The sequence below is a fragment of the Erpetoichthys calabaricus genome, chromosome 14 (genome assembly GCF_900747795.2).
Source record: "Erpetoichthys calabaricus chromosome 14, fErpCal1.3, whole genome shotgun sequence".
NCBI classification, from domain to species: domain Eukaryota; kingdom Metazoa; phylum Chordata; class Cladistia; order Polypteriformes; family Polypteridae; genus Erpetoichthys; species Erpetoichthys calabaricus.
The window spans coordinates 93,025,899-93,132,157 of NC_041407.2; the positions used below are offsets into that span (position 1 = coordinate 93,025,899).

A 106,259-nucleotide genomic window follows, 5' to 3' on the forward strand; every position below is an offset into this window, starting at 1 on the left:
TAACAGTGGTGCTGTAATATTTGTTGAAAAGTATTCCTTTGCAGAAAAAGCAAACACTTTGAACTTGCACTAACATAGTTGTCTATAGAGTACAAGCTTTCTAGAGGGCAAACTTCTTCTAGGATTGCATCTTCTGTGCATGCATCCTGTTATTATTTACAAATGCAATGTTTTTGATAGTGCTGAGCCTTTATGAGAGCACCCAAGAAGTAAACTAAATGGGTGTTCCAATAAAACACATGTACAAAAGGTGTTAGTCTAAGGAATGACATGTATGCAAATATACCCACCTGGCACCTTTAATGAAACATGGTGAAAGGTGCTATTAAGTCTTGTCTTGAAGCCTGAAAGCACACTCTATTTGTGATCTTGCTTTGAGGAACCCTTTTAATTGCTCAGCTGTGAATCTGATCCATTTCTGTCACTTTGTTTAGTGCCTGTGCAATCTTTTCTGTGTCAAGAGTTGACAAGTTTATCATGCTGTTAGTGCAATCACACTCTGTCTATCAAGGAGTTTGGACAGACCTTCGGTGGCAGCTACCCGTATTTCATGTAAGAGAAGATGGAGTTTCTGCGTTGCACAGTTTAGCCATCTAAACTATTGAGATGTTGCTCCTAGAATGCAGAAATGTCATTGCTTCAGCGTTTATGGGGTTTGTAAAATTTGCATGGTACTAGTAAAAAATGGCTATTTCACATTGAAGTTGGGGATGGGAGTGGGGGTGGGTGTCAATCTTTTGAAACACTTGATCTGGCCATTTGTAAAAAGTGCTTTTTCTTTTGTAGGTGTTACTGACAAAGGGGTGTACATCATGTAGGTTAAACATTTCTAAATCAAAGTCAGCAAGTTTTAATTGTTTTTTACTTGTTTTTTAAATGAGTTGTTAGTGCAAATTTAAATGTGCAATAGAGAGAGAGACAGAGCCACCAGAGTGACATGTGTTAGTTCTGATAAGAGAAGTGAGTTGTGGGTAAAGCACCCAGAAGTTGACCGGGAAACAGACTAAAGAAGTCCTTCCCTGCCGTGAATGCCTCTCCTTGCATGAGACACACTGAAAACATGCATTTCTCATAGTCACAACATAGCAGCTACCAGCTTTAATACATTCACCATTTCAATAATTTTATCAGTATAATACAAACATTTAAGCACATTTTAAACATTCCCAAAGAAAACAAAAATGGCATCCCAAAAGTTTGCTTTTTCACATTAAATAAATCCTGTAAGTAATAATTTTATATACATACATATATACACACTTTGGATTTCAGTAACACACATAGGAATAGAGACAGAAAAACAGCATTTTGCAGCAATGATCAAAATGTCCAGCAGCACCAGTGAATTGTTGGCAGCAGAGTGCAACAGGGTGACATATTGTTGGTGGTAGAACAACGGTATGGGCAGTTTCAATCTTGTGCCCTGCAGTGTTCTTGGTTTTGTAGCACACATAGTACACACACAGTATTCTGTCAAGTAACCCACAGTACTAAATTGTCATTAGCATAACCTTCAAAATACTTTCAGTCTGTCTCTCTTTCTGTGTGTGTTATTTACATCTAATGGGTGTACACTGCATGTACCATATATATATATATCTATATATTTAAATTGTGTATACATATATATTCATTTATATATATATATATATATATATTTATATAGTTTTATGTGTTTGTGAGTGTGAATTTAAGGTATATTTGTATATGTGTGCGTGTGTGTATGCATGCGTAATAGTGCATGACACTTGCTACTTTTGATTAACTAATTAATTACATAGCCACTGGGCTTGTAAAACATTGATCAGAGGGTTTCTGAAGCAGCATCCAGCTCCATGCTGGGGTTCGGTACTCTTCTGAGTGTAAAGCAGAGGTGTCAAATTGCCGTCCTCAAGTGCTGTAGCAATTTCTGGTTTTCATTCCAGTTGAATCATTAAATTGATTCACCTATTTATCTATTTATTTAAAAATTATTATTTGTTTAGTTACCCTTGTGATTACAGCACAGCCTTGTAAAATGTGACCATTTATCAGACAGAGCATAACTGTACATACATACAGAAGAAGAGGAAAATGAAAAGCAAATGACACTGCAGCCCTCCAGGAAATTAGCATGACAACCCTGGGGTAAGGACTTATCAGTGGGCAATCTGACGCTGGCACTTTGTTTGGGGACAAGGCCAAAACCTCTTTAGCTTGAAACAGAAGAGAGCTTGGCATGATTTACAGAATGTCCATTCAAGTCCGTTCCTTTAGTATAAAAGATTTAAAAAAGTTAAATAAAAAAGCTATTAATAAGCTACCGTTACAGCTTCAATCAGGTGCATCAGATAAAAGACTACTAATACACATTATACAGAATTGCTGCCCTCCCTTAACAATATCATTTTGACCTTGCCCCACAAAAGCAAATATATTTTGCAACCAAATAGTTCAGAACCAACTTCAGCAAAAATAAAAGTAATGGTAATAATTGGCACCAAAGTGATGAACTTTAATAGCAAACTTTCCAGGACAGGGCAGTATAGATATGGCAGAATTGTAAGGTTTGTCCCAAGAATATCATGGATTATAATCACCTTATTGGAGGCTTACAAAATTTAGGGACATCTGTTCAGTCCTTTTTGATTAGCATGCATGCAAAAGCCAAATTAGCTTAACATTTTCAGAACAGGCTTGGGGGTATCTAAACTAATGTCAGACGGACAGCCTTAAAAATGTGATTTAGTGCAAGAACGTATTGTCTCTGTAGAGAGTGCTAACACTGAGAGCCCAAATTGTCCCTGACTAATTTACTAATGAGTTGTTTGTGCCAACAGATGAAACTAGTGTACTGTTTCATCTGAGGGCCTGCATTTTCTAAATTACAGTATGATCAAAGATCACAAAGAACCATAAGTCTGGGTTCCTAATTTTTTAATCATTTAGTATTACATGAATCCATGTCACTGACATGAACCCTGTTGTTTTTTCAAAGATCTAAGGAACCTGAGGCCAGTTTAAATAGTCAGGGGTTTTCCAGCAAGATAAAGTTTGGGCTTTGTATTGCATTGACTTAAATTGGTAATGGTGCTTTCAGAAACTCTGGGTGTTTTTCTGAGTCAGTTCAACTGCTTTAGCCAAGCTTTCCCTCAAAAGTAAAGAATTACCCTGCTCTCTGATGGAGGGCAAACATGCTAAGACTCGGAACTGCCCCAGTCCAAGACAGGGCTTTGAGTGTTTGTTTCAACCTAACATAACATAATATACCACCCTGTCAGAATGCTGCAGATGTGCATTTGTAATGTGGGTACAACAAACTCACCACGCCATGTGCACGGCTTTCCAGGGAAAGGCACCAAATTTAGAAACACTCTACTCCCCCTTCAGGTCCACATACAGATAACTATGCAAGAAGGCAGCTATAGGGTCTTGAAAGGCCGTTGGTGGTAGCAGACACTCCCAGCCTGCTGCAAGAGCCTCCCATAATCTCAAGGCTATCTTGCATGTCTGCCATTCTCTACATTCAAGGAAATTTTCCTATAGACCGTGTCCTTCTACATTTTGCTTTTGTGAGTGTCGCTGGTTACTGGGGAGGTGTGAGCTGTTTTAATATTTAAGCACATGGCCTTGGTGTTTTTCTGTACATATGCAGGACAACCTGAGTGCACTTCAGCAAGACTTCTTCATTTTCTACCATGCTTTTAAGGACCTGAGTAAAGGAACCCTGTGTTACAAGTGCACCATGCAGGCTTTCTCAAGACATGCCGTTTACAGAAAAGGTGTCCCAAGGCAGCTGGATCAGCTTTCTGGTAATAATCAATGGGTATACCCAGTAAGTGTACAGGAAAGCTTTATCCTTAAATATGGCTATGACACTAATAATTTACAGGGAGATGAAACAGGAACTGTTAGTGTTCAGGCTTGGCTCTAGCTTTTTTTTATTAATACCACCTTCTTGAGCAGAGGCCAATTTATGCCATTATTTGAATGCTTGATTTAATCGGCGCTTAATGTGGTGTTAGAGACACCCAACAATGTGTGGTTCATGAAGGTTAGCACTCCTCTAGTTGGTTGTTAGAATTTTTCTGTCCTTTTTTGCTAAAAATGTTTTAAAAGTATTTATAAAACTGACTGCTCATTTGCATGTTTCATAGTTAGCCCATTTTGTATCTGCCAATTGTAAGATAATGCTTAAAAGTGCAACTTTTAAAACAAACATTTATAAATGGGAAATGTACAGGATTTAAATCTTAAAATTGACCAAAATTACTTATAGGATGACTCTGACTAGCTTTATAGAATTTGTTAGTTTGAAGGCACAACTTTAAAACTTCTTGATGGGGTAAAATCATGTCAAGTAAAAGGAAAAACAAGGTATCAAATGAAAAAGGATTGGGATGAATTTCTGTTAAACAATGACAGCAATACTCATCTATAGCTTAATTTCCTGCAATTAGTATCCTTCACTTAACAGATTGAGAGTATTAGGACATCAGCCAATAAACACTTGTCAAGTTTCAGGCATAATTAGCCCTATTGTTATGATACAATTATTATTTTCTCAGCATTTGTTTTAACAGTCAATATTGGTTGTTTATGTGTTTATGTTACTTTGGCACTTTGCAATAATGACATCAACCATGTCTTTGTTGTTGTAGCAATTGCTAGCTGCTAGGCAAATGGTTACTCATAATGGTGTGTCATTACAGTATCTTGTCTTGTTTAAGGATCAGCTTCATGTGTGTATTTTGTTAAAAAGGGAAAGAGTTGAATTAAAAGATTTAGGATTTCAACCTATAGGAGATAACCTGGGAACAATGTGGGATTCTGAGTCTGGTTTCTCCCTTTCATTTTGAACTTTCATTCATTATTTACAGTTTAGGACCATGGCTCTTGATAGTGAGTTTTGCTAAGCATCTTTCTTTATCTCTGCCCCTTGTATTTAAATTCAATATATTAGTTCTGCTTAATTAAAGTGGCAGATGCATGAGGATACAGAAACAATAACACAAATTGGCCTGTGTTTAAGACATTGGTTAGAATGAATTAGAGCTTTTACTTGGGCATAAATCAAGACTGAAAGCCGTTGCCCTGTGACATCAGTCCCATGCCCATCAAATCAAACTTTTCTGATTTATCACCACCCACCCCTTGACAGCCGAAGTACACATCTTGTAAAATTGGGGGGTGGTGGGGTTGATATTAGAGGAGCTAGACATTAATTTACATTCCTTTCATGCAAAGAGCAGTTGTAGTATAAAACAATATTGGGTCATTTGGTGGATTACAAAGGTGACTTCTTTCAAGGTCCGGCTTAAAGAGCAGCATAAGGGTAGCCTTTTGCAAAAAGCAAAAAAAGAAAAAAAAGTCTTCCTTTACTCCTCCTCTCTCTGCTGTCGCTGGCAGTGTTTAACTCCATATTGGAATGAGGCACTGTGAGGCTGCCACAAGGGGGCTCCATAGAAAGTCACTCCATGTCATGCTGAATGCCCGCTTGCACATTGCTGTTGAAGCCACAGCGACTTTAGAATCCAGCCAGAAGTAGCTGTCAGGTTTAAAAGCAGCTGGTTGTACGCTTACATGTTAACTCAGTAAGAAAAGTTGTAAAGAATTAAAAACTTGCTACAATCAGGCACCAGAAATTTAGTTGAAAAGATACGAAGACAAGCATGATGTCACACTGGACAGCTATCACTGACCCAGGGTTGAAGTACTATTGAAAATGATGTGAGCTTGTTGCAGCATCCAGATCTATCCGGAAAGGACCAGAATGGTCTGACTGATATGTGTAGGCAGTTTCTGGGCTTTGACATCCCTGAACATTGCTCACAGGAGCAGAGGAGCCTACGAAAGGAGTGGCTAGGTAAGCTTGTACAGAGTGCAAGAAGGGAGCTTTAAGGAGCAGGTCCAGATCTCCAAACGGCAGTGAATACGAGGCTGGTGCCAGCTCATTAGAGAAGTCCTAAAGGCAATGTACTGCTATTTTGTGTTCGTGGCACAAAAGCTCCTCCGGCCTCTGGTGACAAAATGGAAGTACCGGAAACCAAAGTGTTGGCAGTTTTTTCAATGTCAGGAATTTGAGGATGCAAGAGTAAACAGCACTGTCCCTCACATGGGTGCTTTTGCTTTTGTATGTTACCAGCTGACAAGAGCAGACCCAGATTGTGAGCATGTCTTGACAAAACTGATTTTGCTTTGCAACACATTCTTTGTTTTTGTCGCAAATCAGGGAATAAGTTAATGTACATAAGTAATGCACCATGTCCACGTGCAAGAGGAACAGTTTACAAGAATTTCACCCATTTAACAAATCCAACAAACCAGGGTGCAGATTCTCATAATGATATAGCTTGGTCACGTGACCAGTTTCCATGGTTTTGTCCAGGGTTGATTCTAGATATTTAAAGGCTTATTAGATGGCAGGTGACTGTCAGTGGGTACCTGATCCCAACGAAAGTCAAGATTAGACAGACAGCTGGTCAAGAGGCATATCCTTTATAGATTTTCCTTTGTTTTTTTTTTGCTGTCTTATTCTGCTGAGTTTTGCCTTGGACATAACTAAGGATGACCTGAAGCTGCATAAAAATAACCCTATTTGCTTCAAGGCTATTTGTATCTGTGTCCAAGTGCAAGGCAGGATGAGTATTAAGGTTAAATTGGGAATTTGGAAAGCATTTCATCTCAGCAAACCATTTGTCATTAATCTCCAGCTCCTTCCCTGCATGAAAGTGCTTAACGGATGTAAACATCATGTCCCCAGTCTTCCACACTTTCATTCTTGTTGCGATTGAGCATTGGCTCCTGACTCTGGCAGTACCGATCCCGGGCTTTGGACCTGGACTGTTGTCGTTGCTGGCTCTGATGTGAGGTTCTGTTAAGATTTTCCTGCTCTGGTTCAGCTCCTTCATCCTCCCAGGATGCCTGACGCTGTTTGTGAACATGTAGTTGATGACGGTGCTGTCCACTTCGATATGGGCCGCTGCCATAGGGCTCTGGTTCCTCATACGGATCAGTTTCAATGTCCATGCAGGAATCCCCTGCCTCTGTGTAGGCTGAATCTCGGCTACCTTGAGTTTCAGAATCAAAGGTGTCTTGTCTGGAAAGACCTCTACTAGTTCCTCTGCCTGGCGCTCTCACAGAACGGAGGTAGGGCTGCTTCTCTGGGTCAGTCTGGTACTCATGTAGTCCGGTCCGGTCTGAAAGTGGGCCATCTCGCTTCTGCTCCCCGTGCACCAAATACTGGCCCTGGCAGGGTTAGTAACAGCAGCCAGAAAACAGCAAACCCAGGCAGATGTAGGTGAGTGTTCACGCCATGCAAGTGATTAACAAGGGAAATAAAAAAGAACACATAAAATGTTTAGGTTGAAGCACTCAAATGTAGGCACAATCATCAGGGAGTATCTGCTGTTTGGGTCACCTAGGAGAACCTCACAGCAGGGCCTCCAGCAGGCAGGTCATCATTCACAGTACCAAGGAAGAAACAACAGAGCTGACAAACATGCATGACTTCATGGCAAACCTACAACAACTCATTAGAATTTTTGCAAAATTACCCCCTACAAGGATCCTTTTGGGCTATGAGATTAAGATTACCAAGACAGACATGCAGGCAGGCTCATCAGACAAGTTCACTCCGAAAGACAGAACCACCCAGCCTAGACTATCCATGCAGGCTTACCAGCTGGATCCACCTAGCTTTGCCTTTTTAAGACAGGCTAGTAGGATGTACCAAACATCTTCACAAAGGTGATCTCTTGGACCACCAGGAAGAGCATCCAGGCTCATGTCTCTACAGAGTAAGCTTTCATCAAAAGTAAAGAAGTGGTGCTGTGAGTAATATCTTGACAGCAGATAGCCAATTGTTAGAGTGACAGTCCAATCCACTGCGCATCACATTAAGTGCATGGTGCAACTAAACTTTGGGTCAAGTGAAAAGATGATTAACATAAGCAGACACGTGTGAGACAATCAAGGCTCAGGTTAAAATGTGGCTGAACACAAAGTGTCTAGCAGGATACTGCATGGGGTCCTGTAACCTGAATGGAGGTAAAGCTCCATCACAGGACAGGACTACCCCATGTGGTCAGTCACAGCAAATAATAGCAAACAAGACTTATTGCGAGTGAAAAGGAAGGAAAGAACAGGACAGGCCTCAGCTGGGATTCCCTGGGGTTTAGATTAAGAAAGTGACATAACTAGACTATCAGGAAGCTTTTGTTTTTGACTAATTTTTCTTCTGCCTAATCAGCCAGAAACGGGGTGTCCACAGTTATCCAGACTTGATGTCTCTGAGAACAGGCTTGCTTGAGTGCTGTTGATGTCCACAGTATGTGGTGCCCAGCAGTGCTCGTGTCCTGTTGTTTCAGCTAACTGTGGGCATGCATTGTACCTAGAGATAAAGGGTGGCAGCACTGGGGAGCAGAGAGATGTTAAGTAAACTTGGCTGTGTCCTGCACTGTCCCTGGTGAATAGCAGCGCTGTCCCTCTGGTTGTATGGACTGTTGAGGATACAGTTATGTATCTGTCCCTGTGCCACTTTGAAGTCTTCACTTTTAAGCAAAAGTTGGGGTACACAACTGTTGCTCAGTGTATTGAGGCACCTGGCATATACTGAAAAAAATGACTTTGCCTTCTGCCAGGGCTGCATGGCAGCTTACATTAATTGCACAGCCAACCTGTATGCCCTGCAAGTTTTTTTTTTGTTTTGTTTGTTTTTTTCATTTTTTTTAAACATTAGTTGCGCAATTAAGTAGAACAAACTTTGGATCAGCCTGTGTTTGTGCAGTGCAGAAGACATGACTGCAAGATGCACTGCAGCTTCATGGGCTCTAAAGATTCTAGACTGAATGTTCCTCCTCCTCCTCCTGTGGACGGTTGCCTCTCACCATCTCCTCCTCTTGGAGCTCACTGTGAGGTCCCCACAGGCCAAGGTTTCTGCGCAATGAGGTCAGCACCTGTACCTGCAGGTTTGAGACGGGCGCTGGGCTGGAGGCTAAGGCTGCCGTGGCCATGGTGCGATTCAACAGTGGATTTGGAGGATTGCTGCTTGGGGGGTGAGTGGCCTTCCAGTATGCCTCCAGGTAGTCTGCCAGGTGTTCACAGGCATCCTCCAGCTGGTTCTCATCAAGGATAATGTCAAATAACTCCTGCAGAAAAAGGGAGGGTAAAACAGCTGACAACATGATCTGACAGATAGGAGAGGTCTGAAATGTTGGAAATTGTTTGGCACTGAGAAGCCAACAGAAAGTGCAAAGACTATGAGTAGCTGTGTTCTATGTGTGCTATGGTCACTATGAGCTAATTTCTCACACATCTCTTGAAGTGCCTAGTGAGAAACAGCAATTGACATGTGGAACAGCATTGGGCTTTTTATACATTTCTCCATGTATCTATACATATAAAAGGCAAAGCCTTCACTGACTCATCACTAATTCTCCCACTTTCCATATAAATGGGAAGCTGAAATTTCGTGTGCTCATTCCTTGCAGTGTACTTACAAAAGTTAGGTATGTTTCATGTCATATTGCAACACCCAAGGGGGGGAAATGGGTGTACCCCCTAAACTGTATATATAGATAGGGGAAACCCCGCCTCACTATTTCTGCAACTTCCAATATACATAGGAAGCCCAAACTTCACATGCTCATCTTTTACACTGTACTTACAAACATTAAGTATATTTCATTTCGCACTGTGCACCGTAACGAACTTTCCAAAATAACGTTTTCTTTTTGGCAGTTCTCACCATTATGCCGTAAGGAACTTTCAGAACTGACCTCTCCTTTTGGCGGTTTCATTCCTTTAGGGGAAACCCCCTCCTCACTATTTCTGCGACTTCCAATAACAGTAGAAAGCCCAAATTTCCCATGTTCATCCTTTACACTGTACTTACAAACATTAAGTATGTTTTATTTGTGCCATGCCCCGTAACGAACGAACGAACTTTGAAAATAACATCTTCTTTTTGGCAGTTCTCACCATTATGCCATAAGGAACTTTTGGAACTGACCTCTCCTTTTGGCGGTTTCATTCCTTATTTCCATTAACAGACAATTTATTTCACGTCAGAGACACACAAGGGCCATTCCCGATCCCCCTTCCTTTTACCACACGGCCGCTGTCTGCACACCTACCACATGGTTGGCTCCCTGCCTAAAAATGTGCATTTCTCATACACAACATTTACAATCATAAATTAAACTCTTTACAATCATCAAATTCACTCTCAATACTAAAAATAAGCCTATGACAATTACATTGACAATCATGTTACGTTATTTTTAAAATGTTTCCTTTTCTTTTTCATAACTACTTTAACACACTACTTCTCCACTGTGAAGCACGGGTATCTTGCTAGTTGGGTATGAATAGACCTTATAGCAAAGGTTCATTAATTTCTAATACGTCATTAACTCACCGGTGGGCATTGTGCCAGCTTGTCTGCTGCTACCATCTGCACATTGAGGTGTTTGGCTTGAGACTTGCCTCTGGACTTGATCAGCCTCTGCAACACCTGTGCAGGCCAAGGAGATGGCATGAGAATTAATAGAAGGTTTGATGCTCCAGATGCCAAAAGAATAAGGCTAAAGATAATACTGTAAATGTCAAACTTAAGATAAAAATATTGCAGGGTTATGACATTGGTAGCCCACTGCTATCCATGCTCAATAAACTCCACTTAAAAAAAAGTCAAGGAGCAGATCCCTAAGAAAAGGGTACAAATCAGATGACAGACTGACATTAGCCATGCTTTGTTACCTTAGGAGAGGCAATTTTTATGTAAACAATGATTGGTGCCAGGGATGTCTTATTTAGTTGAGATGGGTGGTTGATAGTGTCTGCATCCAAGGCTACAAGCTGCAGAGTCCGGGCTAGCTCAAAGATGCGCTCAATCTCGCTCTGCACCTCAGCTGTGGGAGAATAAAGAAACACAAAACTGAGACATTTGAGGCAAGAAAGATTCAAAGGGGTATCACACTTGGCTCGACACTTTTCCAGCCCAATTTCTAATAACGTCTGGAATGTGCATTGTTACACATAAAATGTCTTCCTCAGTACCAGACAATGACTTGTGTAGATACTCGCATACAGGATCATGTTAAACAGGCAGAGACTTGTGCACATCTACCATGTAGGTCTTTTGGCTGGTACTTTCTCTAAAATTAAACTGGTAGTTTTCCAGGGCTGTGGCCACACTGAAGGATGTTACTATGGTCACATGCTGGCTCAGGGTTCAGTGAACAATGACTGTGCCCAATTGATGGTGGAATGGCTATATCCAGAATAGTGAAAATGATTTGGATAAGCTCAGTGTGTCTTCTTATTCTTCTTCTTTCGGCTGCTCCCATTAGGGGTCGCCACAGTGGATCATCTTCTTCCATATCTTTCTGTCCTCTGCATCTTGTTCTGTTACACCCATCACCTGTATGTCCTCTCTCACCACATCCATAAACCTTCTCTTAGGCCTTTCTCTTTTCCTCTTACCTGGCAGCTCTATCTTTCACATCCTTCTCCCAATATACCCCTCATCTCTCCTCTGCACATATCCAAACCAGCGCAATCTCGCCTCTCTGACTTTGTCTCCCAACCGTCCAACCTGAGCTGACCCTCTAATGTCCTCATTTCTAATCCTGTCCATCCTTGTCACACCCAATGCAAATCTTAGCATCTTTAACTCTGCTACCTCCAGCTCTGTCTTCTGCTTTCTGATCAATGTCAACCTGTCCATCACCATTGCAAATAAGAAAGGGCTCAGAGCCGATCCCTGATGTAATCCCACCTCCACCTTGAATGCATCCGTGAGCTCAGTGAGTAATGGCAATAAACGAATCAAGGAGCAATGAGTGAGGAACAACAGTATCAAGGTTTAGTGGTTAATCACTATCCACTTGTTCAATAAACATGGACTAAGCAGTGACTGTATCAGGCTCTAAAAAGAAAGACAGAGTTCAGTTTTATTACGCTGTTACTGCCAATGGGCTCATTAAACAATCACTGTAACCATTTCAGAGAACAGTAACTGTGAGTTTTGGAACGTAAGGACTGTATCCAGTCTATAGCTGAATAATAGGGCCCGGGGTTAGTGAACAATCACAGCTCCCTAGGTTCGTCAATGACTGTATCCTGCTCAATAAGGAGGGGGCGCATCTAAATCATTGAACATGGGCAAAATTGATGGAGCTTTACTCAGCTTACTGAGCAGTTGGTTAAAAGTTCATCAAAGGACTGGGCCCATTTCAGCAAAAAGTAACTGCGTGCCATTTGATAAGCAATGACTGCGTCCAGCATAGTGAAAAATAGAAGTGCCCTGTATAAGTGAACTATCACTGCCCTCACAGACACATTATTGGCTGTTCCTAGGTTGGCAAGCATGGAATGCATATGTCCATCTCACCACAGAGTGGTAGTAACAGGGCCTGCCTGTGAAGTGAGGCAAAAATATAAATACGAAATTTAAGAGTTACATATACACAAGTGCCTTATTTATATAGTACCTTTAAAATTGTGAGAAACATTTTCATTTTAAAAGATTTAAATTTTGCATAATGCACGTTGCAACAAGTTGTTACACTGCTAATGTCCAAGAATCAAAATCATGAAACTGCATTTCAAAGCCACATATTGGCACATGGTATTGATTTTTACATATCAGAATAGATAACATCTACAGGACAGCAATCCTGGACCATTGCTAGAAAAAGGTTGCAATTGTAAAAATGAGTTGAAAAACCACACTGGCCTTGTTTGACTGTATATGTTCCTAGTGCCTACTCAGGCAACATTCATACTGCAGTTAAAAGTATCTCAGGTGTATTTTTTGGCTCATACGTAATTTCCTTCTTTGATTGTTTAAACTAATTTTACAAGTGATTCAAATCTGATATGGCTGTGTACCGATATCTCTCCTAAATATAATAATAATAATAATTCTTTGCATTTATATAGTGCTTTTCTCACTACTCAAAGCGCTCAGCAATTGCAGGTTAAGGGCCTTGCTCAAGGGCCCAACAGAGCAGAGTCCCTTTTGGCATTTACGAGATTCGAACCGGAAACCTTCCGATTGCCAGTGCAGATCCCTAGCCTCAGAGCCACCACTCCGCCTGTGAATATGCAAAATTAATAAAAATAAATTAATCAGACAGACACAACCTAAAAAAACAAACAGCTACATACTGACTTCATAATGATCAACACATGATAGCAAGTGCTCAAAGATGTTTTAAGTGGAATCATCACTGCAGAATCTATTTGCAAGAAAAATATGTGTTTGATGCATGACATTGCAGAAAGTACTTAATTAAGCTGTTTTTGGCAGGTTTTCTCTAAAAAGATTGAATCTATGTTACATGATTAAAAATATATGTTGAATGGCAGTATAAATGAGTACTGATAGGGTAACTCACTATTTAATCCACCAGTCCATCAGGTAGCTCACAATGGTAGTGACAGCACAATTATATGTTAATCATGCAGCCCCATAAACTATCATAATATAGATTATATTTAAACCCTTGAATTAAACTGACTATCTTAATACTGTATAATCAGAAAATTGTAGTGCAATGATTGTCTTTAAACTTTTACCTATGATTCATGTTTATTATATGCTTGCTAACGTATGCAGAGAATGCAGAATCACCATCCAATCAATGAACAGTGTCAGTTTTTCCAGTGAGAGTACTTTTCTAGCATGCCAGGAGCAACTATGAGGAATATCCTCAGTATCACAAGTCATTAATGGTGGTGAACAACAGAGGATGGTTAGGCCCATCTGAGAAATGCTTAAACTTGGAATCAAATCAGTATTTAGCAATGCAAACAAATCCTACATTTGTAGTCCTGTTGCTGTGTTTATCATTTAATTTTCCTTTGCCACTTTTGTGTCTCCTATGCTATGGCAGTTTGAGGATTATTATCATTATTAGTGCACTATTTTATATGTTGTAAGTGTTAATGAAAACACATTTTATATGTTAGTCATATTCTATATATACTGATTGTGTAATTTTGTAAAATTTTCCTAATTTCTGGAATCTATTTAAGGTGTCAGTCACAATGTTTGCTAAAAGTCTCCTAAATTCACATCACGTGTTTCTAGTGTGAAAGAGTAGGCCCCTATAACCTTGTAGAATAGTGTGAAACAGACAAGGTATTTAGAGAAGCGTGCAGGAGAAGCAATAAAGCTGACTCTCATTTTGCATTAAGTTTCAGATTATGCATTACTATTGTTTTTAATACCTATGTTGTGTTTTATTGTTTTACAGCTAATCTTTTTCATGTTTTAATTTTTCCCCCAAAACAATAGCATTTATTTATTTATTATTTTCAGATTTATGCTGTATTGCAAAGCTTGTATAGCAGTATGTATAGCATGTGAATTAAGTGCATTATCCTATGCCTGGTAAGGATATATGAGGGTGTTGGTTGGGCTTTGAAAATGTTTCTTGCCAGCTCTGGCAGATAAGCTTATGGAGCAACTTGTGCCAGGTTCATCATATGTGTGGCCTCTCCTCATTGAGTGATGACTGTGTCTCATTCAGTGACAAATGGTAATATACTGTACAATCTAGTGTCAAATGATAGCACCCAATGTTATTGTTCAGTCCCTCTTACAAGACTTATCAAATAATGAGTATGTTCAGGTTATTGTGGAGTAAGCGCATCCAACTCAAGGAGGAACAAGTATGACTATGCACATTTCAATAACTGTTAGTGGTGTTCAGTTCATTGAAATGTCTGCACTGTGTTCAATTAGCACTGATGTTTTGTAAATTACTAGGGAGTAACTGCAGTCACCACAGGAAGTAGTGGCAGCCTCCAGTTATGTAAGAAATGATGATGGTCACCTTAGTGAAGAATGGCAGCAGCCATACTGTGAGTGATGAATGCATTATGAATAACTGTATACTGGTTTACTGAGGAATGACAGCACCAGTTCTCCAGGAACAATAGCTAAACCTGAGCACAAAGTCAGAGCTCCCTTTAAGATTTTTCCCAATTGCTTTCCAAACCCCAAGTATGTTCTCTGTGTTTGTCATTGTGTCAATTGCCTAAAGCCACATTCATTTTGGCAATGAAACATTAAAAATTGTTTCTTCTACATGTTGCGTATTGGTGACACTGTTTCTAATTCTGGGGGTTAGGTGAAGTTAGCTGTATCTCAGCACAGAATAAATAGTGATTGTAGGAAAATGTAAATTTTGAAATTAAAAAAAATTGCAACATGAAGTTATAAGGCCGGGGAATCACTTCAAGAATTTATATCCATCCACCAGACCTTTACCGAGGTTTTACCAACAGCATGGGATCTGTGTAGGTATCAGTTACAGCTCACCCTTGACAACAGTTCTTAAAGAAATAACAAAACAGACATGCATTTAATTATTTTTCAATTTGGAGCAAAAATTCAGAATGAAAGAAATGTAGCAGAAGTAGGAATCATAGTAAATAGATGAGAAAAGGTCAATCATGCATCACGAAAAATAACACCTGTCACGATGAACACCATCTCAAAGCTTTGTACTTAAGCAATATGATTCATTTGCATTCATTTGCATTTTCTTCTCTGGTGGAGAGCAGGCATGTGAAGTGACTTGCTCAGTGTCATGCAGTGAGCTAGAAGTGAGATTTGAGCCTGCATCTCTGTGCTTTTCAGTCACGTTCTTCAGCCATTAGGCAACACTGCCCCAAATATGACATTGTCTTCATTCCTGCTGTTCCAGAGCAAGTATTCATTTGTGCACCTTGCCATGCTCATGCCCTTAGAAAGGCTGTTTGCCAGCTACACACAGGAATAATAAAACCATAACACTTCTAAAATGTACTAAATTTGTGCTAGTAATATACCAAGAAAAAACACCTTGACTAACTCTACTACCAAATGTTTGGGATACAGGGAATAAGAAGGTCAACCAAGCAGTTTTCTGTTGAGTTTATAAATATTTTAAATTAAATAAACCACACAGGCATTGGCACCATGCAAAGCCATCAGAGGATCTCAGATGGAGCTGCACGTTTCTTAGGGCTGTCAATATCACTCATACAGGGAGGACTACTGCCACCCTGGCCCATTGTGGAAGTTGACATGCAGCTCAAATCCATTCTTGAGGGCTTTTCTAATAATAAGCAACAGGCAACGGGGTGCAGCATCGCAGGTTGGCATACAGGGAGATTGAAAGACAGGCAGGAAGACAGACAAGCAGATAGGTAGGGTACGTTCAATGGAGAATGCAGGGTAACACGGGGCGACGCTATTCTATATTAGGGATCGATACATACCCAGAACATCTGAGTCAGAGAGGGAGGAGCAGGAAGGAGGTGAAGGGTTGGGTAAATGGGAGTAAAGGGATGAGAAAAGAGAAAAAAAAAGCCAAAAATCAGACAGTCAGTCATTCAGTGAAAATGGTAATAATGGCTGCAAGTCAGTTACAAACACAGAAAGACCATTCAGTGCCCTGAAGAAGTAACTGCTTTGAATTCTGTTGTTTGTTTTATCAGACAGTCCTGACTTAGGGGTAACTTCTCAAACTCTTCAGGAGTATTAATTTTGTCAGGTGCATTAAAATTGATGAACGCTGTCTGACTTGAAATGCATTTGTCTTGGTTAGAATTAGCTGGGTGAGTTAATCCTTAAAAAGATTATGTCCTCATTTTGGGCAAAACTGAAAGAAGGAGTGCTCAGCATATTGGATGAACTTGCTTAATAAGTTGCACTTGATGAAGGCCACCCTATTATCATGATGAACGTGCTTGACACATTGCTCCCAATTAGATAGATAGATAGATAGATAGATAGATAGATAGATAGATAGATAGATAGATAGATAGATAGATAGATAGATAGATAGATAGATAGATAGATAGATAGATAGATAGATAGATAGATAGATACTTTATTAATCCCAATGGGAAATTCACAAATTATGACCACTATCAAATGCCAGCTTGGCTGCTGTAGTCAAAGAATACACTCATATCTAGACCCTATTTGCTTTCCGTGTGGACTATGATTATGATGATTTGATTATATACAGTAGGTTAAACCTGCCTGCTGGATTGTTGCTTTTGACTTTACCTACTAGCTTTGTTCCTTGTCATGTAAATCACATACTTTGCTAGGTTATACGTATTTGTTAACAAGACATACCCCTGTTCACACTGTTATCCTGGCTAGTCTAAAAAGTAGAGGTGTTGACGAATGACTGGCCTGTTGGGTGCTCTTCCCTGAAGGCTGAATAATTTATTGGAATGTGGCCAACATCTTTTTACTGGAAGCCACTGATTCTGTAGGACATGTACCATGCACATTGCAGCTAACATTTCCTTTATCTGGGACTGCAAGTTGACATTTTAAAATACATAGTCACATGCACCAGCTGCTAAAACCAGTAGTTTTCTCATTTTTCTGACACAATTTCAAGATCATAATTGCTAGAATGCATAGACAAATAGTATTGACAAAAAATTTAAATGAATTATCTTTTCAAGAGACACTTCAAGAAAACTATATATATTGACAGTCTACATACTAATAGCTTCCAGATTCTGTTTGTGTGAGACAAAGTTTAGCGCATTTACTGCAATATTAGCACATTTTTGGAATTGCATGTTTGTAATAAAACATCTTGAATGGAAGTAGCCTAAGGTTATAGAAGGTCAGAGACAAGCTGCAGGTCAAGATCTTCACTGATCTACACTAATATTCCAGTAAGCTAGGGTTATGGGGAGCAGCCATGCCGGTCAGCTGTTTAGAGTCACTCCATGTTAACCTAGAGGTAAGGCAATAACTTCAAATCTACCTGAAATGCCGCTACTACTCCAAGCAGCTCACCTACACAGAGTGTGTGTCCAGCTGCATTGCTGTAGCTGGCCTCAAGGTCATCACTGTGAATGACGGGCCCCACCTAATGAAATAAGAGCCACTAAAGTGTATTGAGATCTTTCCCACAAGAGGCCAGGAATAATAAACCTTCTGAAGGCAGATGGTGCTTACCTAGACTGGACCTTGTACTGGACCGCTCGATGATGGTCAGTTTGCTTGGATTGTTCAACACAGAACGTTTGGCCAGGGATATGTCAGCTGTCACTCTTGTGATTGATATTCTAAAAATGAAAAAAAAACATGATGTTGACAATTATTTCTAAGGAATTCAGGTATGTTGTGCTTAATAGCAATGGCATACTGAGCCTCACCTGCCTTCGAACCTGTGTTTTAAGAAATCAAATAAGGCTTTCTGCATCATGTCAGTCACCTAAAGAAAAGGAGAACAAATACTAAGAAGAGATTTCAACCATAACATCAGGCCTTCATCCCCACCTGTCAATCAGGCAGACAATCCATCCTCCTGCTATTAGCACAGCTATCAGTAAGGGTTGCTTTTTAACATCAAACCATTAAGCTACTCCATCACTTTAGGCCGAGCTTGCTATTTTAGGGTAACCTAGGTTTCCTCCTTCTTCCTTAAATTGCATATATCTGACAGCAAGCAGGTTAGTCTCTCCAATTTTCCATCCTCTGGTAACCAAAATTCCATCGCTACTTGTCAGGAAAGATGTTAGCCCTGTCTTCCAACTCCCTATTTTCCAGCAAAACCATCTGCCATTAAACATTAGCCAGGTTTTAACATATCTGTCAATGATATCATCATCCCCTTTATCAGCCATGGCGTTTCCCAAGTCTCCACTGTCCTGTCCACTTGCACACCAACTAGTGTTTCTATCTGTCTGTGACCAAGCACTATGTTAGTCTTCTTGCACAAAATTCCAGTAGTCTCACCTTTCTTCCCACCACTTATTATAACCAACTTGCCCAGCCAATCAATCTGCCACATTGTCCTGTAGTTTACCATCTAACCTGCCCCCTCTTACATAATAATTAATTGTTCCATTAATATTTCACCTTTCTCCTGCCAACCTGTGCACTCTCTTGTCAGGAAACCTGTAACTCTTTACAACCTCTTGATTTCTATCACAAGTTTAGTCAATGCACCTACCCACTGTTGAACAAGTATTAAATAGCCCACCCTTTAGGACAGTTTAAATAGTAACCTTGCTATCCTACCTAATAGACATTACATTTTTTAACCAACAGTTTCACCCCTTTCTCCTCCCAGATACCCATATAAAGACCAGTCATATCCCATTTCCAAACAAAGAGCCACTCTACCCTCCCACTAATAAGTTGGTCAACCCTCTTGCCTCACTACTGTCTGCAAACCTATTCATTCACTAAAAAAACATCTACTGTTTAGATGCCATTGTTCTCTTCACACCTTTTGGTATTGTTTGCTGCTTCTTGAAAACTGAAGATGTAATTGCACCTAGTTAACCAATACTCACTTAACCCTATGGCACAAAAACACAGCAATTACCTTCCTGACAACTAGGATGCAAACCAGCATATTTGTCTCTTCCCAACAAGATGGTAAAACCATGAGTCCATTTAGTGCCACCATCTGCCAGCCTTCCAGCTTCATCCTCCATTCACAATGCCAAGCAAGCAGCCAATTAATATTCCTTCCCTCAACACACCAGGTATAAAATCTACTTTCCTGCCAGCCATCACTCATAGCATTTGCCTGCTCACCAGGCAGCCACTTTGTTCCCAAGATTCCAATGAGCCAGCTAACAAATGTGGCATCTTGTAGGTCTGGAAAGCTTGCTATTTTAGGGTAACCCAGGTGCCCTCCTTCTTCCTGGCCTAGTCACAGAGACACTCCTTATGGACCTGTTACCTCATAGCCCTTTAGAGATGGCCCCACAAGGATGATGGGTCTCATTGACGGTACCCACGTCATAGGGAGGGATGTGCTCCACCTGCAAGAGGCAGAAAGGCAGGCATAAGTCTGTGAAAATAAGTTTTGCAGACTGAATTCTGCAGATGTCTTTGCAATTTCCTCACTGTTTCAGGCCTCTACTAATCTGAACCCAGACATTTTTTCAGATTCATTCACAGACAAACAATAACAAAAATAGTTGCAGCCAGAAGCACTGGTATAACCTGCATGACAGACTTGAAAGATCAACAAGTCTACGTATGCAAAATATTTCATTCATATGTTTGCTATACTCTTAACTACCCATAGAGAGGTATTCATCAGATGGCAATTGAACCTGATCACAGTGACTCTAGAAAGCTTGCATTATCAATACAATATATCACTAAAGTGTTTGTCAGTTGTATGAATAAACCAGAACATTACACGGAACTGCTGGACCAACACCTATTGGTTATACACAGGTGAAAGTGGCACAGTGTTGATGGTTGCAGTAAGTTTTTCACACGCGTCAGAAACAAACTGAAAGGAGCAACTCCACTGGAGGAAGAGCAGGCCATTTGACAAGTTAGAACATCAGCAATGCTTTGGCTTTCCACTATCTTTAGGGAAGTAGCACACCTCTGTAGATTGCTGAATAATACTTTGGCTGATGGGCAGACTTGTAGAAGTGGAACTCCATTCATTGAGTTAATAACATCTGCCATTAACCAGTCATTAGCACTGAGCGGTCTGAACAGGTGTCCAGTGGCCTAGACTACAACAGCCTGGCATTGGCTCATCATCAGCAATGAGTCATTCTTTCCCATTGAGGCTGATAAGCAATTCAAACAAAGGGCAATCTTGACAACAACTTCAAATGGCGCACTGCCAGAACAGTGGGCATAATAGTACATCATGCTATTTCTCATGATCCCTGGCTTCCTATGCTGAGTAGTTTGACTTGGGGACAATTTTATTGAACCAGTGTATGATCTTTCATGACCAGCCAGCTTGTTGTTATTTTCAGGAAAATGTTTGACCATACACAGCTACAGTTTCCTCAGAATATCTACATGACATCTGTGCTCTTCCTTGTTGCAGAGAGAGCATCTTTTAAACATTCTTCATACCCCTAAAAAGCAATTGGATTGGATGTAACGTAACACATGATTCTGCACTGAGGGTGTATACCCCAATGCTGACAACCACCTCACATAGGCCTCTTTTAGCTTCAGTAAATAGCATAACATTTTCAAAGATGCTTAAACTAATTCAAGGTCACACAGAGAGGCCAGAGCCTATCCTGGAAGCACTGTGTGCAAGTCAGAAACCAGACTTTCAGGTGGCACCAATCCATCACAGGGTTGTTTCATGTTCACACACAGTTACACTTACAAAGGATAAATTAAACTAACAACAAATCTTTGGAGTTGTGTGATGATAAACCACACAAGACACAGGGAGATACCACATAGACAAGGACTCTACACAGGATTCAAAATCAGGTTGTTGCATCCATGAGCAATCAATGCTAACCACTGCACCGCCATGCCATTCCTGACTCAATATTACTGAAATACTTTCTTATTTATATGTCTGTTCTTAACTTTACATGAAATGACAGAACTACTTCTGGGTGTAACTATTTGTATTTCACAGAATGCATATACTGCAACAAGGCAGTCAGAAATATAATGGAAAAAGGTAAAAACATCAAGCAGCATGTTTGTGTGGCACTAGTGCACCTGTCTTCTGCTTTCTCTTCATTGCATTGTGCAAGGACAGGATTTTTTTTTGGAGGGAATTAAATGCATTGTAATACATCAAAATGAAATCAAAAACTCTTTTGTGACTGGAAAAGTTAGGCAGAGTGCAGGACAGTCATCAGCTGCCAGTCAAAATGAGCTAGTCAGCCATCATGCCTTTTAGAGTGCTGAGGATGAGAAGGGGCACAGCAGAGAGTTCACATTTCTCAAACCTCACTCTAACCCTGAACTCTTAAATGCATCTCTTCCACACACTGAGAGTTTTTCATTTTTGTCAGAGGTTACTGATATAAGCAATCACAGTAATTCTGCAAGTGCCTCTTTGCCAGTACAACAAAACAAGCAATAAAAAAAACTAAGACTCACCGACTTCTGCTTCTGTTTAGCTGGACCGCCTTTTCATTCCGCAAAATAAAATAAAGAAAAAAAAACAAAGAACACAGAGCAGGAGGGTTATTAGCAGGTCAAGACGAAATCATTGACAGGGGTGAGGTGGCCTCATGAGGCATGGCACACAAATGAAGCATCCTTCAGCATTGGCCAGTTGACTTCCTGAAGCTGCTTCCCATTCTATCTTTAATCAAATCATCACTTGGATTCATGTACCATGGCCACAATCAGCTCACTCCCGCCAAGGCATACAAACCAGCAAAAGCAGTGCTTAGAGACAAGGGAGGGGGGCAATGTTAGTGCCAGAGACACACAGCAGAAGAGGCACGCAGCAGCACCAGCTCTTACTGGACCACACGGCTTTACCTTCTTAAAGAAGGGCACGCGCTTGGCGTTCGCCTGGGGGGTTGTGACACTGCTAACACTGGTTTTGGGGGAGCGGTGATCACCTTGGGGCTCTGCTGCCTCCTCAGCATCTAAATCAAGAGCGTCTATGTCAAAGGTGACATTAGATAGCTCTGCATTACCTGAGGAAAAGGGAGAGAGGGTAGGGTGGTGAGGAGGAGAGAAAAGAAACGTGGGAAAGAGAAAGTGAGCAGGAAAGAAGGCAGTGTGGAAGCATGACGTGAAATGAGGAGTGAAAGACAGCAGGAAGTCATGTGAAACATCAGACTGGCCCTTACTGACCAGTTGCAGTTGTTGTCTCTTGAATTGAAGCACCATAAAAAGGTGACGCTTACCTGAGGCAGGCGGAGTGGGTCTGCGTGCACCCATGGCCACATCACCCAGACTGGAGCTGGAGTTTCCACCGGATTTGCTGTTAAGACAGAAACAATCAGTAAAGCCTCTACTCCTAGTACTTTTTCATCAGTACTGGAGAGCTTGAAACGTGCTGCCAGTAAAGGTGCTATTCTAATCAATATTTTTTCACCAGTAAAGTGACTACCTACTAGTTAAAGATGTGCTTTTCCTTGTGTTTACCTACTAGTAAATGAGACACTAACCCCATGAGCTTTCTACTCAAAAATAAGCTTTCCTCCTGATAACTTACCAGTAAAGTAGTCATTCATCCCAATTTCCTTACTAGTAATGGATCACCAGTGTTTCTCTACAAAAGAGAATCCATTTCTCACTAGACCTTCCTAATAGTTAAGGAGTAACTTATTCCTAGTGACTCCTGCCTGTTATTACCAACCCCCGTTAATGGAACACCAGTGAATGTCTACCAGTAAAAGTTCTCCTTTTCCCCTGGGCCTTTCTTACTAGAAAAGGAGGCACTCATCCAAATTGATTTCTGCCTGTAAACGGATCCCTCATCTCATTTTCTTCTTAAGAGCATTGGGGTACAAGTGATTCACTACCAACAAAGAATCCACTTCTCTTTATATTTCCATACTTGTTAAAAAATCGCTTACTTCAACAATTTGTACCCTGTAAATAAGCCATCCTCCTACATACATCCTAACAGTTAAGGAGACACTTATCCTTTCAGTTTTCCACATGTAAATTAGCCTTCCTCGTGGTACTTTTCTGCCAGCAATGGAACAACAGTAACTTGCTAACAGTGAAAGATCTTTGTGGGCCTTACTACAAGTTTAGTAGACACTTTCTACCTGCAAATGACTCTTCCCTCCCAGTTACTCTTATCAGTAAAGAAATGTCAATGACAACCTGCCAGCAAAGAATATTCTGTACTTCTTGCTAACCTTATCTAACAGCTAGGGAACTTCCTACCTGTAAATGAGCATTCTTTTCAGTACATTTTAACAGTAATAGAGCATCAATTACTTTGTTCCTGTAAAAAATTTACTTCTCCCCATGCAAGCCCATGTGTAAAGGAGGCACTCATCCAAAACATGTTTCAGCTTGTAAATGAGTCCTCATCTCAGCTTCATCCTATACGTTTAGAAACAACCCATGCCAGCTACCTCCTTCTAGTGAAGGGGGTACTCCTCCCAGTACCTTCTTCCTAGTAATAGGTTCACAGAAGTCTTTAGCCATCTTTTGTTACCAGGGAACCAAAAGGTCTGGAGCCACCAACCAGAATCCTTAAATCTGCACATGTTGTCACCTCATTAAAGAAACACACTCAGAGGACTAGTTGCTCCTCAGTGTATTGATTAAAAAATCCCCCTAGAATTTTTACTATTATCAGAAAACACTGAGGAGTTTGCCAGGAGATCTGATCCAGCAGAGCAAGAGAAGATAAAGAAGAGGGCTACAAGAACACACTCAATTCACTGGAGCTGTTGTATATCAAGAAGATGGTGAGGCCAGGGTACTCTTCCTTCATCATATTTCAAAATAAATGGGAAGACTGTTTTTTGCTTGTATTTTGAATGATCCCTGAGTGTTTTCTAGTGTTTACTAGTATAGGAGATGTTCATCTCATTATTACATGATCAAGACTTCTCGGCTGCTCTCTTTTATTAAACAAAGCCACTCTTTTGAGTGCTGCTCACAAAGAAATGCAGCTGCTTTTCCCTGTTCACAAACAATTTTAGTCTGTACAGATGCCATAAGGCTCCCTCTCTGTGTTTCCTCGTCTGTCTCCAACACTGCTTTTCTGCTGTTTGTTACCTTGAGCTGAGCCGACCCTGCCTCATCCTCTGCTCTTGCTGGAGTCGTGTGTTTTCCAGCTTGACCGGGCTGGGAATGAAGCCCACTTCACAGCCTTCTTTAACCAGCCGACCAATCCACCACTCATTATTGTACTTCTGTGTAGGTAAAACAAAGGCACAACTCACACAATCATCTATAAAACTAAAACCAGACAGAGGATAATTTTATTTTAGATGGCTGAACCAAGAAGGGCTAACCTCTTTAATGTGAAGGAAGTCTTTAGCCTCAAAGGAAATTGCCATTCCCTGGACAGGAACGTCATCGTTTGGGCCTGAGTTGTAGCCAACATTTGTCCGCACAGCAAATGCAACTGGCTTTGTCTGGAAAATAAAGTTGACATTTACCAAAGAGTAGGTCAAGTAAGAACATCAGAACACACCAAGTGAGTTGTTTAACATTTATGAAACACAACAGGTGTATGTTAGTTTGATTTCAGGCTGAAATATCACTCACTGACACATGTTTCCTCCATGTTAGTTTTTCTCAGTGTCAGTGAGTGTGGGTGTGTGCCTAAGTTTGTTGTGTGATGAACTTGTATCCCATGTGAAACTAGTCCCTACCTTTGTATCTGTTATTGCTGAGACAGTGTGTGGTCCAGTAAAACAAAGATAGCCACAGTATTATAAATTAGGTGGTGATGCTTATATTATCCACCCATCCATTTTCAATTCCTGCTTTGTCTATTTCACAGCCACACAGCCCAGAGTGTATTTCAGCAGTAGTGGGCAAGCTAAGTACCAGATCATGGCAAGGCATCATCATGCAGGCAGCTGCACACACCCAAACTGGGCCAGTTTACTAAGATATACAAAAAATGTAAAAGATAAAATACAGAGAAAATGTGTAAAATCCATATTTACAGTGGCTAGACTGGGATGTGAACTGAGCTTCCTAGTAGTGTGAGGCAGAGCTGCTAACAGCTATGCCACTGTTCACAGCCCCATCCCCATATATGCATTTTAACTAAAAAGAAATCTCTTCTAGCACGACATAATTCTGTTACTCACCTTGGCCTTTTCAAGTGTTGCAAGGGCTTGCCTTTCTGCTTCTTTCCTTAAAGCCTCACGGTCCTCTTCCAGAGACACATCCGAATCAGAAGGTCGACTCGTATACGAGTCTGCTGAGCCCTGTGGAAGACAAAACAGGTAAGTGTAGGACTTCATACTGTAACTCTACCATCGCTTAGCCCTTATCCAGGTTCTTTTCTACACACTCACACTTTTAATTATAAATATATGTGTGTGTGTGTGTATGTGTGTGTGTAGCAGTGAGACATGCAAACCCACGGTCCTAAAATAAAATTCAAACAAAAACCAAGTTAAAGATAAGGAGCTGTTGATACTTATGTTTTCTAAATAGTTACTTCTTTCTGGTACTCTAGAAGTCATAATGTACTTTATCACTTCTGGTGGCTCATCTAGAGCAAGCGAAACATTTCAATTTTGACAACACATTCTTCTATTTAACACATTCTTCTGTTTTCAACATGAAAAAGTACAGCTTGACATGGATCACATTGCTGATGTAACTTTCCTAAGTAGTGAACTTTAAAGAAATATCAATGTCAGGGTGTAAAAGCAATGCTATTTCATTATCTTCTTGGTTGTTATTGCATTTCTGTCTCTGTGGCGTTCTTGCATCCTGTATTCTGCACTGTCTTGCATGCCTATGAACTATAATCTTTGTCTGTTGCTTAGTTGCTCTATATTCAGGATTACCCATTGCTTGTCACTGAAGTTTAACATCTTGTCTTCATAATCTTTCTCATTCGTCATCGCTTAATTGCCGTATGCAATTTGCTTGCTGCTCAGCAGATGTCACTGCTCTTTTTCTTTTTGCCATTATGGTGTTTGTCATTTGGTTGTGCGATCACTATCATAAACATATGCCACAACTCACTTTGTTGTCCTTTATTTACATTTAATAGAGGTTATTGTTCAATCATCAATAAACACAATGTTTACACATGAATATGAATTGTAAACATGTATGCACTATGTCTTGGGGGATTATCAATAGATGGGCTTACAAGGACTGTGCTTTTATTACAATAAACTTTTCTGGCTACCAAGAAAGCGGCCACTAGCTTGCCATGAACAATTATATATATTCAATATCTCTTCTTGCTTGTGTATAGACTTAAGCATCTTGTCTTTTTCTTCTTATTGTGGTGTTTTTCATCATGTTCTGGGGCGGAGTGATAGCTGTAAAGTTAGGGACCTACTCCAGCAATTGGAATGTTGCCATTTTGAATCCCATAGACACCAGAAGTGACTCTACTCCATTGGATCCTTGCGCAAGGCCCTTAACCTGCATTTGCTTCATGCTGGGTATGATGTTAATTTGCATCCAGCCCTGCAAGCATGGAAAATTTGGGGTAGGTGAAAAGGATTGGCACTCTAGCCAGAATAAAAAACCTCACACTTTTCCAGTGTGGTGTGAAGGTGTAATTTGTGTAACAATACGATATATCAGCACATGCTACCAGCCTTCATTACGTAGGCAAACACTGCAATTTGCTTGACACTCAGCAGATGTTGCTACCCTTCTTTTTTTTCCATTTTGTCATGCTTACTTTGCCGTAATAAAGACATGACCACTGGATACTTTGCCAAGGTTGCTGCTACCTTAAATATTTTGAATTTCCAAAACCTATCAGATCATAAACTTTAGATTAAGTCAGTGGTTCTCAAACTGTGGGGCGGGCCCCCCTAGGGGGGCACAAAGTAACAAAAAGGGGGGCACGAAGATGTGAAAAAAAGAAAACAAGAATCGAAAATATGAAAAATACATCTATTGAAACCAAAACAAATTAATGTAAACTACATTCTAATACTAGAAAAATAAATATAGAGTTAGATAAATGTCGATAAAAATTAAGTGGGTATAATAAAATATGCATCTATGATATATCATTAATTAAAAATGAACAAATTGGTATTAGTGGGCTCCTTTCAAAAAAATGTTAGGGAGGTGCGATTAAAACTGTTATGAAAACTCAGGTCGCAAATACTTAAAGGTTGAGAAAGGCTGGATTAAGTCAAAGATCAAGATTTTACCTCCAGTAGTTCATGGGTATTTGAATGACAGATGGACAGATTTTAACATTTTCAATATATATTATATATTTTTTATAAATATTTTATATTATATATATATATATATATATATATATATATATATATATATATATATATATATATATATATATATAAATAAATATATGCAGAGCATTTTGCAGGGTGACTTCAGAACATTTATTTAATATTATTTTATTATACATTTATTTAACATTTTATAATGCTGCTACCTGCAGCTCTAGTTAGTTTTTCTTCAAGTTTTTGTCAGTCTACATTGAGTTCTAATGGTATTTTCCTTATTCAGGATATACTACAACTGTTTTCTAATAGGTTCCCGTGAGTGTTTTATAAGATGAGTTATGCAGTTTCTAATTCTTCTTTAATCTCCAATCAGTGACCTCCAGGTTCTAACATTCCAAAACCTATTGTTTGGGCCTTTCGCAGATTCTGTGATTTCAAACAACATTTTCCGTATCAAATATTCTTCTCAAGGTTATAAGATGAAAAGGCAGTTCAGTTCCCTTTCATACTGTGCTCTTTACCGGGTACAGGCTCAAAACACTAAGTAGTTTATAGCTGTAATGCAGACTACCTTATTTACATTCATAAAAATACAAATTACATTAAACGCACAATAAACCAATCCAATTTGGGAAGTACTGGTCACTTTTCATTAGTGCTAATTAGCATCCCATTGGAGCCAACCTATAGTAACCCAACTCTCATCTTCTTTACAATCTAATTTGTCCTAGGATTCAAAAAATGTCCCACAAAGGTCTTCTGTTTCGCCCAACTGTTCACAACTTCTTATATAATACGCTACCATGGTTGTCTGTTTGTCTGTCCAGGATTTTAAATCACCTGTAGCTCACAAACCATTTAAACTATTGACCTGAAATTTGGTACACATATACTACGCGACATCTACTATCCACTTTCAGGGTGATGATTGACCTCCAAGGTTATTCCTCTTTTTATTTTTATTTTATTTGACCATTTTGTCCCCTGTCCTGAATTGACCTTTCAGCAACACCCAAATATCCTGTATTTAGTTCATTTTCAAATTTCTTAATAAAAATATATTTTTACTACCTTCTTATGGTACTTAGTTGTAACTTTATAAGTAATTATACTTTCTTTTCTCTAATTGTCTTGATGAAAACTTTTTTCTTACTGCCTGTATTAAATAATAATAATATTTCTGTGTTGTCTGTATTAAATAAATATTTTCAAATTATTTCACTTTTACAGAATTTTTTTTAGCTTGTATTAAATAGTTTTCAAATGATTTTAATTTTGTTTTTCTCATAACCCATTAAAATCCTTGCTTTATGTTTTTAACTTGTGCTTTTATATAATACTGTATATTGGTCTTTGTTGTGTAGGGGACATGTATAAATTTATATATATATAGTAATATAGAGAGAGATTTTAAGAGTGTCCTGTATTTCTAATTTTCTAATCTGGCAACCCTATATTTGGTCCAAATGTCAAGTTCTGTACAGAGCCCACTTTTACTTCCAGATCAATCCGAATTCTTTGAGGTATGAATTTAACAAGATGCTACAAACATTCTTTAGAGATTTTAGTCTGTGATGACTTGATAGCATCATGCAGTTCCTGTGAACTGTTTCCCCACTCCAGTGTTTCTCCACTAAATTAAGATCTGCGTAACTATGTAGGCCATTAGGTTAAAATGACACCACTATCATGTTTGTAGAACCAGCTTGGAATGATGCCGTGCATTATCAAACTGAAAGCATCCATTTGTGGCTATAAAAGGAATGTACATGGTCAGCAATAATGCTTATGTCCACTTTAACATTCAAGCGATGCTCAGTTAGACTAAAAAAAGCCTAATGTGTCTCAAGAAAACATTCTCCACATAATTACTCTATAATCACCAGCTTGTACCATTAACACAATGCATGATGGATTCATGCCATTTACTCCAAATATTTATCCTAACATTTGCATGTTGCAATAAAAATTTGATTCTTCAGACAAGGGGCATTTCTCCAGTCTTGAGTCATGGTGATCACAGGCTCATTGTACTCTTACTGATAGGAGTGGTAGCCCAGCATAATGTTTTGCTGTTGTTTCCAGTTTCAGGGTCCAACATTTCAGAGATGTCCTTCTGTACATCATTGTTCTTATTTGAGAATTTGTGACTCTTTCTTTGGCTTGAGTGAGTCTGGTCATTGTAGTCTGACCACTCTCATTAATAAAATGTTTTCACCCAAAGAACTGCCATTCACTAATGTTATTTGTTGATTGTAACATTTTTAGTAAACACTAGAGACTGTAGTTTATGAAAATCCCTGGAGGGTGGCTGTTTATATGATGCTGCAACCACCACACCTGGCATCAACAATCACAGCACCAAGTCACTTAAATTATGCCTTTGCCCACTGTGATATAGTTGTTCAAATAACAACTAAATCTCCTAGCCGGGTCTGCATGTAATCTCATATACTGAATTGCAGACACATGATTGGGTTGTTTTGGAGGAGCTGGTTCTTTCTGTCAACGTTTAGGCATACTTAATAATGTGGCAACTGAGTGTGTGTTCTTTACTATTTAGTAATTTATCCATCCATTTCTGAACTTGCTTAGTTCGACTAGGTGTCACAAAGGGTCAAAGTCTATCCTAGCAGCACTGGCAGCAAGGCAGAAACCAATCTTGGGCAAATCAAAATGTAATAATCAAATGCATTATAATCTAAGTTCACTATCCATGAGTGACTTTCATCTCTCTACCAGCGGTGCAAGAACTGAGCTATAGCAGGCTTTGACCTCACACCACATAGGTTCTTCAAACACAATAAAGCATGTGCCTGTCAAAGTAAAAGAGTGCCCATTTAACACAGGAGTCAAATGATGACATTATTTATTCAGCAGACCACTTAACCACTGCCACAATGACATCCGAAATGCTGTTATCATGCAATTTGTGACAGCAGTATTTTACTGTGGTTTTTCAAAAACATTATGATTGTTGTTTTTTCATTTCAGTCCATGCATTAATTGGTGTTTAATCGATGTCCTTCTTTAATTCACCAATACCAGGAGCAAATTAGTTTCCTAAGAATTTCTAATTAGACAAAAAATTGCTCAGTAGCATATTTAATGTTTCTGCTTCCTTTTAATTTAGTTGTGTTTTTATGTTTTGCCACTTAATTGATTAAAATACCAAAGAATGAACAATATAGACACTGTAGTGGGCCTATTGATGCACCCTGTTCACCACTGTTCCCATGCTTATCCTGGTAGCACTGGGGCTACAGGGGAAACCAGAAGTGGAAGGGATGTCACTCCATCATCAGGACACACAAATGCCCATGCCTACACTCATTCTCAAATTGCGCATCTTTAGGTTGGGGAAGAGAAACAGAAACCCCTGGAGTAAAATCCAAGCAGAAACAAAGAGAATGTGTAAACTCCATACAAACAGTTGTCAGACCTGGTATTCAAACCCAGAACTCTGTAGTTGTGAGGTAGCAGCTCAGACTGCTGCGTCACCAGGGCACTCCACTATTTAGACTTTTAACTTTTATTTATATAGCACATTTCTATAGTTAATGCAACCTCTTGGCACTTTACATATAACATAAATAAAAGTTTCTGCTCTGGTCCCTTGTATCCCTGAGCTGGATAAGCAGTGTAAGAAAATGAATTAATGGACTTTCTACAATTATAACAAAGACAAATAAAGAAGCTTCTTCAGGGTCTCACTGCGAGTCAAAACAAATGACTGATGCCTTAGCCACAACACCATTAAGCCTACAGAGCAGGAGTCACCAGTTCTCTGTCTTCAGCACCTGTGAGTGTGCGTTATCAGTTTTAAAATTATAAACAACTACTGATAGGAGTGATAGTGCTCACATCTTTAAATTTAGTCATGCATCTGGCATCCATTGATCCATTCCTTGAAGCCACATAAACCTATTTCAGTTTTGCAGGTAGCTGAAGCCTATCTCAGACATGGACACAATCCTGTTCAGGGCACCAGTCTATGGCAGTTCACATTCACACACATACTCAGTCAATTTATCTTCTTAAAGATTGTAAGAGAAGTGAAGTGCAGGGAGAAAGCCTGCACAGAGAATGTGGAAAGTCTGCATAGTCAGTGAGCAAGCTAAGTTTTAAACTCAGTCTTCAAGAGATACGAAGCAGAACTAACTTGTGCATCATATTGCCTTCCTACTTCTGGCATATTTATAAAAAAATAACTAAAGTCAAAAATTGACAAGAGAGTTCAATTTAAGGCTGGAATCAGCCTTAGTTAAGAAATTAATTAGAACAAAACCAGCAGCCACAGGAGGACTTGAGGCATGCCTAAAATGTTCAGTGGTTCCTGGACTCTTCTTGATAAAGAATAGGTTTAGAGACAACACCATCAAATTTAGACAAATTAATATTGGTAAGACCTTTCAAATTTATAGACTAAAAATGTTTCACTTCCCACAATTTAACAAATCCAGCTGCCTGTACGTTTCTCTGTAGTCTAAAGCATAACTGAAGGAGCTTGAAGTTAGCTATGAAAGTGGTGCCAGTTACAGGTCAATGAGAGTGGGTAAAGAAAATATTTTATTGAAAAACTCCATCCATTTTGTATCCCGCTTATTTAGTTCAGGTAGGGATACTGGAGTCTGTTCTAGCAGAACTGGGAGCTTGAACAGACTCTGAATTAAGTCTCGGTCCATTACTCATCCACACAGTCAGGCCAGTTTAGAATCTTCAGCTAACGTAACACAAATATTCTTTGTCTTCCACAGATTACTCTAAAGTGCAGCACCGACACACAGAAGAAACTTGCAGGTTTTCATCCTTATAACACTAAGGTCTGATCTAGGAGAAAGCATGATAGCCCATCTTGAACTTTGCTGGACCATCTGGAAACCCTGTTTACGTGACCAAGTTAATATAAACAGGGACTTGATTAGATGTTTCCCGAGCTTCACAGGCAATTGTTATTGTTTCTATAGGATCCCGGCTCTGACTTGAATTGTTTGGATCCAGGCATTCAGTGTATTTCTGTTTTCACTCAATAGTCTGATTGTCACATTTCGTCTGTTCCCAAGAGCCTGAGAACAAAAGAAATTCAAAGACACATGTATTGCTGAGCTCTCACTAAATGATATCACAAATGGTGCATGGCATTGATGGGGTTAATGGTGCAAGTGTGTGTTCTGTGCAGCTGTCTACACTCTCAAGAGTATAAGACAGAAATAAACAGAAGCATGACATTTTGTAACATTCTCTTCATACCCCTTCAGACCAGTAAAGGTGTTAGAGTAGTATTATACCCTCTTGGGACTTTTGACCATTCTCGGACATACCTAAAGCACAACTGTCTAAGGATGCAGAAATGACAAATGTGTTGTGACGGTGCTCGCCATGAAAGGTGCTGTATAACAGGTAGTGCTCTACTCGAACAGCAAAGTGCATCTGTAAGGCTGCACTGATTTCTGAAGAGTAATGTCGTTTACTTTGTTTGTGGTGTGCTTTAGCTTTGTGCTCCCCTTCAGAGTTTAACTGCCTTTGAAATGGAAATGTGACTTAGAATCTACACAAATTATGCCAGTTCCACATTCTGCCCATATCTGACTTCAATTGCAGTTACCTATTTTCAGTTTTACTCCACATCATCAATCCATAAAAACAAACTGTGCTCAAGGTTCACCTCTGCATTGTGTTCCTTACTACTTTTGATGGTCTCATGAATTCTTGTGAATTTCCCCTTGGGATTAATAAAGTATCTATCTATCTATCTATCTATCTATCTATCTATCTATCTATCTATCTATCTATCTATCTATCTATCTATCTATCTATCTATCTATCTATCTATCTATCTATCTATCTATCTATCATCGCTGCAATGTGCATCTACTTTAGCGCACACTGAAAGCTGAATGGAAGAAAGTATCCACCAAACACACCCCCCACACTTTACCTCCAAGAGAAAAGGCAACTCTCTACTGAGTGCAGTCTCATTATTTAAATAAGTTAGGAGAAGCCCTGAAGTGCCCCCTTCAGAACAATGGCCAAAGCCACAACTGCGGGCTTCCTACAACTGCACTTTTGAGAAAGCTGACGCTACTCATATTAGCACCATCTTAATAATACAGTGAACCTACCGGCTCAGAGTCGTCCAGGCCATACAGGTACATCTGTGCATCCACAACTGGTAAAACAGCGGAGCAGTATCGGCTCTGACAACTCCCAGGTGAGGTCAATGAGGGGCTCCTCACTGCCTCATCTACCTCCAAGCGTGGGTTTATGAAAATGTAGAGCGATTCGCAGCAGACAGACCACTCATACTTGTTATTTGGCAAGCTCGCTCCAGAGAAAGCCCCCAAGAGGGTCTCGTTTCCATGGAGATCTGCCTTTCTAAGACAATGGCAGTGGATTTCAGTGGCTGCTGTGTCCTCCCCCGCTAGGAATGGTTTTCATCTAAGAGGGAGGAGAGGCACTGGCTCTAATTTAGCTGGTTGCTTCACTTCACGGCTTGGTTCAAAATAGCTCTGCAGCAGCTGATGCAGTCTGTGTATAGCGATTGGCTGCTTGAGAGCAGGGGCCCTACGTGTATCATGGTAACGAGAACAGCTGTTTGGGGGGGGGGGCTGGGGGGGGGGGTTACTGTGTACTGCTAAAGCCAGCATATATGTGCAGCAAAGACAGAGGGGGTAAAGAGGAACCTCGTTGTCTTGACTTTTTTAAATACAGAAAGCAAAGGTCATTCACTGAGGAAGGCAGCTTTAGGCTTTTGTCCATTGGGGGAAACATGGCTCAGAATTCCTCCCATTTCAACTACTGTTCCATGCCATCAGCTCTTTCTGATCTTTCACCTCAGTACATGTCAGGTCCAGTGACAGCTGCTTGCTGAGGACGGATATCCCATCAAAAACAGAACTCTCTGCTGTCATCTGCCACCACCCCCTCCTTCACACCTGACCATGTCCTTATGTCGCACCATGATTGTCTGGCTAAGCCAAGCTAAGATACACACTCAGTGACAGGTGGAAAACATGGAGAACACAAAAGAATTTGCTTCCTTCCTTTAAGAAACTTCTTGGGATCTAGTCATTACCAATCAAATGATTGATGACAAAAACGCATGAAAGACGTCTGACAAATCTCAATTTCTGTTACAGCAGGTAAATGGTAGCATCAGAATTTAGCTTTAACAATATGAATCAATGGATTCACCCCTGCCTTGTGTCAATGTTATAGGCTGGCAGCACTACTGTAATTGAGTGGGGAATGTTTTTTTTGGTACAAAACAACAACATTTATTTCTATAACACATTTTCATACAAAACATGTAGCATGAAGTGCTTTACGAGATGTTAATTAGCCACATTAATACCAACTGTGCATCATTTGAATGTATCTAATCATTGCTGCTGAGCTTGTTACCTCTTTTTATGATCACAGTCTTATGGCCACAGGATAATGGCCTCATGTCGCAAAGCACAAATCATTTCAGGCTGATTCCAAAAACACAACAGTTTTTCATTATCTCCAATGGCCTACACAGTGGTCATATATTTATAAATAGAGCCTTTGGAGTGAGATGGAATGATTGGTTTGTAACATGAAATCTACAGAACCTAGTGAGTTAGCACCTTGTTGCATCTGTGCATTTTAAAATTCAGGTTGCTCTGGAGGCAAAAAAGGGATTATACTTACTACTAGATAGGTTTACCTAATAAAGTGCACACTTACAGTATGTAATGTAGCTGTGAGTACTGCCACCACTACCTTTCCAGCATGTATCTGAAAACTAACACAGTTATAGGCCACATCAATAAGGCCACAGGCATAGCACATTGTGTATCAGACTTCTCTGGAAAAGATGAAGCTGCATGCAAGCCAAACAGGGAGTTTTTCATGCCTCTAACAATTGCATCAAAAACCAAGCACAGAAAGGTGGAAAACAAAGAGACATAGCCATTCTCTGAAGTGGTACAGTAGCTACATGCCGCAAGATCTAATGCAATCTGACAGGACGAGACAGCAGGTCGACAAAGTCTCAGATTTGATTAAAATAGCTTTTACAAAGACATCACAGCTACTAGTCTCGTAGGACCTGATAGGACCAGTGTTGGTGGTGACATGATACCAAGTCTCTAATATGTGAGGCTCTGTAATGTCATATTTGCAGCCCCCATGGTTTAACAGGAACAAACTAAAGACATCTTAGATATAAATCTCTGTTATCTGACAGAAACTCTCATTAATAAAGATGTAATAGTTACATGTCTCTGAAGTGTGTCAACATTTGCATCTGTAAAGATGAACACCTCTGAAATCTGAAATCATAGTAGCATCATAGATCCAGGCATCGGAGGCTAGACACATGGGTCTATGAGTTGATCTGAAAAGTGTTTTAACTGTAGGTCAATTAGGAGTGACCTAATTAGACTCCAAAATAATGCTGAAAATCTCCAAAATCTGAAGGGACCAAACTTTGCAGTTGCATTAAAGATCTAAACATGACAGCGTAAACCTCTATGATGGAAAGTCTGTGGGGATTCTAAGACCTTACCTTAAAGGATTTATAAATGCAGGTGGATGAGTAAATCAGACTCCAGAATGGTACGAGTGAAAGCCTTTGAAATCCAATGAAACCACCCTTCATATAAACTTCATCTAAACCTTTGAGGCATGAACGTATATACGTTTATTATTGCAAATCCATTGGTTTGTAAGATCTGAACTCAAAGGTCATTGTGAAATGACCAGATTAAATTCCAGGATGGTAAAGCTGAAATCCTTTGATATTTGATGGAACCAGCCTTCACCACCATAATGGCAAATCTTTAGTTTTCTAACAACTGCAGGGTAATGGGAACTGATCAGAATACACTTCAAGATGCTATAGGTAACAATCCAGGAAAATCTGATGGGGCCAGTATTCACTGAAACATCACTGATCCAAGCTTCCGAGACTTGACTCCTCATACCTGTATGATGGCAAATCTGAACATTGCTAAGATTTAAACTCAAAAGTGTTGTAATAACAACGGACCAATTACAACTGACCAGATACGATTTAAAGGGTGAAAACATGTGAGATCTGATACAACCAGTGCTCTTAGTGGCATAATAGATCCAAGCCTTTGAGATGTTATTCTTTTTTCCAGGCTTGATACATGTCTCTTTATGCCTCTGTGATGGCTAATCTGCAGGCCTCTAAGGTATTTTATAGAAGATGGTATAACTTCAGGTCAAATAGAACTGATAAGATCAGACTCCAGGATGATGAAAATGAAAACCTATAAAATCTAATGGGACCAGTATTTGTAATGGTATCATAGCTCTAAGCATCTGATAGCAAAGCTGCAGCTCAATGAGAACTGACTGACTCAAACCCACAAGATAGTAAATCTAAAGCCACTGAAATGCCACTGGGAAAAACTTCAGGCTGACATAACATTAGTCACCCACGATTTCTTTGCATTAATCTTGTGAAATAGAAATATGCAGGTCTCAGATATCGTACTGAAAGTAATTCCAAATGGATACTATGTCTCTAAGGCTCTTTTATTTACTTGGCCCTCCAATTGCATCATTGAATCGCTGCATGCTTTTGAGATCTGACTGGACCAGCTAGAAAGCTTTTCGCGATCTGAGTGCACCAAGTTTCTTACTATTGACAAACTTTTTTAATCGCAGGCCTTTGAGAACTTACTAGATCAGATTCAATTGAAGCAAGACTCTGAGGTCTGAGAAACCCAGGTTCGCTGTCTTTCTGGAATTTGCCAAAATTGGACTGGACAACTACTTGATATGTCTGCAGATTTATTAGACTCAAGAACCCTAAGCTTCCAGAATAGCATTTCTACCAGCATTTGAAGCCTGAAAGAGTGAAAGGTTTTGTAATGATACGGATAATAATAATTAGACTGAATCATCCTCCACAGAAGCACTATGGCTATAAGATATAAAAAGAATCTTATTTCAAAGAGGTAAAACTCCTGGCACGTGGAAGCTGAGAGATAGACTTGACAGGGTGTAAGCTTGGCAAAAACTGCTGGCATGTGAAAGCTAAAAAAAAATCTGACTCCAAGCTGTTAGAACAATAGTATGCATCCTTGTCAGGACTCAGGTGTGCGACGCAGAACAATTTTTAATAATAACCTCTTAATTGCTCCTTGCCGGCTCCCGAAAGACACATATAATTCGCACAAATAAATGACAGCACTCTCTGTTTGGTTACATACTGCAACCCCCTGCTGAGCTTTGTAAATTGCCAACTAAAATTGCAGTGCCAGTGTTAAAAAAATATAGGTATTTTGTCAAAATAAACTTGCCTTGTTGATAACATAGCCTGGGAGTGTGCTTTGGAAATTTGAATGACTTGCCTATATAGTGGAGAAATCAGAGTTTGCCATAGCCGATTTTACTCAAACCTCTTAAACACAACTCAAATGCATGCATAACATTTCAGACTGCTTTCTTTTTATTGTGTAGTTAAAAAAAATAAAAAGTCTGTCCCACAGGACAGGAATGAACACAGGATGGGACGCCAGGTAATCAAACAGCACCTACAGGGCACCTAGACACACTATACATACAGAAGGTGCTTTGTGATGTTTAAATGGATTGTTTAGAGAGAGAAAAAGCCACCGACAGTTAGATCCAATCCATCCATCACACTTCCAACCTGCCTATCCAGTTTAGGGTCACAGAAAAACCTATCCCAGCAGCAGTGTGCGCAGGACGCAAAAAAAACCTTGGAAGGGACTATGTATACACACTGAAACAGAGCCATCTTAGCTCCTGCTTTACCTGAAATCAAGTCTTTGAGTCATTGTTCAACCAAATACCCAACCAAAAATGGGGAGAACATGCATACTCCACATAGAAGGCATGACAACCAGGAACTGAGACATTCCAAGGAATGCTTAATTGCACACCCACATACTCATTCATAACAGGACTACCAATATTTAGGATCTGAGAGGAAACAAAACAACTGGAGAAAATTCACCAAAATGCAGGGAGAAAATGCAAACTCCAATCAGATAATGAATTAAACCCAAATCCCCAGAGCTACACTAGCCACAGGTATAGTGACTAAATACATTCTGATGTATTTTCCTCCTGAGATTAGACGCAGAATTAAATATTTATCCATCACAAATCAAAAGATTTAATGGCCCTATTCCCGGAAAACCAATATACAGAAAAGGTAGACAAGAGAGTATGAAATAACCAAAAACACAGGAAAAAATAGCTTAATAGATGAGAATGAGTCTATATGTAAGAATCTTTAATATCAGACGGACATTTATGTCTGGAAGCATAAGTAGCTATATGTTATGGTGTAGAGACTTGTATTGAATGGTGTCTCAAAGCATTGCAAAACTTCCCCATTGGGACTGACTTAAGATGGCCTCCTAAAATGTGATGAATCAGAAACAAAGAAGAATGCTGGCATAATGTGGGCATTACCTGAATAAAGCAGTCATTGGCCCTGTTGGAAAAATGCCACTAGGTAGACATGTCATGGATGACAAGGTCTTGGGTCTTGCATGGTCAAATTACCTTGAATGCCTAGATTTGGACCTGGGGGATATCAAAGTTATCTGCCTCTCTTTCCTAGGCTAAGGGGTGAGAGATATGAAGGCAGTGGTGCCCTTGGGGCCCTTAAGGTTCACCCTGTAGTTCCAGATGTCTGGTCTTAGCATCTGGTGTTGAGACTTGAACAGGTTTGGTTACCAGTTGCAGGCCATTGTCACACACAGACCTGTATTTAACATCCCTATCCCTGCTTAGCCCGTCGGTGTAACTCCTAAATTGACACCCCCCCCCCCCCCCCCCCCCCCCCTCCAGAACGAGGTAAGATTCTAGACCAAATTAATATTAAAAGATTTTAGAGTACTTATTAAAGAATATGAATAAGTACACAGATAAATTATTAAATACAAACTATAAGTAATAATAAAAATTATATTTTTATACTAGTGCAGCAAAGATAACACAGACTCAGAGCTACCTTTCTATAAAACTTTTTTTAATTTTCATTTGGTTTAATGTCATTTGGTTTACATCAAATATACAAGTTGCACAGATCCTTCTTCTTCCTAACTTCTGACTTTCTCTGGACTTTTCTTACTGATGATGCATTACTTCTTTTAATATGAACAGTTTCTTATGTCTAACAATCCATAACACATTTCTTTACACGAATAACATATTTGATTATTTCTAATGTTTTATCTCTATTTTCATGCCTTATAAGCTTCACACTAATACTATCAAATCTTTTAGGCAGATCTTGACACAAAAACCACCATAGTTGAAACGTTTCACATCTTGAACAGATCTTGAAATAGAAGACTAAAAAAACATTTTTAGTTCAAACATTCAGGACTTCCAGCAGAACATGACAAGAAAAATGGTTTTAAACTGATTTTTATTCTCTTGTTCAGTATATTGCTTAATTTTCTTTTTTTTTTTTTGAAAGCTAGAAGCCACATTGTCACAAGCCAGTTTCAATATGTTTGCACCTGAGTCTCTCCAGTCCACTTTTGGCCCAATTCTGGTTTTAGGCGAAGTCTTTGCTACTGGGCCAGGGTGGTCTGTTTTCTTGACACTAATGAGCAGCAGAGGTGACAAGCAATAATACTTCATACCATGAAACCTGCTGTTCTGGCAGGTGTCCCAGTGGGAAAGGTTGATTGGACTGGGCTCATGTCCATGTGGTCTGAATCCTGTTGTAATTTTTCCCAAGTCAGTGGTTCATTGCTAAGGATGACCAGACAACAGTCCACAGCAGTTCCAGCCCCTTAACTCTAACACTACTGCAGATGCAAAAAACAACAGCACACATTCAGTGACAGACATGGTTAGTTACACTGTCTTTAGCCAATGGTCCAAAACATTATTTGCCAAACTATGGAGGATTGCTGTTGGTGAGAAGCTTTGATGGAGACCATGTGATGCCCTGTCATGCAATCCAATTATATGTCTATTGCTCACGTCTTTCCATATAGTTCCAGACAACCAGACAGCCTTGCTACAACCATTATTGCCAGTATTGTCTCTTTGTCGTGTCTGTTCAGCCATCACGTGCTTCACAAAGCCTCCCAAAGAGTAAAATTTATGCTTCTGTTAGACTCGCTCCATTGTTACGATGACTGACTAATGTGGTGTCTAATCATTCTTGGTGTGTTATAGTACCAATACAGGTGTCCAAGGTTCAGCATGCTTTTTTATAGTGTATAGATACATGGTCTTCTAGAGGTGGTTATGAACACAGCATACACACAAATCTAATCATATTCACACTTGACCTTGCTGATCTCATAATTGTTTTTTGTGTATTTAAAATATTTAAATTTTCCAATAAAGCTTGGTTTCATGATAGATTATTTGAATTGTTTTTGCTTTTTGGTGTCAGCAGAAAGTCCACCTAAATTGGATGTTGAATCTGCATTTGCAGAAGACAGAATATTGACCAGGCTGTAAAGTATAACACATGGATACAGAAGATGATGCTAATTCTGGAATATTCATCTCGACTGGATTAGGGCAACAAGTAGTTCAGTCAGTTCAGTGCAGAGAAAGAATAAATGATGGCAGACTAATAAGAATGAAGAATCAGAGGCCTAGAAAGTTTTCAAAAGTTCTTGGTGGATACTGAGGCTTTTAGTGAAGATTGGTCAGAGAAACATCACTAATCATAATGAATTGCATCTGGTGCTTTTTACAGTAAACACTATCACAAAACTGCCCATTATCAAACAGTTGAGAGTCACCCTGGTCTCCACATATCCTGGCAGCATTATGAACAAAGCAGGAAACAAACCTGGACTTGGCAGCAGTGCCTCACAAGACACCGTCACACTGAGACAATTCAAAATCTCTAATTAACCTAATGTGCACATCTTTGGGATGTGGGAGTTAAGCAAGAATACCCTTAGAAACACTCACGGGGAGAACAGTGACTGGGTCCAGGATTCAAACCCAGGACTCTGGAGCTCTGAGGCAGTGCTAACCACAGCTCCACTGAATGGGATGAGTATCAGTGCCAATGCTAGCTGAGCATGAGGAGTACAGTAAGTACTGAACACTGATGTATTAACCTGTGTGTGCAGCAAATGTTAAAAATATATGTGAACAATTTTAAAGTGTCATTAGATGGATTACCTTCTTGTTGATACAAACACATAAAGAAAATACAGATTTTTATATTTGCTTATACTGTATCAGTTAGAAGGTAATGATTTGGTCAGCAATTGGAAAGCTTGTTCACAGATCTTACCAGCACAGGCAGCTCCTGATACGGGTCATGACACTGTCTTGGTGGCAAATAATTCAATGAGGCAGGCAATGCAGATGTTCATAAACGCTAATTATTTCGACTACATGGGGGAAACCCACAGGAATGCTGGAATAATTTATAAAGATCACTTTGGAAGAGTCAACTGCTTGCCTCTCAAAGAGCACACGCTGAGATGCAGTTGCCTCCCATTTCCGACCTCCTAGCCTCTGCTGCCAAGCTGTGTCAGTGTCCTTTTCTACCCTACCAATGCGACGCACAACATGGGTTATGCTTTAGTTTATTTTTACAAATTGTTTCCAGAAGTGCCATTTATTTATCCAGCCATTCATTACTCCATTTGTTTAATCCATTTCATGGTTATGGAGGACACAATCTATCCCTAGAGCATGAAGTTCAAGGTGGGATACCCTGTTCATAGCAGGGCACACTCAGTTTGCATACGTATACGCACAAGTTCTCACTGGGCCAATTAATCTAACCCAAACATTTCACTACAGGTGAATTCCAATTTAATGTAACATAGCACAACATTCTTAATCCCGCTCAGTTCAGGGATGGGTGGCACGCTTGATGCCTAACATGAAAACATCAGGGCAGTGCAGGAACCAACCTTGGACACTGCATTAGAACATCAGTATACCTGTAGATTAATGCAAATCAACTTAAAGTCTACCTAGCCTTTTCACTCACAAGCCTATATTTTGCACACACTTCAAACCTTGGAGAAAACCTGACACAGACAAGGGGTGAACATACAAACTCAACACTGACAAAGGCTGAATCAGAATTTCAACCCTGTACTCTGCACCAGTAAGTCAGTAGCAACAAACACTTTCCCACCATGCTGCCCCACTTTTGTTTTACTTATTTTAGCTTAATTCAAACAAATTCAGCCAGCTTGCCACTCACTTAGCTGATTTTCATCATCGTCAAACACATTATGAGAAGTATCGTAAGCATACTGCACAAGGAGTGTGTTGTGTACAATGCAAAGTTTCCAATACCAGGCTACCTGCACCACTCATACCAGCCGTGGAACCTTTGGCTCAACTATTGTATGTCAGCTTTGTTTCTGTTTTTTCTTCTCCTCTGTTTCTTTCGTATTGCCATAATCGTCCACAGGAGCACTAAAGAATACTCAAACTGAACAACTGAAGCCCAAAAATTGAAGTCAAAGTGTCATTGGGAGAGGAAAGCCTGCCTACACACATCCCTGGAAGTTAGTGCTTCTGTACTACATGCAAGACGCCAGTTTCATTGTGGACTGCTAGACAATAGCCAGAAAACTCCTTGCACACACCACAAAGCAGTCTGCCTCTGGGTGTATGACCTGCACTCCATGTCCACACTAATCAGACTGAGACCTGCTCTCTGCATACACAGCAACAAGGCCTGGACAGGTCAGGTCAATTCAAGATATCCACTGCAAACCAGAATGAGACACAGCTCCCCTCTCTCATCTGAAAGACGTTTTGATTAATTAGAAATTCTAAATTAGTCACATGTAAATATACCCTGCAATGGACTGAGTCCCCATCCTGGGTACTTGATGTTACAAGTTTGGGCTTGTTTGAGCCTTCATTTTCATTATTTTGCTTTAAAATCAGATATTTGTTTATTTTTTAAAATTAGAATATATAAAATAACACCTTATCCTGGGTCACTTACCATCTTGTAACTGTTGTTGCAGAGAATGACACTAAACACCTAAAATTCTAAGCTGGCTTAAAGGGGTTTGAAAATAGATGGATGAATTAGATTAAACTGTCAGAAACCTGCTAGAGCAATAAGAAATTGTAAGAACTTTACAGAAATTTTAATTTGATAGACATAGTGAGAGCGTGGGATCCTAGATGATCAAACTAAAGCACTTGCCTTTCTGAGTGCTGTAAACATATCGATTATGGGTGGGTTCAACAAGAGCTGAATTTGTTGTTGTTGTCTAATTGCAGAAAATCAATAAACTGAATGTAAGCTATTCCTTTAAAATTTATTTTATAGCCAATTGATTGTGGAAATTCCCATTTCGCATTTTTTGGCTTAAAGGAACGTGACCAACTTTTAAACACAGTGAATGAACACAAACTCTTATAGGCACCATTTGCAGGCAGTGTTAGATGAGAGATATCACCCTTATGATGGAAGGATGTACATAGTGGGCATCAAGCATTTTTAGTGTACCTGTTAATGTGTGCTGAAACATGACATGCAACATACAATTGATGTTTATTTACATGCATCAGCATAGGATGAATGAGTCTTGGGGGTCATTAGTTCCTTTTCCCCTTTAACATAATTATGCGACCTGTCTACCACCAGTTAGAAGACACTAATAGCCCAGCAGCAATAAGGAAGACTTGTGTTTCAAAGATATTACATTCAGGTAATTTTTCAGTGTTTTATTTAGGACTATAAGTGACACCAATTGGTTATCAGTTTATTAATAATTCAAATGCAATAATTTCTAGTAGCCACAAGTTGCTCTCCAAGAAGTGACTGTATTTGTATAATGAGAGCTGAAATCTCACAAGACAACAAAAAAACTACAAATGCGGTGATAAAAGAAATGAAAACCATGTTTACAAACTTATTGAATACTGCAGCATTAATTAAACAGACAACACACGTCATGCACAAATCTGAACAAGTAAAGCGAAACCTGTTATGTGTCTGAAGAAATTATTGTTTGTCTGGGTCAGGTAAGGCCTGCTTTCTGTAATGCACAGGTCAGGTTATGCCTTCTGTCTGTTTGAGTTGGCCAGATATGAGGACTGCAGTCTTTCTGGACATGTCAAGTGAATCCTCAAATATGTCTGGACAGTAAACCCTGTTTTCTTTCTGGATGAGTAAGTAAGCCTAATTACCTGTCTGGACAGGCCAGGTAAGACATGATGTCTGTATTTAGACAGGTTTCTTCATGATGCTTGTTAAGTCAGATACTTTTGTTTATACAGGTCAGCTCAGTGATCTGCTCTCTGTTTGAACAGGACATATGTAATGTCCACTGTCTGGACAAGCCAGTTAAGTCCTGCTGTCTTTATTTAGGCAGGTCATATGACACCTGCTGTCCATTTGGACAGATCAGATGATGTCCCTTTGTTTGTCTGGACAAGCCAGGTAAGGCTTGCTGTCTCTGTTTGCTAGGTTTTTCTGTTAGACCTGCAGTCTATCTGAGCATGACTGATATGGCCTGTTCAATGAATCAAGACAAGCAATTGTGGGACTTACTGTCCCTTGGACAGAATATAGCCAGTCTAAGTAGGCTGGATAGTGGCTGCTTAGTGTCATAATGTTATTTCATTATTGTGTGGCAGAATCTTTATAAAAGAGGTTTAGTCTATAGTGACATGAAAAGAAAGAAAGAAAGAAAGAAAGAAAGAAAGAAAGAAAGAAAGAAAGAAAGAAAGAAAGAAAGAAAGAAAGAAAGAAAGAAAGAAAGAAAGAAAGAAAGAAAGAGAAAGAAAGAGAAAAATGTTTATAATATACTGTCAGCTGAGACTTATTGTGATTTTAGCAGCGTGGGTCGCATCTTGCAGATGGCACTCAAAGTCTCATCAGAAGCTAGTGTCATAGTAATAAAGTTATTGGCATGTATGCCAATACCCACTTGTTTCCATCCAGCACCAACATTAAACTCATGCCCATATAAAATATACAGTCCTTTTAGAGTACTAAAGGTGTGTAATTGTGTGCAGATTTTCTGCCTGCTCTTCTCAGGACCCTATTGTGACAACCAACTCGTTTTAAGCAAAGCTGGTACCATTTTGTCTGGTATGAACACAATGCAACTGGAAGTACAGTGGGGGATTCCCCCTTCTGCCCACAACCTTGACAGTCAAAGACATGAACGCAAAAGCTTGTTGCCTATACCCATAACAGTAGAGGTTTCATAAAGAGAAGCCACAATTGTTGCAGGAGAGGTGCATCCCAAAATGGAGTAAGCCCTGACTTGCAATTGAGTCCATGTATCAGAGGAGGGGTTAGATAGTGAATCATTCGTCACACAGCAATAAGTTCTGCTGTGCTGCTCACTCACTTCTGTCTATCTCTCTCTCTCTCTCTCTCTTTCCCTCCTTCTCTCCATCTGTCCAAAAAAAACAGCTGACGCTAGGGGCTGCTACTAACAAACACTCCCAAAAACACATGCAGGGCCGAAGCCAAAAACGAGCGAGCGAGCAAGCCGCACAAGACTTTCCCCCGGCAGGTGCTTACCAGAAAAGGCCTGTGGATTTTCTCGACTGTCCCCATTCCTCCTTGTCCGCCTTTGCTTACAGGTGGCCAACTACGAAGCCCCTAAGTCCAATCAGGGCGTGTGCGAGCGAGTGCTGTAGAAGAGCCCCCCGCCTCAGCCAGCTAACGCCAGGCGCTGCAGGCACAGCGGCAGAGAGACTGGGGTCAGGTTGCAGGACTCTTGCTACATTTGCAAACTGCTAATTATATTTAGCCTCAGTGCTGAGAAGCAGGGGCTCCCCCCCACAGAAAGAGGCTCGGAATGCAGCCTGCGGTCATTCAATCTTCTGCTTGCGTTGCTGGGCTATGTGAGCAAAGCTGGGACCCCCCTCAGAACTGGAGGGCGGGAATGGGCCATTTAAACTCAGTGGTTGATATCTTCTTTCGTTGGTTGGTCCGAGGCAAATGGAACTCAACAACTCACTTGCACTCTTCCTCCTCCTCCTCCTCAGCCACAGCAGGGTGATCTTAAAGGCCTGCAAGACTTTGGGGGAATTATTGCTGTCACAAATTCGCTCTTCTTTATGGCTGTTTGAGTCAAATGAAATCAACCACTCTTTCCAACCATATCGTTCTGCACTTTTTCTTTGAGGTTTACTATGGATTAAATTGCTGTCACCTATATGCTCCACACTCTTTTGGGACCTTATTTAGTGAAGAGTTGGATTACTTGATCTCCATGTAACAAGGATATGAGTGTGGGACTGCTTTAAAAGTGTAAGAGTTTACTTTAACAGGAAATAAATAAATACGCTCAAAAACAGTAAGAAATATACTCATGTGGCTGATGAAATACATCCATTCGTCCAACTATTTTTCAAGCCTGCAGAGTTTTGTGAAACTGAAGCTAACCTTGGTTGGAACCAGCACTTAAGAGTCCACTTATGGACACAGTTGAAAAATTTGTGCTTAGAGGCATCCTGATTTATAATTATTGACTGGGAAATGAGAGCAGCTATTGTCGAGAATCAAAACAGTTGGTAGGGATTAGCAAAAGTTTGAATGTCAATAAATAGATTGATAAATGTACTAAGTCAATAACCAAAAATTCAAAAGTTAAAATCAGAGCTAAAAGTCCAGCCTATTAATGATCTCTGCCTATTTAAACTAACTCTTTAGTCGATCATTTTGTTTGTTGAGTCAATCCTAAAGCTTGCAAACCGCATGTAGTGTGCTGCTATTTTAAATAGTTGCTGCACCCTGACATGAGGCACCAAGCCCACTTAACCAGCAACAGGCATCATCACTAAGAACATTATGGTGGTGCCCAAGAGAAAGTGATCCAAAATGGCAGTGTCGTCAAGAAAAACAAACCATAACATGTCACGATGATGTCACAAATATAAGAAAAACAAATTAATTATAAGTAATAAATAAAAATAAAATCCATAAGAGTCCAAATGAATTATGATAGGCACATTTCTGTTCAAAATTTTCTCCTTCAGTTCTGGAATTTACTTTTTCTTTTTTGTATAAACTTTAAAAGGTAGCTTTATTAAACCAGACACTGATAGTGTGTGTTTGGAGGGATCAACTTGAAAATACCATACAGAATCAAAATTAAGGAAGACAGAACATAAGGCAAATCCTCCTGGGTTTGTCAGTGGCTAAGTGTTAGGGTGGGTTTGTTTCCCTGTTTCCCCACCTCCCAAACACTACAGTGAGTTTCCTTACCACTGCATTTGCTTTTCTGATCTCTGTCTCACTAATATATTGTCTGTGTGTCAGAGATCTGGAAGAACCAAATCTTGTAGTCTGGCTGAACCCTTCACTTTAAATTAACTGCCATACTTCCACATATTCTTCCAAATGAGCAGGTATTTGTCAGCCACACAAAAAAATTATAATTTAAAAATCGCTAAAAAGATGTTTAAACAAACAAAGGTGTTAAAGAAGAGAGGACAGCATTAAGGCAAACATTGAAACCAAGACACGATGAAATGAAACCAGCAAAAAACTGTCAAAATAAAACTAACCAGAAAAGAGCAGAAGTACCACAGCATTCAAGTGCCTTCACATGACTGTATTGTAATTGTAGTTGCTTAGTATAAATGAGGAGCCCATTTAGGAGCAGACTTATTGCTGGTTGCAGCCAAGGGCGTGTCCTAGCTGAGCATTTGACCCCTCATCTCTTCCCTCTTAATTCAATCAAACTCTTGGTGGGTGCAGCCATAAATCCTGCAGGTTGCTCTGAATTTTTTCATGGTTAAGGAGACTCTACAATATCCCAGAAATTAATTTTAAATGACACATCCTATAGGCACCATTTAGTGGAACAGAAAAGTTTAAACCATATGGGTTACCTTTTCTGACAATGGACAGAAAAGACCTGTTGTAGAATTCTTTGCCATCAGTTGGTTTGGGGAAACTGCTGACTTCTTGCCAGTCCACCTTAGCCTTTCAATCACTTTAGATCTTTTGGCCTATATATTTCCAGGGATGCTTCTGTAGGGACAGGACCTTGTGGCACTCTGTACCTATGTTGGCACATGGAATAGTTCATGAATCACCAACAAAACATTTCTGCCAGGCCTAACTGTTATCCCAAGTCCTCTTTATATACCATAAGTCCCTTCCATCTTATTTATCCAATACATTTACAGTGGATATAGAAAAGATTCACCCCTCCCTTCAAAATATTCACATTTTGTTGCTTCGCAGCCTGAAATGAAGACACCCACAAAAAATATTTTCCAGCAGTATTTACTCAATGTAATTTATAACATGCAAGTGAAAGATATAATGGCATCCAAAGCCTTAACCACTATACTACACTACCTACTGTATACTCCCTTTTACACAAGATTAAGACTTTACACAAGGTGTAGCTTTACACAGACACAGGGATTTACACAGGCATGAGGCTTTACATTATGATGTGTGTCTACCAAGGGTATGACTTTACACAAAGCTGTAGGTTTACAAAAGGACATGGCTTTACATTAAAGCATGGTTTTATGTTATTGTGTCTTCTCCTTAGGAATGTTATTTTTCTAAATGGCATTGCTGAACACTAAAGTGGGACTTTATTCTAAGGTATTTCATTATAGTAATATATGGCTTTACACTAAAATTTGGTTTTCCTGAAGAGTGAAGATTTGGATTTACTGTATTGTCATTCAAATCATAAAACAATGAGTGCACAGCTAAACAAAGTTCCATTTCTCCAGGCTCAGTGCATATTATACAACAACAGATAGGCATAATAGACAACATAAACAGACAGAATATATGTATAATCCAATAGATGACATTGGTGAATAGTTGTAAAGTGTTCAAGTAATGAAAAACATTAACATAATGCACAGACATAACAGCATTTTAGGAGATATAAAAGTTTGAATTTTTGTGTTCAAACAGGAATTTAACAGGCCCAATAGGTCAGCATGTTGTTTGTTGTTAGAGGGAGTTGAGTAGTCTGATGCCCTGTGGGAAGAAACTCCTACTGAGTCTGGTAGTCTTGCACTGCCTACTGTGGTAGCGTTTGCCAGAGGGAAAAAGTTTGAACAGTCTGACTATCTTTGTGGTTCTCCTAAGGCAATGTGACAAGTACAGATCTTGAATGGATTGAAGGGTGGTTTCCTCTGCCAAACTCACCACTCTCTGGAGGGACTTCTGATCTGAAACAGTGCAGCTGCCATACCAGACAGTGAGGCTGCTGGTCAAGATGCTCTCTATAGTGTCTGTGTTGTGAGGACAGGAAAGGGGAGGTTTACACTCCTTATCCGTCACAGAAATTGAAGGCACTGCTGTACTTTCTTGACAAGGAAGGTGGTGTTCATAGTCCATGTCAGATCATCTGTGATATGCACCCCCAGGAACTTCTTCCTGACTCCACAGCGTTGCCATGGGTCACAAGTGGAGTATGTGCCATGTGTTTACTCTTGAAGTCAACAATGATCTCCTTTGGCTTGTTAACATTCAATGACAAGTTGTTGTTGTCACACCAGGCAATGAATTGGTTCACTTACTCTCTGTAGGCCAAGTCATCATTGTTGCTGATGAGGCCCACCACCGTTTTGTCATCTGCAAATCTGATGAAATGATTCAAGTTATGTCTGGCAAAACATTTGTGAGTCATGAAAGTAAATAACAGAGGGTTGAGAACTCAGCCCTGGGGGACCCCCAGTATTTATGTTAGGGGTATGCTTTTACTATAACAGGTGTGTCTTCACACTCTGGACCATGGTACTTTTATACTTGTCTTTTTTTCCATTTCTTATAGTATAGATAAAAATGATACACTACTGTCATGTGACTTTAGGAGACGATAGGATCTTACTTTATATAAGTAACTAGATTAACACACATATGCAATATCTAGCTGTCATACTAAAAGATTACTTTGTCTCACAGGCCATTTGCCAACCACTGTTGTAAATATTTTAATACATGCATACATATATATTTTCAGGAAGAAAGACCTAGCGTCTAAGACACTTGGCTGTAAACGTTGAGACTACCGAATCAATTCCCATCCCTATATGACCCTACCCTGCACTTAACCTGCCAACATATCAATTTTAAACACATTAAAATAATTAAACAATGCACCCATGATTGATATGCCACTTTCCATAGCAGCATGACATCTGTGTCATTCAAATGGGAGCAATGTTCTCCTGATATCATGGAAGTCAACTTACCCCTTCTCTAAGACACAAAATTTGTCTTGCAGCATTCATTTGAACACCTTCTGCTCCATTTGTTGCTGAAAACCTTTGTTTTGCCTCTACCAGCACTAACAACTTTGATGAATGAAATAAACTGCTTGGATGGCTCAAGCTGTTCTTGGCTAAGGGGCATTTGAGCTCTATAAATTAGTCTGAAATTTGCATCCTCTTTCTTTATAAATTATAAGCATATTTCCTGTGCTGTCTGCTAAATCCTTGTTCCCTTGGGAGACCCTCGCTGTGTATGAACAGAGGGAAGCTAAGAAAGGAAGTCACCAAGGGAAGTGGAGGTGCAACCCTACTGCGAAAAAAGATTCTAGAGAGAGGGTAAAAGAAAACAGACCCATTAATATTTCAGAATCATTCAGCGGGGCTCTGGGATGCAAAAAAGAGTAACCTTTCAAAGCCTTGCACCCTCCTGTCAAAGGCCCGCAGGGCACACATCTGTCACACAGCCTCCTCAAAGGCAGCAAACAGTAAGGAGTAATTAAAAGATGACGAGTACAGTGGATGGGACAAAGTGGTCCCAGAAAGTGCAAAAACTGGGTACCTCTTAATTGCATCCTTTGATGCTACTTGAAACATGCCATCTAGTGTTTATGGAGTAAAGGTAGACTGGACTTGAAGGTCTCAATAAACTGTAAGTCAAGCATTTATACTTATATTTCCTTGAAACATGCTTTTAATACCCCCTCTAGGAGTCACCATCTCAGGTTCTATGACAGTCTGTGAACATTTTGTGTCTGTAAAGGTACACTTTTCTTAAATCTGCTCCTTGATCTATCTGTTCAGGTATTTCATGGTGTCAATTTTGGTTTTCTCAAAAATGTAACTGAAGATTTGAAGAGCTTGTGGGATGACAGACCAACATTTAATTTTAGTTAGACCCTCTAAACATTTTCTGCAGTGTGAAGAATTTCTGTTCAGTAGACCCTGACGAAGACTCAAACCCAAATTAAGGAATGGATAAGTGGAGACTGGTTTTAAGCAAAAAGGCTCATTAATACATGCCATATAAGCATTGCCATTGAGGCCCATCGGGGCAAGAAGGTTTACATCCTGAGCTTAGGCATTCTATTAAAAAAGTGTAAAGGTTAACTGTTCAAAATTTGATTTACTTATTTACTTATTTTACTCAGGTAAAGTAAAATACTGCACTGGTCAGTACAGACTCCTTATGAATGTGGCCACTTGGTTTGAATCCTGTACCTGGTCACCAACTGTGTGGAGTTTCCACTTCTTCCCCATGTTACTAGGGGCTTTGTGTCCAATGCTGGCAAGATGGACTCTTTCATCCTGACCTGATATTATTAAGCGGCTTTGAAAAATGTATGTTAAATGCATTGTGTACCAATTGGAAAACCAGAAGAAATGTAATCAATTGTATCATAAGTGTTGTAAGTCACCAAGGATAAAGGCATCAGCCAAATGAGTAAATGTAAATGTAAAATACATTTTAATGTGTTCAAACCCTTTCCCAATCAATTTCTGTGTGATTTCTGCATGTTCTTCCCATGTCTGCATGGACTTTTCTCCTGCATCCCACAGAAATATAGGGTACGGATGTATGATTGGGCTCTGCTATGAACTCACACCTCCTTTACTCATTTTTACAGGAATAGATTCCAGCTCACAGTCAAAAATGGATGGGTAGATGGATTAATATTTCACATAGCTTTCAAAAACATGGTTTAATGTGTTAAATGATTTTGCAAATGTATTGTTAGCCATGGGGTTCTATGCTTATATATATGTTAAAGACCCTTTAAGAGGGTGAGATTTGAACCCACTGCACCAGGGGTTACATCACAAAGATGGCCTTTGCTAGTGTTTATGAGCTCTTGTATCTTTAAATGTGTATTTTTTATAAATCAATCGATACTGCTCTTAGATAGCTACTATTTAACACAACTACAGTATGCTCCCCTGTCAGCTACAGGTTGTATTTACTTATTTTACATAGTGATCTCATATTTGCATATATAATGTGCATGCATATTAAACCTGTTGCAAGAAGCCAAAGTCTCCCTCTGCAATACTGGGTATAAAAACACTTGAAAATACTTTATAGTCTCAATTTTGATTCAGCAATTTATTTTACATTATAAACCCAGCCACAGGGGATGCACAAGTCAGTGTGTTTCTTCATGCCGGTCCCAAGCCCATATAAATGTTGATGGTTATTTCAGGAAGGGCATCCGGTGTAAAATTTTGCCAAATTAATATGCGGACAACAATACAAATTTCCATACTGGATCAGTTGAGCTCCGGGTTAACAACGACTGCCACCAGTACTGCTAGCCAACAGGGTGCTGGTGGAAATTGGACTACTGTTGGCCAAAGAAGAAGGAGAAGAAGAGGGGGGAGACGTGTCCGGAGGCAGGAGGAGAGGAGGAAAGTAAAGAGAGTGGAACTAAGAGTAGGAACTTTGAATGTTGGCAGTATGACTGGTAAGGGGAGAGAGTTAGCAGATATGATGGAGAGGAGGAAGGTTGATATATTGTGCGTGCAAGAGACTAAATGGAAGGGGAGTAAGGCCAAGTGGATCAGAGGTGGATTCAAATTATTCTATCATGGTGTGGATGGGAGGAGAAATGGGGTAGGAGTTATTCTGAAGGAACAGTATGTCAAGAGTGTTTTGGAGGTGAAAACAGTGTCAGGCAGAGTAATGATTATGAAGCTGGAAATTGGAGGTGTGATGATGAATGTTGTTAGTGCATATGCACCGCAAGTTGGGTGTGCAATGGGTGAGAAAAAAGATTTTTGGAGTGAGTTGGATGAAGTGATGAACAGTGTACCCAAGGGACAAAAAGTGGTGATTGGAGAGGATTTCAATGGGCATGTTGGTGAAGGGAACAGTGGAGACGAGGAGGTGATGGGTAGGTATGGTAACAAGGAGAGGAATGAAGAAGGTCAGATGATAGTGGATTTTGCCAAAAGGATGGACATGGCTGTGGTGAATATGTATTTTAAAGAAGAGGGAGGATCATAGGGTGACGTACAAGAGTGGAGGAAGATGCACACAGGTAGATTACATCCTATGCAGAAGAGTTGATCTGAAGGAGATTGAAGACTGCAAAGTGGTGGCAGGGGAAAGTGTAGTTAAGCAGCATAGGATGGTGGACTGTAGGATGACGTTGGAGATCAAGAAGAGGAAGAGAGTGAGGGCAGAGCCAAGGATCAAATGGTGGAAGTTGAAAAAGAAAGACTGCAAGGTTGAGTTTAGGGAGGAAGTGAGACAGGCACTGGGTGGCAGCGAAGAGTTGCCAGAGAGTTGTGAAACTACAGCAGATGTAGTAAGGGTGACAGCAAGAAGGGTGCTTGGCGTGACATCTGGAAAGAGGAAGGAGGAAAAGGAAACCTGGTGGTGGAATGAGGAAATACAGGAGAGTATACAGAGAAAGAGGATGGCAAAGAAGAAGTGGGATAGTCAGAGAGATGCAGAAAGTAGACAAGAGTACTAGGAGATAAGGCGCAAGGTGAAGAGAGAGGTGGCAAAGGCTAAAAAAAAGCGTATGATGAGTTGTATGAGAGGTTGGACACTAAGGAGGGAGAAAAAGACAGAAGGAACGAGCTGGGAAAGATGTGCAGCAGGTTAGGGTGATAAAGGATAAAGATGGAAATATACTCACAAGCGAGGAGAGTGTGTTGAGCAGATGGAAAGAGTACTTTCAGAGGCTGATAAATGAAGAGAACGAGGGAGAGAAGAGGTTGGATGATGTGGAGATAGTGAATTAGGAAGTGCAACGGATTAGCAAGGAGGAAGTAAGGACAGCTATGAAGAGGATGAAAAATGGAAAGGCCATTGGTCCAGATGACATACCTATGGAAGCATGGGGGTTTGCAGGAGAGATGGCAGTGGAGTTTTTAACCAGATTGTTTAATGGAATTTTGGAAAGTGAGTGGATGCCTGAGGAGTGGAGAAGAAGTGTACTGGTGCTGATATTTAAGAATAAGGGGGATGTGCAGGACTGTAGTAACTACATCCATCCATCCATCCATTTTCCAACCCGCTGAATCCAAACACAGGGTCACGGGGGTCTGCTGGAGCTAATCCCAGCCAACACAGGGCACGAACCAATCCCGGGCAGGGTGCCAACCCACCGCAGGACACACACAAACACACCAAGCACACACTAGGGCCAATTTAGAATCGCCAATCCACCTAACCTGCATGTCTTTGGACTGTGGGAGGAAACCGGAGCGCCCGGAGGAAACCCACGCAGACACGGGGAGAACATGCAAACTCCACGCAGGGAGAACACAGGAAGTGAACCCAGATCCACAGGTCTCTCAACTGCGAGGCAGCAACACTACCCACTGTGCCACCATGCCGCCCTGCAGTAACTACAGGGGGATAAAATTGATGAGCCACAGCATGAAGTTATGGGAAAGAGTAGTGGAAGCTAGGTTAAGAAGTGAGGTGATGATTAGTGACCAGCAGTTTCATGCCAAGAAAGAGCACCACAGATGCAATGTTTGCTCTGAGGATGTTGATGGAGAAGTTTAGAGAAGGCCAGAAGGAGTTGCATTGCATCTTTGTGGACCTGGAGAAAGCATGGCAGGGGAAAGTGTAGTTAAGCAGCATAGGATGGTGGTCTGTAGGATGACGTTGGAGATCAAGAAGAGGAAGAGAGTAGTAGGCACAGGGTGCCTCGAGAGGAGCTGTGGTATTGTAAGAGGAAGTCGGGAGTGGCAGAGAAGTACGTAAGAGTTTTACAGGATATGTACGAGGGAAGTGTGACAGTGGTGAGGTTTGTGGTAGGAGTGACGGATGCATTCAAGGTGGAGGTGGGATTACATCAGGGATCGGCTCTGAGCCCTTTCTTATTTGCAATGGTGATGGACAGGTTGACAGACGAGATTAGACAGGAGTCCCCATGGACTATGATGTTTGCTGATGACATTATGATCTGTAGCGATAGTAGGGATCAGGTTGAGGAGACCCTGGAGAGGTGGAGATATGCTCTAGAGAGGAGAGGAATGAAGGTCAGTAGGAAGAAGAAAGAATACATGTGTGTGAATGAGAGGGAGGTCAGTGGAATGGTGAGGATGCAGGGAGTAGAGTTGGCGAAGGTGGATGAGTTTAAATACTTGGGATCAACAGTACAGAGTAATGGGGATTGTGGAAGAGAGGTGAAAAAGAGAGTGCAGGCAGGGTGGAATGGGTGGAGAAGAGTGTCAGGAGTAATTTGTGACATACGGGAATCAGCAAGAGTGAAAGGGAAGGTCTACAGGACGGTAATGAGACTAGTTTTGTTATATGGGTTGGAGACGGTGGCACTGACCAGAAAGCAGGAGACAGAGCTGGAGGTAGCAGAGTTAAAGATGCTAAGATTTGCACTGGGTGTGATGAGGATGGACATGATTAGAAATGAGTACATTAGAGGGTCAGCTCAAGTTGGATGGTTGGGAGACAAAGTCAGAGAGGCGAGATTGCGTTGGTTTGGACATGTGCAGAGGAGAGATGCTGGGTATATTGGGAGAAGGATGCTAAGGATAGAGCTGCCAGGGAAGAGGAAAAGAGGAAGGCCTCAGCGAAGGTTTATGGATGTGGTGAGAGAGGACATTCAGGTGATGGGTGTAACAGAAAAAGATGTTACATGTTAGATGTTAGAAAGATATGGAGGAAGATGATCTGCTGTGGCAACCCCTAATGGGAGCAGCCAAAAAGAATTTATTTTTACAACTTAATATACAATGAGAGCTCACATCTTTATTTTTATAAACTAATATAAACAGATAATAATTAAATTTTGCAGAATGATGTAGACTTTCAGTTCAGGGTCGTGGGGGACCAAAGCTAATCCCATCATCATGTACCACTTTCTTTCAGGAAGTGCCAGTGTGCCATAGAGTACACTCACGGGCCAGTATAAAGTCACTAATTACACAGACATTTATTTGTAAATTCAAAACTCATCCAATATGAGTGTTGTGAGAAAGCCAAGTATTGATATCACCCAGGATTAGTTCCTGCCTTGGGCCAGTTGCAGCCTGGATAGGCGCTGACCCTCATACACCTTGAGCTTATATTTTTCTTTCCTTACGACCATGATATTTCCTATAAGCTCAAATTGTTAACTCTCTTGAACTAATTAATGTGCATACTTTATTTTATAAAAAGATACAGGCAACAATTTCATATTTTTTCATATTTATTTAAGTAGATGATTACATAGTGGCATATAATGTAGGTTAGTAAAGATGCCTCATATGGAGTGTAAGTGCCCAGGAGGACAGATGGGCAGCCAGGCCAGGATTGTGGAAGATTTCTTACTCATCTGAGAAGCCATAATGGAAAGATGACCAGGTTGCAGATACTACCTGGCTGAAACGTCTTATAATTCTCGTCATGGCTGGGATGCCAGAAGAAAGGATGGACTCAAAAGAGCCGGAAACCAGAAGCACTTTATCCAGTTTGTATACCAGCAGGGCTGCATGGGAATCAGAGTCTGAAAGTGCAGCGCTGTAGGGGTCCTTGGGTGACGATAGATGGTGGTGCCATGGGAGAACCTCCCTGGTTTCCATATGACCAGGAAATGCTTCCAACAAGCCATGACATGCCACTGGAAGGAGCTCGCTACCATACCTCAATGAGTCAGAGTCAGGAGGCAGCGGGCTAAACTCAACTCAAGTAGAGAAGGAGACAAGAGAAGGCATTGTTTTTTTATTGTTTTGGCACTGATCATTGTATTAATTAAGCTGTGTGGACTAAACGTCCATTTTATTGAACCCAGACTTGTATTAAGTCTTGAGTATCTGAAGTTTGAGGGCTCGGTGGCGCCCACTACTGTTCACAGGAGGAAGATGATTGCCAAAGGTCCAAAATGTTTCAATCATGCTCAAAACATAACATGCAGTTACAGAAGGCATGGTGCTCGCTCATAGATGTTTGTGAGTAATCTAACTCTATAGACTCAGAGCTCCAAATTCCTAAATTCACTCACCCAGTCACTGTCTCTGTGAAGTTTCTCCTCTTGCCTGCATGCCTTTTCCTAAAGGTACTCTGGTTTCCTCTCATATTCCAAAAGGTTAATTGGTGATTCTGAACTGGCCCTTAGTAAGTGTGCATATTTGCATGAGTCTGCTCTGCTATGGACGGAAGCCCCTCTCCAGCACTGCTTACTGTGTTGTGGTCACTGTTGTCAGAATAAGTTTTGGCCCCTCCAAACCAACTGCATACAGGATTATGGAGACTGTTAGGTGCTTATAGGATTGCACTGTTTACACGGCTGTTTCACAGTTCCAGATTCCTGAGTTCTATTCCCACGTTTGGTCCGTGTTTCTGTGGAGTTTGTACATTCATATTTATTCATTTGGCAGCATGACATACATGGTTAGTGCATTTTTTAATTTTTATGTTACAACTGACTCACGTCTTCAAGGATTGCTTTAATCCCTCTATCCACATCGTGCAGTCATTTTTCTTCACACAGCCACCTCCACTGTAAAGTCAGATTTGGATTTATCTCTTGTACACAGTCCCTTACACTGTAAGTTCATGTTTAATTAAATGATTCTGCACATACAAAGTAAGTTTATATTTTAACAAACAAAATGTATGTACTTTATGAACTAACCACAGCCACATATACCTATAACTTGATTTGCATACACCTAATGTGTTTTTTGGATATGAATGAGCCCAAAACATGATAAAAAAAAGCGACAGATCCATTTGTTCTTACCTGTCGCACAAAGCTATTAGAGGTGGTATCCGAGGAGGTGCTTCCATCAGAGCGTTTAAAGCGACTCTTCCTTTTGCCATACTTGCCCTGTAAAACAAGTGAAACATGTTAATCTATCTCCAAAGGGAAAAAGCTTTGCTCAGAAGCACTCAAAGTGTTAATAACATCCTTCCAATTAAGTTTTAATAATTCTGGGCACTTATTTGTCATTAAGAACAGTTATTGATGCTATTAGTAAAACCTGAATCTAACACGCTATACAGTCCTACCTGCTGCAACACCCAACATCTACAAAAAGACAATGAGCTGTCATGCCTTGTGAATAGTGGTAGCCCCCCACACACCTGAGCTGGACTAAGTGGTTAATGAATGAGTGGACATGGGGAAATCAAAGTTCAGACTTCTTTACAACCTGTGGCATAGTATTTCTTCAAGATCACCAATGAACGCCTGTCTTTTTGCACTAGATTTTGAAACATACAGTAGGTGGACATTAAACAAACATAGCCCTGATGTCTTCCATTCCTCCTAATTGAGACATGGATGTGATCTCAGAAGATTAAGCAGATTTTTAAAATGCATCAATACTTTACATCACTGCATTCTGAGGCTACTTTGCTTCTTTCTAGTGATGTCCCCCCATTCTATGCTTTCTTACTATCCAATGACATAATCAGCCAACTGCTCTTGGAACATGCCCTCCAGGCTATGTTACTGATGGTCTGGAGATCAGGAGTCTCAGATTCTGGAACCCAGATGGCCTGAAATATCCTGGGGTTTTTCCTCCCTCTTTGATAGCCCTGACCTCGATTTCATTCTTTTTGCTCTGATTATGACATTAGTATTAATCTTCCAAAGGGAAACATGTCCAGTAGAAGGGTCGCTCATGTTTACAAGTTCACAGTTGTAATGCTGTTTTCGAAATACACAAGATAAAAGTAAAAAAAGAATGTATATGGATAAACCAAATTTCCAGAGTTGGTTTGTGCCTTGTGAATAGTAGTAGCCCCCCGCACCCCTGAACTGGATTAAGTGGATAATGAATGAATAGACATGAGGAAATAGAAGTTCAGACTTCTTTACAACCTATGGTACTGTATTTCTTTATGATCACCTATGAAGGCCTGTCTTTTTGCACTAGCATATGAAACATGTGTGTCTGTCTGCTTAATATCCTGAGATCACAGCCATGTGAGAGCTGTGATTGTTCAATGTCCACCTATTACTATCTGCTTAATCCAAATAAAGGTCACAGTGAGCAGCATTGAGCACAACACGGGGACCAGCCACAACACCTAATCCACATTTCCATATAGTCAAATGGGGATAATTTAGAGTTGCCAGTTATCCTAATATGTTCATCTATGGGACGTGGGAGGAAAACTAGAGTTCCCAGAGAACTCACACAGACAACCTCCATACAGAATAATCACAGGCTATAATTTGAACCTAGGATCATAGAGCTATGAGACAGCAGCGCTAATGCTACCAAATGCCCAATATCAGTTTTTCTGTTTATTTGTAGAGTATATAACTAATTTCACATAGTGAAGACATATACTAATAACATATTAATACCTGCTTAATTCAAATTTGGGTTGCAGAAAACCAAAGTGTATCCTAGCAGCACAAAGGCCAAAGCCATCCCAAAGCAGGGGATCAGTCCACTCTTGTACACACTCACACTCATATTCAAACAATGCCCAGTTAGTCTAAAATATACATCATTTAGATGTGGGAGGAAATCACCCAGACTTGAGGAGAATGTGCAAACTCCACACATGCAGACAAGCCTAAAGTCACATTTGTGAGAAATGCTCAGGCTAGGGCAAAATGATTGAACCATGATTAGCACTGTTACCTCACAGTTCCTCTGCCTCAGTCCTGTGCATGTTGTACCTATATCTGCAAGAGTTCTATCCTGGATATTTTGTTTTTTATTCTATAACCCCATAGCATATATGTTAGCTCAATTGGACTGGCAACCTGTTTAAGACTTGTTCCAGAAATGTACTTTTTTAAATGCAACCAACCAACCTATCTATCTATCTATCTATCTATCTATCTATCTATCTATCTATCTATCTATCTATCTATCTATCTATCTATCTATCTATCTATCTATCTATCTATCTATCTATCTATCTATCTATCTATCTGATTTTACGGTTGAAGCTCTTCAGAATCCTACATTTGCCTACTTGAGAAATAGTTCTGAGAAGAACGAGAAACTCTAGAAATAGAAAAGCAGTCCACTTCCAGTGATTCCAGATTATTCCAGAAAGCCACGATCAATTATTAATGCTTGCCCCTCCCAGGATGTATGCCATCCAGATAAGCTCAATGAATTTTATGCATGGTTTGAGAAAACAGATGAAGCACTCAGTCCCCCAATACAGCCATCCCTCCCCCTTCTTCTAAGATGAGGTGAGAATTGTTTTTAAAAAATAAAACAAAAGCAGCAGGGCCACATCATGTGCCTCAGCAGTCTTTATCCATTGTGCAGATCACCTGGCTGCCACATTCACAGATGTCTTTAGAACTGTACCTCCTTACGTCAGAATTCTGCCCATCTGTGATTTAAAAAAATGTACTGTGATGTCTATCCATTAGTCATCCAAAATGACTAGCCTCATTAACTCTGAGGCTGTTGTTCTCACTTTTGTGATAATTAAATTGTTTGAGTAGTTGGTGCTTGCTTAGTTAAACCCATCTGTATTCCTACAGGTGAATCCATTCCAGGTTAATCATTGACATACTGGCGATTATACATTACAACATCTAAAGATTCCTTAAATGCATGCATATTCTTCATAAATTTAAGATCTGATTTCAGTCCTTTTAATGTGTGTCAGAATTACCGGAAAAACTGCTATATGATGCCTGACACTGGATTTTTTTGAAGAACAGGCTTTCAGATTGTCAAAACAAACATCCTAATAACCTGTCCTCTGACTCCTACTACTGGAGCTTGTGGGCCATGTCTGGTTAGCTGGGTCTATTTTTCATGAACCACATCCATCACATACTGGTAATGGAACATAAACAATAACATTAAGAAAAAACAAAAAGGGATTGTATTGATTGCCACTAAAATTACAATATTGGCTTTGAACTCTCATCAGTGATCTCACTTTATATTCATCTATCCAAATTCAAAATGAACTTAATCCATTTAAGGGTCATGAGGAGCTGGAGCCTATTCCAGCAGCCTATATTAAGCATATTTTCCAATTAGCTCAACCCCAAACTCCACTAAGCAGGTTAAGATGATGGATGGATGGATGGTGGATGGATTGTTTTAGACCCTACTTACCCAAATCAGTATTTTTTCTAGGCCTCTGTAAAGCGTTATAGGTCAGTGGCCTGCTTTTCAAAGAGCTTCTTTTTGATGGCAGTCAGAATATTAATCATTCCTTGACAGCTTTATTCCTTTGCTTTATGCCTACTCCTGCACTCAGCTCTTTTGGAGTGTTTGCTATTAATCATGCTGACTGTACTGGACTGGTGACCCATTGAGGACTGGTTCCTGTCTTGAGCCTAAGACTAGTGGGATCCAGTAATGGACCAAAATGTTTAAGGAATAGTGCAGATGGGTACATAGGTAGAGGAACTAATGGAATTCTGTCTTTAGAGGTGAATTATAAATGACTCACCAGCCTCAAACTGAATGAAGAGGTTAAGAAAATGGATGGATGGATGATTAATACACTGTGGTATCTTTAAGCTGTCTTTTATCATCTCCTGCATGGTATAATGAATCTTTTTTTTATCCATAGCTTATGTACAGTTCTAGCCTTCCATTTTGTATGGCTTTATTAGCATAACATAGCACTGACTGCTAACATAAAAACAAATTTAGCCAGCTTTGGATGGTAAGCAATAAAGGAGACACATTTTAATTCAAAGACATTGAATACAGTCGCTTGAGAATAAAAAGTTATGTCAATATGCAGCACAAAGGCACATGTGACAGAGGAGAGGAGAATGCCTTCATATACTGAGCACTTGCATCCATAAATCAATGATCTGATTATTCTCAGCTTGACAAGGAATTTGAGCAGTCAGAACAGATGATTTATGATACGAAGTAAAAAAGAGGGCAAAGTTCACCAGGGCAAGCTGCTGCATTTCATATAATTTTGGGCCCTATAACAAAGTGACCAAGGCCATGTAGGCATTGTCTGCGATAAGCTCAAAAGAAGCCCATGTGGGCCCTGGACTGTACCCAGAGATTACAAGGGAGAAAACAACAAAACGCCAGACGAAGCCTGATCCTCTAGACGTTAGTGACGCATGTTTAGAAGGGATATTCAGCACATGGTTGGTTTCCAGGAGAACATGTACAGCACAGAACATTTCAGGAAAATTGTACAAAAGAGCAAAAGAGCAGAAATGTAAATCTAAGCACAGAGTGTGCATCCAAACTGTGAGTCACTTTGTTTAAATGAATGTGTCTTTTTCTGCAAAACAAAATCAGGATAAAATATGCAATGGTTCTATAGTCTTAGGCATGTCTGTTTACCTTCTGTTACACAGAGAGCAAAAGGAAAATTCTGCTTTCAGGTACAGGAAACAACAGCTGATATAAGACTATTAATATGAGAAGAGTTGAGCTTGGTAAAACATGGCCAGAGAAACCATAAAGTTAAAAGATCCTGTTGGGGATTTTGAAGAGAGCTGCACTCAGTGTTTGTCTAATGTGTAGGTCAGTCCCAATAGGCCATTTCAAAGGAGACAGAAGTAACAGATGAATAAGTGTTCATGTTAATGTCCTGACAACCAACAGTCTGGACACAAATGCAGAAGAAGGTGATAAACATAGAAATGTTTTAGTGATCTGAACTGTGCTGTTCTGTTGGGAATGCTTAAGGACATCTAATCTTTTGATTATCTAAAGCAGAGTACTGAAGGATGACAATTTAAATAACATAGATAGATAGATAGATAGATAGATAGATAGATAGATAGATAGATAGATAGATAGATAGATAGATAGATAGATAGATAGATAGATAGATAGATAGATATGCCTCTTACAAGCTGATAGACTTCTAAAGTTAGGGTATAAAGTCTGTGAAAGACTAAACAGTTCTGTCTCTAATGGAAAAGTCTTCTTTTTAAATGTGAAAGAAATGTGTGAGAGAAGCTAGACACTAAAAGAACTAGAATCTGAGTTCACTGTATCTTCTACCTAGTTGCACATGCCCAGGCCTCATGTTAATTCTCTTACCTAGGGCACTACAGCTAAAATAAGTTGTCTTTGTCATTGAGATTCAAAGCTTTTGAGAGCTCATTAGTGCAATCAGATCCAAAGTGAGTGTGACCTGGTTCGTAAATTTTTCCAGATTACTCTTCTTGTTTTTGGAATTATTATTGGGCTGCCACAGGAAGGAATACTATAATCTGATTGGCAGGGACCTGGCAAATCACCATCTCTCAATCTGTGAGAGTCCTCCATTAAATTAAACTCTGCTGCGACCCTGTTGTCATGGCAATGCATTGCCTACTAATTGCATTTAGGAGTAAACGGCCCCTAATATACAACGACCTTTATTTAACAGGACAACTTGCAGCTGAAGAAAAAGAGTGGGAAGGTGCAACAGAGACTCTGCACAACAGACGATTATCTCACACTTAGTGCTCTGCCACAGTCACTATGGGTAAAATAAAATATAGATTTCATGCCGTTCTGTAGTTAAATGCAAGACACCCAGCACTCTTGCTGCTAAGATACACATGCCCTGTAGTCCCCCTAAATTTTTATTATTAAATTGCATTTGTGATCACACCACAGAGGGGCATCAGTTACCACAGTACCCTTACTATCCAACAACAGACCTATTAAAGCCCAGCATCACACTTCACATGCCCTACATTGGTGGTGGTTGAAGTGATTTCTATGTAAAGCACTGTGAGTAGGTTAAAATGTGCTATAATAATGTAATAAATCGTTATTATTATCACTATAGTCCATTATTAAGATGCAGACCCGGCTGAGACCCAGTAGTCTTACTGGGCCAACCTGTAGTGCAAACCTGGTGTCATACTACAGTCAAGCAACAATGACTCTTTTAGCCTTATTGCTTAACTACAGACCTGCTGAAGTCATGACACCTTTCTTATTTTTACTAAAATTCAGATCGCCTGCAGTACCTTTACTGTTAAACTGTCAACACTACAAATGGGCAGCAGTCACTCAATAATCTTAGTGTTAAGCTTCAGTCCAACTGAACTCCTGATGTCACACTACATACAATCTACAGTCTTTTGCTAAAATGCAGGTATGTTTCTTTTTACTCCTGGTCTCACACTACAGGTGGGCAGCAGACACTCAGTGGCCTTGGTGTTAACCTTCAGACCTTCTGAAGTCCTGTTGTCCAGCTACATACAGCCTGTGGCACCTTTACTAAGTTAAAAACTCTGCAGTTACTCAAGTGTTGTTACAATTGGGTGTCAGTCACTCAGTCACTTTACTGTTAAACAAGAGCCCTGATGAAGTCCTCATGTCATGTTACATATGGCTTTCTGTCTACAAGTATGGTACAGATAACCCATCGCTACCTAATAGACTTATTCTTAACATGATGGTACACTACACACACCCTGCAGTTAACTAGTGGCTTTATTATTAAAATACAGACTCAAATCCCATATATGCCAGAAGTGATTCCTACAATGGCTCCACCCCAGGTATGACATTAACCTGCATCCAGCCCTGCAAGCAGGTCCTCCAACTTGCAGGAAAAACTCGGAGGTTGGTGACAGTATTGGCACTCCAACCACTGTAAAAAACCTCTCCCTGTTCCATCCATTCAAACTAGTGTAGTGCTGAGGTGTCACCAGTTGCACAACTGCAGTCAGGTCCTACTTTGGGATCCTAAGGTGTTTCATCATGTGGTGGGTGCAGCAACGTGCTGTATCAGTGCATGCCCCCAGCCTCTCTCTCTCTCTCTGCTGAAGTCTAGGCACCACTCTGTTGACACCATACAGCACTGTGTTTAAATCACAAATAGGGAAAAAAGACTAACAATAGACCAAAGACATCCTACAACAATAATTTGTAGTCACAGTTGTTAAGCTATAGATACACTACAAGCCCTGTATCATAATGCTTACATCTAATTAAACTGAATTAGTTAAAAGAATACAAACACAGCAGTCATTTCAAAATGCACAGACTGCACAATTTTGCTGTTCTGTTAAATATTTGTGCTGCAATGAGGACACCATGTTAATGTACAGACACACCACTCGTTGTCCAGGGTGGCACAAAGAGTACAGTCTGCACAGACCCAGTGTCAACAATGCCATTCTGCAGCTCTGCTGTCCTACTTCTGATACACTGCAGCCATGACATAGAAGCTCCAGCCATCACTTAACATCTTTCTACCTGCCGATACATTCTAGGGTCCCCATAATGGGATCATGTCACTTTATTTTTAAAGTATCTGCTAGCTTAAGTCAAACACACACCACTGAAATAAAACCATTAATTTGCTGTAGTGACTGGCCATTAACCTTTTCTTTAAACCAGTGACCGTCTTGTTAATCCAGACTTCAATGACAGATTTTATTAAAGTGTCAAAAATGAACTTTAAAACAGCAAATGTAGGAAGACAGTATGTGATGGAAAGCAGATAGTAAGATCACATGCACTAATAAAGAAAAACATGTGGATGTAGCTTCAATCAAACTGTACAACACTGACTGCTCAAACATCCCCTGCTGGTTAAAAATGGCAATGCACTTTAGGGAGGCTGATGAGCATGCATAGTGTGGAGTGACAGGACCACAGTGTGCAGCATAGTGGGCACATGAGGTGCAGGGTGGGATGTGCATGTTTATTACACGAGGATGTCTTGAGATGTTTGATGTGTTATAAAGAAGAAGGTGTGAACATGGTAGCTTGTCACACCCACTGCCAACTACAATATACTTTCTGTGTGTGCATGTGTGTGTGTGGGGGGGGGGGGGGGGGTTCTAAATTTACCAGTAATGCTGCTTTAAAAACCTCCATTGCCATTTATAAACTTTCTGATTTATTTTGCAGATTATTTTATCCAAAGTGACTTACAGATCAAACCAGCTAATGCATTTCTACAGGGTCAGTGACAGGTTAATTGACTCACTCGAAGACACAATGAGTCAGAATGGGGTCTGAAACAGCAGACTTGTGGTTTACAGTATGTCTCTTTAATCACTCGGCAACATACTTCTGTACCCTTGTGACTATGTGTTTGAAAGGTTGACAAAACTTCAGCATATACAGTATAAAATTTCACTCCTAATGGCCACCTGGTAGCTTAACATTTTAAATTATCATGGTACAGACAAAATCTTCCTTTTATAAAATGTAAGTCATACCGAAGACATTTGCATATACAGTACACTCTAGCACAGCTTTTACATCAATCTGTCAGTTACCTGAACATTTTTATTACTGTTCAGAATCATAGGGAGCAAGAGCCTATCTTGTCAGCATTTGACACAAGGCAGGAAACCACCCTTGACAGAATGCCAGTCCATCACAGGGCACAGTCACTCACACCCACACTAAATCATGAATACATATTTTTACACAGTTGGAGCTTTAGCAGATTAGCATCCTTATTCAAAGTCACACAGTGAGTCAGTGAAGATGGTGCTGAACCTGTAACCTGTTTAGCTATGTAGTCTTGTTGGATACAGCAATCTCTACTTTTATACAGACCTTTGCATAGCAATCTCTACTTTCACAGGCACTCACCAATACTCTAACAGTTCAGGAAGGTTAGGAGAAGGGGAGTAAATGAACCTGCACATTGTACTTTAAAGTACAACTTGGTTACTGCCATTGTCGGAATTTGATTCAAAAGATTCAGTCCACAGATAAATTTAAAATAGAATAATACCATCCTTATCACATGAAGGCAGACAGGGTTGCTCTCTTGGGGTTCAGGTAAACTACAACCATCTTCATTCTCACAAGTAATTGTACGTATATGTGAAAGAAAGAAAGAAAGAAAGAAAGAAAGAAAGAAAGAAAGAAAGAAAGAAAGAAAGAAAGAAAGAAAGAAAGAAAGAATCCTCGTAGCCTATGATCCACAGCGTTGTACATGAACTGTTAGGATCGTTTTGCACACTTCCTTTCCAGGCTGTCATCAGAATGTTGCGTTTTAATTGCTGCAGCGATTACTTGCAGATATTGAGAAATATAAAAAGGGTTGTGCTGTGCTGTACATATCTGCACATTACATACCCTATTTAAATCATATCATTGCTGGGAATGTAGATTCACAACATATGGACCGATGTGCATATCTGCGTATTACTGAATGGACTGTACAGTATATGTAGACATGTATACTAATTAACGTTAAATTCTATACCGACTCATTGTATTTGCATAGGCTTTCAAGAAAATGTTCGATTTTACCCGTACTGTCTACACTCTGTAAGCGCTGCGGATGCACTAATTTGGCCGCCCTCCTGCTCTTTTCCTTCCCCTTATCTTACCTGTAGAGTGGGGTTATCAAAAATCTCCATCTGAATCTCCTGGGTGGAAGTCGATGGCGTCCTAGACATGCTGCTTTTCTGTACCATTGATTTCTTTTTCTTGTCCCTTCTTTTCTTTTAGTCAAATGTAGTCATTTTAAATGAACATGGTTTTAATCCGCTTCTCGTTTCCAGATGTTGGCTCCGCTGTTCTCCTGCCTCTTGGGCACACAATGAGCTGCAGTGAAGACCCGCCTATAAACCCCGCCTGTCGCCGCTGTAACCAATTAAACGTGAGAAGCCTGCACACAGTAAGGTTGCTATTTGATCAGAGATACGTCAGTCAAAACCCAAATGCGTATGCGAGGCGAGGCTAGGGCGGGAACTACGCTTCCAAGGCGCACCTGCCATCCTCCCTAAGGAATGATCACGTGGGAACTCTACCCGCCTGCCTAGACCGCCCGCCGAGGACAGGGGGCGCTCTCTTGAGGGAGAGAGCTGAATCATTAACTTATTCTCGTGCCGATTTTTTTTATATTTTGTCCACCAATTCACATACTAGAGGGGTCTTGCCCAAAGTTCTGAAATGGAGGAGAAAGCACAATGCTGCCAGAATTAGTTGTGGAAAAATAAGGGCACCAAAATTCTTCAGCCATCGACCACCTCTCCCCCACCCCCTCTGCTTTGCACAATGAAACGAGCATTTGACAGCAGCATTCATCAAGAATCTTTAACGAGAATTATGCAAATACATCCTACCCACGAAGCTGCCAGCGCATGGGAAGTATGATATTCATTTTTGCCGCACTGTGTAATATATCAGAGGACGAGAAATGTGTGCTAATATGGACAAACGAGACATAGAGGAGTCGTTCTACCCAGGTTGTGGAGATTAGTATCACTTCAGTTACAGTAGTGCTGAGCCTTCCGTTAATTTACTTTTTTTAATGGTCTCCTAGCAGTTACCAATCTACAGCTGACCCATGCGCATCATCTTTAACAATCCGCGCTGTTAACGGTCCAGAATTCAAGCCTCTTCCACACGGTTAGATCCAGCAAGTCAGCAACTTGGGGTTTCATCACCATGGCAACAGCAGGGTGAGCATCTACGTGGTACAGGCTGGCAAGCTACTATAATGCATCATTCCGCGTGCGTGTACAATTAGTTAAACCACGCAAGAAAAGTGTCCGACTTAAGCCCACGTGATTTGGCACCGTTACCGGGCGTTAAAGTGAAGGATTCCGTAGGCAACGGGTTGATAAGTGCTTGATCGGTGACGTGAGGAAAACACGCGAAGAAAGCGGGGGTGCGGGTTATGGAGAGGTGATGATATTTGTAGGAGTAAAACAGAACGAGCATGTGTATTCTGAACAGAAGCCGTCCTGACTGTGCCAGTTTCTCCAAAAAAACAATCACGGTACTACCAAATCTTGAACTGCAATTGCTGTAATATTAGCCTATGTCAGCTAGGCGGCGAGCATGTCTCTTTGTAGAATATCTCCCGTAAGTGTCGCCATTTCGGCTCTCTTCTTACTGTGTAGGCGAAGCTGTATCAAATCTGTGACTTACCTGTATTGAGAGGAAAGGTTTTATAGTTAAAGAACTCATTATAAAAAAACACGTTTGTAAAAAGGGTGAGAATAGAAAAAACGTCTGATAGGCGACGTGCCATATTTATCTCGGGCAGATCTATTCTAGAATTACTACAACGGATTTTGTTTTGGTCTCCTTAAAACGCTTTAAGGTTGAGAACAGAAAAAAAACATCTGATAGGAGACCTACCATATTTCTTATGTCTGGGCAGATCTAGTCTAGAATTACTACAATTGATTGTGTATTGGCCTCTTTAAAGCATCGGCTGGGTTTATGGTTCGGTGGTGGAGCATTTGACTGCAGATCAAGCGGACCTTGGTTCAAATCCCAGTGTCCCCTTGGTGACAATTTAATTTGTATCAATTATATATTAGGAATGGCTCTTTACAGAGTTTTAGAAAGTGAACCCTTCTCTTTAAATGTGCATGCAATCAGATCTTTGATGTGTAATTTCACACACCCAGGTAAGCACAGTGATTATAGTCTCAGAACAGAGGCATGAATCATATTTTCTTCTCACATGTAGTTAATGTCTAATTAATGAATTAACTTCTACGTGACACTTCCAAAATTTGTTCCTAAACCACACTGTTTTGTTGGTATTGTTTAATAGGCTTGTGTCTGTTCAGACTGGGCTCATTTGCACTCATTATAGACGGTTGAGGTTTGTTTCCCTGATGATCTTGTCCTGTAAAATGTCATCCATACAACCATTTTCAAACCCTGTACACTGTTCAAAAATACTGTTTTTTTAGTTGCACTTTAGTGGGTTGTGTGTTTCCTTATAGACTCTTTGCTGGACAAAGATCCATTTCATTCTGGGAGAGGTTCTTTGCATATAAAATTGTTTTTTAGGGCTTTAAAAAGGTTTATGATATGTGGGCAAAGCTGAAATTTTTAATATAAACGAGGCTACCAATAACAAGATACTAACAGATCAAGAAAACTTGAACTTAACCTCTCTTAGTATAAGCAGTAAGAGTCCTTTCAAAATCACAACACAAATATGTTACCATTTAATCATAATTATTTATGGAGTCTGTTACAGATCTAAATAAATAAAGTTTCTTTCTGGAATCTTCATGTGAATGGTTCTTTCAGGAACCAAAAATTGGTGTCACTCTGAAATATCACTTTGGTACCTTTATTTTTAAAAGTTTACAGAGTACCGAAGAATGGGAAAATTGTTTCAGGTAATTAACGAATGGATGGATGGATGAAAAGATTTTTTAATATACCTCTCCACTCCACGGTCCAAATAGCCAATACCTGCCATTATGGCTAATTCATTATGGTGTTTTTGGACCTGGTGGGTATATCTCAGTGGTGGTGAATTTGATTGCAGATGAAGAGGTGAGGAGGTTCAGATGTTGGTCCCCCCTACGTCATGCCTTAGTTGGCATTTGTTGTTTAGTCAGGCCCTACAGCTTTTAGCTGTTATGTTATTCTGTTTGCAGTCAGAGCTGTAATGTATAATTTCAGAAGCTTATGTAAGCTCTCTGCTTTTAGTCTGAGGCTTTGAAGTGAATAGTAGTACTGCTTACACAGTAATGTATGTAATTATTCCTTCTGTTTGCTGCTTGAAATATTAATTAATTTATTAGAATGACTGTATTTTTAATGGGCTAAAGTTCAGTTAAGGGTTGGTCCCTTCAATGAGTGCTTTACAAGCAATGTAATAGATAGATAGATAGATAGATAGATAGATAGATAGATAGATAGATAGATAGATAGATGTCAGAGAGAGGATGTGTGATTGTGTTGTTTCTCAAAGGCCCATTACTTTACAAAGAATGTTTTAATTCTGGGAAGGGTCCTTTGCATATACGAAATTGGTTCTTTGGGCTTTTTCAATGTTAGGGTTTTAAAATGAATTAATGTCTAGTAGGCTATCTAGCAGGATCCTGACAGATCAAGAAATCTGTACTTTCCCTCTCTTATTGTATGCAGCAAAAGTCTTTTTAAAATCAGGAACCCACTGGTGATTCACACATCTGTTAATCGCTTGTTTGTGGTTATTTATGGAGCCTGTTATGGATCTAAATTTGTGGAACCTTCATGTGGATGTTTGTTTTGGGAACCAAAATGCTTTCCCTATAGCATTGTTCTGAAGAACTGCTTTGGCACCTTTATTTTTAACAGTGCAGATATTCAGTAGCACAACATGTGGCCAAGTTAATTACTTTGCCTGGTGATTCAGCCCTTTTGTATCCTGTCAGCTAAGGGTGTGCCATGACGTGTGTATGATAATACACCTGTCATTCATCCTTTTGAGGACAGGGGGTATAGCTCAGTGGTAGAGCATTTGACTGCAGATCAAGAGGTCCCTGGTTCAAATCCGGGTGCCCCCTTACCCATTCTTTAACTCACGTGTGCACTTTATACATAAAGCCAATTTTAAAACCTGGCACTATCCCATAGTCAGAACCTCAATGTGTTATTTCATAGATGTATTCTTAAGCACATTCATTATTAAATTGCAGCAAATCTTTATCTTAAAGGTGCACCTTTTAAAGAAGTAAGTCAAGTCATTATTTCTTTTTTTGGCTTGTGACAATTCTCAATAGTGCATTTTAAACCTCTACTTTGTTATGGTGTTTTTCTTTATTGAATAGACCTCCCAGTACAGAGCTGGTTCCAGGCCTGCACTCATTTCTGTGGTATAAGCTTCATTTCTGACAAGTCAACACTGGTTAAAGTCCACCCATCTATCCCTCCATCATTTTCCGGGTTTGGGAATGAAAGTCTGAGAAAAGCAGGTTCAGGAAACTGACAAAAGGTCATGCTGTTTCAGAACACACAGCACTCCAAACAGAGATGTCCAAGCTAAGTACTTCATCCTGGTATTTCCTGCCTTTTCGATTTTCAAGAACTACATTAAAGTGTGGTAGTGCTGGTTCTTTAATGGCAACTGTATAGTTCTTTATTGGATTGTGTGGTTCTTCATAGAACTATTGCTTGACCAAGCAGGATGACTTCGTCGGATGGGTTCTTTGCATATGAAGTTGGTTCTTTGTGTTTTGAAAAAGTTTGTAATACATTGAAGAAAAAAAAAACAAATCTTTAATGTCTGGTAGGCTTACCTAGCAGAACACCAACAGATTAACAAAACCTGAACTTAGCTTGTGTTGTTGTGTGCAGCAAAAGTCCTTTTAAAATCAGTACCCATTGGTATTTCACAAATCTGTTTCCATATTTCCATACTTATTTACTGAATGGAGCCTGTTACAGATCTAAATAAATAGTTTTCTTTGGAACCTTCATGTGTCCTGTGGCAACCAAAAATGTTTCCCCTATGGCATCGCTCTGAACAACCACGGTGGCACCTTTATTTTTAAGTGTGTAGGAATCAACTTTGCTTGGCAGGTAGCTACTCGATCGGTGTGTGTATATCTCAGTGGTAGAACGTTCAAGAGATCTCTAGTTCAAACCTGGTGCCCCCTTCCCAATACCCTCAGTTACATACACTCCTTATTTATTTAGTCCTGTAAGACATAAGTATGTATAACTCTCCTCATTGTCAGATCTTATGTGATGTGTTATTTTATACAGATATTTTAAGCATCATTCATTATTAGATTGCAGTAATGTTCTTCTTAAATGTGTGCATTTTAAACAGGTAAGTAATATAATTATTCATTTTTTTCCCTTCTTGAGAATTTCATTAGTTAATCTTAAACGTCTGGCCTAATATCCTAATATGGTGGTTTCCTTTATTGGATATGAAGTTGCTTCCTGGCTTGCACTTGGTTTAGGCGGAATAAAACTTAATTTCCCAAGGACTCAGCACTCTGCAAAACCCAACCATCTAGTCATCCGTCCGTCCCATCCACCCGTTCCCTCAGTTTAGGATCAAAATCTAGGAGAAAAGGTTCAGGAAATTGACGGCAGTACTTGTTGTTTCCGAATACACCGGGTACATCAACTGGAGAAGGCCAAGGTAAGTACTTCATCCTGGTGATTCCTGCCTTTTTAGTTTCTTACAATGACCTTAAAATGTGGTAATACCTGGAAACCACGCCTTATATGTCATACCTTGGGGAGAAAGCTCTTGTGTCAGGGGGTATAGCTCAGTGGCAGAGCATTTGACTGCAGATCAAGAGGTCCCTGGTTCAAATCCAGGTGCCCCCTTACCCATCCTTTAAGTCACATTTGCACTTTATACATAAAGTTAGTTTTAAAACCTGGCACTATCCCATAGTCAGAACCTCAATGTGTTATTTCATACATGTATTCTTAAGCACATTCATTATTAAATTGCAACAAATCTTTATATTAAATGTGCACCTTTTAATGAAGTAAATCAAGTCATTATTTCTTTTTTTGGCTTGTGACAATTCTCAATAGTGCATTTTAAACCTCTACTTTGTTATGGTGTTTTTCTTTATTGAATGGACCTCCCAGTACAGAGCTGGTTCCAGGCCTACACTCGTTTCTGTGGTATAGGCTTCATTTCCGACAAGTCAACACTGGGTGCAGTCCACCCATCTACCCATCCATCTATCCCTCCATCATTTGCCGGGTTTGGGAATGAAAGTCTGAGAAAAGCAGGCTCAGGAAACTGACAAAAGGTCATGCTGTTTCAGAACACACAGCACTCCAAACAGAGATGTCCAAGCTAAGTACTTCATCCTGGTATTTGCTGCCTTTTCGATTTTCAAGAACTACATTAAAGAGTGGTAGTGCTGGTTCTTTAATGGCAACTGTATAGTTCTTTATTGGGTTGTGTGGTTCTTCATAGAACTATTGCTTGACCAAGCAGGATGACTTCGTCGGATGGGTTCTTTGCATATGAAGTTGGTTCTTTGTGTTTTGAAAAAGTTTGTAATACATTGAAGAAAAAAAAAACAAATCTTTAATGTCTGGTAGGCTTACCTAGCAGAACACCAACAGATTAACAAAACCTGAACTTAGCTTGTGTTGTTGTGTGCAGCAAAAGTCCTTTTAAAATCAGTACCCATTGGTATTTCACAAATCTGTTTCCATATTTCCATACTTATTTACTGAATGGAGCCTGTTACAGATCTAAATAAATAGTTTTCTTTGGAACCTTCATGTGTCCTGTGGCAACCAAAAATGTTTCCCCTATGGCATCGCTCTGAACAACCACGGTGGCACCTTTATTTTTAAGTGTGTAGGAATCAACTTTGCTTGGCAGGTAGCTACTCGATCGGTGTGTGTATATCTCAGTGGTAGAACGTTCAAGAGATCTCTAGTTCAAACCTGGTGCCCCCTTCCCAATACCCTCAGTTACATACACTCCTTATTTATTTAGTCCTGTAAGACATAAGTATGTATAACTCTCCTCATTGTCAGATCTTATGTGATGTGTTATTTTATACAGATATTTTAAGCATCATTCATTATTAGATTGCAGTAATGTTCTTCTTAAATGTGTGCATTTTAAACAGGTAAGTAATATAATTATTCATTTTTTTCCCTTCTTGAGAATTTCATTAGTTAATCTTAAACGTCTGGCCTAATATCCTAATATGGTGGTATCCTTTATTGGATATGAAGTTGCTTCCTGGCTTGCACTTGGTTTAGGCGGAATAAAACTTAATTTCCCAAGGACTCAGCACTCTGCAAAACCCAACCATCTAGTCATCCGTCCGTCCCATCCACCCGTTCCCTCAGTTTAGGATCAAAATCTAGGAGAAAAGGTTCAGGAAATTGACGGCAGTACTTGTTGTTTCCGAATACACCGGGTACATCAACTGGAGAAGGCCAAGGTAAGTACTTCATCCTGGTGATTCCTGCCTTTTTAGTTTCTTACAATGACCTTAAAATGTGGTAATACCTGGAAACCACGCCTTATATGTCATACCTTGGGGAGAAAGCTCTTGTGTCAGGGGGTATAGCTCAGTGGCAGAGCATTTGACTGCAGATCAAGAGGTCCCTGGTTCAAATCCAGGTGCCCCCTTATCCATCCTTTAAGTCACATTTGCACTTTATACATAAAGTTAGTTTTAAAACCTGGCACTATCCCATAGTCAGAACCTCAATGTGTTATTTCATACATGTATTCTTAAGCACATTCATTATTAAATTGCAACAAATCTTTATATTAAATGTGCACCTTTTAATGAAGTAAATCAAGTCATTATTTCTTTTTTTTGGCTTGTGACAATTCTCAATAGTGCATTTTTAAACCTCTACTTTGTTATGGTGTTTTTCTTTATTGAATGGACCTCCCAGTACAGAGCTGGTTCCAGGCCTACACTCGTTTCTGTGGTATAGGCTTCATTTCCGACAAGTCAACACTGGGTGCAGTCCACCCATCTACCCATCCATCTATCCCTCCATCATTTGCCGGGTTTGGGAATGAAAGTCTGAGAAAAGCAGGCTCAGGAAACTGACAAAAGGTCATGCTGTTTCAGAACACACAGCACTCCAAACAGAGATGTCCAAGCTAAGTACTTCATCCTGGTATTTCCTGCCTTTTCGATTTTCAAGAACTACATTAAAGTGTGGTAGTGCTGGTTCTTTAATGGCAACTGTATAGTTCTTTATTGGGTTGTGTGGTTCTTCATAGAACTATTGCTTGACCAAGCAGGATGACTTCGTCGGATGGGTTCTTTGCATATGAAGGTGGTTCTTTGTGTTTTGGAAAACTTTCTAATATATTAAAGAAAAAAAACAAATCTTTAATGTCTGGTAGGCTTACCTAGCAGGACGCCAACAGATTAACAAAACCTGAACTTAGCTTGTGTTGTTGTGTGCAGCAAAAGTCCTTTTAAAATCAGTACCCATTGGTATTTCACAAATCTGTTTCCATATTTCCATGCTTATTTACTGTATGGAGCCTGTTACAGATCTAAATAAATAAAGTTTTCTTTGGAACCTTCATGTGTCCTTTGGGAACCAAAAATGTTTCCCCTATGGCATCGCTCTGAACAACCACGGTGGCACCTTTATTTTCAAGTGTGTAGGAATCAACTTTGCTTGGCAGGTAGCTACTCGATCGGTGTGTTTATATCTCAGTGGTAGAACGTTCAAGAGATCTCTAGTTCAAACCTGGTGCCCCCTTCCCAATACCCTCAGTTACATACACTCCTTATTTATTTAGTCCTGTAAGACATAAGTATGTATAACTCTCCTCATTGTCAGATCTTATGTGATGTGTTATTTTATACAGATATTTTAAGCGCCATTCATTATTAGATTGCAGTAATGTTCTTCTTAAACGTGTGCATTTTAAACAGGTAAGTAATATAATTATTTATTTTTTTCCCTTCTTGAGAATTTCATTAGTTAATCTTAAACGTCTGGCCTAATATCCTAATATGGTGGTATCCTTTATTGGATATGAAGTTGCTTCCTGGCTTGCACTTGGTTTAGGCGGAATAAAACTTAATTTCCCAAGGACTCAGCACTCTGCAAAACCCAACCATCTAGTCATCCGTCTGTCCCATCCACCCGTTCCCTCAGTTTAGGATCAAAATCTAGGAGAAAAGGTTCAGGAAATTGACGGCAGAACTTGTTGTTTCCGAATACGTCAACTGGAGAAGGCCAAGCTAAGTACTTCATCCTGGTGATCCCTGCAATTTTAGTTTCTAACAACGACCTTAAACTATGGTAAGACCTGGAAACCACGCCTTATCTGTTACGCCGTGTGGCTGAAGTTCTTGTGCCAGGGGGTATAGCTCAGTGGTAGAGCATTTGACTGCAGATCAAGAGGTCCCCGGTTCAAATCCGGGTGCCCCCTCGTAACAATCTCTTTGTTTACCTCTTACTTTTCACTTACATTCAGAATATTAAAGTAGTGAAATACATAACTAGTACTTTTCCAAATGTATCGGCCTTATTGCTGCCGACCATTAAGAGTAAGTCCGAACAAACGGCCGGGTTCCTTCTCCTTCTCTGCTATCGAGTGTTTACCTGCTATTGTTATCGCTAGTCAGTAAGTTTTTAGGTATTCCCCAGTTTCAGTTTTTATTTCCTTAATAAACTTTCTGGAGATCATGCTACTGCAGGAAAATTCCCCATTAGATTCCATTACAAACGTACTCAGAAAACAAAACAGTAAAAAGTCCCCTTGATGGATCTCCCAGCCGGAACACAGCCATGTGAAACCACAGCTGCCTTACGTAACAGTAAAGCTCCGCCCCCTGGCAGCCGGTTCCAACACGCCTCCCTAACAATGCCTGAACTCGCCGGCGCTTCTGTTTCGTGGAATTCGCCCAGACGCCACGACGCCCCGCCCATTTAACCATCGAGACCCCGCCCGGATTCCCGGCTCACGGGTTTTTAAAGAGTATAAAGAGAACACACTGTTCTGATCGTGACTGTCGCCGCTAAACGCTTCGGCTGGAGTGTATTCGCCTTACTCATTCACACCGAAATGGGCCTTCTCTTCTCGAAACTTATGAGCATTTTTGGAAATCAAGGTAAGAAGCCTGTCCTTAATATACCCCGTGTTTCCGAGTGATCGATGCGTTCAGTCTTTCTGCGTCAGTTATTAAGAAATTCGATTCCTGCCATTTATACCACTACCATGAAACGATTGCAAGCTTTACAGTTGACTCTTGCCTTCCTTCGTCTAATCTGTCTTCTGTCCCCGAAATCTATGTTCCTTTTTAATTGAATTTGGGCTGTTGTGACTCCATACTATGTTTCCTATATCCTTATACTCATCATTAATCTCCCATTTAATTATACCCGTCCTTCTATATTTGTACTCTAATTGAAAGGGCTCGGTGACTTCACTTTAAATATGCTTGATTCTTTTTCTTGATAGAAAAGCTTGCCTTCTGCTAAATACATATATAGCTCAAATCTTGTCAGTGCACCGTCCAAATCTGAGATGTTTTGTCCCTTTCGTTATCGAGGAGCTCACTGTGTCCCAAATTTGGGGTTTAGTTGTTTTCTAAATCCACCCCTTTTGAGTCGTTTACTTTGAAAAGGCTCTGTAAAATCCCATGTTTACTAAATAATAATTATTTTACACTCTGAATCTAGTGGTTACTATACTTCTATTAGTGTGCTGTGAATGCACATTTGTGTCACTGTTCAGTGCACGTCCACAATGTTTCGGTGGTCTACCTTTGGGCCTCGTAGATCCTTTGGGATATTTGTTTTAAGCACCTCTGAACAATTTTGTCGACGAGCAAACCCGCACTTTGTTTTGTAGCGTGGAAGAAAACCTGAACAGATGTACACAGCCAGTTAGGGGGTAAAGGGGGGGTGGGGGGGGTCACACAGGCATTGTATACCAGACAAAAACAACACTTGCAACCCCTGCGCTGCAATACTGTATTTATTTACTGAATAGGCATAGCTCAAGTTATGGTGATGGTGAGCACATAAGGGAAGCCAGAATAGGCCCGTTGATGCTGGATATAGCGCCATTCTATCAACATTCAAGCAGGTGATACAGTTTCAGTACAAAACAATTACATTAAGTAATGGATATGTTAATTTATTAATTTCTACATGACTGTAATCTAAATAGTTTCACAGAAGAGTGATCTGATTGGTGTTCAATGCCAATTGTCTTCCTCCAGCCACAGAGGTGCGTGTTAGGCTAACTGGCGTCTCCAAATTGCCCCCTTCTGAGGGGCGTATGTGTGCGTGTGACCGTCCATGGGTAATATTGTGCCTGCGATGAGCAGCGCTGTTTCTAATTCTAATAAAGGGTGAGCCTACAAGAATTAAAAAAAAAAAAAAAAAAAAAGTTTCACCTAAGCGTACGAAACCGAAACGATTCCATTGCACTTTCCCTGAGACTGCAACGAGGAAGAATGTGCCTTGAAATGTGTTTGTGTGTCAAAAGTTTTGTGATAATGCGTGCTATGAAAGGTGCTATATGAATTAATGAATTGTTTATAATTGGTTTTCTGTGTTAGTCTGGAATTCAAAAGATTCATTGGGAGTTGGAGGTGGGGAGTAAGATGGAAATCAGGAAGAGAATCCGGTAGAACAAAAGACACAAGTGTGAGAACACGTTAGCACATCAATGAGGTGGAAGTGCTTTTGGCGGTGGGGGTAGAATGAAGTGATGATTGGTGCGAGGTGGAGTGAACACTGGAGAAAATCGAGACTTAGAACGATGGCTGGGAGGAAAGAGAAAACAACACTAATTATTCCTTAGTTGGAAGCCCTTACTCAGACATATTTATCTCAGCTTTTTCTCTTTGCTGTTTTCCTGCTTGTGTGGCAGATGTGAACTCCATCTGCCACTCTTCTATTGTGACAGTTCTTTTTGCATCCTCGCCAGTGCAGTGCTGTTGTATGAGGTCTGATGAGCTTGGGGGACTTCTGTCAAAGGTCATTCCCTCCCCTGGCCTAATCTTTATCAGTGTCCCAGCTGACACCTGCAGAGACGCAGCCAGATGGGATGCTACTTGCACCAGAATAACTGCACATACATAACTGAATGTGTAAGAATGACATTTTTTTTAATATCTCACTTGCCCTTAGAGGGACAAGTATGACAACAGCTATCCATTTCCAGAGCTACCAAGCCCTTGTTTCAATTTGTCCGCGTCTTCTTGACAAGCAGAGCTGAGGCTTAATGTCCTATCGCTAGTCCATTTAAGAATTCACTGTGACAGGTAAAAGTTACTGCATAGAAAATCTGCCCCTGTAGAATGTCAGAAACCTTTTTCAATGGTCCAGAAGTTTTAAACATGGATGGCTGGGGTGTTTATTGTGCCCAGGGCACAGATTAGTTCTGAGGATCTGATCAAAGACTTTGCAATTAGAAATAGTAAGAGAAAACTTTTCGTGTATAAATAAAATGGAAATATACAAAAATAAATGTTCCATCTTGGTGAAAGCTTTGTGCATAACATTTTATGTTATGGTTTATTATTGTTTATTTTTTGAATTAGATATATATGGAGGCACCAAAATGTTTTAAGTGCTTAGGGGCCTGTAAAGGTCTTAATCTGGTCATATATTATTAATGTGTAATCTTCTTTTCTTGTTTTAATTTTGTTTTTAGAGCACAAAGTGATCATTATTGGTCTGGACAATGCTGGCAAGACAACCATTCTCTACCAATTGTAAGTGTTGTTTTCTGCTGCTGCTAATCTTATTTTTAGAATAATTGGTATGTTCGTGCAGGCAGGCAGTATGCTGTACTCGCCAAGGCACTGGTTTTAAACAACACATATGCTGGTTCAGTTCCTGCTTTTGTCTCTAAGCAAGTCATTTAACTAGCTTCTACTAAAAAAATACATATATATATATAATATATTTATATATACTGCGGTGGGTTGGCGCCCTGCCCGGGATTGGTTCCTGCTTTGTGCCCTGTGTTGGCTGGGATTGGCTCCAGCAGACCCCCATGACCCTGTGTTCGGATTCAGCGGGTTGGAAAATGGATGGATGGATGGATATATATATAGTTAGCCAATAAAAGGTGTCATTTTGCTTGGCTTTTCTCATATATATATATATATATATTTGTGTGGAACAGCCCGGACACAGACAGACAGACAGACATCGTTTTGTCACCCAACACACGTTTATTTACACTATTTACAAAGTTATTGTGCCACACAACCCAGAGACTCCCCCAAAGTCCAGGCCAATACCACAATGCCTTTCCTTCAGACTGCCTCCTTCTCTCTCCTTCCAGACCTCGTCCTCTTCCACCCGACTCCAGCCTTGAATGAAGGGAGGCGGCCCCTTTTATCCCTACCCGGATGTGCTCCAGGTGTGCACCGGCAATCTTCCACCCGACACGCCCCAGTGTGGCAGAAGTGCCGGCTGTCTCCCTGGAAGCACTTCGGGTGTTCCCTCTCTTCTTCCCCCCAGCATTTCCTGACCACGGGCCCCTACAGGGTTGAGCTTCTAAGCCCTGTACCCGTGGCCCCCAAAGCAACCAGGGCGGTCACCCCCTCGTGGTCTGGAGGAGGCACAAGCCCTCCTCCGGTCCTCCTGGGCATCCCGGCCGGGCATGAGCCCTTTCCGGGTGCCACAATATAAATATATATGTATATGTATATATATGGGCGGCATGGTGGTGCAGTGGGTAGCGCTGCTGCCTCGCAGTTGGGAGACCTGGGGACCTGGGTTCGCTTCCCAGGTCCTCCCTGCGTGGAGTTTGCATGTTCTCCCCGTGTCTGCGTGGGTTTCCTCCCACAGTCCAAAGACATGCAGATTAGGTGGATTGGTGATTCTAAATTGTCCCTAGTGTGTGCTTGGTGTGTGTGTATGTGCCCTGTGGTGTGCTGGCGCCCTACCTGGGGTTTGTTTCCTGCCTTGCGCCCTGTGTTGGCTGGGATTGGCTCCAGCAGACCCCTGTGACCCTGTAGTTAGGATATAGCGGGTTGGATAATGGATGGATATATATATAATATATATGTATCTCATATCCTCATCTTTTAAGTACTGTTGCTCTTTGTTTTGCATGGGAACCTTAAGCACCAACACAAGGTTGTAGCACATCCTTTTCATCTGTAAGTTTTCTAGTGTGGCAGATGGCTGGGGGTCCTTCCTAGCTGGGATGCCTGGAGAGTCCGGGAGAGCAGCAATAATAATAATAATAATACATACACAGATTATAAACAATAATTAAAATTCAAAAGTTAAAATCAGACAGAATAATTGTAATCAAAGAGAAAAGGCAGTCTTAAGCAAATGAGTTTTAAGTTTAGATTTGAAAAGTAAAAATGATTCAATATTTATAAGCTCAGATGGTAGTGAGTCCCAAAGCTGGGGAGCAGAACAACTGATTGCTCTCCTCCCCATAGTGGTAAGACGGACGAAGGGGACAGTCAAGTGGATGGAGGGTACGGGAGGGAATGGCAACATGGAGGAGGTCAGACAAATATGGAGGGGCGAGGTTGTGGAGAGCCTTAAAAGTTAGTAGGAGAATTTTTGAATTGAATTCGGAACTGAACTGGAAGCCAATGAAGCTGCTGCAAAACGGGAGTGATATGGTGAGTAGAGGGGGTTCTAGTAATGATGCGGGCAGCTGAGTTCTGGACCAGTTGAAGCTTATAAAGAGATTTGCGAGAAAGACCAAAGAAAAGGGAATTACAATAATCCAGATGAGAGGTGACAAGGCTATGAACAAGGATATCAGTGGTGTGGTGAGTGAGGGGGGGGCGAATACGATTAATGTTACGCAAGTGGAAATATGCAGACCGGGAGATGTTATTGATGTGGGACTGAAAGGATAAAGTACTGTCAAGGATGACACCTGTGGGGAAGGGGAGACAGAGGAATTATCAATAACAAATGAAAAATGATCAGTTTTGGATAATGTTGATTTTGTACCAAATGATGAGAACCTCCGTTTTGTCACTTGTTATTTAATTTAAGAAAATTTGAAGAAAACCAGGATTTGATTTCTGCTATGTAATCAGTAAGTGAGGAGGGTGGAAAGGAAGCAGTATGTTTGCTAGTGAGATAGAGCTGGGTGTCATCAGCATAACTGTGGAAGCTAATATTATATTTACGAAAGATGTTGCCAAGGGGACGGAGGTAAATAATGAAGCCCTGGGGCACACCTGAAGTAACAGCGGTGGGTTGGGATGTGAAAGTTTTAAGCTGAACAAACTGAGTGCGGCCTGAGAGGTAGGAGGCTATGGGAGCAGAGCTTGGAAGCTCAACCTGGTTGGGGCTCGTGGCCACCACCAGGGGGCGCCTGGATACTTGTGGAGCCCTGGAAGGCAGCACTTCCGCCACACCAGGAAGTGCTGCCGGAAGAAGATTTCAGGTACGGCCGGAGTGCTTCTAGGTGTAAGAGCAGCACTTCCACCACACCAGGAAGTGCTGCTGGCAAAAGATCAGTAAGCACCTGGAGCACATCCAGGGATGATATAAAAGAGGCCGCCTCACTCCATTCCAGTAGCCGAAGTCAGGTGGAAGTGGACAGAGCTTGCCTGGGAGGAGTTGGAGGCGATAGGAAAAACAAGAAGAAGGAAGTTGAAAGGACTGTGTGTTTGGGGTGATTACTGCACTAGGAGTTGGGCTTGTAAATAGGGGTTGCAATTAAAACGTGCGTGTTTAAGATGTTCTGTGTCTGCCTGTGTCTGTCGGGTCCGAGCTTTCCACACTAGTTGAATATTCTCAGGTGTTTGACCATCATCTTTTAAAAGTGAATAGCACACAGGAGGTAAACTAACCCTTGACCTTCAAGAAGCCAGTGTAACTTTCAGGAATAGATAGCTAGATAATTTAATAATCCCAAGGGGAAATTCACAAATAGGAATGTAATACATCCTAACTAATGAAGGTGTAGCAGTCACGGTGACACTAAGATTCACACAGTCCAAAGACCGTGATTTGTTTATTGTAGTTTGGGGACCCCAGGAACACATCCACCCTTGACCTGGCATGCACACACTCACTCACAAAGACTCTGTTAGTGGCACCACAAATAGATAATTAATAATGAAATATATTAATGAAATACTGAAATAAGAACTCATAATATAATAAAATCCACTTATGCAAAGGCCCACCCAGTTCTCAGGTGCCGATAGTAGATAATAATACTAACAAACAATAAACACTACCAACAAAGTCAAAAACAGTCCAGTCTAGTAGATGCAGATGATAATGGATGTGTGAAAGGAAAACCCCGTGAACAGCTTTCTGAAAGCAGTGTAAAGTTTTGCCATACCAGGATCCTGATGAGTCTCGCTCCCCTGACAAAGATGTATCCAACTAGTTCAGACTCACATGGGCTGCAGGGACAGAACAACACAAACATCCAGGCAGAAACCGTAATCCAAGGTAGTCAAGACATAAGCCATTTGAGCGGGATGAGGCGATATAACAAATAGACAGACGATTGTGATCCCTCGTCAAGTTACTTTTTAAAGGGCCCGCCCACTCCGTATTCTTCCCAACAGCCCCTGTTCCCTCTAAAGCTGTCCAATAGTGTCATACCGCTTAGACTGCTGGGAGATGTAGGACATTTTAGTAGCGCTGCTACATTGGTTTGCTAATGCTTCTCATTGGCGGCTTAGCTAGATTTTTTTTTTTACATTATTATTTTATTTCAGTTAAGCAACATAGTATTCAATCAAACAGATGCAATTTGCAGAACTTATACAACAAATAACTTCAAAATCAAACTTTGAGAAAAACAAAAACTGAAAATGAAGAAAGCAAAGAATACATAAAAAACAAACCTTAACAGAACAAGAATTCAACCTCCACCCAAGAGAAAGATCAAAGAATAAATATATTTTTCCCCTTAGGAATGCTTATTCAAATTTATTTTTCCATTTCTTCTTCCTATGTTTAAAAAAAAAAAAAAAAAATTTGGACAGGTCCTCTCAGGGAGAATTTGATATAAAATGTTGGTCACCATTTAAGTTGGTATAAAGTTGGGTTGGGATTCTTCCAGTTAGGCAGGGTATGTCTACTTGCTAGTAGTGTGGTGTCAGCTATTACGATGAATTTGACTTTGCACTTTAAGCCCATCTGGGGGCACACCAAATATCACTGTGAATGGATTAGCTTAGGTGATAAGGGTTAGATTTTTGTCCAGAATTAAAATTAATTTGGTGCACTCCCAAAACGGGCTTTTTCAGTTGCAGCTCCAAAATTGCTGTTGCATGTTAGGCAGGCTGCGGTGGGTTGGCACCCTGCCCAGGATTGGTTCCCTGCCTTGTGCCCTGTGTTGGCTGGGATTGGCTCCAGCAGACCCCCGTGACCCTGTGTTCGGATTCAGCGGGTTGGAAAATGGATGGATGGATGTTAGGCAGGCCCCTTCACTTGCTGTCTTTAAATCTTATTTAAAAACACACTTTTACTCCCTGGCCTTTAACCCAGTATGATATGTTGACTCTCTGTGTACTTTTTCTTATGAATCTCTTCAGCTCTTATGTGTTTATGTTTTTGTGCTTCTTTTACCCTTTGGTTATTGTTTGTCTGATATGTTGGGTTTTTATTGTACATAACTAAATAAAACATGTGGCACAGTTAGGCTGGAACTAGATGGCAATGATCACAAGTCTAGATCTAGCCCTGAGATTAAAGAAAATTTTTAAGTTGAATTATTGAGTGAGTGGCGCCTGTACTTCTAGACTGAATTCTATGTATGGCTGACTTCCACTCCTTTTCTGGGATGCTAATTGAAAGGTCTTTTTTGTAGCGTACCCTGGGATTGTTGAAGGGGAGATTCCTTGAGATGTTTTTATATGTTATTGAGATACCGTCTGAGTATTCAGGACCAACCAGTATTGTATCTGAAATAGAAATGGGTGGGAGGACTAGTAAATTAGGGTAGAGTTCTTATAACTACATTTCTAATCTGAAAATAGTAGAAACATTGTGTTGCCTGGAAGTTAAATCTGAAACGTAATTGTTCATAAGATGCACATTATTTATATATATATATGTATATGTATATGTATATGTATATGTATATGTATATGTATATGTATATATATGTATATGTATATGTATATGTATGTATATGTGTGTGTGTGTGTATATATATATATATGTATATATGTATATGTATATGTATATGTATATGTATATGTATATGTATATGTATATGTATATGTATATGTATATGTATATGTATATGTATATGTATATGTATATATATATATATATATATATATATATATATATATATATATATATATATGATGCACATTATTTATATTTATATATATGTATTGTAAAAGAAAAGCACAGACAAGCATAAAGGTTTGGGGTTTTCCGGCACCGTATACTGTAAGATCAAGGTCAGTTCACTTCTCATAAGTACAACAGACAGTGATGACTCCAAGCATTTTCAAAAGATGAACTGCTTTGTAGGTTTAAGAAGGTTGAAAAAGGTGATTATCGCGTAGTGGAGTAACAGATAAAAGCTTCTCTGCTTTGAAATGTGTCTTGCATTGGTTCCATAATTTAAGTGATTGATGGATAACTGTATTATTGAAATATTGATGAAAGTTGGTATTTACAGTGGCACAAAGCTCAACTAGAATTAAAGTTAAATTTATTTAAAAATGACCACCTTCAATGAGATATGTCAATTATATTAACTAAATTGAAAGTCATAATTAAGATTTATTGAGTTGTGGAAAGGATAACACCATTAACCTTGTCATTCTGGTAATAACTGAAGCCAATGACACATTACACAACTTCTAGTTGCCGACTGCGGTTCTTGATCTCGTCACTGGACCATGTCAGTTCACTTGACTTAAAATCGCCAGGTATTTTACATGACTTTGCAGCACGGTCATGCTCACCCCTTTTTGTGACAGCCAATAATGCACCATACGAAGGGTTAACAGGTTCGGCATGTTCAGCCTCAATCTCAGTCCTCCACCCCCCATCTTTTTTTTTTTTTTTTCTTTAATCTTTTTTTTCCATTCTGTCCTATCTCATAAAACATTAGACATCAGACAGATGAGCATCTGTTCTGTTTGTGAGTTTTAAAACACCTGCGTTCCTTATTCCTCATCGCTGCAATATATGCATTGGACGTCCTGGTGAGAATTCATTGGTTCTCCAATCTCTCGAGAACGCAGAGCCCACTTATGTTTGATTTTGGCGGAGTGAGTGGTGGTCTAATTAACTGCTCTCTAAGAATATGTAATTTAGACTTTGAGTTAAAAATGCTGTTAAAGTTGTGTAATGTGACATGGCAGTAAGCAAAAATGTTAATAATAAATCCATGTGAAACAACTAAGCCAATGAGCTCTGGTACAACCGTCCCACCAATACTATCTATAAGTATATAACTGCTTCTCTTGTATTTACCATTTTTATTACCTTTAATTTTTAATTAAATGCTGAAATATTTCTTTGCTTGAGGTGGAAGGGTAAAATCACAGTCTAGGATTATTCTGTTGGTATGAGAGTCAGTGTTGTGATTGGCACTTATTTATTTATTGTTATCTCCCTTACCCACTTTGAAGGAAATTTGAAGCCATTTTTGTGATTTTTTTTTTTTTTTTTAATTTACTTATTTTGCTGTATTAACATTATAATGTTTTTGTGTCCTCCCATCATTTTTAATTTCATGAGCATTGACATTTTCTCTTGGTTTGTATGTATGGGTTGCTATGAAGGAATGTCTGTATAATTATATATAAAAGACAGTGAGTTTGACCATTGAGTTACCCAAGTTTGTCGATAATCTTACAAAAATCTCAACATTTTACTTGTGGACTTTTGTTGTGTCTCTTTCTTTGGTTACAAATTTGTTCCATTTTTGACGTCATTATTCAGTTCTATCTGTTTCCTTTGTCATTGTGGTGTGCTTTTCTTTCCTTAGCAAAACAACCAGAGTTCTATAATGGTTGCTGCAACACACAATTGGCAAATCAGGCGAGGCCTTCAAAAATACAAGCCAGAATCCTAACTGGCCTGCCCCAAAATAGGTCTCACTCCAGGGGTGCCTGAATCTAGGAAATTGGGAGGCTTAAGCCATATGTAGGCCTCAAAATGGAGAACAGGCTTTTAAAGTTCAAAATGCAGAAGACAGCCTTAAATATGTCAAAATATGTCTCACAAGAGGAAGTACCATGAAACTCTGGCTTGAACAGAGAAACGTCCCACCAGGATCTTTATAAAAGATAATTTATTAACATAAATACTCAAAAAAAGAAGGCAAAAATTTCTTGCTGCAAAAAAGACAGCAAACAAGTCAAAATCAAACAAATCGGAATTCCCAACACTGTAGTAGAAGCCACAAAACCAGTAAATGCAAAGAAGGAAATGATCAAAATGAGAACTCCCCAAATCACCAAGCACATTCACAATGAACGACAAAGAATTGCATTTCCCATAAGGCTTTATAGTGCTGGGAGCAGTCCCTCTATGATGATGGACACTTTAAACAGGTGCCAGGGGTGGAACATTTGCTTTACCTTTACTAGGGGGCTCTGCCCCCTGCTCGCTTTGCTCGCCAACCCCTGGGTAGGTGCTATGTGCTAGCCACTTCGCGGATCTGCCGCTCATGTATGGGAAAGCGGATGTACAATTTAAACAGATTGTTATTTTCATGGGAATTGTTAAATATGCATAATAGACCTAACTATTTTACATCACAGGTAATTAACCATAGTAAAAAATAGTAAAACGGAATAAATTGAAAGAAAATTATGTTTCATGTTGCGTTACATGTTTTCGTTCTGTTTGGCTTTGAAATGAACACACAAATACTGTACTTTTTAAACTTTCACTTTTACTGTAAAACTTCAGCAAAAACTATTTTCATCAATATTGCTTTGAATTTTTATTCCGTGTTTGAAGTTACATCGTGACAATGCAACGTATAACTGCCCGTGAGTGAATATCGTTTCTTTTTCTCTAATAAATAAATCGACTTTTCGAATGTTTGTCCCTGTGATTTGTTAATCATCTTTGCAAAAGCTATTCTAACGGGAAACTGTAAATGTTTTAATACAAATGGCATATCAAGATCTTCTTTGTTGTCTAATGTTATCCGCAAAAGATATACTACATTACCTTTCTTGTCGCCTGTTACAATTTTACATGTCATTGCCGTATAACCGATCGACAGTTTTCACGTTATTTCCCTTGACTTCATCGTTTCTTGGTGCTAGGATTGCCTGTGTACACATTTCTTCTGTTGATAACCCTTCGTGATGAAATTCTTTAATAAGATTTGGACATAATAACTCATCTTTTATTGGGAACTTAAAGTGAGGAAAACGTAAAAATTTATAAGAGCTGCGAGCACAGGAACTGTGTCTGACAAAAGCATTCAAACGAATGAGAGGTGAGAGGGCCGTGGGCGTGGTTGAAAATGGTTGAGAAGAGGGCGGGACTTGAATAAATCTCTTGACAATAGTCTTGTCTCAAGATTTTCTTTTATAATAGAGAAACGAGATCAAACTCATGTCAAGCATGATTTCAATGTTAGTTATGAAAACTAGTAGTCTGTAAAATCTGTGCTCAAGTTGTTAGTCACGATGAGACAACAAGGTGATAAATAGTACTTTATCGATACTTAATGGGAAATAAATGTATTCACTTGGTGTAATGTACTACACAAAGATAAAGAGTGCCCACTAGATCAATGTTACCCAATTAATTAGACAATATGACTGTTACTTCTACAAAGTGAAATTTTTCTGTCATATTTAAAATCAATCCTAGTGAGAAATAAAAAAATAAAATCTTTTAGGTGGGTCTAGTATACAATACTGCCTGGGAAAGGAAATGAACATGATATGATTCTTGTCTCCTCTGCACCCTAGCTGGATTATTAGCCCATTCATGCTAAATATTATTCGGTACAGAAATAATGAAACACATCCCTCCTTATGATTTGTAGCAAAATCCTTATAAATTGAATAGGATACGATCATCAAAAAATGGCTGCATCATCCCTGAGGACTGAGCTGTCAGACATATTGTCCACATTTAGGAAACACGCAATGCATTTGTTAGCATAAGAGTGCCTGGCTGGCATTTATATTCCCATCAGTCTCATGCAAATTGTCATTTTGAAAAGGGGAACATTGTGTCAAAAGAAACAGGTTGGTCATGGGAACAGATATAGTGTTAGCATTTAGATGGATGGCATTTAAGATGTGAAGGAGAAGTGTGGCTTGTGTATTGGTCATATGAATCTGGGATTCCTCACCTAACCTGGTGAGTTCTAGTCTAGTACTGTCAAACTGAACAAGGATAACGAACGTAGAATGATTTTTTTTTTTTTTCTTTCAGCTTGACAAAGGAAGTGGTTCACACTTGTCCTACCATTGGCAGCAATGTGGAGGAGATTGTGGTGAAGAACACCCATTTTTTGATGTGGGATCTTGGTGGACAGGAGAGCTTGCGGGCTTCCTGGAACTCCTATTACTTTAACACCAAGGTAAATACTGTTAGATGATGGGCACGAGAAAATGTGAACTTTGCAGTTGGTGCTGATCATTTTCCTCCTTAATTAATAAATTATTCTTTTTTTCCCTTTGTTCTTCTCCCCAGTTTGTTGTTCTGGTTGTGGACAGCACAGATCGGGAACGAATTGCAGTGACAAAAGAAGAGCTTTACAAGATGTTGGCACATGAGGTAATTATCAGAGGGTGGCAACTGGGAGATTCTTGGGAGTGTAACTTTTATCTTATTTTAACTTTCGGACATTTGTTGATTTTTGAAAGGGGGGATGCAGGTATGCCAGCCCGGTTATGGTGGTAATCATGTCCAGCTGGGATTTACTCTTCTGTCTATTTTCAGTTCGATTTAATTAAAATCTTTTTTTGTTGACCATCTGAACATTTCTTGATATTTATATTTTCGGCTGGATGGACGATAATGAGATGCTAAGGACACCATTAAACAAGGACAGGACTTGAAAGTAGCTCCCTGACCAAATGATTTATTGATCTGTTTTTGTCCACTATGCTATTTCTGTCACAGTGGAGCCCCAAATCTAAGTGAACATTCTTGACTTTTTCTCCTAGGATCTTAAAAATGCTGCAGTGCTGATTTTTGCAAACAAACAGGATGTGAAGAACTCAATGACAGCAGCAGAGATCTCCCATATTCTGACCCTGACCTCCATCAAAGACCATGCGTGGCATGTGCAAGGGTGCTGTGCGCTCACAGGAGAAGGGTGAGTATGGAGGCCAATCAGATGGGCTTAGAAGGGGCTTAAAATAAGAAGTAAATTCTTGTGCCGCTATCTCCTTATCCATATGAATTTATTTTCCCCTTCTTCTGATTAGGTTGCCTGCTGGCCTTGAATGGATGCGTGCCCAGATTATGGCAAAATAGACCCTGAGCTGACCATTCGATTGGTGTGCTGTATTAATGACCGGTGCATCGTTACCTTCCAAAAACATCGCAGCACCACATTCTCCTAACAGTATTTGTCTTCTTAAAACTGGATTTGAGTAAATCCTAAGGCAAAGAGAGATCTTTGGTGTGAGGAATATGCAGGAAGACATGCATGTCTTGTCTTGGACTCTTAAACCAAAACCTGAATGGGCCTTGTGTTAATCTAGGGCACATATCAGTGTGTGTGCTCGCTCAGCAAACTGGAAAATGGACAGGGTGGTCTAAGTGTCAGGTCCACACTTGGACACCAAGGATGTCCTCAATCGTTCTTTTCCTAAAGTGTTTCAAACAAACTGGGGAGAAACCAAAAAAAGTGGATAGCATGTTCCTTAAGGGCAGACGCTTGAGCTGCAAGAGGAGCTTCATGTGACTGGGACAGTATTGTTTGAACTGGGATGGACTGGACTATGTGCTACCTCAACTGAAGCTCAATCGGATTATTTTGGGGTGCATGCTGGAAGCCCTATTATCTGACTTGACCAGAGTGTTCTGGAAATGTAGGTGGCATTGGACTCCCCGATATGGGAGACCTAGACCTCCGCATTCCCAAATGTGAATCTTATTTTCATTGTAATGCAGTTTTTACTTAAACACTACAGCTTTTATATTTTTGTAAAAAAAATAAAGAATTTGGTTCAAATTGCTGCTCTTCTCCTGGTTTGGCCTACTGCGTTGTGTAATTTGGGGTACAAAAGATGCAGATTGTGTTCAGGTTTACATTTTATAGTTTGCAAAATGGTTGAGGCATGGTTCATCATGGTCTGTAGTGGGACTTGCATAAGAGAGTCGGATTGATGTCCATAAAGGGCACTATATTTAAAAAGACAGATTGATGTTAGGGGTATCCCCTCTTTTTTTTCAGTTCCTCTCAAAGCTAATAATAAATTGGCTTTTGAGTTGCGTTTCCATCATTTGCTGAGATTTAGTTGCTTTTATCCAAAGTGACTTAAAATTGAATCAAGAATCATAGCAAGCAGAAAGTGAAATCACTCCAAGGGGAAAAATAATCTGACATTATGATAACCGTAAGTGGGGGCGAGAGTGCAATTATCTATATATATATAAAATCCCTATGTGCGTCCAGGTGTCCGTGTGTGGGTGTCTTCTGGTGAAGTGCGCATGTGTGGGGCACGGTGCGATGCGCGATATTACTGTCAGAGAAAGTTAGAGGCGTTTTACGGAAATACAAACCAGTATTACTGCGAGAGGAAATTAAAGGTACACAATACAGTGACGCATATTACCGACGCACACGCCTGTATTACCGCCAGAGAAAATTAAAGGTATATTACGGACGTACAAGCCAGCGGACGTACAAGACGGTATCCTTCAATAAGGGCGCGCACAAAAAGGCGAGCTTCAAAAGGGCGACCTCAATTGGGCGCAGCAAATAAAGGCGCACGCAAATAAAGATCTGCACCTGTTGCTCTTCACATATTCCAGAGCCATTTGAACTAAATTATCTACGAACGCCTTTATTCGCCACGCTCAATTGAGGTTGCCCTTTTGAAGCTTGCCTTTTTGTGCGCGCCCTTATTGAATAGAGCCGTACAAGATAGTATTACTGTCACAGAAAATTAAAGACACACAATACACGGCGGTAGCCCATGAAGAACGGTCAGCTCAGCAAGTACACATCAACAAAAGAAAGGCTGAAAGAAAAATACGACCAACAAAAAGAATGAGGTCAAAGTCCCTTACCATTTAATATAGACTGTTCCTACTAATGTTTATGCACTACTGTTCTAGCGCCCGTTATTGTAATGGGCTAAATGACTAGTTCTAAATAATTTTGTTTTTAGTGTCACTGGGTTCTGGAGATCAGGAGCCTATCCTGGTACCAGTGTGGACACCCAAGACTTACTGGTCGGCACACCGTCACTCACTCGCTCTTAATGGGTAACAGTTGGAGACGCCGATCATTCTAAGCTGTGCATGTGATGCGAGGAAAACCTCAACGTAGAGATTGGGCCAGGATTTAAACCCTGTCTCCTGGAGATGAGAGGAGATCTTCACCCTCACTGTATGGTGCCCACTGAATGACTCTAGGCGGCAAGACCTCAATCAGGAAAAAAGGCCATAAAAAAAATAAAGCACCCTCAGAGTCACACCTTAGAAGGGACACAAAGCTAATCTCATGTACATGCAGGTAGAACAGGGAGATTTAGTGTCACAAATGAACAAAACTCAAACCAAAGTTGTTAGTGTGTGGGGGGGAATCATAAGAAACGTGACAAACGAGAGGAGAACTTTCAGTCCATCAGGCCTGTTTTATTTAGCTCATACCTAAGCTGTCCCAACATCTCATCCAGATTCTTCTTAAAGGCTGTCAGGGTTTCTGCTTCAGCTCCATGTCTCAGTAGCTTGTTCCAGAGTCCCACATAAAGAAGAGCTTCCTGACTTCAGTCTTAAATGCACATCCCCATACTTTCCACTGATGTCTTTGAGTACGAGAGTCACCTTTAAGCGAGTTTGTCAAAGCCTTTGAGGATTTTAAATACCTGAATGAGGCCCCAATGCGCTCTCCTCTGCCGGAGACTCTTCTTCTTTTTCTTCTTTTGGCTGCTCCCGTTAGGAGTTGCCACAGCAGATCATCTTCTTCAGGTTTAATTCTCTGAGCCTTGGGAATCCTTGGGCGGAGTGGTGGCTCTGAGGCTAGGGATCTGCACTGGCAATCAGAAGGTTGCCGGTTTGAGTCCCGTAAATGCCAGTAGAAACTCTGCTCTGTTGGGCCCTTGAGCAAGACCCTTAGCCTGCAATTGTTGAGCGCTTTGAGTAGTGAGAAAAGCGCTATATAAATGCAAATTATTATTATTATGTCCTCAAGTTCTGGAATGCTCTCAGTTGCTCTTCTCTGCACAGCTTCAAGTGCGGCTTTGTCTTTCTTGAGATACGGTGACCAGAACTGCACATGGGACTCCAGATGTGGTCTCACTAGTGCATTATATAGACAGCATAAAATTCAAAAGTTTTTGTGATATAACCTAACATTTTATTTGACTCTTTAATTGCTTCTGCACATTGTTTAGTTGATGAAAGCGTTGCATTTGTCATTCCAACAGATGGCACATCACAGACAATCGCAAAAATAAAATGCCTTGCACTTGAAATGTTGTGTCAACATAAATCCATAAAATCCTTTCCAGAGGTTACTTCCCTTCTTGTATTTATAATTGATGCTCCTTTTCCCCACATGTAGCACTTTGCTCTTTTCTACATTAAACTGCATTTTCCAGGAGTTTGCCAAGTTCTGAAGCTTGTCCAGGTCCTTTGTGCTGCCCTTTCATTGTCTGCCATCCCTCCAATTTTATTGTCAGGTTTATTAACTATGCCAGAATCAATGTGATTACCGTAAATCAGAAAAAGTAACAAACCCCTGAGAGACTCCAGTGATTACCCCAATCTCCTCTTATTTGTACTCTTGGTGTTTTGCCCGGTTAACCAACTTGAGATCAAGTTTTGTAAGCTGACGCTGTCAGCTTTTAGGTTAAGAATCAATCTTCAGCGTTGGTACTGAGCAGGGCCGGTGCCACCATTAAGGTGAATTAGGCATTCATCTTGGGCGCAGAACATAAGTGGGTTGGGGGGCAGCCTCACGGGTTAGCTAGTGAACAGTTGGTTGGCGCACTCATAAGCTTGGCCTAGGGCACAAAATAACCTAACACCGGCACTGGGACTGAGTCAGAGGCTTTTTGGAATAAATAATGTATGCTTTGTTTGGTCAGCTATTCCAGTTGCTTCTTCAAAAAAAATTAAAACATACTGTAGGTTTGGTAGGAACTTCCTCTCATAAACCCATTTTGGAAGTTATTTAGTAGTTTTTGTGCTTAGGTAATTTTCTAAAGTATTTCTTCTTACTAATACTAGTACTAATCCAATTAGCAAGACTGTTAAAGTTTGGCCTGAAGCTGCCATTTACCAACTCCAGGACTGCTTTGAACAAACAGACTGAAATATATATTTTCATCAGACAGACTTAGAGACATATACTTCATCTGTGCTGTCATATATTAATTACTGTGTGGACATTGTCACCGTCAACAAAAGGATTAAGGTCTACCCACATGAGAAACAATGGATGAAAGTGAAGTCAAACAGCTGCTCAGGGAAACAGACAAAGCCTTTAAATGAGGAGACACCTCAGCCTACAGAGCTGCCAGAGCTAACCTCAAGAAGGGCATCAAGTCTGCTAAACTAATGTACAAACAACGGATCGAGGAGGACTTGGACAGTAACTCAAACTCACAGCGGATATGGCAAGGCATCCGATTAATCATGGATTACAAAAAGAAAAACGACGTACAATACACACTGGCCAATAACAATGCCAACCTAGCAGAGGAACTTAACAGTTTCTTTGCACGGTTTGATAAGGACAATAAGCAGCCTCCAGTCAGCTTCGAGCTGACCGGAGACTCACAGCCTGTAGTCGTACTGTGAGAGGCGGCCGACAGCTTATCCCGGCCAACACATCCAGGTCGCTAGATGGAGTCCTCCCTGAAGCATGGAGGTGCCCTGGATTCCCGCAGGGCATCATGGGAGATGGAGTTCGACTTCACAGCCCTGCTGGGTGCCGTGGGTGCCATCAGGTGACGCTGCAGGGAGACGCAGGGATTTTTATTTTCCCTATAGCCTGGAAGTACTCCCAAGTCACGGGGACGGAAGAACAGAAGTACTTCCGGGCTGAAGAAAAATATAAGGCTTCATCTGACCCGGAAGTGCTATTCAATCACATGGACTGAAGGACAGGTGCTCTTCTGGGTCAAGGACTATTTAAAGGACTGGTGCAGACCCAGCAAGCTGAGACGGAGTTGGGAGGGAGTGTGACAGAGCTGCTTGGGAGGAGAGGAGGAATATTATTTATGATTACTGATTTATTGGTTATGGTGGTGGAGGTGCTTTGGGGCACTTTGAAGAAGAAACTTAAAATACTTCTGTGTGCTTTTAAACCAGTTTCTGTATTGGTCTGTTGGGTTTCATGGGGCAACAGCGCCCTCAAGCGTCCACATATTTACAGTACACATACATGATGTGCGGCGGGCACTCGAAAAACATCAATACAAGGAAGGTCCTGATAATGTGCAAGGGGATAACCTGTCGTAATGACTATCGACCAGTCACTCTCACCCCTGTCATCGCAAAGTGCTTTGAACAACTGGTAATCACCCACATCAAAGCCTCCATCCCAGCTGATCTAGACCAACACCAGTTTGCCTATTGGTCAAACAGATCAACTGAGGACGCCACCTGTGTGGCTCTACATGCTGCCCTCTCGCACCTGGAAAAGCCCAACACCTATGTTAGGATGCTCTTCATTGACTACAGCTCTGCATTTAATACCATCATACCTAACCATCTGATCCAAAAACCCTATGCACTAGGACTTGCTCCGTCCATATGCAACTGGTTACTGGATTTTCTCACCAACTGCCCCCAGTTTGTCAGGATGGGCAAACACACATCCTCCACCCTTACCCTGAGCACTGGTGTGCCGCAAGGATGTGTACTAAGTCCACTTCTCTATGCACTCTTCACCCATGACTGTCAACCCATCCACCAATCAAACATTATTGTTAAATTTGCGGATGATACGACTGTCATTGGGCTTGTAACAGACAACAATGAAGCTGCATATAGGGAAGAGGTTCAGAATCTGGCAGCATGGTGCAACACCAACAACCTGGTCTTAAATACCAAAAAGACCAAAGAAGTGATTCTGGACTTTAGGACCACTAAAAAGACCAATCACAGTCCGATAACAATCAATGCAGATGCTGTGGAGAGAGTTTCCAGCTTTAAGTTTCTAGGAGTCACCATCTCAGAGGACCTGTCCTGGGCTGACAACAACTTGGCTATAATAGGCAAAGCACAACAACGCCTCTATTTTCTCAGGAAGCTAAGGAGAGCTGACCTCCCCCAGAAGCTGCTGGTTAATTTCTAGAGATGCACTATAGAGAGCATCTTAACTAACTGCATGATGGCCTGCAGGTACTACAGCTGCACCAAGGCTGCTAAAGAAGCCCTGCAGCGGGACTGAACTACCATCACTCGAACTCTTGTATAAGACTCGCTGTGTGAGAAGGGCCAAAAACATTCTCAAGGACAAAACTCATCCTGGAAATTCTTTGCGCTCCTCCCGTCAGGAAGACGCTTTAGGTTAATCCGTGTACAGTACGCACAAACGGACTAAAAAATTGTTTTTTCCCATTTGCCATAAACTTTGTGAACACTGAATCTCCTCAGTCTGAGATCATTTTTAATTGAACATGTGCAATAAGCTATATTGGTAATGTGCAATATACTAATGTAATACAATATAGAAAATGTAATGTAGTATTCATTAACAGGCACAATAACAATTTATGCTGCTGTACTTTGAGCAATAATAATTGTGTCTGGTTACTTGATCACTTAACACTGTATATGACATATTTGGAATTATTTCACTTTTCTTTAAATGCACCTTGGGGCTGTCACAATAAGTAATTTTGTTGTGTTACACAATGACAATAAAGTGCTTGAACTTGAACTTGAACTTGAACTCGAACTTACACCAGTAAGGTATATAGGTCCTGTTCAGCCTATATACATCGTGCTTCCAATACAACTCGGAGTCCTGCCACGTGCAAAAGTTCGCTGACGACACTGCTATCGTGGGCAGGAGGAGGAGTATAGGAACCTCATCAAGGACTATGTTAAATGGTGCGACTCAAACCACCTACAACTGAACACCAGCAAAACCAAGGAGCTGGTGGTGTATTTTAGGAGGACCAGGCCCCTCATGGACCCCGTGATCATCAGAGGTGACTGTGTGCAGATGGTGCAGACCTATAAATACCTGGGAGTGCAGCTGGAGGATAAATTGGACTGAACTGCCAATACTGATGCTCTGTGCAAGAGAGGACAGAGCCGGCTATACTTCCTTAGAAGGCTGGCATCCTTCAACATCTGCAATAAGATGCTGCAGATGTTCTATCAGACGGTTGTGGTGAATGCTCTCTTCTACGTGGTGGTGTGCTGGGGAGGCAGCATAAAGAAGAGGGACGCCTCATGCCTGGACAAACTGGTGAGGAAGGCAGGCTCTATTGTAGGCATGGAGCTGGACAGTTTGACATCCGTGGCAGAGCGATGGGCGCTGAGCAGACTCCTGTCAATCATGGAGAATCCACTGCATCCACTGAATAGTATCATCTCCAGACAGAGGAGCAGCTTCAGCGACAGACTGCTGTCACCATCCTGCTCCACTGACAGACTGAGGAGATCGTTCCTCCCCCACACTGTGCAACTCTTCAGTTCCACCTGGGGGGGTAAACGTTAACATTATTCAAAGTTATTGTCAGTCATACCTGCATTGTTATCACTCTTTAATTTAATATTGTTTTTTATCAATATGCTGCTGCTGGAGTATGTGAATTACCCCTTGGGATTAATAAAGTATCTATCTATCTATCTATCTATCTATCTATCTATCTATCTATCTATCTATCTATCTATCTATCTATCTATCTAGTACACCTTCAGCCCATAAAAAGCCGTTCACTGCTGGCTGCCCTTCTTTGGTGCAAATGGAGTAAACTCCTAGAAAACAGGAACAGAAGCTGACTGATCAAGGATGAATCTTTAGCACTGTGACCACAGACACCCCAGGTTTTGTGCAGCCAGCCCAAATAAAATGATCTCTAAAGTGCAGATGGATCATATGATTGGCATGGGACATGTTTGGGTTTGTGGGGCACCATTTACAGCTTCAACTCAGACAACAAAAATCCCAAATCGCTCCTTGGGACTGCTGCATCATCCTTCTTGCTGAACTGTGTAGGAGGAGAACGGGCATCCCAGCTGGGAAGAAGGATGGTTTCTTATCCAGATGGCCAGAGTCAAACAACAGATGGAGTTGTTGGCAGGATGGAAAAATAACTTTGTGTCCAGGCCAACACAATATAATGGATGGATCAGTGGGAGCTGAGAGTTGGGAGCAGTTCCATCCTCCATACGCCAGGTGGCAGTAATCCTCTCATATGGCAACCCAGCTGGGACACTTACAGGGGTGCTTGGGATTTGGAGTCCGGAAGTGCAGCCCTGTTGGGGTCCCTGGATACCTATAGAGGGTGCTGTTGGGGGGGGGGGGGGGGGCTTGGGGGGCTCCCTACTTCCTTTAAGGCCCAGAAGTGCTTCCAGGAAGACAGGGCATAGCATCAGAGGCATTTCTGGGTCTGCCTTTAAAAGGGAGCCTGCTGCCTCGCATCAATGAGGATGGAAGGAGGAAGAATTGTTTATTTTTGTGTATTGTGGATGGTCTTTGGAAAGATGATTGTTGGAAACAAGCCAGAGATAAATAAATATCTGTTATTTTATCCTAAAAGTTTGTCAGGTGTTACTGTGTCTTGGGTTTGAGGCTCTGTGGCGCCCCCCCTGGTGGTTACAACTGTCATAAACAAGAAGGACACAGCAGCTCTACAAACACCCAGCTAGTTCTCCAGAAACATGGCTCCTCGTCCTCCTTCACTGGATTACCTGTTGATAACAAGGTAGATGGCATCTAGCAAGGCTGTCTGAAGCCATTTATTGACCACATAATTGTGGGATAATCTTCTCACAATAACAAGAAGAGCAGAATTACTCTCTTATCTATTCAGGACAGGCCAACTTGTGACTGGGCATTTACCATCAGGTGCCCTTGTCAATCACCTTGGCAGGCAGAGTGTGCCCTGTTGGCATATCTAGTCCCCAACTGTGTGACCCTCATCCATTTTTGTGGTGGATAGCTGGAGACCATCCCAGCAGCATCGGGCACAATGCAGAACCAACGATTTGTGATCCAAAACTGCCCATTTTATATTAAGGATTGCTGGCTCTTTGTAAAGTACACGGGTGCTACATAGAAGAAAGTGGTTGGCAATGCTTAATCCATGTCAGGGTTGCTGGGAAGTCTCCATCACAGGGCCCACTTACACATACACCCAACACAGGGCCAGTTTGGAATTGTCAATTAATGGTGATATGGGAGGAAAACTTGACAAGAACAACATTTGGGCATGAGTGCTAGATCCATCAGGGAGCAACGCTAACCAGCACAGGACACTCTCTTTTGATCTGATGGTTTCTATTTAGGGTGGCGCAGTGCTAGCGCCGCTGCCTTGCAGTGAGGAGACCAAGGATCACATCTCAGGTCCTCCTTGTATGGAGTTTACATGTTCTCCTTGTGTCTCCATGAGTTTCTAAAGACACACCGACCCTTTAGAAGTGTGAAACTGTGCTGGAAAGTCATCATGGACTCCAGTCATCTAATCTGACATGCCCTGTGATTTCTAATCCTGTAAGATGACCTCCACAGATGACAAGATCGGCAATTGCAGTCATAAGATTTGACATCCCCACCGACTAAAGGTTAACTTGAGCTGCTGTCCGGAGAGTCACTGATGGTGGACTGAATAGCCTCCTTTCATTTGTGGCCTGTCTTGGGTTGTGTCACCTGAGGATCCATGAAGCTGGGATGAGCAAAGAAAGAAAGAAAGAAAGAAAGAAAGAAAGAAAGAAAGAAAGAAAGAAAGAAAGAAAGAGAGAGAGAAAGAAAGAAAGGATACATTAGTAGCTGGTTGTTCTCAAAGTTCTATCAAAGTTCTAAAGGTTCCATCTAGCAGAAGACCTCCATACAAATAAATGAGTAAGAGAAACCAAGACAGCAGGACAAAGTAAGTTTGAAGTTGAAAAGAAGGTCAAAAAAAGCCAAAAAACAAATTTGAAAAAAGGAACTTGAACAATGATAGATCTCGTAGCTTTGTTTTCGATAAGATGGCCTCCAGAGCCAGGTGTCCGTGCCCCGTAATGCCAAAAGTGCACACAAAAGGCCTCACGATGCTCAAATTCCAAATCGGATGGATGATGATGTCATCATCATGCAACGCCCAATCAGTGCACACTAAACAGAATCAAACACAAATCCATTTGCATATCAGACGTGCAGGATTTCCATGTCGCTGCTGAATTGTGGAGTGAGTGTGGATGGCGGTGTGTGCGTGAGTGTGCTGGCGCCGTTGCCTCACAGTGAGGAGACCAAGGATCACATCTCAGGTCCTCCTTGTATGGAGTTTGCACCTTCTCCTTGTGTCTCCATGGGTTTCTAAAGACAGGCAGCCTTGTGCTATTCAGATTGAAACCCTGTCATGTCTTTATGAAGTGCCTGAAGAAGACACAATGTGGACTGAATAGCCTCCTTTCATTTGTAGCCTGTCTTGGGTTTGTGTCACCTGAGGCCCCATGAAGCTGTGAGGCGTGAAGTCTGAGTCACCACAGGGCACCTAGACGCTCGTCTGGCTTCTGTTTGAATAATTGTCACAAACCTGCTAAGTGTACAGATTCGACTTCCTCCTTGCTGAAGCACAAGAGAAGGACGGCAGCACTGGTGTCATCAGTTCAACCACAAGCACAAGCCGCTTTTCTATTTCGTAAAAAAAAAAAAACACATCTAGAAAGTGCTGAGCGTAGCAGAAAACACGTGAACAATGGAAACCCGACGAGAAATGGACCAATCTGCAAGGTTCCGCAAGGCGTCAATGGAAACTAAAGAAAGAGAAGTGACGCTTTTGTTTATTGCTGAACTGTTAACTCAAAGAAGAAGCCAAAGGAGAACCTGAGGTGGGTCCTCCCAGAACTTAATTGGGTTGTTGTGGCTGCTGGACATAATGGTCAGCAGGTCAAAGGTTGAGATGTCTTGTGATGACACACCAGCCAGCACCATTTCCTGCTGTGTGCCCATTACTGCCCTGGCAGGTTACGTCTCCCCATGCGCCATTAACTTGATGAGAAAATGAAAAACATCCAACTTATTTGCTTCGCTGCTTGATCTTCCTCTGTGTTATTGGTAAGCAGATAATGTGGCGTCCCATTGAGACACTTCGTCCAGTCCATCGCTGCTTAATCAAGTCTGACCGCAGAGAGTTTTAAGCCATCTTCGCAAATGAGAGCTCAGTCTCCACGCGCTCATTGTGCTTAAATTAAAAAGGAAGAACAAAATTACATAAAACGAGTGTGGGGACTTTGCACTTGTTTGGTCTGAGAAGACAGTGCTCGCTCATAATTTTAAGAAAGCACACAAACATTAATTTTTATGGTGACATTCTATGGTGAACGCCATCCTGAGGTGCTTTATTTTTAATGATGGGATTAATAAAGTATCTATCTATCTATCTATCTATCTATCTATCTATCTATCTATCTATCTATCTATCTATCTATCTATCTATCTATCTATCTATCTATCTATCTATCTATCTATCTATCTTTACATGCAGCACACCTACGGGGCGATTGATCCTGTAGATGGAGCATCGGCAGCTTAAGAGATTCACTTAGGGGGGCCACGCTATCAGAACTGCTGCCTCATGGCTCCTGGGATCACTTAAGAGTCCATTCATTCTCTGCATGGAGTTTGCATGTTCCCTTCAAATCTGAGTGGGCTATTCACCGGGCACTCCTCAGAATCCTGCCCATTATTTTACATAACTGCATGTAAGTTTGAGTTAGAACTTAATGCCATCCAAGCCAGGATCAGTTCTGACCTCCTGCCTAATGCACCCGGCACAGACACTTACAGTATGTCACACAAACCTGTATTAGAGAAGTAGGCAAAAACATAAATGGATGGGGGATTGAGGTACACACTGAAACAGTAGTGGGGCTTGAATTGATTTATAGCCCACTGCCACAATGGCACATGCTAATGGGTGGCATGTTGGTGCAGAAGGGAGGCTAGTGCTTGGTAAAATCTTTGGTAGGCTTGGGATCAGGTCTGGGTGCAGCTTTGACTCTATATGTGTATTTAAATTAGCCTGTGCTGCCTTTCTAAGACGGGCTGATGTCTAAGTAATCAACGTACACCTCAACATTAGCATTTAGAGTGCACCATCTATTGGAATGTACTTGAAATATGTGCAGTAACAAATTTCACTGCATTTGTCATTTCAGCAGATGGTGCATCACAAACATATGTAGTAATAAAATGTGTAACTACAAATCTTTGTGATGCATCATCTGTTGGAATGACAAATGCAATACATATGACTCTTTTATATGCCATTTGGTAAGAGATTCATAAAAGTAGTGCTAGTGTTTGTGATGCATCATCTGTTGAAATGACAAATGCAAGGCATTTGATTACCAGTTTGTGATGTGCCATCAGTTGGAATGATTTTTGCAATGCAGATGTCTCTGTTATATGCCATTTGGTATGGGAGTTGTAAAAACAGCGTTAATGTTTGTGGTGCACCAACTGTTGGAATGATAGATGCAATGCATATGTCTCTTTTCCGTGCCATTTTGTATGAGATTCATAAAAGTAGTGTTAATGTTTGTGATGTGTCTTCTGTTAGAATGACAAATGCAATGCATATGTCTCTGTGATATGCTATTTGATATGAGATTCATAGAAGTAGTGAGAATGTTTATGATGTGCCATCTGTTGGAATGAATTTTGCAATGCAGATGTCTCTGTTATATGCCATTTAGTACGGGAGTTGTAGAAACAGTGTTAATGTTTGTGGTACACCATCTGTTGGAATGACAAATGCAATGCATATGTCTCTGTTATATGTTATTTGGTATGAGACTGGTAAAAGTAGTGTTAATATTTCTGATGTGTCATCTGTTAAAATGAAAAATGTAATGCATTTATTTCTGTTATATGCTATTTAGTATGGGAGTTGTAAAAGCAGTGTTAATGTTTGTGGTGTGCCATCTGTGAAAATGACAAATACAATGCATATACAGTATCTCTGTTATATTCCTTTTGGTATGGGGTTTGTAAAAGCAGTGTTCATGTTTGTGATGCGCCATCTGTTGGAATGACAAATGCAAGGCATTCTCTTATTATCAATGTTTGTAATGCACCCTCTGACTGAGACATAGCAATTGGACATACACATAGATAGACACACGGACATTTATCCTTTTTGTAAAAACTTTGAAAAAGTAGATTTTTTGCAATGTATTGTAGTGGCTAGCTTAATGCATATATTAGCTTTGCTCTTAACTTAGGCCCTACTGAACTGAGCCTTTTAAATGACATCTCTGCTTAGATATATGCACAGAATACTGTATAATAGAATTATTATTCCTCTATTCTGATTTTCTGATTATCTTCAGTGTTACTTACTTGTCACATTCTCTATGATTCCATTGTGGAACTACAGGGTATTGCCACACATTATAGTTTTTCTCGGACTTTTATTCCACCATGTTTCAGCAATGGAAACAGGTGTAAAGGGTGCATAAGTTATGCTGATTTGTGTTTTCCATTAAATTAAATAAAGTTATGTTTGTTAATGCATACTTGTTTATAATGGCACCCATTTTGCATGTTGGTGTGACCAGCAAATACAAATTTCACAGTTCTCAGTACACATGAAGATATTACTACTACTGCATCTCTCATTGTACACTTAGGCTGGCATCACATTACATGATTTCCAGTTGCACAGGATGTCAAATTTGACGCCTACAGTTGCTGATCTCATCGTCTGAAAATGTCAAATTACACAACTAGGAACTACAGAGGACCACAAACTACACAACTTCAAGATGATTTTCCATCACAGTTTCACAATTTCAATGTATCACAAGCTTACCTGTTTTTCTGACAGTCAATAACATGCTGCCAGGCAAAGCTTGTGCTGTACAAATGCTTTCCAGGTGTAGCAAGTTGTGCTGCAATCTTGCTCCTTTTAGTTCTTTTTATTTCCACCCTGTTGTGGTACGTGAAACACGAGACATCACACAGATGAGCTTCTCTTCTCTGCAAGGACCAAGTCACCTGTGCTCCTTATCCCTCACTGCTGCATTATATGCCTCATTGGCTGACAGCTCTTGTATACACACAAGCTCACCCCAACGACTAAAGACAAATGCCAAACTATTTGAAAATGTCAGAGTGAGTCACAGTCTACATGAACCGAGTCACATGGGTATGTCACACCACATGACTGAAATCATGGGGAAGCACTGCCTCTGATCTGCGTAAGCGCTGGAAAGCCATGTAATGAAATAACTGATAGGGTGGCTCTGCATGTGTGAGAGCTGACAACTAATGAGCATTCACCCGGAAGTACAGTACATCTAATGCAGCAAAGAATTAGGAACGTAGGGGTTTAGTACTTCACAGACAAAGGAGAGGCTCATCTGCCTAATGGCTTGTGTTTTACATACAATAGAAAGGAAAAAAAAGGCAGAGACTGCAGCTGAACTCGCTGTACCTGTGAACTCTTCGCACTATCAGGCAGCACATTTTTAGATGTTCCCTGGGGGTCCCTCCATTGACTTATGAACACAAGAGTTTCTATATATGCTACATCTGTAATGACTGACAAAATGCTGTCTCCCAAAAAACTGCTCCCTTAGGCAACCGCCTGGTTCATGTACTGTATATGGTAGAGCTGGCCCTGCTCTGGAGACTTCACGCTACTCCTTACACTCCGAGGCTTACAGTCTAAGTGAGGGCCGATAACTACCTTGAAATTAAAACTGATCACACAAACACTCCCTAGTGGATAAAGTGGAGCCAGAGAATGAGAGACGATAGAGAATCAGACTCTATATAATTAATCAAACTCTGAAAACTTGGAAAAGTTTAGATAGCCGCCATACTGTCAGATAGATAGATAGATAGATAGATAGATAGATAGATAGATAGATAGATAGATAGATAGATAGGGAAAAGGCACTATATAATAGATAGATAGATAGATAGATAGATAGATAGATAGATAGATAGATAGATAGATAGATAGATAGATAGATAGATAATGAAAAGGCACTATATAATAGATAGATAGATAGATAGATAGATAGATAGATAGATAGATAGATAGATAGATAGATAGGAAAGGCACTATATAATAGATAGATAGATAGATAGATAGATAGATAGATAGATAGATAGATAGATAGAT

General features: G+C 40.4%; 2 protein-coding genes and 4 non-coding genes across 6 annotated transcripts; 5 read left to right on the forward strand and 1 right to left on the reverse strand.

Annotated features, from left to right (window-relative positions):
• Positions 1 to 1,083: 1,083 nt before the first annotated feature.
• cacnb1 (calcium channel, voltage-dependent, beta 1 subunit) lies at positions 1,084 to 68,204 on the reverse strand. The gene is given in 15 exon segments (XM_051936465.1): positions 1,084 to 7,227; positions 8,943 to 9,128; positions 10,400 to 10,495; positions 10,741 to 10,892; positions 17,975 to 18,084; positions 18,175 to 18,233; positions 19,716 to 19,769; positions 19,771 to 19,797; positions 22,262 to 22,422; positions 22,636 to 22,712; positions 24,476 to 24,612; positions 24,715 to 24,837; positions 25,525 to 25,644; positions 58,497 to 58,583; positions 67,995 to 68,204. Coding segments are annotated over 15 exon segments (1,989 nt in total). The 5' UTR covers positions 68,082 to 68,204; the 3' UTR covers positions 1,084 to 6,714.
• A 3,642-nt stretch (positions 68,205 to 71,846) lies between these two features.
• On the forward strand, positions 71,847 to 71,918 carry trnac-gca (transfer RNA cysteine (anticodon GCA)). The gene has a single exon. It is a non-coding gene; the product is annotated as a tRNA-Cys (tRNA).
• A 1,708-nt stretch (positions 71,919 to 73,626) lies between these two features.
• trnac-gca (transfer RNA cysteine (anticodon GCA)) lies at positions 73,627 to 73,698 on the forward strand. The gene has a single exon. It is a non-coding gene; the product is annotated as a tRNA-Cys (tRNA).
• A 1,720-nt stretch (positions 73,699 to 75,418) lies between these two features.
• trnac-gca (transfer RNA cysteine (anticodon GCA)) lies at positions 75,419 to 75,490 on the forward strand. Its single transcript has one exon. It is a non-coding gene; the product is annotated as a tRNA-Cys (tRNA).
• Positions 75,491 to 77,203: 1,713 nt separating this feature from the next.
• Positions 77,204 to 77,275, forward strand: trnac-gca (transfer RNA cysteine (anticodon GCA)). The gene has a single exon. It is a non-coding gene; the product is annotated as a tRNA-Cys (tRNA).
• A 510-nt stretch (positions 77,276 to 77,785) lies between these two features.
• arl5c (ADP-ribosylation factor-like 5C) lies at positions 77,786 to 91,961 on the forward strand. Its single transcript, XM_028819214.2, has 6 exons — positions 77,786 to 77,957; positions 80,516 to 80,576; positions 90,205 to 90,352; positions 90,466 to 90,549; positions 90,942 to 91,093; positions 91,206 to 91,961. The coding sequence occupies exons 1-6, from the start codon at positions 77,912 to 77,914 to the stop codon at positions 91,252 to 91,254; spliced, it is 540 nt and encodes a 179-aa protein (XP_028675047.1). The 5' UTR covers positions 77,786 to 77,911; the 3' UTR covers positions 91,255 to 91,961.
• The last annotated feature ends 14,298 nt before the right edge of the window (positions 91,962 to 106,259 follow it).

Excerpts from the sequence above, each read along its gene's own strand:
- arl5c (XM_028819214.2), top strand. The coding sequence starts at position 77,912 with ATGGGCCTTCTCTTCTCGAAACTTATGAGCATTTTTGGAAATCAAG. Across the intron at positions 90,550-90,941 it reads ACAAGATGTTGGCACATGAG|GATCTTAAAAATGCTGCAGT; the intron begins GTAATTATCAGA and ends TTTTTCTCCTAG. Across the intron at positions 91,094-91,205 it reads TGTGCGCTCACAGGAGAAGG|GTTGCCTGCTGGCCTTGAAT; the intron begins GTGAGTATGGAG and ends TCTTCTGATTAG.